Source organism: Talpa europaea, assembly GCF_964194135.1.
Source record: "Talpa europaea genome assembly, chromosome: 7".
Lineage (NCBI taxonomy): Eukaryota > Metazoa > Chordata > Mammalia > Eulipotyphla > Talpidae > Talpa > Talpa europaea.
The window spans coordinates 115,988,077-116,111,633 of NC_140074.1; the positions used below are offsets into that span (position 1 = coordinate 115,988,077).

At 43.9% G+C, this 123,557-nt stretch overlaps 2 protein-coding genes across 3 annotated transcripts; both read left to right on the top strand.

Annotated features, from left to right (window-relative positions):
• Positions 1-20,559: 20,559 nt before the first annotated feature.
• Positions 20,560-64,013, top strand: FAM117A (family with sequence similarity 117 member A; the record flags this gene model as incomplete). Its single annotated transcript, XM_084239412.1, has 8 exons — positions 20,560-20,755; positions 47,033-47,202; positions 55,769-55,864; positions 57,306-57,416; positions 57,878-58,012; positions 59,396-59,597; positions 60,755-60,905; positions 63,713-64,013. The coding sequence occupies 8 exons, from the start codon at positions 20,560-20,562 to the stop codon at positions 64,011-64,013; spliced, it is 1,362 nt and encodes a 453-aa protein (XP_084095538.1).
• A 3,471-nt stretch (positions 64,014-67,484) lies between these two features.
• Positions 67,485-73,762, top strand: SLC35B1 (solute carrier family 35 member B1; the record flags this gene model as incomplete). Of its 2 annotated transcripts, XM_084236468.1 has the most annotated exons (9): positions 67,485-67,603; positions 68,201-68,304; positions 68,928-69,058; positions 69,342-69,372; positions 69,956-70,113; positions 71,071-71,197; positions 71,949-72,055; positions 72,212-72,365; positions 73,515-73,762. In XM_084236468.1, 9 exons carry the CDS (start codon positions 67,500-67,502, stop codon positions 73,565-73,567), a joined length of 969 nt encoding a protein of 322 aa, XP_084092594.1. In that variant the 3' UTR covers positions 73,568-73,762. The 2 variants fall into 2 exon arrangements, with proteins under 2 accessions (XP_084092594.1, XP_084092595.1); XM_084236469.1 differs by lacking the exon at positions 67,485-67,603 and having other exon boundaries at positions 68,273-68,304; positions 68,953-69,058.
• Positions 73,763-123,557: the final 49,795 nt, after the last annotated feature.

A 123,557-nucleotide genomic window follows, 5' to 3' on the forward strand; every position in this document is an offset into this window, starting at 1 on the left:
GAAGATGGTATTTCAGAATAAGAGTATTAGAATAAGATAACTGTCCACCATATAAATGTCAGCTTTACAAATATTCAATATTAGTTAATTTCTTACACTGGACTCTCCAACACTACAGCTGCCACAAAATAGCTTACAGTTTCATTTAGACATGGTTCCTGTCTTTGGAAAGTGTACACTGGTGGAAAGGTAAAAAATCTAACACCAATAGGATAGAAATATGATCCTTAGGAAAATGTGTACTTAAGAAGAAGTAGAACAGCTAAGTATATTTAGAATGGGAAAGGGGGGGGATCCTAAATGCTTTTGCTTTTTTTTTTTTTTAGCCAAATATAATCTTTACTTTGAGTGACATTTTCACCATGACACACTTAGCTCTCAAAGCAGGAATTGATATTGGTTTCAAAACCTTTGATCAGTTGCTTCCCAGCCCACCCTTAGCCAGACCCCCCACAGGTAGCGCCACTGCTCTTCCTGCCTTTAGGCTTTGTCACTGGCTTTTCTTCCTGCCTGGATGCATCCTCTCCCTTCTTTAAAAATGTACTTTCTTCAGGGCCTCCCCGGTGGCGCAGTGGTTGAGCGCTGGGTTGCGAAGCTGCCCGTGGCCTCCGCAGCGCCGGTTCGATCCCCGGCTGCTCCCCGGCCACCGGAGGAGGGTCCCACATGGTGCGCAGACCTCTCCTGCCGCCCGCTGCTCCCCTCAGCAGTGTACTTCGGTCCTTCTGCCTGCTCTGCTCCCCGCTCTGGCTCTGGTGAATTCTCTCACCCTCCCGCGCTTCTGACTGTACCCAGTGCATGTATAAACAAAACAAACAAACAAATAAATAAATAAATAAAACATGCCTCTATTTAAAAAAAAAAATGTACTTTCTTCAGAAGGTCTTGCCTGATTTAAAATAGTAGGGCATAGTGATATGTTATTTTGCACTTACTGCTATATTTATACTTTTTCTTATCCAATTTAGTAGCTGTTCTGTTCCCTTGCTTCTTCCCAAACAGATAATAGGAACATAACTCATATTTATTTTATTCATCAGCTCTCCCAGTGTCCAGTACAGGCTTTTGATGTCAGATTGGGATTTGAATCTCAGCTCTGCCACTTTCTATCTGCATTGCTCTTGAACAAATTTTGAAATTTACCTGTGCTTCAGTTTTCTGTGATCAGAGACACTAATAACCACCTCACAGGTTGTCATAAGGGTTAAAGGAGATGATTATTGTAAAGTGCTTATCTCCGTTCTTGAGAGAGTAAGTGCTCAACAATGGCTGTTGTTATTGATATTTATAATTCCAGTCATCCTAGTCATGGCTCTAACATACTAATGTTTGTGAATATATCTGTACATTGATCTCAGTGGTTGTTTGCTTTTGTCTGTTCAGTCTCACTTTAGCTGAGGAGACACAAAGTGATTTCCCAGGCATCATATATCACACATTGAGACACACCAGATGGACAAACCACTGTGTGTTCTCAGGCCAGTAAGCTTGTTGTTCCAAAACACTACAGAATATTGATGGGAAAATGGCAGGATTAGCAAGATTCAACAGTAGTACAGCAGAGGAAGTGGAATGCTTTGTCTAGAGAGTTTAGGAAAGGATTCATAGAAGAGGTAAAATAAGAGTAAATTTTTATAGGACAAAAAAAAAAATTGCGAGTCAAAAGGAATGGGTGCTTTCCCTGCAAAGGGAACAGCACATGCAAACTGCGGAGGCACAGAGCCGCATTGTATATGGAGGTGACTAACACCGTGGTGGAGTTGGAGTGGTTGCCAGAATAAGACACAGGAATGGATTGGGGAAGTAGTTCATGCAGAACCTTGAACACTGCTAAGAAGCCTGGACTGGAAGTGATGGGGACTCTCTGAAGGCAGCAGAGGAGTCCCATCATCAGACTTGTACTTTAAAGCTGTCCTTCTGGAATCTGGAGGGGGCTGATCTGAGTGGTTGAAGTGCTGCTATAGTAACCTTACCCCGACTTGAAGGAAGGATTCAAGGGCAGGGGTCACCAGGGCAATCTTTTCTCTATGTCCTTGTGCATTTTCTTTCTTGTGCCTATTTTCTTGTCTCCTCAGTTACATCTGTAAGCTCCCTGAAAGATGTCTTAATTTCCTTTAAAACGATCCCCCTTGTCAGTAAAATGAGAGCCACCATATTTCAAATACAAAGTGCACTTGTTTGTTGTTTTCCTTCGAAAGCCTTGGAGTCCTGGAGGTTGGGAACCTCGCCTGAATGACCACACCATCTCCAGCTTCTCCCTGGCTGCCTGGCATCTAAAAGTGCTCAGTGAATGGGATGGCAACTGCCAGGTGTTGGCTCAGTTAGGAAAGCTTTGCCCAGAGCCAGCATCCTCTCTCCTTTAAGCTTCTTTTGGACCAATGATATGCCTGTTAGAGACAGCAGTTTCCTCTGTGGGCAGCTTAACTGTCCTATAAGATGAGGGGGAAATGCCTTGACCTTTTTAAGACAATGTTAGTGTAGCCAGGCCAGTCTTACAAGTTCTAAGTAAAAATCTTGGCCTAGTCTCTATCCCTTTGGGAGAATTTTAGAGGTTGTTGATGTGATTGTAATTCATATTAAAATCTTCTCAGTTACAGCTGCCTTAAAAATAGCATGGTCACTAATGATCCCTCCTTATAGGAGATGGCCTGGAACTTCTCTTTCCTTCTAGGCCACTTGTTAATTTGTTCTCATATCACCCTCATTCACCATCCACCCCCAACCCCACCCTGGGGGAAGGTATTGGACAGATCCCAGCAGGCTGAGGCATAGCTCCCCGCCTCTGCAGCTGGGGTTATAAATAACCACCAAAACTAAACAGTCAAATAACTGCATTTTGAAAATTGCTTAAGAAAAATCACTCTGATGTGGATTCAATAGCAGTTCTCCCACTTCTGCCCTTCCATCTTCCCCTCCCCTGCCTCCCCTAACCTACCTCTCTTCCCAGATCCAAGTTCCCTAGGGAAGTCAATCCGAGCACAAAGCCATTGTATGATGAAGACATCCTTTTCCATATTTGACAGGGCCAAAGCCCTCCAGGGCTGTAGTTATAGTTACACAATGTTGTTATGGCAGCAGAGGCCTCAGGGTAACATATGTTCCTGGGTGGTAATTGGGTTTGCTTTAACAGACTGTCTCTCCTTGGGTTTTCCATGCCCAAATTCACTTATCAAGGAGATCAGGGAATTGCCTTTATGGATGGGCCTTCAGTTTTACATTCCAGCAAAACCAAATTCCTCTTTATCCCCAGGATGGAATGTGCCCAGTGATCATGGGTTGAGACTTTTTAGGCTGCAGGCATTTTCATGTATTCATTCAATAAATATTTATCAAGAATCTGATAAGAGCTAGGTATTGGGCTGGGATCTGAGTGTACACTGTGAATAAACAGGTGTGGTCCCTCCCCTACTACAGCTGACAATTTAGGACAAGATTGTGAAGGAGGGGGCTGGGAGTATGACTTTCACCACCCCAACCCTCTCTTGTTAATACTTTTCAGAAAATATTAACCTGGCCTCCCTGGAGGCGCAAGGGGTTAAGCACCGCACTATGAAGCAATTCACAGCCTCTGCAGCACGAGTTTGATCCCCAGCCCACCAGGGAGAAACCCACATGGCGAAGCAGACTTCTCATGTTTCATCCACTGCTCCCCTCAGCAGTGTATTTCAGTCAGTCTGCCTGTTTTGCTCCCCACTTTGTATCTGGTGAATCCTCTTACTCCCCCCTGCATCTCTGGCCTGTACCCCAGATCTTGTATGCATAAATAAATAAATCTTAAAAAAAAAGTATTAACCTAGTGTAAGAACACTAAGTAGACCTTTGAAAAAATAAATGATAACCTTAATCCCACTGCTGCCACAAAGCTATATTTATTTCTTGTATTTTGCCCTCTATTTTTTCTCCACATGCATGCATTTTACTATATGTGCATGTTTTTGTATAGATGAGATAATTATTGACATGGAATTTCATATTTTTTACAGATAACATTTCCTGTTTCTCTCTAGTCCTCACATTTGTAATCTCCATGAGCGACTGCCTTGTGATACTGGGATATATAACGTGTTCTCATTCCCCTGTGTGGGGTTGAGGGTCTTTTTTGTCAGCTAGTGCTGTAGTGTCTATGTCATCTGTAGTTCTCTCCTGTTTTTATTTCTACCTCTTATAGATCTCTTTCCCCCAAATAAATTACCAATTTTAAGGCAATGTTCCTCAAATTGAATATTAAACACAATAAAATCTTGCAACTTTAGTAAAAACGTAAGCCATACTTCGATGTTTTTTTTACTCTATTTATAATTGGGATATTCAGTCTTTTTAAAAATATTTTACTTATTATTTTTGTGTAGATGAACTGGGGTGTAGGCCAGAGGTGCGGGTGGTGAGAGGATTCACCAGAGACAGAGTGGGGAGCAGAACAGGCAGATTGACTGAAATACACTGCTGAGGGGAGCAGTGGACGAGACAGGAGAGGTCTGCTGCGCCATATGGGTTAGCACCCTGGCCGGGTATTGAACTCAGGCCTTAGCAGTGATAGCGCTGAGACAACCCCTAGGCCACCAGGGAGGCCCAGGATATTCAGTCTTGTTTGTGTTTATTATTTCTCTGTTCTCTCTAGTACATCCTATTCATTACTCATTTTTCTGCTGGAGTCTTGGTGATTTTTTTTTTTTAAGTGTGAACAAGAAGCAAATGATAGGTAGGTAGATAGATAGGTCTATACATAATAAATGCTTTGTTGAGCCATATTCAGTTATGGAGTCAGTGCTAAGGAAGGCAAAACATTTGCTTTATAACAAATTTTTAGTGATTTCTCCTCACTCTTTTCCTTTGGCTTCCCAATTACATGTTAGTGGTGAACTAAGTCTACAGGTTATTGAGAAAGAGAATGAGCAAAATGTTTGGATGACACAGATGAAAGCAAGGAGGCAAGTTATATCTGACTTCAGCAAGAACTGAGGAGCCACTTTAAAAGCTGTAGCTTGCCCACTACAGAAACTATTTTCCTGGTGACCTATCCGAAATTGAATCCCAGAAAAGTTTCCCAAACCAATGAACTTTAGAAGAATGAAAAATGACCGTTTGTAAGCTGTGGGTCCTTTTATTTGTTGGGAGATACTTTCCCAGGAATGGGGACTAGGAATGGATCACTCTGAGTCATTTTGCATACTTAACCAGTCTCTCTTGTGACTACCCAAATGAAGGATGCAAGCTACAATTAGGAAAAACATTTCTCCGTTTAAGGCAACCAGTACACATATAGCCCAAACCCACAACCCTGGGCTTCTTAGTCTTGCTCTAACCAACATCACTGACCCTAATCCAACCTTGGGAGTTAAGGGTGATTTTCTTACTAGTCTTAAAATCATACAAGGATGAGTGGACATCTTTCTGACCATTTTCTTACCTGCCTTTCTAGCCTTGCCAGTAGATGTCACTACACCAAACCGCATTCTCCAAAGATAAGACTGGAAAGGGAAAAAAGGGCTTCAGAAAGATTGAGTTTGACCATCATACCCAATTCTCCCAGGGCTTCCATTCATACTTCTGGAAAACTATCAAGGATATGTAACGTGGTTCCTGACAGCACTAGGCTTGAACTTAGTAGGTCAAGACCCCAGGTTCTGGGTAGAGTCAGAGTTCTTAGCCAAGGGCCTTTTCCAGATTGGGTGGGGAGCACAGCTGCTGGAGGAAGGGTGGCAGGGTGATCATACCATTTAAATGGGGAGTACACATGATAGAGTTATCTAGGAACAAGAGCTAGAGTTTTGGGGCTGTTCCAAATGTTACTATGGAGCTGATACCTCAAGCAAAGTACTCCACCCACCCTCCACCCCTACCCCTCCATCCTCACTGGCATAGGCTATCCTTCGCCTAGGGCTGGCACATCAGTTTTGGGCTTCCCCAGTGCCAGCCAGATATAGCCACATCATGCCAAGACACTGGAAAAGTTTCTAGCTGTTCATACCATATTACTGGTCTCCTTCAAGACAAATATAAACAGAACTGATAATCTGAGGATAAGAGCCATTGTCAGTTTTCCTGTGGGGATTATTTTTGTTACAGGTGTGTAACAAAAAAGACTGAAATCTGTGCCTGCCCTATAGTGTCCTGCAAGGACTATATATATGTCCTGCAAGGCACTATAGCCAGCAAGGACACTATAGTGTCCTCTGGCTAACTCTCCAGCCCATCCCATACAACTTCATTCTCTGTGCTGCAGTCTCATGTAACTTCCAGCAGTTCTCAGGGAGTACACTGGTTTCTTCTACCTTTGCACATACTTTTTACTCTGCCTAGAATGTCCTTCCCCTATATTATTCACCAATTCCCCTAATTCTTCAGATCTCAGGTCAAATGTTATTTTCTCAGGGAGTTCTTCTGTGTCTTCCAGGATAGATCAAGGCCCCCATTTCTATCCATGTAGAGCACCCTGTGCTTTTCTTCATAGCACTTGTCCCAGTTCATAATTATACATTTGTTTGTGACTGTGTATTCTTTGCCTTCTCTCCCCCAACACATATTCCAGACTATAGTTTCCATGAGGGTAGTATCCATTCCACTTAAAATTGCATCCTCAGCACCTAGCACAATGCATAACACTTAGTAGGCACTTAGTAATTATTGGATGTATGAGTGAATGGCAAGGGGGTAAATGAAGTTAGAAACATCAAGTGTTGCCCTTGTGCACATACTCAAATAGCATTTATATATGAAATGTGTTGCCTCATTCTGATTAATTATAGAGTTCAGAGAAATTCATCTAAATTGGTCAACAGAAAAGTAAAGATTACCATATGAGGCTAAATTTAAAAAGACTGGGGAGATAAAAGCTGATGATACGATCTATGTATGTGATAACATGAATAGGGTAGATGCATATTTGTTTACCAAATCCCAAAGGTTAGCAAAAAGGAAAACCTTTTGACAACTACACTGTGGACTCCCCAGAAAAAGGACCATGTGTTATTCATCTCTATATCCCCAGCTCCTAGCATGCTGCCTTGCACACACCAGAGGCCCAAGATATGTATGTTGAACTGTTTGTTCATTGAATCTTAAAGGAGGTAAACTTGGATCTGCTATAAGGTAGTATATAGTTACTTGGGAAACCCCAGAGGCAAAAAGAGAAAAGTCTGAATGGGGTCAAGAAGAGTTCCTTTACATGTATACACAATAGCTATACAATGGGCTCTTTCAGGGACATTAGGGCTATTCAAGGCCCATCCCTTGACCTTTTCAGATCATCCTTATGAAGGGCAATCACCACATGCTCTCACCAAATGCATCTTCTTTCTACCACCAGGGACCAAATTCTCAAAGTTATAAAGCAGTGGTCTCACCCTACCTCACATTGTTATTTCCCTTCAGTGCCCTCCATGCTCTTGGGTACATGCCCCTTTAGTCCCCTTGGCCTGTGCTACTCTGGTTTTCACCAGAAGGGAAAATCCCAGAAGGTGGTGCCCTTCAATCAGAAGTAAAAATGGCTGCATCTCTCAGGGCAACCAGAGCCTGAGCCTGGTATTCCTGAGCCCACAGCAGGAAGGCCATTAGCCTCCGTCCCAAGAATCCCTGCAACCAGCATCCCTGGCATTTAGCCTTCTATCCCTGGCACTTAACCCCCTAGCTCCTTAAGTAGGGACATTTCAAAAAGTTTTTCTTGGAGCCATGGAAGGTTTAAAAGAATTCTTGTACATTAAGAAAATAAATCCTCCAAAAAGAGCTATTGAGCTGCTCAACCTCATGTATGCCTGCCATCTCTCAGGACTTCAAAAAAAGGTTGGGGATTTGGATGTGTGTCCATTAGCCTCATTCCAGCCAGTTCCACTGGACTCATTCCAGATGGTACCTGAGTCTTGGGTCCCAGGAGGAGTAGAGGCTGCACCTTGTCCCAAAGCTGGTTCCAAAGGCATAGGCATCAAGATAATAGATACTGTGGCTTGTCGGAGGTGTGCTGGTGCACCACAGAAACCAGTCCCAGGGGCTTCTCCTGCCTTCCCCTTCCAGCAGCCTTTAAATCACTGAGTATTAAATACTGTGGAGGATCCTTCTCCCCCAGTCCTACTCTGGGGCTCCCTGCCAGACAGAAGGCTGCAAATGAAGCAAGGAGAAATGAGAGAATGGGCAGCAGGCAGGGGTGCCCATCACTTATCAACCAAACATGGTCAGTCACTTTCCAGCAGCACTCTGGCAGCCTGGGCAGCCAGCATTTTCTGGCAATGGAGAGCACAGTCCTGCAAGAGTTCCCCTTATTTGGCTGCCCTGTGTCAGAAGCAGGGGGACAAGCGTCAAGGGGGAGTCCCTCTCTCCTTTGACATTGACAATTTCAGAATTACAACACACTTTGGTCCTAAATCGATTCCTACTTCCTTCGCCCCTTCGTCTGCAAGTTTCCCCTACAGTCTCTGGTAGTTTTGACCCCATGAAGAGCCTTCTCATTTTACCTGGCACATTCCAGAGTCTGGCAGGCTTTCTAAAAGGACAGCACCACCCTCTACCTCCTTTAATATGCTCTGGTTTCTCTTTAATGGGAATCCCCTAGGTTCCCCAGCTCTCTCTCCTCCCCTAAACTAAGAAGCTTGGAAAAAGGGAGTGGATTGGTCCTAGGTTAGTCCACAGGAAGAGAGACATGTTTTTACAAAGGAGAAGTTCCCAAAAATGTTCACTCCCACACCAGGAACAGCTGAAACCTCCCAGACTGAGCCTTCCCTGCAATATAAACAAATCTGAGTTCTAGAGAGTTTAGGGTGGGGGGGGTGACAGAGAGGCAGGGGAGTGGGTTATGGCCTGTATTCCTAACTCTGACCTTCAACTTCTAGGACAGGGTGAACCTTTAGGTCTGTGTCCTTCTGACAAGATCACTAGTGGCTATACACAGTCTGAAAGCTGGCAGACCTGTCACCTCAAGTTAGATCACCTTCAAACATGTCCTAATCTCTGAGCCTCAGTTTTCTCACCTGTGAAATGGGCATAATTATACCTACTGTATAATATAGTCATAGGATTAAATGAGATAATGTGTGCAATGTTACTTAGCCTATAGTAAGCACCTAGTAAGTGAAAGCTTTCTTTCATGCAGTGTAGCAGGGGCACATGGCCTTGTAGCATCCTGATTATATTCCTTCCTTCCTGGGACCCTGACGTTACTGTGTCTACTGGTGATGCAGGCTTCTTGGGCATTTGAAGGGATGCAGACTCTCCCGAGTTCAGGGATTCCAGGATTTCTAATCTGTTTTGGGGAATAATTCACCATTATTGTGTTTTGGGTGTACAGGGCCCAGAAACTGACAGTGGTGATATCTAAATCCTGCATTGACATTCTGGACAAAAACCCATGAGGTCAGAGAATTGGATGGAGCTTCTGAGACAGATGCCAAAGGAAGATGCTAACTTGTATGATATTATCAGAGTGGTATAGAAGAAGCAAGGCTAAACTGCTTCCTACCCAAGTGGAACACCAGCTACTTGGTAGCCTACCAAGTCTTTGTCCGAGTGAAATGGAAGCAGGGGTTACAGAGGCCACTGGTGGAATGTACTGGAACATTTCAGGCCCTTTTTCTGCACAACCACAACTTCTCTAGGCATTGGGCCATCAGCTTTCAGGATTTGATGCAAGTTCCTCACCCTCCACCATGCACAGCAGGAGAAATCCGCTCTGAAAGTAGCACTCTTCTCAGTCATTGCCACCAAGTTTCTAAGTAGGAGGAGTGTCAGTTCAGTCCTTTGGGACTTTTTCATTAGTTAGACTTGGTTGCTTATGCTGTTTTTTGTTGCTCTCGAGCCATCTTGTGGAGTACATGTGTTGGGCACAGGATATCCATGGGAAGAACCGGGAATAGATACCTAATTCAGTCAGGGGTGATGAATTGGACAGGATGTAACCAAGCTTCAGGAGGCCTCACAAAACCTGGAAAAATCCCTACTTTCAGTCCACAGGGCTTTTGGCCTCAACCTTCAGGAGCAATCAGAAATATTAGTTGGGGGAACATTCAAATTATTAAATAACCAACATTGACTCAACATTGTTGGATCTAGTGGCTTGCAATAGGCTGACAAGAAATACCAGAGCAAATGGGTCACTTTGCTAAGAATCGGGGACAAGGGATAAACATAGATAAAATGACTAAGGAGAAATGATGAAGCTACCCAGAAACTTGTACCAAACGATGGGCAACACAAGCTGGACATCTAAGTCCTGAGGGAATCATTCATGTCTGACAAGGTCAGTTGAGGAAGGTTGGAAGGCAGTCTAATTAAAAATTGAAGCAGATGACAGTGAAAAGGATGGAGTTGCAGGGTGGGGGAAATCTCATTTACCAAGGCACAGAAAAGAATCTATGGTGATATTCTGCAGTTATCTATTACAAAAGCCCTTATAGATAATATTTTTTGCCCTGAAAATAAGCTATGAAGCCTACAGCTATGTCTAAAGGAAATCGGACTATAGATTAACTTTCAAATCAAAATCACTCATCCATTCTGTTATCTTTATAATAGCTTTGAATTAGAGTCTCATGATAGTTGGATACCTGATTGATGTGAAGGCATGAAAGAGGAATAATCTTTGGAGTATGGTATGTGAAATACTCTTTGGAGTATGGGTAGCCTATTTGCCCTAGGAGTAACTATATTTTTGAGGCACACTAGAAGATGGTAAATGGAACAGCAGAAAGAGAAAAGAGAAATTTAAAGGAGGTGGAACAAATAGGCCTTGTGTTTTATACACAGTCTCCAATATCCTCCCAAGACTGATTTCTTAGGGGGCTGGGAAAGTCAGGTGTGAAGAATGCAAACTGTTCCCACTGAGGTACTGCTGTAGAAACCAGATGGTTCCCCAAGGTATCCATAATCACAAGACATAGCAGATCTAGAGTTTGTTGTAATTAATTTTCCCCTATGCTCCACTTCCATGCTGGTGACAGGATATAGTATATAGTAAACTGGATATAGATATAGTAAACTGAGGACCAAGACACACCTATTCTCCTCAGGCAGCTTATGTATTTTATTTACTTATTTAATTTCAAAAAAACCCCACAACCATCATCCAAGATACACCCTCCACACTTCCCCCGACCTTCTTCACTTCTTTTTTTTTTATTTATTTTTATTTTTTATAAACTTTTTTTTTATTTTTTTAATAGAGGCATGTTTTTATTTTATTTATTTATTTGTTTGTTTGTTTTTGTTTTGTTTATACATGCACTGGGTACAGTCAGAAGCGCGGGAGGGTGAGAGAATTCACCAGAGCCAGAGCGGGGAGCAGAGCAGGCAGAAGGTCCGAAGTACACTGCTGAGGGGAGCAGCGGGCGGCTGGAGAGGTCTGCGCGCCATGTGGGACCCTCTGCCGGTGGCCGGGGAGCAGCCAGGGATCGAACCTGCACTGCAGAGGCTGCGGGCAGCTTCGCAACCCAGCGCTCAACCGCTGCGCCACCGGGGAGGCCCCCTTCTTCACTTCTGATAGCCTTATTTCTGTTTTCAATATCCACTAGTTTGCTTTGTTTTATGCATCTACCCACTAAGCTTCCTTATATTGCACATACAGGTAAAATAATCCAATATTTGTCTTTACCTTTCCGACTAATTTTGTTTCACACGATCCTCTCAAGTTCCTTCCATTTTGCTGCAAATGCAAAATTTCATCTTTCCATGTAGTTGAATGATATTTTGTTGTGTATATGCAGTACATCTTTATCCAATTGCCTATCCATGGTTACTCAGCTTGCTTCCATATCTTAGCTATTGTAAATAATGCTGCAACAAACATTGTGATGTATGTAACTCTTCAAGTTGATAATTCATATCCTTTGCATAGATACCCAGAAGTGGGATCATATGGTGGTTGTGTTTTTAGTTTTTTGAGAAGGTTCATACCGTTTTCCAAAATGACTACACAATTTACATTCTCACCAACAGTGTTCCTTTTTCTCCACATCCTCACCATTGCTTGTTGTTAACAGTCTTTTTGATGTAAACTTTTATCACAGGTGTGAGATGATATCTTATGGTTCGGATTTGCATTTCCCTAATAAGCAGTGATGATGAATGTTTGTTAAATGTCTGTTGGCCATCTATATATTCTCTTTGGAAAACTCTCTATTCAGACCTTCTTCCCATTTTTTCTTTTTTTATTGGGTTGAGGATCTTGTTAAGTTGGATGAGTTCTTTATATACCTTGGCTATTAACTACTTATCTTATATATGATAGGCGAATAATATCTCCTCCTATTCTATAGGCTGTCTTGTTAGTCTGCTGGTATTTTCTTTTGCTTTTTGCAAAAGCTTTTTAATTTTCAGTAGTCCTGATGGTTTATTTTTACTTTAATTTCATTTCCCTTGTCATTGGGGTTGAGTTCCCAAAAACATCCCTATCATTGATGTCATGGAACATAGCACCTATGTCTTTTTCCTTGTATTTTATTGTTTCAGTCTTCAATCCATTTTGAATTTATTTTTATGTATAGAGTTGGAGGTTGATCAGTTTCATTCTTTCAGATATGGCTGTCCAGTTTTCCCAGCACCACTTGTTGAAGAGATTTGCCAATCTCCATTGTATAATATTGGTGCCTTTGTCATAAATTAGATGTCAACAAGTGTGTAGATTTATTTTGGGGTCTTGATTCTAATTCATTGATGCATGTGTCAGTTTATATTTTAATATCATACTGCTGTAATTACTATCACTTTACAATATAGTTTAGAATCTGATAACATGATGCATAGTTTTTATTGTTCTTTTTTGCTCAAAATTGGCTTAACTATTCAGGGTCTTTTGTGATTCCATATAAATTTCAGTATTTTTTATTCTATTTCCTTGGAAAATAGCATTACAATTTTGATAGGGATTATATTGTATCTGTATATTGCTTTTGTAGGTCCTTTTGACCAGGAACATGGGAAATCTTTCCATTTCTTTGTTTCTTGTTTTATATCTTTTAACAGTACCTTTTCCCTCTTTTGTTAAATTTATTCCTAGCTATTTTTTTAATTTTTTTAAAAGATTTATTTATTTCTGTATACAAGCAGGATGGTGAGAGAATTCACCAGAGACAGAGCAGAGAGCAGAACAGGCAGATTGACCGAAATACACTGCTGAGGGGAGCAGCAGGAGAGGTCTGTGCACCATGTGGGACCCTCGCCCGGGGCGGCCGGGGATTGAACCGGTGCTGCAGAGGCTGAGGGCAGCTTCCCAACCCAGCGCTCAACCGCTGCGCCACCGGGGAGGCCCTATTCCTAGCTATTTAATCTTTTTTATGTGATTTGTTTTCTTACTTTCTTTTTCTTCTCATTTATTGCATATAGCAATACAACAGATTTTGTATATATCGGTTTTGTAGCCTGACACTTTCTACACTCATTTATTGTTTCTAATACTATTTTTGTATGAATTCTTTAGGGTTTTATATATGTTACCATATCATCATCTGCAAATAATGATAATTTCACTTCTTTTCCAGATTGGATTCCTTTTATTTCTTGTTGTTGTCTAATTGCTCTCACAAAAACCTCTAATATGAAAATAAATAAAAGGAGTGAAAGTGGACATCCTTGCCTTCCTTGTTCCTGATCCTAATTTATTATTTTTTATTTATTTATAATTTTTTATTTATATCTTTTACATAATTGTGTATTCCCCGTAAGATTCCCACCACCAGTTCACCCATGAACCATCACCACAGTCACTTGTGCTCTTCTCTCCCCTGTTTTGATCCCTTTTCCTCCCCCTTCCTTGCAGAATGTCTCTTATTTATGGTTGCCTGCTAGTTTTGTTTATTATTATTATTATTATTATTATTGTTTTTCCTGATTCCTTATTTGGTTCCCCTATATTCCTCCTATAAGTGAAACCATTCGATACTTTTCTTTTTCCTTCTGGCTTATTTCACTGATATTCCTGATCTTAAAGGAAAAGATTCAGTTTTTCACCATTGATTATGATATTAGCTCTGGTTTTGTAGTATATGGCCTTCATTGTGTTAAGATATGCTCTTCCTATACCTATTTTGTTAAGAGTTTTTATCATAAATGGATGGATGCTGTTTATTTTCAAATGCTTTCTCTGCATCTATTGATAAGATCATATGATTTTTGTCCTTCCTTTTGTTGATGTGTAGTATATTACATTAATTGATTTGTGTATAGTAAACCATTCTTGCACCACTGGAATAAATTCCAGTTCGCTGTGGTGTATGATCCTTTTAATGTACTGATAATAGGAAGTTTATATATTTTAGAGTGGGAGAGAATGTTTTAAAATGATTAACGTCCATTCTGGGTATTCCATAGAGGAAAGAGCCAAATATTATGTCTCTCACAGTGAACTTCTAGGGGTACCCTAAAAGGGAGTGATAATATTCATTTCCTGGAACATACCCTTAAACGATAAGTAGGATCACCTACAGGCCACGGGTCTATTATCCACAGCCTTATCTAAATCCTTTTTCTTTTTAACAGCTTCATTAAATTGTAAGATTCACTCACTGTACATATATAATTCTATCATTTTTAATAAACTTATTCAAATTGTGTAATTGTTACCACATTTCAGTTTTAGGACATTTCCATCACCACAAAAAGTTTGATTGTGCCTATTTTCAGGTAATCTCTGCTTCCACTCCCAGCCCTAGGCAATCACTTATGTGCTTTCTGTTTATACATTGCTTTTTCTGGGCACTTCATATAAATATATCATACAACATGTGGTCTTTTGCATCTACTTCTTTCACTTAGCATAATGTTCTTATGGTACATCCATGTTTTAGGATATATCAGTAGTATTTTTCCTTTTTATTGCTGAATACTATTCCACTTAAATTCTTTCATAAGTTATTTAAGCTCTGAGGCAACACCAAACAGGATGCAGGCACCCTGGTCTCCACCCCTGCCTCTGATTTTCTGAGTGGCCTCTGACATGTTCTTGTTTGGGCATTCAATCCTCCATCTGTAAAATGAATGACTGAATCATATAGAGTGTCTAATATTTCTACTATGTTTTTTAATAAAAATCAACTTACTTTGCATTTTTCATGGCATGTCATTAGATCCAGTATGCCAAAATATTGGTATCTGTGATCCCAAATTTTCCCTTTACCTGTCTTAAAACTTCCACCATCATTATTGTTAATGATGAAGAATCTTTGTATTTAAAAGGCTGCTGTTGGGCCTCCCTGGTGGCACAAGGGGTTGAGACACAACCTATGAAGCAATACGCAGCCACTGCAGTACAAGTTCGATCCCCAGCAAGGGAGCAACCCACGTGGCACAGCAGACCTCTCCTGTCTCACCCACTGCTCCCCTCAGCAGCGTATTTCAGTCAGTCTGCCTGTTCTGTTCCCCACTCAGTCTCTGGTGAATCCTTTTACCTCCCATACCTCTGGCCTGTACCCCAGTTCTTGTACATGTAAATAAATCTTAATAAATAAATAAATAAATAAATAAATAAGATAAAAGACTGCTGTTTAGCAGGAACTTTGATTTTTACCAAGAGGAAAAGAAGGACCGAAAGTCATCCAATCTGAACCAAGGAGAATGAAAAAGTAAGATAACTAAGACACAAGTCAGAAAGTGGTAGGCCACGGCAAGGGGCAAAATGTGTCAGAAAAAGTACAGGAGATCAAAATCCAGGCCACCTGGTTACTTGGGAGTAAGAGGGAAGGGGTACAGGGAAAAGGGAGGCCACTAGAGTTGGAGAAGCATTGAGGACTAGGCCCCCTCCCTACTCTGTTCCCATAACCTCATTCATTCCCTCAGCTCCTGCCCGGGCCCTCTCAGGGCTCTGCTCCTGCGTTCTGACCCCGTTTCCTCAGGATCTTGGTCCCTGCGGAGCCAGGCTCGGCATTTCAGACAGAGGCTGCGGAAAGGAGGTAGGTCGGAAGAGACGCTGTATATCTGCGTCATTTTATTTTCTGTTTTATTATTTTGGAACCTGGAGGCCAAAGATGTACGTGCTTAGATATTTACCAAGAAGTTCAGTGATAGCCCTCAGTACCAAGGAATATCAAAACTTCTCTTTTCTGCTGAACACTTACTACTGACTACCATAGTTTGGGGGATAGAAATGGAGATTTTGAACTCCCATTTCTCCTTCCTTGCGGCAGAGATGTATGCACTGTGTGTGTGTGCATGTGCATGTGTGTGTATGTGTGTGTGCTGTGATGTTGAGTGGGGTGAGGGGAGGGAGAAGGGTTACTTGTACCCTGGAAGTAGGACCAGAGAATGTCTTCAGAATTAAAAAGCTTCTCTTTGCTATGACAATCATCTCTAAATTCAGTAGCCAGAAGGATAAAGCCTCACTGCTGATCCTATAATCTTCCAGAATTCCCTACAACCTTTTGTTCTTGGTAGTGTCTCAGACTCCTGCAGCTTTTAAGATTCCAGGCCTTAGAGAGATTGCTTGGGGAGTGGCTATACTTCTTGTTTCACACCTATGGGGAAAATAACTCCAGTTCCTTGAGTTCTCATTTATTTGTGATAGCATGGATATCTCAAGAGCAGGCTGGGGTGAAGAGACTGAGCATTTGCTGTTGGAACCCTTAGGGCATTTTCCTATAGATTAAAAAAAAACACCTACTCGATATACTTGGTGTATATCAATACCCCACTTGATGTTTTGGAATGCCTGCCTCTGACCCAAAGTCCTGAATGCAGGAACCAGGTCACATCTCAATTGGAATAGCCTCTAGCCCACTGACACCTTTGCATAAAAGCTTCAGGGCCTGCTGGGTTGTGAACTCCAGGGTAGGGGCCATGTCTCTAAACATTACTGTCATTTTTTAGTGCTAAGCTCTGTGTCTGGCAATAGTGATCATTTCAATAAATTTGTGATTAATGAATTATTAATGGTAACTTTGTTGATGGGATGACAGTGGGGACAGTGACAAGGATCTCCTTTTAGCAGTGCTGAGCCTCCCCAAATCTATGGCTTCTTTTATTGAAGGAAACAGACAGGGGTTGATCTTCAGATGAGGTCTTTATCCACCCATTATGTCCATGCCAGGAGGAGCTATCAGTGATAGAGAAGGCAATAAGACAGCTGGTTGGGCATGATACCTGGTAAGGAGAGAACTGGTTTCTCCTATGCACGTCTGCCTTCTCACTGCTCCAGCTAGGGTCAACGTTAGTGTCTTTTGCCAGAAACTTATCAGGCAGGACCATGACTCTCTGGACTCAGAAGATCTAATTCTTAAGCTGTGCCACCTCTGCTGGCTCTTCTGCCCTGTCCAGGCACTCAGTTCCTGGTTCCTCGACTTTGGAACAAAATTTATTTATTTATTTATTTATTTATTTATTAAGATTTATTTATTCATTCACCCACAAGAGCTGGGGTACAGGCCAGAGATGCGGGGAGGGGTGTGTGTGTGAGAGAGGATTCACCAGAGACAGAGTGGGGAGCAGAATAGGCAGACTGAAATACAATGCTGAGGGGAGCAGCGGGTGAGACAGGAGAGGTCTGCTGCGCCATGTGGGTAGCTCCCTAGCCCGCCAGGGATCGAACTTGTGCTGCAGAGGTTGCGGATTGCATCATCATACCGTGTTTAACCTCTTGTGCCACCAGGGAGGCTCCTGGAACAAAATTTAAACCCCACATTCTTGGGAGCTTTTTCTCCAAAGAAAGAATTCATCTGTCCAATAACATGCTACTTTATCTTTAGAACAATTCTGTGAGGTTAATGGAGCAGGTGGTGATTCTGGCATAGATAAAGGAAGTCATTTGCCCAAAATGTTTTAAAATTCCTCATAACCAGGCTTTTACCTCCACCATACACTATATAGCTCAAACAATAAAAACCATTCATCATCTCCTAAGATTGACTGAAAATTTAAACATTGAGGGGTCCTAAAATGAAATCAGTTCTTAGGCAAGAAGAGATTTTAAGAGACCAACTAGCCCACCCTTTGGTTCTCAGACAGGCCAGTGATCTATAAGTTGAGTGTTGGTTGGAAAAGTATTTGAAACACAAATCAGAAGACCTAGCATGTATGTCCTGGGTTTGTCATTTACAATGCAGATGATTTTGAGCAAGTCATTTAGCCTCTGTGACTTAGCTTGCTGTAAAATAGTATCTACATTTTCTATCTTACACACCTATTGTGAAAATTAAATAATATGGTGTATGTGAAAGCTATCAAGTAACAGACATGTGTCAATTTTAATATAAAAGACAAATTTGCATCTTTGGAGACTATGTAAAATGAAAATGGTAATTCTGTGTTCATAAGAAAGTTTTATAAGAATAGGAGTTCAGCTTATGCCTTGGTCATATTCTTTCTTAAGCCTCAATAAAGAGGAAATACATATCCACCTCATAGGTGCATCATAATCATTAAATGAGATAATGTGTGCACAGTGCTTAACATGCTGCTGGCATGGATACTAGCTGCTGTTACTGTTTTTATTAATGAAGACATGAGGCACAATGGTCCAATGAGGTCTGATGGAGCTCTGAACTAGGAATTAATAGAACTCACCTCTTTGGGCCTCAACTTCCCTACTTGCACCATAAGAAGAATGTATGGTTTTCTCCTTCCAGATTATGAGGATTAAAAAAGAAAAGTTTAGGGCCTCCCCAGTGGCGCAGCGGTTGAGCTCTGGGTTGCAAAGCTGCCCGCAGCCTCTGAAGCACCTGTAGGATCCCTGGCCGCCAGGGCGAGGGTCCCACATGGTGCGCAGACCTCTCCTGCCGCCCGATGCTCCCCTCAGCAGTATTCTTCCGTCCTTCTGCCTGTTCTGCTCCCTGCTCTGGCTCTGGTGAATTCTCTCACCCTCCCGTGCTTCTGACTGTACCAGTGCTTGTATAAATAAATAAATAAATCTTTTAAAAAAATAAATAAAAAAGAAGTTTATGAAGACTTTCAATGAACTGAAATTGAGAAACTTTATAAATTGTGACTTTTTTTCAATTGAGTTAAGTTTATAAAGACTCTGAATTTTTATTAGGTCATCAATTTTTGTCATGTCTGTCTGCCTTTGGTAAGGTTGCTCTCTCCATGGAAAAGAATTACAGTAGTTCCCCATGAATAAAAAAGATTTCAAATGTCAGATCTTGAAGTAAATCCTTCAAATCTACCAGAGGACTTACTCTCTTGGAGTGGGGGAACCTCTCTTCATGATGTTCCATTGCTTCAATTCATTGCATGTATGGAGACCAATTGTAATATTCAACCAACTCTTTAATTTCCACTTTGGTTATTAACTGTTTTCAATATTTAATCCCTAAATGACCTCTCCTCACAGGATGCGCCCAGATTACCTTCTTTTCTCTGATTAGTTAGTATGGCTTCAGGGAATAACTTCATTTTAACATTAAACTGGGCAAAAACAGAAATAGAAGATAAATCTGTAGCAAGATCAAAAATAGAATTCAATGCTAAATATAAATCTGGAGGGAATTATCCAATTATTTTGATAGTCCCTTATGCAGACTATGCAGGGTTGATTGCCGTTAGCTTTTTTCCATATATAGAACAAAATGGTTAGCAAATAGCAAGAGTGATAATTTATAATAGTAACTTAAATGCTGTTTGCTTTCCCTTATGTCTTCATGCTATCTTCTTTTCACAACTGCATGCATTCTCTTTGGGGACCATCCAGTCTTATTTTGACTTGTAGGTCAGAGAGCACTGAACTGGGAAGACCAAGATTTACTGATGGAGAGACTGTGCAAACTTGGGCACGTTTCTCAGTCACTTTGTTCCTTCCATTCTGCTGAGCTAGACTTGGAATGGACAGCTCTGAAGGGGAATTCTCTGCTTTTTTTCAGTTTCAATCTAATTTACTGTCTAACAGCTGTTTGTTTGTTTTTTTTTTTTTTTTTGGTTGTATCAACACCAAGTAGGGACTTGGAAACGTGGAGAAGGACTAATGTGGGCACCACACGAGGCAAGGTAGCCTTGAAATGCACGAATATAATGCAAATAGCATGCAAATATATGCAAACCATGCATTAATGTGTAGAACCTTAGTTTGGATCTTGCAAGAAGTACTGAGATCTTATGAGAATTCTGAGCTACTGTTTTGGGGGTTAACCCAAAAGTAATGCTTTTTGAAGTTGTCGCTTTCCCCGTGCTTACTGGGACTCAGCTGCGGGAAGTTTGACACTCCTGCCTACCCCCCCATAAAGATTTCACTAGTACTCGACTCCAACCTACACCGGCCCCGCCCCCACCCAGCCTCACGTCACGTGACACTATATTTGCATACTACCTGGGCCTGGGTGTGACGCTCCCCTTTTCTGTGTCTTCTCATTGGCAGCGCGGAAGAACCAGCCCTCTTCAGGCCCGGCCAATCGCCGGCCCCTCGGCCGCGGGGCCGCTGCGGGGGTGGGGTGTGGGTGGGGTCTTGGGGCGGATCGCTAGGTCCCTTGACCAATGCTCCTCGGGAAAGGGCAGAGCTAGCCGAGGATTAGCTGAGAGGAGGGGTCTGGGGCTCCACGGGCCAATGAGAGGTCTGGACCGAGGGGGCCGGTCTCCGCCCCGTAGGGCAGATAAGCTGCCGCAGCGGGGGTGGGGGGTGCTGTGTGGGGCTCGCGGTGGGGCCGAGGCAGGCGGCCGGTCGGGCGGGCCATGGCGGGGGCTGCAGCGGGCGGCAGAGGCGGAGGTGCCTGGGGGCCGGGGCGCGGAGGGGCCGGGGGGCTCCGACGGGGCTGCTCTCCCCCAGCCCCCGCCGGCTCCCCCCGGTCTGGGCTGCAGCCGCTCCGGGCCACGGTCCCCTTCCAGCTGCAGCCGCCGCACCAGCGCCGGGACGGGGGTGGCCGCGCAGGTGAGCCGGGCCTGGAGCGGGTGCCGGGGGAGGAGCCGTTGGGGGAGGGGGGCGCGTGCTGGGGGGAGGGGCGCGGGAAAGTGTGAGTGGGGAAGTGGTGGGGGGCCGGGGAAGAGGGAGGGGGTCGCGCAAGTCCGCGAGGGCGGAGGGGGCGAGAGCGAGGAGCGGGGAACGCGGGGCAGGACGCGGGGAGAGAGCGCGCGGGGCGGCGCGGCCGGGAGGGGCGGGGGAGCTGGCAGATGGAGGGTGGCCTTGGGGGCGTAACTGGAAAGCGGGCAGCGGGGTCGTGGGGGGTGGTTAGAAGGTGCAGGGGTGGCCGCGAGGTGTAAGGAAGGAGGAGGAAGCGGCGCGGGAGGGGCGCCCCGTGCAGGCTCGCGCGGAGCCGGAGCCGGGGGGCGCTGGAGGCGGCTCGGGGCGGGGGAGGGGCAGAGCGCCCCGAGGAGCCATGTGTTCCTTCTCCAGCGCGAGTTTGGCCCCGGCATCCCTCTCAGCGGCTCCGGAGCGCCCTTCCTCCCCGCTTCTTGTCCGCTTCCCTTTGGGCCACCTCCCGGAGCTGATTTCATTGGAGCCGTTGGAATAAGTTAGTTTAACGGCTTTTACTGCGGTGCAAACGCTCCGCTCGGGTTCCCTGCATTCCTCTTGGTGTATCCCAGAAGTTGTATGTTCCCAGATCATTGACCTGCTTAATATGGCTAACCATCGTGTGTGTGCGCGTGTGTGCGTGCGTGTGTGTGTGTGTCCTGGGCGGTTTGTCTCCTTCCACCCACGCTCTGTGTGTGTGCTGGAGCCCTCGCGGGTGCAGGACCTAGGCAGTTTGCCCCCTGCCATTCCCTCTCCCCCCCACCCCCCAAGGCTTTTGTCCTGGGCATTGCCAGCCAACGTGGCAGTGGGGTGAGGGCTGCAATCAAGTACACTGTGGCAAATGCCCCCACTTACTTGAACAGCACCAAAATGTTTTAATAGCAATTTCTGTGGTGGGGTGGGGAGACTAGGAAGGAGCAAGCTTAACTTTGTGTTCACACTCGAAGCATTGACTGGTCCCCCACAAATGCAGGCAGTTAGGATTGGGGAAACCTACTTGCATGAGGAGGTTGGCAATAAGTTGAAAGTGAGGCTTTCATTTGATTCACACCAGATGTGAAAATATCATTGTACACTTCCCAAGCCTCAAAGTTTACCAAATGTACAAAAGTCATGGTCCCTGCCATCTAACAGTTAATGACATTCTCTAAACCAGAGTTTCTGGAGCTTTTTGTGATTACTAAGTTTGGTTGCTGCACATGTCCCTCTTCAAAAGTGTAGCTGCTACAGTGCCTTGGTAGGAATGGGATACAAAGGGTCTCTGAAGTAGAAAGTCCTTGATTCTATCTGGACCTCATTGTCAATGTTAGCATCGCATCTTGGAACGTAGAAACTATGTCAAATCTGGTAGCAAGATGGTCACCAACTAGCAAACGTATGTCTAGAATCTGACTATGTAGAGCAAGACAGTGCCCAGACAGACTCATGCCTATCCTCAGCTATAAAGCAAACCACAAGGCTACAAACCTGTTGGTTTTGTTTGGGCTTCCTTGGAATCCAAGCAGGCACCAGAACTGTAGTCACTTTTAGTAAAAATCAAAAAACCTGCCTGTGTGGTAGCTGGAAATTCATTAGCAGTGACATTTTAAGAGCAGGTGTTTTGTGTCTACTTACTATAGAACTAGTGTTAAAAGGACAAACACTGGGGGATGCTGTGGAAGGGAAAAGAGTGTAGGTTTGGTTGACTGGGTTCTTGCATGACCTGTACCTTTCGTGGAGCCAAGGGCCCCAAGATACTCAGAAGCACAGGCAGCAGATTCTGCATAATTTACCAGGTGATTTAGGGCAAGTTGGGTGGCCTCTTGCTTATGATTGGGGTGATGAATTATTTCTCCACCTACTGACACCCCAGAGAGGTTAATAAGGCACTTCCCTGGTGTGTAGTGGGGTTATTAATACATTTTCAGTGAGGCGGGGGGGAGAGGAAGGAAAGACGGGGAGAGTATCCTGAGCCTGTGGACTTCTTTGTGGGCAGACATTAGGGAAATGTACCTGCAGGTTGATGTGGGAGCATGTCAGGTTTTCTGCATGTTAACTTTCACCTTTATGTGTATTCAGATTGTTTCCTTAGCCTTGAGAAGTGGCAGAAGTGGTTTTCTCTAGACCAGTAGGTTGGTTGTATGTGATAAAATGAAATGCCTTAGTCATAAACACTTAAGAGAATGACTTTGGGTCCCGGATGACTGGGATTTGAATCCAGGTTCTGCCATTTATTCACTCTGTGCCTTGAAGGAAGTTACTTCTGTGCCTCAGTTTCCTCATTTGTAAATAGTGAATAATATCTACACAAGAATCAAATGAGTTCATAGCGATAAGATGTTTAGGACAGTGCTCGGAACATAGAAGGTACTGTCACAGTACCTGCTGCTGCTTATATTGTTATTATTCTCTCCGCTTCGCCAAAGTGAGAGCACTGTTGGCCAGAGCCAATTACCTTTTCAGGCTTCAAAGAGCAAACCCATATTGGTATGAAACCAGTACTGCAGGTTTCAGAATTTCAGGGCCTCCCCTTGTACTTTTATTCCCTCATCTTTTAAAATGATCTTTCTAAACAGGGCTCTGAAATCCAGCTGTTTAAAAAGGCAGGGGAGCTAGGCCTGGGTTTCAAGAACAATTAAGTGTCATCACTGTTTCTGTTTCCCATCTCCAAGTGATGTAGTGCTCGGGGTGTGCAGTTATCTCCCCCCACACTCCCTGCTGTGTTCTTGACAAGATATATTAGACCTTGTAAAAAAGGCTTATGGTGTAAAGAGCAGGATTTACCTTCTGCGGCCATTCATCCATAAGGGATAGCTTCATAAAGTAAGGAATGGCTTCATTTTTATGAGCCTGGACTAGGGGTGTGGAAGGCAGAAGAGACTGGAGAGAAAAATGAAGGTCAACTCTAAGAAAGCTAAGAGCCACTGGTGGGTAATAGAAACCCAGGGTAAATATCTTACTCCATTTCCCCCTTAAATTAAATTCTTGTTTGTGTCTTATGTCAGTTGGAAGCTGCTAACTTTTACGTCCTTCCAGGATCTCTGGTGACGGACAGAATGGGACTAGGAGGTGAATGGTTCTGGGTTTCAGTCTCATCTGTCCTGTATAGTGTTTATGTCTCCATACCCCTTGAATGGAGATAATATATATTTTTTAAAGATTTATTTATTTATGCACACAAGAGCTGGGGTACAGGCCAGAGGTGTGGGGGGTGAGAGGATTCACCAGAGACAGAGTGGGGAACAGAACAGGCAGATTGACTGAAGTGCACTGCTGAGGGGAGCAGTGGGCAAGTCAGGAGAGGTCTGCAGCGCCATATGGGTTGTTCCCTGGCCGGCCGGGGATCGAACTCATGCTGCAGAGGCTGTGGACAGCCTCATAGGTTGCGTCTTAACTGGTTGTGCCACCAGGGAGGCCCACTATATATATTTTTTAAGATTTATTTATGCATACAAAAACTAGGGTGTAGGCCAGAGGTGCGAGGGGTGAGAGGATTCACCAGAGACAGAGTCGGGAGCAGAACAGGCAGATCGACTGAAATACACTGCTGAGGGGACCAGTGGGCGAGACAGGAGAGGTCTGCTGCACCATATGGGTTAGTTCCCTGGCCAGGGATTGAACTCATGCCGCAGTGGCTGATGATAGCGTCATAGCGCTGTGTCCTTAACCCTTGCGCCACCAGGGAGGCCCAATGGAGATAATGTTTAATCCAGCTTTGCCAATTCTTCTCCATTGGACCAGCCCCACTGGGGCCAGCTGGGTTCTGGGGAAGCCAAATGCTGCCTCCATGCTTATCTGCCCACCAGAATTTTCTTAAACTAGGGGTTGGCAATTATGTCCTGAAGGCCAAATTCAGTCCTCTGCCTGTTTTTGTATATAAAATTATATTGGAACACAGCCATCATCCTTGATTTAGGTATTGTCTATTGCTGCTTTATGCCACAGTGACAAGAGTTGAGTAGTTGTGATAGAGGCCAAATGGCCTCCTCAAAGCCTAACTTGTCTCTTATATGGCACTTTATAGAAAAAGTTTGCTTTCACTTATCCGAAACAATATTCTTGATTATTATTTGTACATGAATATCAGTTTCAAATGTGTATAATATATACCTCCTCAAGGACTCCTTAGGGGGCAAATACAGCTAACAAATTTGTATCCCCCCTCATTTTAGGGGAAAAGGAAAGGTGGTCATCAGCTTCCAGTCAGTTCTCAGTCTTTGTGGAGGATCAGCACATGTGAATCCAGGCTACCCAGCCCACCGCTGTCAGGTGACATGTGTTCAGTAGGCATAAGCTAATTTGGATTTACATAAAAGCTTGACTGTTAGGCAAATTTCTCCCCCCCTCTTCAACAATGCACAACTGCAGTGACACATTTCAGATCAAATGGAAATTACTCTAGGCTTATCTCCTGATTTGGATTTTCCTCATTACTGTTTATATCTCTAAGCAGATGATGGAGAACTGACAGTAGGCCTGGCTGCACTAAAACGCTGGCTGCCCCACCGGCACATGGGAAGCTTTGCTTCAAACATCACCTGGTTCCTCCGGGATGGCTGTTTCAGTGACTATGAGGCATAGTTGTTATTAGCAATACTAATGGTAATTATTAAACTCTTTTCCTCACAGGGCTTTGAAAGTTAATCCTTGGAGGATGGGTGTGTAGGGAGGGTCTCCTTTAAAGGGCCCTAAGAGAATGCATTCATCAAACCTTGGTCCTTCAGGACTCTGATGCCAGAAACAGCCTGGAGACAGAATCGAGAGCAACCCTTCCATGTTAAGTAGTCACCTTGCTATAATGAGACTTGGGGTGCAGCTAAAATCCGTTAAGAGCTACAGTTGTCCTGTAGCACCCTGTGATTGAGGCAACTTCTGTTTGGGAAGCGTTATAGACCAGGCACTTCCCAGTCTGATAGTACAAACTAGCTTTTGACAGTTTTGCTCTAGCCCCAGGCACAGGGTCAGCAAAATGTGATGCCAAAATGTCTGACTCTTAAATGTTATCAGTGGTGATGTCCTTGAAATTGGGGACTACCTTGTCTGTTTTATCCCTTTGGTACCCAGAGACATGTGGGTTCATGTGTTTTCTTCATATGATTCTATACCTGGGAAGTTCTCCATTTATGTGACAGAGCTAGGAGTTTTTACACCATTTAAGGTCAGTAGAAGAGGGAGAGAATGACAGTGGGGTGTAGTGGGAAGAGGTTATTATTCTCTGCTTCCAGATAGAGATTTCTAGAAAATTTGGGGCAGAATTGCAAAACTTGCATATGGTAGCAATTTGAGTGTTTCCAAAGGGGAATGGGGCACTTTAATAGCCAAGAGAATACTTTACCTGTTTTTTTTCTGCTAGTTTATATAGATGGTGTAATGGGCATTTAGACCACCCCTTTACATGGTCTTAGTGGAACTGTTAGGGCGACCTCCTCCAGATTGTTATAGCTTTCCCCTAGAGCCTTTGTGCCAAAGCCGTCAGGCTTTTGGGTGCCACATATTCTGGGGGCAGGTCCAGTTTTTGAGTACTTACTGACATTGACACATATATCAAACGCTATTTGACACTTAGTTCATGCTTTCTTCATTAGATTTCCCTGGGTTTATTTATTCTAAAGGCAGTTTCGAGCCCTTTTAAAGGGCTAGAAGGGGAAACTTTGTGTTTCCTTCCCAGTTCAGAAAAAAGGTAGGTGCCACCAGCAAGTTAGTGAGTGGACAGACTGTCCACTGTTAGTGGCTTAATTATGTCCCCCATGTCCTCACCACCCCCACACCCACCCCACTCTCCCTCACCATGGATGTTGCCCTTTCCTGTCATACAGATGGAGCAGGGAAGAGTGGAAGCAGAGAGAAGATGAGTGGAAACTCACCTCTGCCTGAGTTGAATCTGCACAGAGGGCTCCATTATTTGGTTTGCAGGGTTATGAATTAACCAAACATTAGCTGAATCTGTTCGCATTGTTAGATGAAAAACAAGTCCTGATCTCTGCGAGAAAAGAATTTTGGATTGTATTTGAAGTTATAAATTATCTGTGCTCCAGTTCCTCTCCAGTGGTGTGGAGCTTGTGAAGGGGCCCTTGTTCTTGGGAACAGCTGTATGGTGGGAGGTTCTGAGCAGCTGGCTGCTTATACTCGGCCTCCAGCTCATGGTCCCCACTGAATCTCCCGGTTTTGAAAACTCTTCCTGGCACTTTGCTTTCTTCTCCGCACTTTTCCTGGGGGTCATTACAGAGCTGAATGCCCAGTGTGGAGCCATTTAAATGTTTATCCTCAGGCCCGAATGAATAAGCCTCAATTGACTTTTACTGTGTGGGAGCACTGCAGCCAGTCAAGGGTGACTTTAACGAACTTAAAAGAATGCTATCAAAGTATTTCATAATAGGGAAACTTTTAACTCCAGGCCTTGGGGAACCTGGAACTGAAGTCTAGGCCATGTACAGACACTTACCCTGCCTTGCTCACCAGCCCCAGACAGCTGACACTGGGGGTGGATGGAGTGCCTTGGGCGCAGCCCTGCCTGAACATTAGCTGCTCTTGCTTCCAGCTCCCTAATAAAAGGAGGGGTGGGGGGGAGGTTGGAGGAGGCTGGGGGAGATTCCTCAGAGGGATTTGGTTGATCTGTAGCTGCAGACCTCTCATCAGGGTTGGGGAAGGTTTTTTTTTGTTTTTTTGTTTTTTTCTCAGAGGCTACCTGAATGTCCTTCTTAGAGGATGAGCGATGTTTGGCAGGGCAGAGTGGTAAGTTAGGGGTGCCTCCATCTTTGATCCTGAGCTCCCTATCTTGCAGATGGTGGGTGACTTCTTTAGGTGAACTCTGCTAACTAGCATAGTCATACTACAAGCACAAGTCTTGTCTACCACCAGCTGTGTCCCTTGCATCCCTTATCATCTGATCCTACATGAAGACATGAAGGAGAGCACTGAGCTATTACCTCCTTAAAAGGCCAAGGGTAGGTGTAAATATACAAGAGTATATTCTCACTCTTAAGAGTAAATCACTAGCATGTCCACAAGTGAGTAAAAAATATAAATTCAAGCTGGAGAAGGCATTGAATGAAGGAAAATTCAGTGTTAGGTAAGGTTAATTCAAAAACTGCTAGGTTGTTTCCAGTAGGTTTTTTTGATTTTTAATTGATCAGTAATATATTATTCTCCCTAAGGTTAAATTAAGTTTTTATGCTCTCCTCTCCTTTTCCTTTCAAAAGTGACATTGTTATGGCCTTGTATGGTCAGCTGTGTTTCTTAACTTTTTCAAAGCTCTTTAGTCCCTTCTCCCCATGCTGGAAATTGTGTGCCTGCCTTTTTAAAAGGTAGGCACCTCATGTTTCAAGTTCAAGTGCAATGGAACTCACCCTGCAGCTTGAACAGATTTGAGTGTTTTTGCAGAGGGAGGGCCAGGGCAGATGGGGAGTGTCGTGCTCAATAAATACTTGTTGGATTGAGTTGCTGGAAAGGCAGCAGGGGTGGGGAAGAGTGAGCCACACTTCCCCCAGGCTAACTTGAAATGGTTTTTCCCACTTCTGGTCCCCACACACTGTGCCCCCTTTATAATACCTCTCCCCAGCTTCTTACAAGGCAGCCCCCTCCCCCAAGTGTTAGTGTTCTCTCTCTCTTTAAATCACCGGTCTCTATTCATCCTGATCATTGGGCTTGAAGCCCAGCTGGTGGCAAAGACGTGGCATTTCCATGGATGTCATCGCTAGGCTTGTAGGTTCTCTTCCCCACACACTTAAAGCCAGAGGGTGAGCTTGGGTAGGTTGATCCATGGAAACAGCCAATGTTTAGGATTTTTTTGGTTATGCTTTTGTAAAATAGCCAGTCTACCTGGCTTTAAGTTTAGACGTGGATATGGGTGAGAGGTCAAGGAGGCCAAGATGAATGCTGGGTGTTTCTTCATTTCAGGTAGAGTTGCAGCAAATTCTTAATAGTGTTATAGTACGCTACAAAGGAAAGCAGGAGAATGAGATCAGAATCAGTGACTTTTCTAGGCTAGGAAGCAGAATGGTCTGTTGGTTCTATGGTAGCTTCAGAGAGTAATCAGGCTGAAAGCCCACCTCAACCTGTTTCCAAGTCAGGCCGCATCCTGTGATACAAAGCACCGCTGTTTTGCATCTCTTTCCCCCACCAAAAGGGGAAATGCTGTAAAGAGGTGTTCATTATCACGCCCCAGGCCTTGGGCTCACACACGGTCACCCATGGAGTCTGTGCCTCCCTGCCTTTAAAGTTGGCAACTGCTGGTCTGCTGGTTTAGTCAAATGGTTTTCTAGACTTGCCACTCAGGGTAACTTTAAACAGAGTAAAATGTCACTGGGAGGAAAGAAAGGCAGCTTCTCTTACCTTCTCCCCCTGTCTACTCTTCCCTACCCCCCACACCGCCTTCCTTCTAAGAGTTTTCTGTGCTCTGTGAGGGTTTGATCGCCCACACGCCTGTGAGAACACCACTGCTGATAACACATGTGCGCCCTGCCCCACACCTGCAAGCTGGCTGAAAACCTGCCGCACGGCCCCTGTTTGGGGATTGTCTTTTAAACTCCTGCCCATCAGATATGACATACAACCTGGGGTTGAGGATGGAGGTGGATAGCATTTGGCATAATAGAGGGGATGCCTCCAGAGAGTCTTCACAATATTGCATAGTCCGGATTTTGAGATTGGGGAGAGCAGAGCAGTGCGAGGCTCAGCCCCACTTGATGTGCATCTCTGAGCTGGGTCCTTGCTCAGTGGAGCCCTAATCCTGGGTAGTTCTGTGTTCCCAGGAGAGGACTGAACCAGCTTCTTCTGTTCAAAGAAAGAAGCTGTGACTCCCAACTCTGGAAGGGATTCTGGCATCCGTATTTTTCAGGGGGGTTGCGAATATAGGTAGCTTTAGCTTTAGGTTAGCTCTTTGTCGTTCTCAGTCATCTTTGTTGCTTGTCATCCTCACAACTGCCCCGCAGGTGCAGCGGGTATTTACCTGTTTTTGCAGATAAGAAATCCAAGGTCCAGAAAGGAAATGACTTACCCAAGACCTTCTTACTAATAAAATCCTTATGCTCTCCATCCAGGACTCTTCTCACGCATCTCTGGAATTCACAATTGTCCGACCTAGGGTGGCCTCGGGGGTGTGGCCAGGCTGGCAGCCCCTTTCTCCCAAGCCAGGCACCATCTCTGTGATACAAAGGATGAATTTCCTCCCAGGGTGGCATCCTTTGCTGCCTGCCCAGCACATCGCAAGCCTTTGTCCCCTCCGCTGGTATACCTTGATTCCGGAGCAAAAATTCCTCTGTCAAACTACCCAAAAGAATTGGAAAGGAAAATAGGCTACAAAGAGGTCTCTCTGTCCCTTCAGCACCCCGTAAGTGGCTGTCCCTTTGGTGTGGATAATTGGAAGGTGATGGTTATTACACGGTATGTGTGACATGGTGATGGTTTTTGAATGTTTCCGGCTGGTTTGAGATGTGCCATTTCCATGTGGAATGAGAAGCATGCTAGGGACAGATAGGGCAGGTGGGTGTCCATGCCTCTGTGGGCTCATGGTCATGGTTACTGAGCTTGGGTCCACATCAGGGATATTTTGGATACTCTTAAGATAGAACTAATAGAAAACATTGTCTTTTTTATGTGTGACTATGTAGAACTCAAAAAAAAAGCACCTGGGAATAAATGTGGGTGGTGCATTCCTTTGGTGGGGGGCAGGCACAGGCAGCATTGCCTCACGCTGACAATTGAATCCTTCATGTAGGGAACCCCGGTACAGCTTCCCCTCCCTGCCCATGCTCTACCAGCGCATGTCTCCCTCTCCTGCCTTTGGGTTAGCTGGTGGTGGAGTCATTAAGATAAATGATACGGTGTCTTTCTGAGACAAGCATGTGCCCAATTAGGGGAATAGCAGGGGCTTGAGCTCCAGGATAAAGCTCCACCTAGGGATTTGGTATCCTGGAGAATGGCCTAGCCTACTTCCTACAGGTTACCTAACCCTCCCCAGAGGCCTCTGGGCAGCTCTTTCCTCCACACCAGGGTTTGTATAGAATTCTTGAGGGTTCCAATACCATATGCTTATATGGAATCTTTCTTACCCAGTTACTCACCAGCCCCATATGTTGAAGTCCCATTATAACACATAATTATAAAAATAATTCTGTAAAATAAAACTATTTCCATGGTTCATATAAATGCTTTGTTGCTGTTGTTTGGTAGTTATGTTATTGAGGAAAAAGAGAAAAGTTATTGACTTCCCTATGTAACAAGGACTTTCTCTGGTCCCTATCCATGGAATAGTTCATCTCTAAATCAGAAAGCTTGAGTGCTTGCTGTTTGGATCGGGAAGCAGGAGAAGGGCCCAGAGCTATGGGATCGGCATCAAGTAGCAAGTCCCCCTTTGCTGTGTCTTCATCTGGAACCTCCCCCTCTCCCATACTTCCTTCTTGTTTTTGAACAAAACACCATACAAAATCCAACAAAGGACAGTGTGTATATCTGAACGTGTTTGTGTGTGTCTTGAGTGTCAATGTGTGGGCGTCAAGTGAATGTGGGAGAGTGAAAAAGTGCAAGTGGAATAAGGCCACGCTGAAGCAAATGGGGCAGATGTTTGACAACAGGTGAACTGGATGAGGGTGAGGTCAGCGTTCTAGGTACTATTCTTGTCATTGCATCTGTAAGCTGGGAATTATTTCCAAATAGAAAGCTTAAGAATGAACGCATGCTACACTAATCTGACTGTACCAGGAGTTCTTTGGAATGGAAGTGTTCTTCTCTCATCTTTATAACATCTCTCATTCTCCCCCATTTGACAGACGGAATGCCTAAGACCCAGAGAAGTTAAGTGACTACCGTAACACATTGGGGCGGAGACAGAATCTGGGCCCTGGTACCGATCTTTGTAGTAGCCCATCCCTCGGGAGACTGCGGCTCATCCTTACCCCTCAAGCTGGACACAGTTGGCCTCAGATTCTGAGAATAAGCCGCTTTGTCCAAGCCCAGTCCATGCCCTACCCTTACCCAGCAGAGGGGTCATCACGGTTGCAGCAGCTGCTGAAGGGCACCGAGCATGTTCAGGATATCCAGGTACCTTCTAGGGAAGACTGCTTCCCTATTCTAAGAAGTGCTCTTGCTCTGCTCTTCATTCCACTCTCTTCTTTTTCTAAATACATGAAATTGAGAGGCTCTCTTGCGCCAGAGCTGTGGAGTAATACTCTACTTTGCATTTTTATAGTAGAGATCTGAGGGGGAGAAGGAGTTGAGTTTGATTTAGAAAGCGGTGCCGGGTTATGAGTCTGGGCTAGACAGCTTTCTTGGCTGTGTGCCAGTTAGTTTGTGGTACTGTCTTGTGAACATACAACAGGAACCCGAGGGAGGGCGTTTGAATGGCTTAGGGACGTGCATCTAACCAGGTGGAGAGGAGTTGCAACTCATACTCAAAGGAGGACTCGCTCTCAGTGAAAACCTTCCACTAACCACGGGGCCCAAGGTGGGTGGATCTGGTGATCATTGCTCAGCCCTTGGTGTTTGAGGTTCAGACACTACTCTTTGTTTCCTGGTCCCTTTTCTTTCACACCAAGCCATGTGTTCACACCCATCTGTGCTCCTGGAAGGCAAGGGAATTGGTCCTGTCATTTTCCTTACTAACTTTCCTCCTCACTTCCAGAATTGGGGCTAGTGAACACGTCCTACTCTATATCTTAATATAAAAATAAGTTTGAAAAAATTCTTTTCTTTAAAAGACCCTTTATTTGAGATGCCTCCCTGAGGCACCCTACAGCCATGAGATTGGTTAAATTGTCATCAGAAGAATTTTGATGGGTTCTGGTCAGTTACATGAAATGACCCAAGAGTACTTACTGTGTTTTTACCTGTGTACTGAGATTGCTTACCTTATTAAGTTATTAGGCTATGCTCGCTGCTCTCTGATTCCTCATTGTTCTGTCCTTCCCCAAAATAAGTGCTGGATGGAGGGGATCCAGAATCAGGCCTAGATGCAGGAGGATGAGAAAAGACTGCCCCTAATTCCTGTTGGGTTGTGTGTAGCTCAGATGTCTGTGTTGGCGCTGCTGTGCAAATGACCACAGCTGTCTGCTTGTTCATGTGACAGCCGAGACTTTACCTCCTAGATCTTAAAGGTGTAGATAGGATGTCTTGGTAATTTACCTCCCAAGCAGTTTCCTTGGATCAGATTCTCTTTTTACTTCAGAAGGGTAAGTCTTTCTTGACCTTACATATAAAGAGGTGTTGCTACTATGAAGCAGCCCCTGATTTAAGAGCAGACACAAAGCCCACCATCCATGGGGAGAGGGTGTAAGCTTCCTTCCTGTGAGCTGTGCTGCCAAGCCTTCTCTGCTTCTGGACGCACGCATGGCCAAGGTGATCTCGCCAGCCTCAGCTGTGAGGTGACCAGTGGTCACAGGCATACATTCCTCAGTGTATGCCTGAGAAAAACTTGCCCAGCACCTCTGCAGACGTCCTTAGAGGTGCCATCTATCTAATCTTGCCTTTTAGACTAGATTTACTCTGGAGGTGCAGCATAGCCTTTGAGCTCCCTGAGGAAATCTGAACTACTGGTTGGACTAGGACTTCAGAACAGGGGCAGCCTTGGAATGTTGTCCCTGTACACTTTGGGGTTTTCCACCGGTAAGGCATAGCCTGGGAATTTGCCACAGATTTGAGGTCAGGACGGGTCAGTTCCAGGATGTCAGAGGCCAGGTAGGGGACCACCAGATGGGATATAGTGGTCTGTTGGGTCTTTCCTCTTTGAAGTTGGGGACTGAGAATAGAACTTAAATAAAGAGATGGAGCTAAACAGAGAAGACTTTGTGTGAGTAGGACCAAGTGCTGAACTAAATTCTGGCCCTGACCCTTTCCCAGCTCTGAGGAACATAACTGAGTGCCCTCCATGCCCCAGCCCAGAGCAAAATGAACCAGAGTAGGGTTAAAAGCAGAGGTCTTGACAGATTCCCAGCTAGTGAGATGTAGCAAGTGAGCAAACTGCCCTCTGAGCTCTGCTGTCTCCTGGGTAGTTGCTCCCAGTTTACCTGGTCACGTGAGCAGACCCTCTGCTTGTGGCTAGCCACAGGTAAATCAAGCACTATTTATACTCCTGCTGGGGGAGGAGGTAGGAGAGATATTTTGGGAGCCCACAACACAGCTTACTGTTCAGCCTAGGTAAAGCAAATCTCCCTTTGACTTTGGGTCTCCTTCCTCCCCCACCTTTAATTTATCTTGCCCCAGACAATAGCATGAACTCTGAGCTTTCAATTTAGCTGAATTGGTCAGTAGTCATCTCTTACTTTCCCTTTAATAGTTGGGGAATTCTAGAACTAGGGGAGGCCCAGACTCATCTGGTATAACCTGCCTTCCAGAGATGAATATTGAGACATCTGGGGGCATATAATTATGTCTTCCTGGAGTTGTTCAAGGGCAGAATGCTACAGTCTCCCTCATTCAGTTCTGATGAATAAGAGGTTCTTCTTCTTACCCACCTAGACTCTCTCCTGTTTTCACCAAAGTCTTTTTAATGTCCCATTTTTGCACCCACACAGAGGAAGGAAGACATACATTCTAATTCTATTTCACCTTCCTCCTAGGATCCAGCTGCCTTCCCTTTAGCCATTTTTGGCCATATTCCCTGGGGTCTCCCTGGTTTCCACATTCTTTCTGAGGAGCAATAATGGCAAATGAGGCCCACTTGAGTGGATAGACCTGAGGTCATATCCCACTCCCAGGGTGTTTCTGGACTGATGGAACCCCCTGCATTCTACTTGCAGTCTTGGTCTCGACCCTGGGGTGATGTAACATTTCGGAAAGTCTCCTTCCCTGGGTGTCTTCTTTTTGCCTTGGGCTGATTTACATCTTTGAATTCTTAATCTTGCCTTAGATTAAGCCTCTTGCATTGTTTCATTTCTTCTTGCCCACCTCTCTTCCCCAGATTAGAAGCCCAGATTAGTAACTATTGAATTTGACTATGGCCTGCCAAGATTGAAATGTGAGAGTCGAGACCCCTGCTGAAGAATGGATTGAATTTCTATCCTCCCAAATTAAACTAGTTCTCTTTTTCCGGTCACAACTTTTTCCCTCGCAGCTTGGAATAAAAATTTCAAATCTAGGGCCTCCCCGGTGGCGCAGCAGTTGAGCGCTGGGTTGCGAAGCTGCCCGCGGCCTCTGTAGCCCCGGTTCGATCCCCGGCTGCTCCCCGGCCACCAGAGGAGGGTCCCACATGGCGCGCAGACCTCTCCTGCCGCCCGCTGCTCCCCTCAGCAATGTACTTTGGTTCTTCTGCCTGCTCTGCTCCCAGCTCTGGCTCTGGTGAATTCTCTCCCCCTCCCGCACTTCTGACTGTACCCAGTGCTTGCATAAATAAATAAATAAATAAATAAATAAATCTTAAAAAAAAAAATTTCAAATCTAGAAAAGTGTTGTAAGCATATTGCACACTCATTCATCGTTCACCTGGACTCATTGATAACATTTTGCCACAGTTGTCTAATCCGTCTACTCTCCTGTATAGTATGTATGTGTGTGTCTAGACATATGCAGATATGTGCAAATAAGTTGCAAATAGACATGTAGCCCTATTTATTTGCTTCAGTAGCCTATCATGTGATTAAGGACGTTCTTCTACATATCACAATGTCATTACTAGACCTCAGGAAATTATTGGTCTATATCATATAATGACATCTAATATTTCCCCTTCGATGGCTTTTTTGTTTTTGACCCAGAATCCCGTCAAGGTTTTCACTTGATAAAATCATTAAAAAGTCTATCTAGAGTGCCTCCCTGGTGGCCCAGGGGTTAAAGTCAGCTCTATCAAGCTGTCACCAGCCACTGCATCATGAGTTCAATACCTGGCCAGGAAGCTGACCCACATGGCACAGCAGACCTCTCCTGTCTCGCCTGCTGCTCCCCTCAGTGTATTTCAGTAGATCTGCCTGTTCTGCTCCCCACTCTGTCTCTGGTGAATCCTCTCACCCCCCACACCTCTGGCCTACACCCCAGTTCTTGTATGCATAAATAAAAATAAATCTTTCAAAAAAAATTCTATCTAAAACTCCTTTACCCATCCCTTTGTTTTGTTTTCTAATGATTGACTTAGAAAACCACAGTTCAGTTGTCTTCTAGCTGACCCACATTCAGGATTTTTCAGGTTTTTGTCATGGTGATTTTTCTTTCTTTTTTTAAAAGATTTATGTATGCATAGAAGAACTGGGGTGTAGGCCAAAGGTGTGGGGTGGGGGTGGTGGTGAGAGGATTCACCAGAGACAGAGTGGGGAACAGAACAGGCAGATCTACTGAAATGCACTGCTGAGGGGAGCAGTGGGCGAGTCAGGAGAGGTCTGCTGCACCATGTGTGGGTCAGCTTCCTAGCTGGGGCTCACACTCAGGACATAGGGGTGATAGCGCTAACACTTAACCCCTACGCCACCAGGGAGGCCCTCATGGTGATTTTTCTCCTATCACCTGTATTTCCTGTGGACGGGAAGTCAGGTTTGGGGCCTGATTGGGCTCAAGTAAAACCTCCTGGCAAGAGCACTTCTTGGGTGAAGCTGTACATTTCTTAGCCCATCGCTTTAAGAGGCACATAATGTCTGAATGTCCATTATTAGTAATGCTACGTTTGATCCCTTTAGGTTGTGACATTATTTAAATATTCTGTTCCCTGCAGTATTTCTCCCAGTAGCTTGGGCAGCCATCGATGACTGTCCCTGATTGAGATAATATATTGGGAGTTGCAGAAAGGCACTTCTGAATTAACACTACTGGGTGTGAGTATTGACAAGAAGAGAGTTCAAAAGAGGAACAAAAGCTTTTTTCTTTTGGGTTTTGGAATCATAGTGGGAAGGCAACAAAATGGGTCATCAAATTCTGTGAGATTCTCAGCATTTTCTGTGACTTGAGTGGATATTAAATTGAGTACCAGTTACCTATACATATATTGCTGTGTGGCAGTTTGGTTGAGGTCGGGGAAGAGACTGACTGGATGCAGCTAAAAATAAGTCATAGTTCACAAAGCAGAAATTATTTTGACTGTTTGAAAGTTATCTATAATTCTCTTATTTCCTTTTCTTTCACTTGCTTTCTACTTTGCCTACGAGAAAAGGAATTGCTCATTTTCTGTTGGTCTGCTTCGTTCCCTTGGCCCATCCAAGATGCCCAATGGATAGAGAAGTGTTCCCAAGACCCAGGTACAAGACCCAGGTTCCTAGCAAGGGAAAGGACTAGAACCCTTCCAAACTATGCAGTAGTTCCCAAAGAAGGGCAGCTGGGGAGTCAAGGCAGTTGAGTTTGACAGTGAAACCCAAGAGTGGAAAATGTACTTATAAAAGCCTTCTGTTGGAGAAAAAGACCTGCGTCTCCATTTGCTCAGTGGCATAGAGAAATCAGTTCACTTCTGCATGAGGGTGAGTCATGGGCCTCCCTCCTAGAATACCTTGGAAGCTGTGCCCCCTCTTATAGAAGGAGTCACAAGGCGGGTGTATGCATTCTGAACAGAACTTGGGAAACGGTTTCAATCACAGTTGTCCTCTCACAGAATTTATTGTGGATGAACCTCTTCAATCTCTAGTTCTTCCTTCACGTCATTTATCTTAAAAGACTACCTGCAGGCTGACTGGATGTCATGATTTCTTCTCTACCTGATAGGAATCAGATGGTTTTGAGTAGTGGAGCCACTGAAGGCTTCTGCCTGTCCCCTGAGATAATAGAGCCCTCAGAAACCCGCCACTCCCAAATAAGCATGGGGCGAGGATTTTTAAAGGGGGAGAGGGCTAGGTTATGTGCTATTTATGCTATTCCTGCAGAGGCCAAGCAGATCCCAGAGGAAAGCATGCTCCAATCAGTAACTGCTAGTATTTTGTTTGGTTTGAAGAATGTTGAAATCCTACAGAATGCCTCTTCAGAGAATTTAGATAAAAGGTAAAAAGTTCACACCACTTCCTTTTCTTCTAACTGCAGCTTCTTGAGAATTGAAAAATGTCTAAGCAACTGCTGTCTACTCTTGTTTCACACATACACACACACACACACACACACACACACGCACGCACGCACGCACTCTGGGACCACCCTTTTCCTCCTTGCTGAGACAAGAGTTGGTGTATTCCTTATTTTCCCCCACAATGACATCTCCAGATGGATTTCTCCTAGCTCTTCTCTCCAGCTGTCTATAGATGTGGTCTGCATCCTGGGGAGGCAGAAACGCAGTTAGAAATGCTTTCACTTGAGTTGCACACTTAAATATGGAGCTCATAATGAATTGAAGGCCTGGCTAAGAAGTTTGTCATGCGGTTATAAATACCTCTTTTTTTCTCCTTAGGTAAGTCTTCTTGATCAGGGAAATGTCATGTGACTTTTTCTTCTTTCTTTTTAATCTAGTTTCTCCTCCCTGGTATGTTTGAAATGAGCCTTTGCTTGGTATTCAAAGAAGTGCGCAACCCCCAAGCTTAATTTTCTCAGCTGTGATGGATGGGGTCTCCTTGGGCTTTCCAAGGAGGGCTTCTAACTCTTACATAGTCATATTGGGGATTTCAGTTTGACCACAACTTCCCTCCAAAACCCACATGTCCCTGAGTAAAGTAGTTAAGCAGCCCTGGATCACAGGGAGCTCAGAAGACTGCCTGCCCTCTTTAATCCCAGCACATGTACTGAAATGGAAGAGTAGTCCCTGCGAGGCTGCTAGGAGCAATGTCCCATACTTAACTGCAAATCTGTAATTGGGGAAATGTTTAGAAATTGTGTATCGGGCCTCCCCGGTGGTGCAGTGGGTTGAGCGCTGTGCATGAAGCTGTCTGCAGCCTCTGCAGTGCGGGTTCAATTCCCGGCCGGCCAGCGAGAAACCCACATGGGGAGGCAGACCTCTCCTGCCTTGCCCGCTGCTCCCCTCAGCAGTGTCTTTGGTCTGTCTGCCTGTTCTGCTCCCCGATTTGTCTCTGGTGAATTCTCTCACTCTCCCGCGCCTCTGACCAGGACCCCAGTTCTTGTATAAATAAATAAATCTTTTTTTTTCTTTTTAAAGAGCAGGAATTTTGAATTTCTTTTTTTTTTTTCTTCCTTTTTTAAAAAGATTATTTATTTACACAAGCACTGTGTACAGTCAGAGGCACGGGAGGGCGAGAGAATTCACCAGAGCCAGAGCGGGGAGCAGAGCAGGCAGAAGGACTGAAGTACACTGCTGAGGGGAGCAGCGGGCGGCAGGAGAGGTCTGCGCGCCATGTGGGACCCTCGCCTGGTGGCCAGGGATCGAACCAGCGCTGCAGAGGCTGTGGGCAGCTTCACAACCCAGCGCTCAACTGCTGCACCACTGGGGAGGCCCTAAATAAATAAATCTTAAAAAAAAAAAAGAAAAAAAAGGAAAGAAAGAAATTGTGAATCCCTGTTTTTCTTTGCCCCTTCAGCTGAACCTTCCTCTTGACAAAAGTGCTGCATCATAGCTAGGAGAGGGGTGGAGGAGGCCTGCTCCCCATGCTCAACCTGTGTCCTGCCTCAGCCTCCAGGGCTGCCCTGCTCATCCTGCTTCTCCTTGAGTGAAAAGCTGTGACTAAAACAAGATTGTAGAAAAACATGGTCTCGTATTTTTAGTTCATGTATACGCATATGCGTGGAGAGAGACCAGGAAGGGTGGTGCTGTCTGAGTGGGGGCGTGCAGTTTTGATTCTTCAGTTTTTGCTCATCTGCGTTTTCCTATTTCCTCCAACATATGTACAACTTCTGTTACAATAAGAGTTATTTTCTCTTTCAGAGGGGAGGCAAGAAGACTAGTGCTATTACTGCTTCAAAGCCCAACAATGTGAGAAAATGACTCATAACTTGTTTGTTGAAGCAGCTAGTTGTTGAGTTTTTGCCATGTGTGAGATCTCATTGGCTGTCTCCCTTCTTGCTTCTGTAGTCCTTCCTGGGTGTTTTGGGATCACTAGGCCTCTTGCTAATGGAGGATGGCTGGGTGGCCTCATCTTATCCCCCAGGCTTCTCTCTGCTCTATTGCTCCAAAGATAATAATAAAATAAATGAAGCAGCACCCCCAGAGATGCCCACCAAGGACCCTGTGGTCAGGGGCTGGTTTCTCTTCACGAGCTGCTAAGCCTCACCCCACAGCCTATCTCTGGCCAAGTTGAGAAGAGCAGCCACAAATGCCTCTCTACCGGCATCATCTGCCACCTTCCTCCTTCCCTTGACCCCTTCTTGCCCTCCTAAAAGCTGTTATGGTTCCTCGGGCTCTGGTGGGGGTTTGTTCCCGTACTCAGGCCTGAGCTGATTTCCAGCCAGGGAGATGAGGGGACAGCAGAGACGAATTGGTGGTCCTTCTGAAGAGGCGCTGGCTGAGGGGTACCTCAGGTACTTGAGGATTGTATCAGTCTCCCCACTTCAACCTCAGCGGCAGCCCCTTGGCCTTGTCATCCTACTTATCATAAGTTCCTTGTCACCGGAACTTATCATGGAGTAGGTTCCTGGCAGGCACTCCGAATCTGCTTAGTGAAGAATTGAATCGGTCCATCTACTGTGGTGAGCCAGGCCCCACTTGCCCCTGTTTCTTCAGTGTCTTGTCTGCTCCCATGTGCCTTCTGCCCTATTGACTATCCCCCAACAGGCAGACACTTGACTCCTGGCCTTCTCTACTCAGCCCACTCTCCCCAAAGCCATACACATGCAGCAGTTGGGAGGCAGGGCCAAGTGGCCCTGGAAGATAGCACCTAAGGCTTCTTATCTCCAGTGTGCGCTGTTTTGTTTTGTTTTTTCCACTTGCCGTTGCCCAAGAACCAAAGCATCCGCCACTGCTCAGCTGCCTGGTGAAATGGGCTGGCCCCGTGCCAGGGTGCCTCGCCAGGTGGTTGGGCTGTGGAGGCTGCTGTATGCGATGGGCCGATAATACCCCTCAGTGCTGTAAACAGGACGCTCCACCCTCCGCAGCCACCCAGCCGGTGCCCCGGCCGCCTGCTGCTTTGTCACAGCCTGTCATGATATGGGCACCCCTTTGTCAGATAGGGGAGCCAATTGTCCTTTTTTTCCTCCCCCTCGTTCCCAAATCTGAGAGGGGTACTTTCCAGAAATGAAACCAGTTCATCTTCCAACCACAAGCAACCGTTGTGACTTCTCAGTGCCTCTTCTCCTTTAACCATAATCACACAATCGCAGGGCAGCACCCTACCCAGCTCCTTCGGTGTGCGCTTGAGGGATAAGCTCAGAAGCCCCTGTTTCAACGACACTCGTGAACTTTTTAGGGGACACTCACTTGTGAGCTTTTTAGGGGATGTGCCCAACCAGCGTATCTTGGGTGGCAGTGAATGTGCTGACCCACAGCTGCCACTGGCCAAGTCAGCCAGCAGCTTTCGTCACTTACACCTTTTATTCAAGGTGGTGTTGGTGACCAGATTAGATTGTTGCTAGTAAGGGAAGGAACTCGGACACTCAAGGTGTGCGCCATCCCAGGGACCTGGGGGTGCGCAAGCCTGCTGAGCTGGTGGCGAGGACTCACTCTGTGTTTTTCTGGGTAGTCTCCTCTTTCTAGGCTCCCTCACCCCACCTTCAACCCTAAAGGATTGTGGGGGGAGGGGGAGGATTAAGTGACATTAATGGATTGCCTTTATCTACTGAAGACTTTAAAGCACATTTGCATCTTCTTTACCCTAAGAGATAACTTGGCCTGGGATTGTGCTCCTGTTGGCCAGGAGGGAGCACAGGCCTAGTGAGGCTGTGCAATGCTGGCCACAGTCAGAACTAGATTCCTCACATCTAAGCCCCCCAGATATTGGAGGGGGAGGGCATACTGCTCTAACTTGCAGCCCCTTCAAGGATGGTAACAAACATGAACATCTGGTTTTGCTTTTCATTTATGTTGCTCCTGGGGGGAACTTGAGGCATTCAGTTAGCCCTTTATCAGTTTTGGTACCCAAATTTGCAGGTGCTCAAGTAACCATTGGGGGCGAGGGCTTGTGAAATAAGTGGCAGATTTTCTTTTTTTTCATATCAAAATCTAACCCCTTGTTTTCTGGGCATGAGGGAAACATGGCGTTTTAGTCTCGGTGCGACCCGGACATGCCAAGAATTTGGGGGTTTGGGAGGGGAAATGGGTTTTGTTAAGAGCTCTAAGAGAGCAATTCTGTCATTTTGTGGCTGCCAAGGAGCTGTGCCAGTCCCCTCTGCAAGGATGTGGTCACTGAAGAAGGCCGAGGCCCAGCCATCTCACTTAAGGAAAAGAAACTGAGGCAAGTCCTCAGTTTGACTGAGATGCAGTGAAATCTTTGCAGATCTGGCAGAAAAGAGGGATTCCGAGTCTGCTGGTTCTGGATTGTAGGTGCTTGTTTTTTCCTCCATTCCCCTCTTGCCCCCCCTTTATTTTATATTTGTCTTATTTTTTTTGCTTACAGAAGAGCAAGTCAAGACCCATGAAACCCTCAGAATCTTTGTGAATAACTTTGGTCAGAGGTGGCCAGAAAGCATGTAGAGTTGACCAAAATGGGTGGATTGGATTCTCACACCAAATTCCAGAATTCTGAGTCCTCCCCTGCCCTGGGAGGACTGGTAGTAAAGTAGCACTTCTGACTGTTCCTCTTGAGATTGTCTCCTATTGTAATTCGTTGAGTGGGCTGGAATATGAAGGACAGTGGGGACTGGTGTAAAATGGGTATGGTTTAAATTGTCCCTGGGAGGTAGTAGAATGCTTTACCCCGGGATTCAAAGATTCTTTAAACACAAATAAACTGAAAGAACAAACAAAAAAGCTATTGCAGATACTCCAGTCAGGCTGCCATCTCCTCCTTTATTTCCCTTCCTTGAAGAGGAGCTGAAAGCCAATCTTTCCTTCCTCCAGGTGTCCCAGCAAATTCAGGGTGTTCCTGTGCAAGATGGCCCTGAGTCCTGGGAATTGATTTATGGGGAGAGAGCTTGAATTTCAAGGCAGTACTTCTGCTGACTTGTGGGGTGCCCGAGTCCAGTGGGAGAGAGTGGGCCTCGGTCTCCTTATCAGCCTGACTCCTGTTAGGGCTGACAGGAAAGTAAAAGATTACACATACCAAAAGTCCTTTGTGGGCATGAGACAGAACTTGAAAATACAAACACAAGAGTGTATACTTAGGGGCCTCCCCGGTGGCGCAGCGGTTGAGCGCTGGGTGGCGAAACTGCGCGCGGCCTCTGCGGCGCCGGTTCGATCCCCGGCTGCTCCCCGGCCACCAGAGGAGGGTCCCACATGGCGTGCAGACCTCTCCTGCCGCCCGCTGCTCCCCTCAGCAGTGTACTTCGGACCTTCTGCCTGCTCTGCTCCCCGCTCTGGCTCTGGTGAATTCTCTCACCCTCCCGCGCTTCTGACTGTACCCAGTGCATGTAAAAACAAACAAACAAACAAACCAGCAAACAAATAAATAAAGCATGCCTCTATAAAAAAAAAAAAAAAAAAAAAAGAGTGTATACTTAGGGTCTCAGTAAGGATAAAGGAGATTTTTGCAGTAACTTCTGCTGAAGGGCTGGGAGAGGTGGCCCAAGAATGCTCATCACTTCTTTACCAACCCTGGAGCCAGCCCTCTTCCTGGGAACAGTGATGAAACAGCCGATAGGATCATGGCATCTGGCCCTTGTGCCAGGCTCTTCATCTGCACCCCACCGGCACCTTTGCCTTTCTACCATATAATCGTGTAGACTTGCTTTCCAGAGCCCCTGCCTCTTCCCTGGGCTCTTAAGGATAGCTCTGGAGGGCCACAGGACAGCATTTTGTGTTCTGTCCTCGCTATCATGCCTTGAGGTGGGTCAGAAGCTCTAAGTGCTATCCAGATTGCCAACTGTTTTTTTAAGGATTTATTTTATTTATGCATACAAGAACTAGAGTATAGGCCAGAGGTGCAGGGCAATGAGCGGATTCACCAGAGACAGAGTAGGGAGCAGAACAGGTGGAGTTTCTGAACTAGATTGCTGAGGGGAGAAGCAGGCAAGACAGGAGAGGTCTGCTGCGCCACACGGGTTATCTCCCTGGCTGGGGATTGAACTCATGCCACAGTGGCCGGCAATAGCTTGATAGTGCTGAGAATTAACCCCTGCACCACCAGGGAGGCCCCAGATTACCAACTTTTAATCTTAAACCCAGAATAGGAAAAGGAGTAATTGAAATGCTAACTTAGGAGATGAAGTCAGAACTTGAACCCAGCATGCCTGTCATACTAATTTACTAGGTAACCAGTTATAGGGAGGGAAAGAAAGAGGTTGGGCCCTCCCGAGTCTCAGAAAAAAAGAGACAAGCAGCTCAGGGGCCTTTCCCCAGGAGAGTGGGCTGAGCCTACATGTATGACCAGACAAAGTCAGAGCCCATGGTAGAATTTGAATTGACCCTGTGATAACAAGATTTTCAATTTTATTCAAATATTTGGGCACCTGCCAAATTCCAGCTGTATGCTCGCAGCACTGTGTGTGTGTGTATGTGTGTATGTGAGGGGGCTACAAAGATAAATTAGAGATTGTCCTTGGCCTCTAGTTGGTTATTATTTAGGACTTAGAAATTCCCATAATCCAAGAAGGCGGGTGATAAGTACTAGAAGAGTACAAAGTACAGAGAAAACTCAGAAAATTCTGAGATGTGCCTTCTAGGGAATCCAGAAGGCTTTGTGGAGGTGGAGGCAGAGGCAGTTAACTGGCCCTGACAGATGGGTCAGATTTCAATCTCGGGCACAAGTGTGAAGCCTCAGAAGAGGAAAAGTGCAGGATGTGGGTGGGAAATTGTATGGAGTGTATTTTGTCCAGGAGAGAGACCTTGAAGAGGAATAAAGTACAGGGGAAAGGTAAGTGGACTGGGGCATGAACCTTTGATGACCATCTTTGAAAGAGAACTTTTGAAGAGTTTTAACAGAAGTGTTGAAATCATTTAAAAGCAGGTGTCAATGCATACATAAAACACATTCAGACAACATGTGATTGCTATATGTGTGTAAAGCATGTAAATATGGAAAAGGCAAGACCTACAAGGATGTAAATCTCAGAGTGTTATTAGTGATTATGGGTGTTGAGAGATGTGAATTTTTTTTTTGTTTGTTTTGCTCATATAGTGTATTTCTTGACTTACCTCAATTTACTCTTACTACTTTTGGGACTATGTCATTTTCATTTGTTTTAAATGAGTACATATTATATGATTGCAGAGGGGGGTGACTTAGAAATATACCAGGAATTAGATAAAAACTGAGGCTAAAAGTTGTGCATGCAGTGAATTATTTATGATGTCCAAATCCAAAGGGGGGAATATATCAAATGTCAACTAATGTGGGGGTAGCTAAGCAATCATTGTATGTCAGTAATATTATGTAGTCATTAAAAATAACAACTCTGTAGCTGTTTATACTTGAAAAAGGCTATATAAAATGGGTGGAATGAAGCAGCATGTAATATAGTACATTTCATGTTGATTACTGCCATGTTAAAATATAGGTAAATACTTAAAATGAAGTTGGAGAAATGTGGATAGTGTTATTGGTGCCTCTTTTTGTAGTGGTAAAGTCTGCACAACATAAAATTTACCATTTAACCATTTCAGTTTCCAATCCAATGTCATTAAGTACTTTTACAATGTTGTGCAGCTATCACCACTATCTGTTTCCAGAACATTTTCATCACCCCAAGCAGAAACTCTGTGCTATTAAACAATAACTATAAACCAGAGACACACTACGTGGGAGGAGAAGAGGGAGTGGCGGGGAAAGGAAGGATTAGTGTCAAAATAAGGGGGGGGGGTGCAATTGTATGGGGAATATAACCAAAATGAAAATGCATACATTGTGCAAAGATGAAAAAAGATGTAAGAATTATATAAAATAAAATATTTAAAAAAAAAAAAGTTGAAATCATGCAAAAAAAAAAAAAACCGAACAATAACTCCCTATTCCCTTCTCCCCTAAGTCCCTGGTAATCTTTGTTCTACCTTGCATGAATTTGCCTATTCTAGGTAAATTATATAAGTGGAGAATTTTACGTAAATTAATTTTACGTAAATTATTAAATAAAAATTTAATGAATTATGTAAATGTAATATTTTTCTTTTGTGTCAGTTTTATTTTGCTTAGTATAATGTTTTGAAGTTTCATCTGTGCTGTAGCACATATCACAGTTTCATTCCTTTATGAGACTAATATTCTCGTATGTATAGACCACACCTTATCCATTCTTCTGTTGGTGAATACTGGGTTGCTTCCACCTTTTGGCTCTTAAAGATAATGCTGCTACGACAACACGAAGTGCAAGTATCTCTTCCAAGACCCTGCTTTCCATTCTTTTATATAAGTCAATTTTTTTGTGTGTATATATACTTAAAGTGGAATTGCTTCCTCATGTGGTGATTCAATGTTTAAATTTTTGAGGAACTGCTGGCCTGTTAGTGTCTTTCTACTATAAAGTTCTTCAAGTTTAAACGTGCAAACCCTGGGATGCACATATGAATTACCAAGGTGTTACCACAGATGTGAAAGAATATCACTCTGTTTAAAGGAAAGACTCTCTATTGATCTTAAGATAGTAGAGTGTTTTAAATGTGGCCTTGGAAAACAGGGTCAACCCAGGTGATTGAAAGTTATGGATGATTCCAGAACCCTTACCTTTTATCAATAGTTTCAACTTTTTCCTTTTCCCAAAAAGCTTTAACCAAGATAAAAATAAAATGGATTTAGACTTGCTTTATTTTTAGGTTATACAGACAGAAATCAAAGGCAGAGGAGAGAATCAAAAGCCTTAGATATTTTTCTGAAGTGGATTGCTCAGTTCGAGATAGTTGAAAACATTTCCATTGTTCTCTTTATCTCAGTCTCCTAGGTTCTCTGGAGCTAACCCATCTTGAAGGGTTAGTCTTGAAGACTCCCTCAGTTAATCGGGTTGAACCTGTGCTGGACATAGGAGTCCTGCAGTGGGTACTGGAGGGAGGATGCAGATCAGGAGATACAAAATGGAAGAAAACTTGGGTTTTGTCTCTCAGGAAACTCAGTATGAAGAATTGGGTGGTCACAGTTCATGGTCCATTGGAACAGGAAAGAGATAGAGGACATGTGTAAAGTGAACCCTCATCCAAAGTAAAATGGTGTCAGTTGTTTCCAGTGATAAAGACCAACTGGTTAAGTAAGGACAGCTCTGATCAGGCTGTATGTGCTCTCAGAGGCTGCTTCAAATTCTTTTAAGTGGGAGAGGGATACAAATGAGGGCATGACAGTTGGGCAAGGCTTCCTAGAAGAGAGAAGGTTGGTTACCACGTCTCCCTCCTCCATGCTGATATCAAGGTGTGTGGGCTGTGCTCTCTTACAGCGAGCGTCCCATGTTCCGTGGCCCCAGAAAAGTCAGTGTGTAGGCCTCAGCCACCCCAGGTCCGACGAACATTCTCCCTGGACACCATCCTCAGCTCCTACCTTTTGGGCCAGTGGCCACGAGATGCTGATGGGGCCTTCACCTGCTGTACCAATGACAAGGCCACCCAGGTAATGAAACTCTTTCCTAATCAGATACGGGGTAAGGATGTAGGGGGATGGGCTGACTGAGGAGGCCCTGGGTTTACTTACCAACTTTCAGCCATTGGCATGATTTGTCCTAAGTCTAGGCTATTCATATTCATCATATAGGTTTTCAGCATCTGTTGTTTATGAGCTTGTTTTTCTTTGTAAACCTACATGAAAATGAGCTTCTGACTGGTGGAAAAGAGAAGTCAAGTTTGGTTTTTCAGTTTAGCTTGGAGTATTCATGTGTGAATAGGCAAACTATGCCTTTGGAATTTACTCCAGGGTTTAAAAAAGTAAGATTTACCTTGCTAAAATGAAACTGAGGCCAACATTCAATTGAGTTTGCATTCCCCAGACAACTGAAGAAGTGGCCAAAAAAGTGTGTGGAGCCAGGCTAGATCTCGCTGGAACAATAGGACTAGGAAGTTCTTGGATAATAATGAATGGATCACTAGCTGAGGCAGCTCCGTGTGGGAGCTCTATGGATACACTGAAGCCCCATGGTGCTTAGGTCCCCCTCACTATTTTCCTGCACTATGATCTTTTCATGGAGAGCCCTGACCTTGGAAGGAATCTCCACAGATCTTTCGGTCCACTTGTCAGTTTTGAATCATTTTTGAATAAATGATGTTAACTGGAGCAAGAGGTCATCTCATGTAGATGAAATTTTGGAAAAAGGACTTTTTTTTAAGATTTATTTATTTATACAAGCACTGGGTATAGTCAGAAGCGCGGGAGGGTGAGAGAACTCACCAGAGCCAGAGCAGGGAACAGAACAGGCAGACTGACGAAGTACACTGCTGAGGGGAGCAGCAGGCACGGCAGGAGAGGTCTGCGCGCCATGTGGGACCCTCACCAGTGGCCAGAGATCGAACCGGCGCTGCAGAGCCTGAGGGTGGCTTCACAGCCCAGCGTTCAACCGCTGCGCCACCAGGGGAGGCCCGAAAAAAGATATTTCTTAATCTGATTCAAGACTTCAACATTCTTCGCAGTTAAGTTTTTAAGAATCAGATCTTTTCCCTTTATGTGCAATTTAAACCCATTCCTGTTCAACTTCAGAACAAAGGGATGGTTCTCAGGTAAGAGGAATGGGGTGGGAGCACACAGGCCCTGTGGCAGATCTGCATTTGGGGGGCAGTGCAAGTCAGCTCTTCCTTTGCAAATTGGGAGAGTGCTCTGCTCAGCCTGCTGATAGGCAGGGACACCAGCTGGGAAAGGGTTTTGTGAGCTCACTTTTCCCTGCCTCCTCTTCACATCAATCCCTTTCTTTGATTTTTTTTTTTCTTTTTTGAATGAGATCCATTTTCAAATGTTATTACTGAATGTTTGAATGCCCAGTACTGTTCTTGGCATGTTAGAATGAAGAATGAGGAAATGAGGACAAGATTTGGCCTCTGTGAGTCTGGATGCTGGTTCCATGAAGGCCAGTGAACAGACAGCCAAAAGATGAGATGGAGCCAAATGTCTGGCACAGTTTAGAGGAGGGGAATTCTCATGGGAATACCCCACCTTGAACCAACAAGAATTTGCTGTAGTTAAACTCCATGGGCCTTTATAGTTCCATGGACAGTGAAGGGAGAACACATTCCAGCTAGAAGAGCACACCTACTTCCTGTGCTCCCCAGATGCTGTTGGTCTCTGTATCTTTTGAAAGGAACAAGTATGATCTGTATGCTTCCCCCTGATGGGCCTGGAGCATTCACCTCTCTTTTCAGTGGAGTGGTTAATCCAAATAATGTATCTAGTCAAGGAGGACTTCTTGGAGATGTAGGAGTTGAGGTGGCTTTGAGTGTGTGAGTTCATGACTGCACCCTCCTCATGTCAGACAGCCCACCTAGCCCTGTCTCTGTCACTTCCTGCAGTCAGCCTCCCAGAGGCCTCCATCCCACTCCTCAGATAACCTCATCTTTATCAACTCAAGGCAGGGTTGCCTCAGAAGTTCCCTAACCAGATTTAGAGGCCTGGGCCCCAGGCTGTGTTTTTGCTCAGGCTCTAGCTACAGGCCAGATCTTTTATATAACAAGTCTGGGCTTCCTGCCACAGCCAGACAGAGGTCAGTGATGTGCCTCCATGGGTCTGGCAAGACCGTGTCGTGCAACTTTCCTCTTTTCCCGGGATGGGCTCCAGCCCTCGAGGAACTCATAGCAACCTGTCAATATTGTGGCTGCAGTCAGGAGGTGGGAGGATTCTGATCAACGTAGGCATCCAAATGAAAATATGCACTCTGCCCATCTTTCATTCCTGGCCTTCTGAGAACTTTCTGCTTCTAGGTTTTGGGCTCCACTCAAATTCCTGCTTGAGCCTCCTGGCCTGGCACCAGCCCTCTTCCTCAACACTGGCATAACATTGCCTGACAGCGCCCTGAGTGGTTGGTGTGCCTTCCCTTCTGAGTGCCTGTGTATTGCCCAGAAAGGACTGGAGATGAGGGAGAGGTTTTATTGGAGAGATCCTAGGGATAGTGGAGAAGGGCAGAGGGAAGGGTAAGGAGGCAGGATTTATGGGAGTCCTCGAAAGCTTTTAAGTTGTTAAAAAAAAAAAAAATAGATGAAGCCAGACCCTTTCCCTAATTCCTTTAAACTAGAGAGAACCTGTTTTCACCCCTTACCCCCATCTTTGCCCTTTTCCTTCTAGCCACACCAGTATAATACACCCCCAACATCCGGCAGCCTCGCCACTGTGCTCTTACTTGTCCTTCCCCCACCCCATCCCTGCCTAGCCCCTGCCCTAGGAGGCAGAGTATTGTTTGGAGACCACATCAGCCCTGGCATTCCCCTGGCATGCTTTGCAGTGAGGACGCATCCGTCATTGAGGTTTGCAGCTCAATGAGCCAAGCAGCTCCTTCTCTGAACCCCTAGAGCAAGCTAGGGCCCTGCCATTCCAAGCAAGTCCCAAATCTGGGCAGCAAGGACAGAATTTTGCATCCTCAAGACTTCCTCACACGACCAGAGAGGGGGTTAAAGGCTCTCAGTTCTCCGCGATCCCAGGTTGCCGGCGGTACCAGTATTCCCGTGCTGGACTCAGCTGGGTTTCAAGCTCTAGGCAGATGCAAAGGGATCATGGTTAGTCCCCAGGCAGCGTCCCACAGTCTGATGTGAAAGATGGGTTACCCAGCTATTTGGGACCAAGGAGGGAGAGAGGTGTGGATGTAAACTGGGTCTGGGAGGGAGGAGATATGACTGTAGTAAGCAGGGAAGGAGTGCTGTGATCTGCTGCATGCTTGGAGCCCCGGTCTCCCAGTGATCAGCATGGCGGGGCAGGAAGAGCTTGGGTGCGGTGGGAGCTGGATGCAGACTTGTCGGCTGGGGCAGACAAGGGCGGCTCCCAGGTGGAGCCATCCTCTGGAGGATGTTTCTTTGTGTCTTCCAAACATATATATATGTATATTGTCCCCATTGTGGACCACCCTTCCCCAGTTCAGCTGGTAAAGCAAAGCTGGCTCCCAAGTGCTGAGGGCTAGCCCTCTGGCAGCTGGGTCCAGGCCAGGGTGGCTGATGGCAGCACATGCTGTGGTTGCGGTCACCCCAGGCCCTTGCTGTGCAAAGCCTCTGAGTCTTCATGTGCTCTTCTGGAGGGAGGAAGTGGTCTCACCACAGCTGGAGCGGCTGTTTGAGCAAAGTTCCCCCACCAGCCGCCACCTCCTGCAGACAGAGGGGACCCTGGGTACCTGCTTTGCCTGCCCCCCCCCACTCCATTTTTCTACTCCTCTCCAGCCCCGTTTCCTCTGCCTTGTTTCTCTGTGTGCTCCAGATAAGGTGAGAGTCTCCATGATTCATTTTTTTTTCTTTAGATCCAACTTAACCTTTGGGGAAAAAGAATAGCTTAAGTCCTTGACAAACCTGATGGAATGTCCCAAGGCCACAAACATGTTTTTTTGGGGAAGACTTCCCTTTCTGTGACTTTTCCCCACCTGGGTACTATCTCCCTCCTTTTCCCAAGCCCTTGCTTCGGCACTTAGTGATGACACACAGAGCAGTCTGCCCATTGCGGCCTTTCCTTGTGGGTGTGGGGGCCTGGGCACTGTGCCTGTTTTCCACACTGATGAGCAGGACCAGTTGTTTAGCATATGGTTTGACAAATGCGCACAATACTTGAAAACTGGTCCATGATGGAAAATCTGAGAGTTGCTCGGTCACTGTAAGGCCAGAGATGGTGGCCTGAGCCACCTGCTGCCAAAGTGCTGGGAACCGGCCCACAGACCACCCTCAGAGCCTTTTCCTGCCTCTTTGTTTACCCAGAGTCCTGAGAGGCTGAGTCCCTGCCGAATTTCAATTCAGTTACATCCGTCGATACCTGGCCTGGCACCATGCTGCTCTTTGCCTCTGCGCAGGTGCTGTGTTTCCAGGGCTTAGCTGGGCTCTGCCAAAGTCATGGGCACAGTTCAGGCCAGGGCTCTTTCTGCTTTGTAGTCCAGATGGGATTGGGGGACAAATACTCAGGTTCCAGCTTAGAGGGTTTTCAGCTCCTTCCCTCCCCCAAGGAATGGGAGATCCATTCCTTGCCTCCTCCAGCTTCTGGTAGCTGCCAGCATTCCTTGGCTGATGACCACATCCCCCCATCTCTTGCCTCTACCATCATATCACCTTATCTTCTCTGTGTCTAATCTCCCTCTCCTAAGGATATTCATAATGGTGTTTAGGGTCCACCCAGATAATCAGACTGCTTTTTGGAAAGCTGTCTCCCACCCTCACACCCAGTTATCCTTCTACATATTGCTCTGGGATCTCAGAATCCCAGACAAGGCTTCCTTGGTCTAACCCATCCAGTTTTGCATAATCTGAGCATCATCTTGCACAGTTGGCTGATACCACTCATGGCTAGTAAGTAGCCCTGCCTCTCTCTCAGCTGTTCCCCCTGGGCCAGGGTGTTAAAATAAATCTGTTCCAGTGCATGAGTTCCCTTGACAAACATGACTTTGACCTACTGCACTCAAACTCTACTCTGCTTCCAAAGGAGCATCAGGAACAACTTCTTACAATATTGACATGCAACATATCTTGACTCCTGTTGTGGCTTGAAAAGTCACTCCTTGGGGGTAGCTTCTCTTAAATGTGACTTTTCTAAGCTTCAAGGAGATTTTGGCCTAGACCTCTGTGGTGAGACACTGAGGAGGAAGGACCTGTCAACCAGGGGCCCTGGAAGTGAGGGGCAGGACATAGTCCCCACTCTTTACACTCCCAGTTCAGGTGGAGGGGACAAAGCCCACACCTGTGCATACTTAAGGCTGGCATATAGACAGCCTCAAACACAGGATAACCTACCACGTTAGGTTCCCAAGGCTGCTGTAACAAAGTGCCTTAAACATAGTGGCTTAATGGGCCTCCCCGGTGGCGCAGCAGTTGAGCTGTGGGTTGCGAAGCTGCCCATGGCCTCTGCGGCGCCGGTTCGAGCCTCGGCTGCGCTGCTCCCCGGCCACCGGAGGAGGGCCCCACATGGCGCGCAGACCTCTCCTGCCACCCGCTGCTCCCCTCAGCAGTGTACTTCGGTCCTTCGGCCTGCTCTGCTCCCCGCTCTGGCTCTGGTGAATTCTCTCACCCTCCCGCGCTTCTGACTGTACCCAGTGCATGTATAAACAAATAAATAAATAAAAAACATGCCTCTAAAAAAAAAAAAAAAAGTAGTGGCTTAACATAACAGAAATTTATTCTCTCACAGTTCTGGAAGCCAGAAGTTCCAATTCTGTTTCAGTGGGCCAGGATCAAGGTATTGGCAGGGCTGTGCTCTCTGGAGGCTCTCTGGGTGATCCATTCCTTGCCTCCTCCATCTTCTGGTAGCTGCGAGCATTCCTTGGCTTATGACCACATCCCCCCATCTCTTGCCTCTACCATCACATCACCTTATCTTCTCTATGTCTAATCTCCCTCTCTTAAGGATATATTCATAATGGTGTTTAGGGCCCACCAGATAATCCAGTATAATCTTCCCATCTCGGGATCTGTAATTTAGTCACATCTGCAAAGACTATACCACCCGTAACATTTGCAGGTTCCAGGGATTAGGATCTGATATCCTTGGGGGGCCAGTTTTCAATCTGTCACTCCTACTGACCTCATCTCCTACTACTGTGCCCTTCACTCTCTCTCTCCAGCCAAACTGGCCTCCGTATCATTCTCAACACATGAGCTCAACTCCTGCTTCAGAGCCTGTGCACTTGCTATTCCCTCATCTGGATCCCTCTTCCCTTCCATAGCCTCATGGCTGCTCCCTTGTTTCCTTCCTGTTTTTATGCAGATATTACCTCATTGAGGACTTCCTTGAGATTTAATATCATGTTCCCCCACACCCATGCAGCAGTCCATGTATTTTTCTCTTCTGTACTTACCACTGTTTAAACGGTATCTGCAATTGTGTAAACTCAAAGGGGACGGGAGTTTTGTTGTTTGTGCACTGTTGTGTCCCCAGTGTGTGGAACAGTTTCCGGCCCTGGAACAGTGGCTGATGCATGAGTGGTGTGTAATCATGCGGAGGAGACGCAGGGCAGAGCAGCAGTCAGCATGAGGTGGGCAGGTTAGGAAAGGCTCCCTGTGTGGAGACTGGGCAGGGTGGGCCACCTTAGACTGGGCTTAGGGGTTAAGGGGTCAGGAAAGAAAAAGGAGAGGGAACTAGGTTTCCCTGGGGTGGGACAGAGAGCCTAGGGTTGAGAGCCCCTGGGGTGGAGGGGAACGGGGTGATAACTAATGCCAACGGGGTGATAACTATGGTGGTGAGGCAAAGCAATGGCATTAGTAGCACAGCTTCCAGCAGAGGTAGGGGTTGCCAGGAAATAATGCTGAGCAGAGGAATGTGGGTAAAATAGATGGAGGGAGAAGACTGCCCCTAGCTGCCATGAATTTTCACATCCTTTCTGAACTCCAGTGCTAGCCTGCATTTCTCCTTCACCCCCTCACACATCCCAACTAAAGAGTCTGAAGAGATGTTAGTAGAACCAGCGACAGCCTGAATGTGGCTGTTTTTCCTGCCTCTCACCACTCACCTGTGAGCACAGCATCTCCTCGAGGAGAGCGCTGGGCCTCATCACTAGGGCCTTTGTCACCCTCCTCTGTGGTCTCTGTCATCTTTGCAGGGACAGCAGGCTTGGTGGGACTCAGGATTTGATTAGCTCATCTGGCAATCTTCACAGCTGGGGGGAGGCATTTCCTTTGTCTGCTGGGCCTAGGTGGCCTTGGTCTAACCCATCCAGTTTTGCATAATCTGGTCCAAGTGGACCTTCCTCCTCACCTTCCTGAGGCTCTGTCTGCCAACTCCCTGGTCTAGAGAGATGTGGGCACCTGGAGGGAGACCCGCTGTTTGTTCTGTCTACTGCCAGGGTCAGCTTCCCCTCTGGGGTGTGGGCCTGAAGCCTGTGCTCTCTGTCCTTTTCCTACAGGAGGGAGTTGGGGATGGGTCTCTGGCAGTCCCCTTGGGGTACTGGCATCAGGGAAGGGAGGAGGGCCTCGTCTCATCCTGACAAAGCACAGCCCAGGAAAGGTCCTGCCTGGCAGGCTGCTGGGAGGAGGAAGAGCCAGGGAGATGCAAACCCTGCCTCTCCTCTCCCTGCAGCTGTCACACAGGCAGTCTCACTGCCCTGCTTAGGCTGCTCCCTCCCCCCTCTTCTGAACAGCTGTTGGGTAGTGAATGGTTGGGTTTTTTCCCCTGCTTATCCTCCTCCTCTTCTGTTTGCAACAACCTCTCCGGGGAGGTCAGCAGATATGCTGGGGAGATGGTTCCCAGGCCCTCCTGGTTTTGGCAGCTTGTGCAAAGAAGTTAGAGAGGAACTGGTTCCACTGGAGCATCCCCCTCTGGCCTCCTTGGACTGGAAGTGGTAATGGTGGCGGTGGGGAGGCGTCTCAGCCTCATCTGCCTCGTTCCTAGGCCAACAACTTCCTCCCTTGGGTGGGGCCAAGAAGTGGGACTGCCTGGCTCCCAAGAGGGGCCAGGAATCAGGGCTGAGTTAGAATTCTGGCTCCCTCCTTTCTGAAAGTGTCTGTCCCCCTGTATACTCAGGAGGACTTCGGGTCCTCCAGCACTTATTCTGTAAATGCAGAAAAATCACAGAACAAGCTTGAGGCCCAGCGTCACACAGAAGTCAGCGATAGAGGCCAAGGCCTCTGTTGGCCTTTTTTCTATTTTACCAAGTAATGATTCCTTAATGGAGTTCTGTCTAGTAACTTGTTATCTTTGGGCCCCCAGGACCCTGGGCCTTTGCTGGGTGCATGGAATGTGAAAGAATCCAGAATTCCAGTGGGTCCCTGAACCCAGGCTTTTGAGGAGCTGCTTGGGATAGGGCAGTGCTGGGCACTGGTGGGGAGCACCTGGAATTATGGCAGCTCTAGTGCACGTGTAGAAGTCATAAGAGAGCAAAAAGCAGGTTGGCCTTATTGGTTCATCAAGGAAGTTACCGGAGGATGCAGATTAGAGCAGAGGCCATGCAGGTGGACTGTACAGGGGGCTGATGAGTGGATGACAGAGGAGCCTTTGGTGAGCCACCCCCTCTGTCCAGGGAATCGTGTGACTGCTTCTCCAGGTCCTGCCCGGGAAGCCCCTCTGACTCACTGGGTGTCTCTTCCTGTAGACCCCCCTGTCCTGGCAAGAGCTGGAAGGTGAGCGGGCCGGCTCCTGTACACACAAGCGCTCAGCGTCCTGGGGCAGTACAGACCACCGCAAAGAGGTAACTGCCCGCTTTGACTCCCTGGCCCGGGTAGCTGCCTCTTGTCCACCCACCTCCATGGATGCATTTGCTCCAGTGTAGACTCACATTGTCACTTGCTACTACCTAGCCTTTTCCTGATGAGCTGGCTCCCGCATAACTGTCTCCCCCCCACCCCACCTCTGGAGGCCAAGGCTTAGGCACTCAGAACTCCCTGCCTGCAGGGACTTGGCAGGGATGCTGTACCCTCCAGCCACCATTGCTCTCACTTGGAGGTTGGACCCAGATAAGAAGTTCAGAGACTAGAGAAACACAAGGCGTGAGCTCCTTGGGAACTGGACGTCCCCTTCCCCCCAACATAATTTTGCTCTTAATCCAGCCCTGTATTTTTTAAAGGAAAAAAAAATACTATATGTTCCCAAATACTTTTTCCTGGCTCTGCCTCTCTCAGGAGGGCTCAAGTCATTGAGGTTGAGTAGAGAAACCTGTGGACTGGAATTCAGAGATGCCAGACTATCTCTGCAGGCCTGCTGTGTGGCACCCAAGAGAGCCACTGGCTTAGAGTCATCCTTGGCTCCTTTAGTAGAGGGAGAGTAGCTTTTGCCCTCTTGGTTGTGAGAACACAGAGAAAATACGAGGTATCGGCACTATAGGTTTAAGACAAATGGGAAATGCAAATTATTTAGAGTCTGTCATTATCTGAGAGAGCAAGGTGAGCGTGGAGTGTGGTCTGAGTGATCTGAGTGGTCCCTGACAGCAGGTCTAAAAGCACTGTCTTCTTGGCAGTGGCCACAAATTATAAGGCTATGGGCAGGGGCCTTGCTCTCCAATTTGCATTGAGTTTCAGCCCCTATTTAAATAGCTCAGCTCTCCGAACTTTTGTCAGAGGAGGGTAGATAGGTCCAGAATTACATCTATTTCAGGGATAATATTCAAATTGTTAATAAGCCCTCATTGTAACAGGACGTGGAGGGCAGGATGAAATGTGATATTCCTTCTGGAGAGCCTACTCCTTGCTCTGAACTGTCTACTTTAAAATGGGGGGAAATACTTCCCATCCTTCCTGGTGCCAAGGCCTTTGAAATGACTGTGAATGTGCTTTGAGTAGGGAATTCAAAAATACCATTTCCCATTTCTATTAATAGAGTAGTGTTCCACACCTTCGAAATCCGTGAAAGACAAAAACAGTCTCCATGTTCTGTATTTTTAAGTTTTAGGAAACTTCTATCTGTGGGATGCAGGGTAATTGAGAAAATCAAATAATCTGGTTAAAAAGGTATCCAGCTTGCTTGATGACCTGTCATCACAGTTTTTAATACCACTGAGCTACTTTGAACCGGAAGATCTATCCTCCGGTTCGTGCATTTTCACGGGCCTCTGCCGGTAGCCCCACCTGGAAGGAGGGACCCAGCACACTTTTGCTTTTGTCTCACCTGCCTCTCTCTCCTGTCTGGGCTGCCAGATTACCAAGTTGAAGCAACAACTGCAGAGGACCAAGCTGAGCCGCGGTGGGAAAGAGAAGGAGCGGGGCTCCCCACTGCAAGGAGACCATGCTGTGCGGGGAGCTCTGAGGGTATGCTCCCCCCCCTCCAGCTGTCACTGCTTTGTCATCCTCTGTTGGGGGGAAGGTCCCTCATGCAGGCAGATCCTCTGTCCTGCTGCTGCTGAGCCCACATTGCAAGCCAAATGGCTAACTAGGTGACGTTGTAGTGCAATCTCGGACTTGCTGAGTGGCCCTGGGAGAGCCTCTTGCTATACCAAATTTCTCTCTTTTCCCCCTACACTGCCTCTACAGTAGAGGCAGAGATGCTCCTGCAGGCTCCAAAAGCACTCTCTAGACCACTTAAAGTTCTAACTTCTGGAGAAAACCGCAGTGGTGGACACAGTGCAATTAGTAACTGTCCCCACATCCTCCTTTCTTTGCTTGGTTCTACTGTGTAGACATGACCGTGACTCCCTGGTCAGTACTGATGACTTGGTGGGGCTTGGTGGGTTTCTGGGGATCAGTGATGGTTTCATTTGCCTCTTTCTCAGGCATCCCCTCCCAGCTTCTCCTCAGGGTCCCCTGTCCTGAGACTCAGCCCCTGCCTGCACCGGAGCCTGGAGGGGCTCAACCAAGAGCTGGAGGAGGTGTTTGTGAAGGAGCAGGGGGAAGAGGAGCTGCTGCGGGTGAGTGGGGACCATGCCCTGGGACGATCAGTGTCCACTGAGTCTGGGTGAGAGAGATGGGGCTTGCTGTCTGGGAGCTTGTAGGCTGTGAGGGCCACAGAACAACATGCCAATACCAGCCTGTAGAGGGAACACAAATTAAGTTTATTAGACTTAACTGCACTTAGCCGCGGAACAACTGAGCTAGGTGGGGCCATTGGGGGAAACTTTATGGGGGTGAATAGAGAGAAGGAGCAGGGGTTGGCAGCGAGGAGGGTCCCCAACTGAGAGGAATGGGTTAGGCATCATTCTTTAGCCAAAGCACAGCTCACTGTTCCCTGGGTACTCATCACCTGTGCCTTGGTTCATGCCGCCTGTGGCCTTCGTCATCACGTCCCTTTCCTCCGCCTCTACCTGGGCGCAGGCCTTTATCCTTCATGCCCAGTTGCCACTGTGCAGCCTTTTCCCCGCTACTCACTCATAGACAGAATTCTTTGCTACCTTTTTTGCAGTCTGAGGCACATTTTTATACTGACACAGTACAATCAGGGAATGCCAACAGGCGTGTACAATTCTAATGGACATCCTCCTCAGTTTTGTTTTGTTTTTTTAAAGATTATTTATGCATACAAAAGCTGGGGTACAGGCCAGAGGTGTGGGGGGTGAGAGGATTCACCAGAGACAGAGTGGGGAACATAACAGGCAAATGGACTGAAAGCACTGCTACGGGGAACAGCGAGCGGGACAGGAGAGGTCTGTCTCGCCATGTGGGTTGCTCCCTGGCTGGCCGGGAATTGAATTCATGCTGCAGAGGTTGCAGATAGCTTTCCTAGGTTGTGTCTTAACCCCTTGCGCCACCAGGGGCATCCTCCTCAGTTTATGATTGACTTGCTGGTTGATTTTTAATTTGCGTATCTGTGGGATTTTATACCCACCCACACACATACACATTTTAGTGAGCTGTGGGTACACTTAATGATAAGGGGGAGATGGGTATTGATTCCTGATCACCCATGTCCTTGTCTGGCGTGACCTGCAGCAGTCACAGTGTCCTGCTGGCTTGCCCCTGCTCACCCCCACCCCCCATGTTATTCATCTTTGTGTTCCCAGAGCCAGGCACGCAGACAGTTCCTGCCCTCAAGAGGCTCCCTGCTGGGGGCAGCATTCCGATGAAGCCACACAAATACATGTCATCTGAAAATTGGGCTGCAGGTGTCATGAGGGGGGGAGAAGGAAGTGCTGTGGAAAATGGCGACGGGCTTTCTTAGACTGGGGGTGACTTGGGAAAGTAGAACTTTAGGAAATGGTGTCTGTGTGTTAAGAGTAGAGGGCAGACGCCATGGCAAGAGCAGGGCACTCAGGTTACGGCAGCTCTGCAGGCCTGACCCACCCTTTTGCCCACAGATCCTTGAGATCCCTGATGGACACCGCGCCCCAGCTCCTCCCCAGAGTGGCAGCTGCGATCACCCCCTCCTCCTCCTGGAGCCTGGCAACCGTGCCAGCTCTCCCTCCGTGTCCCTGGCATCCCCCCAGCCTTCTGGCCAGGCCAGCCGCGAGGAGCACCGGGGAGCGGTGGAGGACCTGGCATCGGTCCTCAACGACAAAGGTAAGTGGAGGAGGCTGAGGCAGCAGAGCCAGCACGGGGTGGGGAGGGGAAGGCTGGGAGGTGCTGGTGGTAGGGATGTCCCCTGTCCCTTCTACCCCTCATCAATTTGAGACCCAGTGTTATTAATGTACTTGAATATCTTTATGAACCATCTTTCTCTTCTACACATTATACCAGTAATAAGAACCACCTTTTACATCAACTGATGTATAATTTTTAAAAACTCTGCTCCTAGACTTTTATATACGCCTCGCTGTAGTCAAAGAAGCAGTCCCTCCCAGCCCCACTCTGGGGCTGAGGTCAGGGCCCATGGTAGAAAGCCTGTGAATCTCTTCCCGTTACCAGAAACTGGTATCCAGGTGATTGGGGACAATATAAAATAAGGAAACACTGTCTCTTGCCTTGGGCCACACAGTTGGATCCCCATCAAAACCCAAGCTTTTCTCACTCCAGATCTCTCCTTTCCATGGTGCTGAGAGGATGAGCTCCGAGTCCTCCTGATAGTCATGACCCCTACCTACATTGTAAAGCACACTTGCCTGCATCATCTCATTGCATTCTCACAGCAACCCGGGAGGTAGCCCGGTCAAGGGCACAATCTAACAATACACATGGGTAAATAAGAGCACAAAGTAATAAGGAATACATGTGAGATAAATACAGATAAAGTCAATATTTGCAACCTAGGCAAAGTACATTCTCTGTGTGGAAAGTGAGAGGAATTTTATCCTACAAGTGGGGTTGAGTAAAGACTGCTTCTCTGAGTCAGTACAAGAGCTCTTCCTGGAAGAAGGGATAGATTTTCACGACTGTGGAGAGGAAGAAGCTGTGGTATGTTGGCAGGCAGGGCAGTGCAGTCTTGCAAGAAGGCAGAGCGAGACCAAAGTTGGGATTCCTTTAAGTCTGAGACTTGGCGTTCTAATTGCTGTCTATTTCCTGAGACTATAGAATTGGGATTAGATCTGATTTTTCCATCAGTTCGGCTGTATTTTTTTACCCTGTATAACAGGATATAAATTTTGGTCAGTTGCCTCAAGGGTTTTTGAAGGGTGAGTATAAACAAACAATCCAGACTAGCATTACCGCTGCCGCCCACCTTACCACCTCCACCAGCCTTGCCCCTCACACCACTGGACTTGGTCTTGCTCTGTTTGCAGCCTCCTCTCCAGGCCACCCAGCCTTTCTTGAAGACGGCAGCCCATCTCCAGTCCTTGCCTTTGCTGCCTCCCCCCGGCCCAATCACAGCTATGTCTTCAAACGCGAGCCCCCGGAAGGCTGCGAGCGAGTGCGTGTGTTTGAAGAGGCCACGTGAGTACGCCGGATGGACAGGGCAGTGGGGAGGGCCAGTGATAGGAGATTAGTCCTGTGTGGTCCCACCTGACAGGCCCTTCTTCAGTCTTGGACTCTCTCTCGTCCCTAGGTTGTTGTCAACTCTAGATTATCAGTATTGCAGTTTTTCCATGATCAAACTTGTTGACATTACCTACTCTGAGCACTTAAATCTTTGCTTATCATTATCTCCATAGAAACCTGCTCTCTGCCCACATGCCAGCCACAAGCGCAGCAGGAGCTGGAAGGGAAAGAGATCTGAAACCTAAATCCTTTGTTCCTTCTATTTTTTTTCATCCCTGGGGAAAGGTGTGAGAATCAGCTAGACCATACTCAGGGAGAGAACATCCTTGTAGCTCTCTTCAGGCAGAGATTCAAAGTGTCTCGTCCCCACAGATGTGGCAGGGGGAGCCTAAAGGTCTCCATTTGCTTCTAGAAGACCAAGTTTTCACCCTGCTGCTTCAGTGGTTCAGTTGTCACGAACTCCCAGACAGAAACATCCAGTCCTGGCAAGTAACGACTCTGGAATATTCCCAAACTAGACTGGAGAATTCAGAAGCCCGTTTTGCCTCGATTGCTTTCTATCATTCCCTCCCATTAACAGAGAGAATTGAGAGTTAACCTTTCCAAATGCCCCCTTAACAATCACACCCTGACCTCATTTCACTGCCCCTGCCAGCTTAACAGTCACCAGATTCACACTGGGAGCTGGGGTTTCAGTGGCAGTCAGGAGATGTACTAAGGAGGGATTTGGGTCCTTGGTGGCTCCATGCCTATCTCAGATGATGAGGGAGAGGATGACCCATGGGTGCAGCAAAAGGACATACAGAATCACACATAGGATTAATGAAGTAAACATTGCTTTGGGGGCTCTGCTCCCGTCATCACTGTGGCCTGCTATCTCTTCAAGGCTTTGCTGATCCACGTTATAGTTTAGCTACAACTTGGAATTGCTTGTGGGACTTCAGCTATTGCTTGTTTTGATTCTTTCATAGACTGAAAAGGTCTTGAAAATATCTTCAAGTTATCTCATCTAGCTTCTTTCACCTGTCTAAACCCTTTAAATGGACCTCATCCATCAGTTACTTTCTAGATATTCTGGTATAAAAGTCCTCAGCTCCTTTGGGCTCTCTACATTGTATCAGCTCCCCAAGTGGGAACTTCTTGTGTTTAGAGGTAGTCATTCCGCCACATTTTCCTCTCCCTCTCTACTAACACTGTAAGATGGCCTGGATTTCCCAGTGGGGGAATCAGCCTGTTTGGAGTCCTGCTGATTGCCCTCATATCCTTTGAGTGTTCTCTGGTGTCCTCTGGGTCACTTTCTTTCCACGTGGCTTTCACACACCGAGAGCATTTCCTCTCCTGCCCAGTGTCCGCCCCTCCATCAAGTCCACCTGGGAACTCCTGGAGATGGTGGACTATGCTGGGCCCCCAGGTCTTCCCAGATACACCCAGCTTATGGGCCTTTACCCCCTCCTACCCCTTCTTTCACCCCTCACCTGTGACCCCTCTACTGGTTTACATCGTGTTTTGGGAGTAGAGGGCTCCCCTTCCCACCTTCACGAGATAAGCCTTTTTGTACACGTGAAATACTATTGCACACTTACTGGGCTACAGTGTAGTGTGAACATAGTTTTTAATGCACTGGGAAACAAAGAATTCCCATCACTTGCTTTTTTGTAATATTCTCTATATGGCCGTGATCTGGGAAGCAAGCCACACTCTCTGAGGTGTGCCTGTGCTTTGAGAACTAGATAGTTGATGGAACCACTGGCAACACTGGCTGCCACACATCTTCCACACATTGATCTTCTCACCTGGAATCCTTATAACCAGCATCTTCCCTGGGCTGGAAGCATGGCCACACACTCCTCTTACCTTCAAGATTCCTTACTCTAGAACTCTCTGACCTAACCTCCTTTATCCTTCCATTTCCCCTACATGACTAGAAGGGCATGGATGATTCTTTCCACATGAAGGTGAGACCTGTTAGCCAAGACCACATGACAACTTAGGGTCTGGTTCTGTAAGGTCTGGCTGCGTCTCTCATAATTATTCTTTTCCTCCCAGCAAGGGTTTTGAAAAATCACAGTTTTCAAATAAGCTCACGAATTAGATTCTTGACGTCAGATTCTTGACATCAGTAGATTGCAAAGGGGCCTGATTTTGCCGCTCCCCCTCCCCCGCCCCAAAGACATTTGGCAATGTTAGGAGACAATGTCATGACCTGGCGGGGAGGCGGGGAGGTTTTAGGCATGTAGAGGGTAGGGACTAGGATGCTTTTAACCAGCCTACAAAGCACGGGACAGCCCTACAACCAGAACTTACCCTTCTCAAAATGTTAACAGTACTGAGATTGAGAAACCCTGCTTTTGATTATAGTCTGCCACAGTCTCTCTGCCTTCAGCAAGTAGTCTGTCCCCATTGTTCACTGATAAAATCCCTCAAGAGTCCCTGATTCTCCTCTTCTAGAATCACATTCTCAGAAAGTTCTCCTTCCTGTCTAGCTCCAGTATCTCCTGTTTCTAGCCAAAGTAGATTTCCTACCGTTTAGCCATCTGAAAAATGGGAAGCTGAGAGTCCTAAGACTGTCGTGAGCATATTTGCACATTGTTGCTCACTAACCAGTCATTTTGCTATCAAGCTCCCATCCCGTTTGAGCACAGACCCAGCGCTCGCGTTCCTCTGATGCCGTGACAGCGCTCATCCCTTCTCATTTGCTGTTTCTCTCTTCTCTGTGCGTGTATGTACACTTGTATATCTGTGTGTCTCTCTCTGTCCTCCAGGTCTCCAGGCCCTGACTTGGCCTTCCTGACTTCCTGTCCTGACAAGAACAAAGTTCATTTCAACCCGACCGGCTCGGCCTTCTGCCCCGTCAGCTTGATGAAGCCCCTCTTCCCCAGCATGGGCTTCATCTTCCGTAACTGCCCCTCAAGCCCAGGGTCCCCCCTGCCCCCCACCAGCCCCAGGCCACCACCTCGGAAGGATCCAGAAGCTTCCAAGGCCTCCTCCCTGCCATTTGAGCCGTGGCAGCGCACCCCGCCCTCAGAAGAGCCCGTGCTTTTCCAGAGCTCCCTGGTGGTCTGAGGGCCCCACCCCCACCACTTTCCCGTGGAGAGCAGTGCCTTGGTGGCAGGCCCCTCCCTAGTTCCCCTGAGGTGGGGGATGAAGGAGCCCTTCCTTCTCGGCCTTCGAGCACTTTCATTTATCGTGTCAAAGCTCTAGGTCCTCTTTCTGATGGACACTAGCCCCTCTGACTGAGGGAACCTGCCTTTTCCACTAGCAGCTGGGCAGCTCACAAGTCACACCTGTGTTCTTGCCACCTTTCTCACTTGGTGGAAAACACACCCAGAAGGTCCTGGGTCCCCTGCCCCTGGGTCTGAGTCCAAAGGACTGTACATGGGGCTCTTGTCCTTGTCATGGAGCAAGTTGGCCACAATCGAAGGAGAGGGAATACCACCGATTCCCTTCCCTCTCCTCCACAGACACAGAAGAGGAGACCGGAAGATAGATACCCCCATCCTCCCCGCCCCCCCCAACCTCCCCCTGATTGGAGGAGCTGACCAAAGCAGCCCGAAAGGGCCATAACACTTGACCAATCCAGCTGCTGGCAGAGGGGGGAACCAAGCGTTTTCCCAAGTGGCATTTTCATCTCGCTTTCACCCTGACAAAGATTGTCTTAAGCAGCAGCCCAGCCTGCCCAGCCCCAGGTGGGTGATGGGGAAGAGGGAGAGCTGGCATTCCTCCAGGTGGCAAGTGGTGACTCTGCACCCTCCACCTGCCCCAGGACTGGGTTGGATTAGAAAAATGCCTATTTTCTTGTATCGATGTAGAAACTCTATTTTCTCCCAAAGACACTATTTTTGCAGCTGTTTGAAGTTTGTATATTTTCCGTATTGCAGAGCTTACACAAAATTGAAGAATGTTAATGTTCCAGTTTTCTTATCCTGTGTTTAGAGGTTTTTTTTTTTTTTTTTGCAGATCTTGGTGTTAATAAACTAAATAAATAAGTATTCCCAACAGCTTGAAGTTCCGTTAAATATTTTTGGAAGGAGGGAGCGGAATGGAGATGTATTGATCCCTTAGTCCTTGTTTTCAAGAGGGGCCTTTACTTACCCATGTAATGATGTGGATGTGGGTGCTGTACAGGTGGACACAGGGTCCTTGTCCTCAGCCCACCAGGCTTGGACTCCTTACATAGATATTTAAACAGCAGATCCAAGTAAAGGATGTTTGTGATAAAGAAGGGGTGTGTATCCTGGGGGTGTGTGGATGAAGAGACACTGGGGAAGTCATCCATTCTTGGGTGAATTTGGGAAAACTTCCTAAGGAGGATGAGTTTCATAGAGGAAGTGAGGTGCCAAGGGGAGAGGGTTTGACATTGTGGGTACTTTTTATATCAGCAAGGGGCACAAGACCAGGGAAGGGCATCCAGGTTGCATCAGTTTTAAGGAAGCTTTACCTTTTTTTTGAGTATTCTTTCATCTCAGTGAATACCCATGACACAGAGGGTAGAAAAAACTTCCTGTTCTTTTGCAGCCCGTCTGCTTTTTAGTGCTGTGTTTGTAAACGTTCTTGGCCTTTTTTTTTTTTTTTTTTTTGTAAATTGGTGCTTTGCAACTTACAAAACATTTGCATAAAAGACAGTATCCCCACTGTGTTTGTGAAAAGTTGACTACCCCCATGGCATTCACAATACAATGGTATTTGTCATAATATCTCAAGACAAACTCCTAAGTCAGACTGTCCCAGATTACTACTCATTGGCTAGGTAAGCATTAGATACCCTGTTAAGTGTTTACATAAAATGTCATTGAAATATCAATAAGAGAAAGGTAGTAAATCTCATTGTGCTAATGAGGGAATGACAGAAAGACTGAATAAGTTGCCCCAAAAGATACAAAGTGGGGAAACTAAGGCTGGGAACCAGGTATTGAATCCAGCGCCTGTGATTTTTACACACTCATAGTGCACTCATATTCCCATTATATTCAAATAGGAAACCTCACTCAGAGTTTGAAAGCTTTGAAGTCCCAGCTAGTAAAGAGGAAGAGCTGGGACTGGAACCCTGGTCTGTTACCTGAGCTGGTCTCCCTGTCCTGGAACCAGAGGCTGATTCAGTGGAGAAAGCCACTGGACAAGAGAACAAATATGGGGGTGACCCCCACCAATATAAAGGAAACAGGACTGGGAGCAGACCCTATTTCTCTTACCCCTCCCCCAAAAGATGTTTGGCCAATCCCCAAAGCCTCAGTGAGTCAGGCCTGGAGTGATGGGTGTGGTGCTGCCCCGAGTTTCCTTCCTTTGCCTTAGGCTGTGCCAAAGGAGCCAGAGAGGAGACTAAACTTCTACCCAGATAGCTACTTGTTATTGTTGGGGGCGGGGGCGAAGGAGGAGAGGCTAGGAGAGTGGGGGGCGGGGAGGGGTTTGGGGAGGGTAGAAGAAAGATCTGGGGCTAGTCACCCCAGCTTTGGTGCCAGCAGGTGGAGGAGGCCCAACACTTGGATAAGGGAAGGGTCGAACCAGGAGCTCAATGGGAAAGAACCTGGAGGTCAGGGGAGTGTCTGCCCTATTGTTGGTGAGTTGTAAGACCCTGAAGAAAACTCACTCCAGTAAGCTTCTATTTCCACCTTCAGGATGTGAGGAAACAAGATCAGAGTTGAGAGAGTAATGACTAATAATATCTAAAATTGCACAGCACATTTTACAGTTTATAAAACACTTTTACAAACCTCAGCTCATTTGATCCTCAAAAAAATCGAGAGGTGACAAAGTGGTTATTGCTAATTATCCCTAGTTTACAGACTGGGAAAAACTGTTGGCTAGAAATTTAGGTGTCACGCATTGGTTGCCCTGCTTTTAAGAGACAGAGCTGGAACAAAGGCCCTGACCTAGCAAAGGTTGACTGTGTCGTCCACGAGAACTTAGTGATGGGGCCCTAGGAGAATGACGCTCTCAAAATTTCTTGAGTCCTCTTCTGACACACGGGGTAGAGTCGCTGACTCTGGGCAGCAACTAGGGGGCGCTGAGATTCTCCATAAATATTGAGGAGCGTTAGGACCCAGAAAAGCATGACCGCCCACCGGGAAAAAAACTATTCGATTTGCCCAGCCAGTCGCACCGCCTCCTTCCCGCCCACCTGTCAGTCTTCGTACAGCACAGCCAATAGACATCTTCCACATCCTTATACGTCATCATTCCACGCCTGCATATATTTTAGGACACCCCATCGAGTTCCTGGTCGCAGTTGTCTTCAGAATTGCCTGATCGCAAAGTTTAGATGGCAACGCATTAACTTAGGAAAACTGGATCCCCTGGCCACCAGGGATAAAACCAAAGTCCTAGGACAGTTTTCCTTTCCTTGAAAACGCTTGATGGGGTCTGAGGCGATCCCCCTGGGTGTCCATGAGCTGGCAGTTATGGCTGTGGCCTTTGGGTCCTGCTGGGTGGCGGTCGCATGCAGCTCCTATGAGGCCCGTGTCGCCAGTCGGCGATGTCCGACTGGAGTTGTCGCCGCCGCCGCTGCCACTGCCGGCCGTGAGCGGGTCTCTGGTCAGGTCGTCCGGGCGTCTCATGGCCGCGAGCAGCCCCCTGGTGTCCGACCGGCTGCGCCTGCCGCTCTGTTTTATCGGCGTCTTTGTCTGCTATTTCTACTATGGGATACTGCAGGAAAAGATGTGAGCGAATCCCCGCTGCTGGAACCCAGAAATTCCCCCCAGCCGGCGGCCCGATTCGCGGACCTCCTGCCCTGGCCCACTGGTCCCAACCCCCCGCCCCCACCCCTCCCTCCAAGTACCCCGACGCCTTTGCCGCTGAGACTGAGCCTTCCAAGATTCCTATAGAACGGAAGTTGGTCTCTGGATTCTCGGGACCTGGTTATTTTCATTCCCTTTGTTGCTTTCCCCCCTGTTGGTTCTGAGGGCCTGGGTTTCACAGACTGAGTTTTCCTTGCTGCCTTCTCTTTGAAACTTCCATGTGGTCGTAGACAGCTGATTCGTTCGCCCTCGGCCCTCTCTAGCCCACATACATTATCATGCTGCCTGGGGTACCTTGTTTCACCGTCTGATTTTCCATGGTTCCTCTAGCACCGTCCTTTATGGATATTTTCGTCCTGGGCTCGTAGCAGGCTGGAATGTCTACTTTTTAAATTCAGTAAAATCAGCCCACTTTGTAGATGAGCCTCTAGAGTCAAGATACTTTGAAATCTTTCAGTGACTCTGACATGCAAGATGAAACTGAGTGAAATTTACCGATTCCTCTTCTCTCATTCTTAGAACAAGAGGAAAGTATGGGGAGGGAGCCAAGCAGGAGACGTTCACTTTTGCCTTAACTTTGGTCTTCATTCAATGTGTGATCAATGCTGTGTTTGCCAAGATCTGTGAGTACCTAGCTAGTAACCTGTTGTGTGCCGCCCCCCCACCCACACACACTTTATGTCCCATTTATGTCCTCTAATGTCCTGGGTATTAGACAATGATCCAACCTCAATGTCTTACTTTCAAGAACCCCACTCCCTTTAACACTTAACTCCATCTATAAAGCTAATGGTTTTGGAACTGGGTAAGTCTTCATTTCCTTACCTTGGCCAACTTTTGAGTTAGAAATGGGTTCTGTGTTCCAGGCCACACTGAGAATACTTAATTTTTTTTCTTTGTCCCCTTGATTTTCCTTCATGTGTCAGTTTCAAGCATGTTTTGAGCATTCTCTTTGTTCCTTGGGTGCCAGTAGCAGACTATCTAGTCCCTTAAACTGACTGAGACCACCACCTCTGCCCTACATTGGTTTGTTCTAGGTTTAGGTGGGAGTAGAGAATTGAATAATCTTCAGAGATTTCCCAATCCAGGAAGACAGAAAGAACTTGTGTTTCTGTTCTTACTTGATAGACAAGTACCTTTCATATAGCTTCAGCGTCTGCTTAGTGATCCATTCTAGACCCACTGGATTTCTCCTGTATATTTGTGTGTGTGTGTTTTTTGTTTTTTTTTTTTTGTCTTCTCCCAGTGATCCAGTTTTTTGACACTGCCAGGGTGGATCGCACTCGGAGCTGGCTCTATGCTGCCTGTTCTATATCCTATCTGGGTGCCATGGTCTCCAGCAATTCAGCACTACAGTTTGTCAACTACCCAACTCAGGTGAAATCTCAGGGTGGGATGAGGGTTGGCTCAGAGTTGCTTGAAAAGAACTAAGGATTCTTCCCTCAGGTCTGTGACTTAGATAAAAAGTGTGTCTGACAGATTCAGAGTGTAAAGAGCCATCCATCTGAGGCTTGGTGGTGGTTGGTTGACCATGATAGGGCTGCTTCCAGAGGCTGCAGTCTCTCGTGCAGGCCCTCACTTACTCATCTTAACATAACACCTAGTACAGTACTTTACATATCACAGATCCTCAGAAATTATTTGCTGAATTTAATTTCAGGTCCTTGGTAAATCCTGCAAGCCAATCCCAGGTAAGCCGAAGAAGATGGATTCCATCTTCCACCCTCATTCTTCCCGTAGTAAGCTCTCTCCTCTTCTAGTACTCTGTATCCCTCCAGGCTTCATCATCCCTTCATAGCTGTCTCCAAGGATTTCCCTCCATCCTTTCTCCCTGTCCACCCTGTCACCTGTATCACTTCCTGAGGTGTTAGGTGTGCAGCCCTTACTGGGAGCTAGAGGCTGACCTAGTCTGTCACATGGTCAGTCATTTGGTGTCCCATGTACTTACATTGTCATTAGCTACCCTAAATGCCATTTTTATTGTTACTCTCTCAACCTCTCACTTTCCCTCACTGTCCCCACCCTTACCCTCTTCCCTCCTGGACCTTTCACCTTTGCTCCCTACCTTTCCCTGCCTTATACTCTTGTCAACCCTGTTACTCAATCGTTTTTATCTCCATGCCAGCCTTGCACCTTCCTCTTATCCTCTCTGGAGCTTCCACTTCAACATTCTTTTCTCTCATGATTCTTTTTTTGGCTCCTAGGAGGAGGAGAATTCTGGGCTCATCAGTGCCTATGGGTGCCTGACTTTTCTATTTTGTTTCTTCCCTGTAGTCATGCTTCTTGGAGTGACCCTGTTAAAGAAGAAGTATCCAATGGCCAAGTACATGTGTGTGTTGCTAATTGTGGCTGGAGTGGCCCTTTTTATGTACAAGCCCAAGAAAGTAGCAGGGATGGAAGAACACACAGTTGGCTATGGAGAGCTGCTTCTGGTACGCAATTCTGCTGGGAACGGCAGCCTTTTCCAGTAATCTTAGCAAGGCACATCCCAACCTAGGCAGGCGGCACCGATGTATGTGTTAAGGAAGGTTGAGATTTTCCTTGTCCTCCACTTCTAAGTTTTGTCTCTTGCTCAGCCCATGTCTCTGCTAAAGCCATAGTGGGGAGCCTGAGATATTTAACTACGGCTCATCTCTCCCTCTGGGGGAGCGATGACTCCAAGGCCTGTGTGTAAATGCTGGTGTGAGGATGCAAAGATCTGAAGGCAAAGAGGGAAGGAGCTTTGTGTCTTTAACTGGAAACAGTTAAAAATAATGCTGTAGAAGCTATTCCTTACTGTGTATTTGGCCCTGTTTCAATCATTTCACATGTTAATTGATGAATTTTTGTAATAATAACCTCATAACGTAGATGGATTACCATTTTACAAGTAAGGAAATTGAGAAGTTTCAGTGACTTGTTCATGATAAAATGACTGTTAGGTGGCAGTATTTGTGGCTAACTTTGCCCAGGCATTGTGACTACAGAATCCAGACTCTGGAACATTATACAAGCTACAAACTGAGAGGCTAAGGGGCTGGGACTAGATTTCCTCTCCCCAACTTTATTAGCAGAATCCATGTGCTCGCCACAACCTGTTCTAGACCATGCCTCCCCACCACCAGGCTTCATTGGAAATGATAGGCTTTCTGCCCTACTCTGATCATATTCTGACTGTGTTGCTCAGTCTGTCATTCCAGTGCCTGGGGCGAGTAGGGATATAGCATGGTCTCACCATACCCCACCTCACCCCCACGATCAAGTGGCAACATTTTGTTCTGAGGATGCAGTCTTAGTGTCCTGTCTTGCTTAAGGCAATGACTTTCTGAGGAATCTCAGAAAGGTGAGAGTCCTTTGACATGGGTGTCCTGTCGGCCTTCCCGTGTCACGCTGCACCTTTTCTTTCCCAGCTATTGTCTCTGACCCTGGATGGACTGACCGGTGTTTCCCAGGACCACATGCGGGCTCATTATCAAACAGGTTCCAACCACATGATGTTGAACATCAATCTTTGGTCAACATTGCTGCTGGGAGCTGGTAAGGATCAGTTCTGCTGTTCTTTCCAGGTCTCACCAGAGGGCACACTGCCCTCATACAATTGATCCGTAGCTCATCTGCCAGTGGCTAACTGCCAGGCCAAAGAGCTGCCTCAGTTCTAAAATGCCCTGTGGCCAAACCCATGGGAAACCTTCCTGGAGAAACTTTAAGCAGCATTCTGTGCCTTGTGCTCATTTCTCACACAATCAGGTAGACATGAGCCAGGCATCATGGCAGGACACATAGTAGTAGAACCTGGGAACCAGGGCTGCCCTGGGAACTTGCCCTCTTGTGAGGGAGATGAATATAGTTCATATGTGGTGGGCATTGAATATAGTTCAAGCATGAATGCATCTGCTTGAAGTCAGAGCTTCTTAGCCTTTTCCAAATCTGCACACCTGTAGAAAGTTGTGTTTGCTCAGCACACTGGGTTAATGGTGAAGGCTGCTGATGGCTGGAGGCGACTATTGCTGGGGCTGCCTCAAGCTGAGGGTGTTTGGAGCTTCACAACATCTGAAGATCTCTGCTTTCAATCACTTTGCTAGAAACAGCTCATTAACTTCCAAGCCTTTCTTGAAAAACCCTTTAGTTTCTCTAAGCAGAAAATGGGAGAAGGTGCCTAAAGGGACAACACAAACTTACTCCATGTTTTTCCACACCCCACCCTCCATCAGAGGACTCTGGTAGCCCATGTGTGTGCGTGGTATGAGCATACAAGATGCCCCTTTCATCTTTTCACATTTCTCCTTAGGAATCTTGTTCACTGGGGAACTCTGGGAGTTCTTGAGCTTTGCTGAAAGATACCCGACCATCATCTATAACATCCTGCTCTTTGGCCTGACCAGTGCTCTGGGTCAGGTGAGTGCTTTGAGTGGCTTGCTTCCCCAAGGGAGACTGGGCTGATGGGGAGAAAGGCTTGCACGATTAGCCCTGGTGTCCTATTAGTGGCTTTAGGCCTTGTGGCTGATAGCTAGAAACCAGCCTGATCCCACCTCTCTGCCCTTCTTTCTCTAGAGCTTCATCTTCATGACCGTTGTGTATTTTGGTCCTCTGACCTGCTCCATCATCACCACAACTCGAAAATTCTTCACCATTTTGGCCTCTGTGATCCTCTTCGCCAACCCCATCAGCTCCATGCAGTGGGTGGGCACTGTGCTTGTGTTCTTGGGTAAGTGCCCCCAGAGCAGGCGTTTCTGGACCACACAGAAGGACAGTGACAGACCCCTTTTTTTCCTAAACCTGTATATTTATGAAATTTAGTTATTTTATTTTGTTTTTTTTTAAAGATTTATTTTATTTATTTATACAAGCACTGGGTACAATCAGAAGCACGGGAAGGTGAGAGAATTCACCAGAGCCAGAGCGGGGAACAGAACAGGCAGACAGACGAAGTACACTGCTGAGGGGAGCAGCGGGCAGCAGGAGAGGTCGGCGCACCATGTGGGACCCTCATCTGGTGGCCAGGGATCAAGAGGTGCTGCAGAGGCTGTGGGCAGCTTTGCAGCCCCGCACTCAACTGCTGCACCACCAGGGGAGACCCGAAATTTAGTTATTTTAGAGTTTCCTTTCTTTCCTAAGAGAAAAGGGAGCATTACCTCTGATCCAGCCTTTAAAGAGCCTTTCATTTTAGTGGTCTTCCAGTGACTCGAATTTCCCCTGACACTGAACACGATAAAATCGTCATACTCACCCCCTGCTGGTTTATACCACAGCACACAAGCTGAGAGAACTCGCTCAGAAGCTTTGACTCTTTTTTTTTTTTTTATAGAGGCATGTTTTATTTATTTGTTTGTTTGTTTGTTTGTTTTGTTTATACATGCACTGGGTACAGTCAGAAGCAGGGGAGGGTGAGAGAATTCACCAGAGCCAGAGCTGGGAGCAGAGCAGGCAGAAGGACTGAAGCACACTGCTGAGGGGAGCAGCGGGCGGCAGGAGAGGTCTGCGCGCCATGTGGGACCCTCCTCTGGTGGCCGGGGAGCAGCCGGGGATCGAACTGGCGCCACTGAGGCCGCGGGCAGCTTTGCAACCCAGCGCTCAACCGCTGCGCCACCGGGGAGGCCCAAGCTTTGACTCTTAAGTTCCAGTCTTGCTATGGCTTTTATATATAGATGTTTTATATATAGATGTATGTACAGACATGATGCTATTCTGTTTGGGGGCCGTTGGGGGGAGTTATGTAAAATCAGTATTTGGAGACTAATTTTATTTAAAGTCCCAGTTTTGGAGAACCCAGGCTGACCTCCTCCTCCCAGTCACGGTTAGAATTAATTCCCCCTCCTCACCAATAAAACTATTCTGATTTTCTCCTTTTCCATAGGTCTTGGTCTCGATGCCAAGTTTGGGAAAGGAGCCAAGAAGACATCCCACTAGGAAGAGAGAGAGACTACCTCCACTGCAAGAACTTAAGTTATTATCTCGAGCAGTGATCTCTCGTGGGGAAATGGACACAATAGGAATAAGGAACTGGGTTCCAGTCTGTTTTGTTTTTGTCTTTTTTTTTTTTTAGACAATGAAATCACATATTCTTAAAAAATCACTTGGATTTTAACAAGACAGAGTTGGCAGTTTCTGTTCTTGATGACCAGAAGCCTAGTACAGAGAAAGAAAGAAGGAAGAAACTGAGTTTGGTGTTCATTGCCCAAGCTGCTCCCTCTCGGGTGTGGTTAGCCTGGTGGGGTGGCTGATTCCCCAAGAGCCTAAGCAAAATAGGAAGGAATTATAATTGGTTGAATAGTTGTGCTTGTGACCTCTGTTCCCCCTGGTGAGGGTCTGAATATGCCAAGACAGCCAGAGAATGGAAAAATTACTTTCTCCCTTAAAGTTTTGATGGACAGTTATTTCCTTCAAAAGTGTGTTCTCTCCACAAGAAGCTTTTAAGGTTGGGGAAAAGTAAGCCCAGAACCTTAGCATCTGCCTCCCCTTTATCTAAAACGCCAAGATCAGAGCTGAGACCTAGTTTGTATGTCATGAACAGCTTTGGAGGGTCTCGTTCCCTCCCTCTTTCTTTGAATTTGTTCCCATTCCACCTGGTCCTCTCCTGGGGAGGCTGGATTAATCCTTTCTGTCCCCTGCCCCCTTCAGCTGCTAAAGCATGGCAGTTCTTTGCCATCCTGGCTGTGCCAAGGTGTCACTACGCCAGCTTCTGCCTGTTGAAAGGGATGCTGGTGGCTGAGTCCGGGCACAGAGCCGCTGTCAAGTTTTCTAGTGGCAATGGGGGGAGAAGGCGGAGCATGGAGCAGGGCCACCTGCCCGCTGCTGCCTTCAGAATTGGAAATCGCAATCCTCCAAGGACCAAACTTTACACATGAAAGTGCATTTCTACCAGCTGCAACTTTCACTCCATCTGTTCAGCAGCCCCAGCCCCTTGGCTCTCCAGATGGGAACCCAGCCTCCTTCCTGCACGGCTGCCTCGCCACCCTCCACCCAGCCTTTCAAACCCTACCTCACTTGCACTCATCTTACTCTCTAGGGGCTTGGGTGTCAGTGCAACTCTGCTCCCAAAGGTTCCCTCTTATTTTGAACTCCTTGAGAGAGGAGGTTTTAAGTACATCTGACTGAACTTCCTTTCTCCTCTTGTTTTTCATCCTGAAGGTTGCATGAATTAGATCTTTCCCTATTGGGCCAGTAGTTCTCCCAAACTGTCTCCTTGGTTCGGTGGTCACAACATGTTCCCAGGGCCAGGGGCCTACAAGCAATCCTTGTCTGGGCCTGTTTTAACGAGACATTTTCCCAGCCCAGACCAACCCCCTCCACCTCTACCCCTTGCCTTTCCCAACTCACTCTCAGACATGGGCACCTAGAACAACACAGGATTTCAACAGCCCTGCATGCCTCTTGCCTAATGCTGGAGAAATAGCTTGTAGCACAAGCCTGTCCTGACAACAGTGGGCTAGGAGCCCAGTCCTGGAATATTCATTTGGTGCCCTATCCATTCATCCAACACCTACTTCCTTTTGTGTGGCATGTACTGTGAACCTGCTGGGAGTTCAAAGTTGAGTAGGACCAGTCTTTACCCTTTAGGGGGTTCCCAGTCTGATGGGGAGATGGCAAACAAATCCTTGCATCTCAGAAATGCAGGGATAACAAAAGAAGGTGTCTGGGCAAGGTGAGGCTTGAACTGAAGAGTGTGGGAAGATGAAAGGAGGAGGAAATGAAGCTTTGGCTCCACTGCCAAGTGAGAAATGGGACTTTAAACTGCCTGACTTCCCCCCATGCTCCTGCCAGTTTAAGTGTGAGTGCAGGGCCAGGCGGGTGGCTCTGCAGTGAGGCATCGTTCAGCTTCCCTGCAAAATTTTTGAAAATGTGTCAGTTGCCAGTTTGTTCAGGGTGGCATCCTTACCAACAAGATCACAGGAACCGAGAGTGCCAAGTTAGACTAAAGTCAGCAACACTCTTGTTAGGGTATAATAGGGCTGATAAATGTGAAATACCAGACAAGTTCAAACGAAAGTATTGTTGATCTCTAACCCTGGGCGGCCTGATGCCTCAGGTTTCTAAAGATCAAAGTACTTTGATCTGTAGTTAATTCTCAGCTATGTGTTAAAGGGAGGGAACAAGCACACAGTTTTCCAAACACTGTGTTTTTAGTTTGGGTTGTATTGTACTTAACGTCTATTTTTGTTCAAACCGTCAGGTTCATCTCTTTTGCTGTCTCTGCACAGCCTTGTGGTAAAGTGGTTTTTCCGTTTCCTGTACACCTCTTAGCCTAGGGCATGGGGAGTGACCCACAAATGTGATTTTTGGGTAAAAACAGAGGGAGATCTATTCTGGAATTAAACTTTAAAAGAAAGACAAATTATACATGGTTTTTCAAAAGGCTTAAGGGGGTCGGAATTAAAAAGTCATTTGGGTGATCTTTGAAGGGAGGTATTTAGGAATAGATGTGCTTTGTCACAGCCCTTTAACACCCTTGTGGAGAAGACTGAGAAAACACCTGTACTTTCAGTAGTGAGAAACACATTGGGGAAGATTGGGTGACCTGTGGTAGATGCCTGGATCAGTCCCTGAGAGAGTAACTAGAACTTCAGACTGCTGAGTTCTAGTCGTGTCTTGGACCTGCACCCTCTGAGGGTGAGAAGCAAAACCCCTCAGGAGGCTCATTGCTCTGCCGTCTGGTCCCACTTGTCAGTGGAACAGCCTGAGTTTTATATGAGTAGTGCTGGTCACTCCCCAGATGCTCTGGCAGAGAAATTGTCCTGCCTCCCTGCGGCATCATGCAGCCCTTCCCACTGAAAACGCACCAGCTGTCTTAAGGAATAGCAAGCTCATATTTATTTTAGCTCATTTCCCCAAGCTCTATAGTTCATGACACTCTGTCCTTTTGATACTCCTGGGGAGAGCGAGTCTCCCCACATTTGGAATCGTGCGTCTGAAACCCACCAGAGTGCATGAGCTGAAGGTCACAGGACTGCATCCAAGGGCAGGGCCCGGAAGTGAGTCTGCTGACCATGTGTCAGCTCGGGGAGCTAAGTCAGTGGTTACCAGCTGTTTGGATTTCCTGGTCCAGTAGCATTCCCAAATAATAAGGGGAAGGGAGATGTAGCGGAGGAGGCTGATATAGACATGCTAGCTTTTTTTCCCCAAGTAAGGACATTAAAATGTCTAGTACCACTATTACGGCTTAAAGGGGACATTTAATGATTTTTTTGCCTTTTTTTTTCTCCCTGCTTCCTTCCACTGCTGATAGGTTTCCTCTTTTATTGAGCCACCACACCTTAAAATGAAGTCTTGTTAACACTGAAACCATTCTAATGGGTTTTTGGTTTGGTTTTGCTTGTTATTTAGAGAAACGAAACCAGGTGCAAATTCATTCTTTTTATTTGAGGTATTTTATGCAAAAAAGCATTTTTCATGGAAAAGGACATTTTAACTCCAAAAATTTTAGGAAGAGCTATCCACCTCAGTCAGAATGAAGAGCCCTTCTTCCAAACAAATGCTAAAAGTTGGCAGTCGCCATTAGCTAAGACAATAAATGTTTAATTGCAGAAGATGGTCAACACGAATGTTACCCCATGGTAATACACTGAGGGTATGTGCTTAGGAGTGTTTGCTCCCTATGACTTGGTAAGTTTGGGGCCTGTGCTCCACAGTACAGTCTGCGGGAGTGTGAATGTCTCGGAAGTATGCTGAAAAAGATGGAAGCAAGGTTTTACATCATTTAGAACATTCCAGAGAGAGACTGAGAACAACATAGCCCCGACCCTGGGCCCCTTCCCTCTACAGGGCCTAGGGGAGGGTAGCTCAGAGGCTTTCCACTAAGGGCTGCAGGAGGAGACTCAGCACCCCTGCTCCAAGACCCACTCCCGGGATGTCCAGGTCATGGCTTTGATCACTCCGCTCAGAGCGTCTAGAGTTTATTCTGGAAGGATTTCCCAAACTGATGAGAGCCAGCTTCTTATAGGCACACTTCTCAGACTGGGAGCCAGTGGGTGATGCCTGCCATTGGCAAGATGGGTGGGAAGGGGACCAAGAAGGTCTTGGATGAAGAGTGATTGCATTCAGTGCCACTGCTGAGGCACGAGTCCCCGAGGGCTGGCAAGTATTCTGTCTGGATATGCCTGACTCCCCGTTATTTCTGAGAAGAGGTGGAAGAGGGAAGAGGTTCAAGACATTTACTGAGGGTTGGGGGATGGAGCGTCTCTTCCTGCCCACTTCTGTATTTCATCGCAGAGCGTGGGTGGTCACAGCTAGCAGAAGCTCTGTGCTTCAGCTTAGGTTCTGACTGGACACATTTCCTCCTACTCAAGACCCTGGAGCTGCCACATGCAGGCCACAACCCTAAAGGGAAGGTGTCACTTAATAGAAACCAAGAATGTCTTAAAATTTTACATAGATGAATGTGCGTGTCTGCACACTGGCATGAGTGCTCACGAATATATCAAGCTGGTATGTTCATTTTTCTGTAAAATAGGGCCGCAGCTCTCTTACCAGTCTCAAAGGAATCCACACATAGGGTCCATCATAGTCCTGGGACTCATTTAATGAAAAGTGTTCTCCCAAACAGAGTTGTCTAGGCACCACTATAAAACATAAGAAAGCAGCACCTCCGTGGAGGTGAGCTTTGCTCAGCGGAGGGGTGAGCTTGAGGTGTGATCCCAAAGACAGTAACCTGTTCAATATCATGTCTCCTTGCCCCTCCACACTACTTAGGCTTGTGAGATTCAGCAAATAAAGATACACAATACTGAACTAAATTCAAATTCAAATTTCAGGTAAACACATAATTTGTTATCACAAATATGTCCCGTGCAATACTTAGGACACGCTTGTCCTAAAATTAATTCATGCAGTATTTGACACAGACCAAACAATTACGTGTTTATCTGAAATTCAAATATAGTGGGCTACTACCCGGCAACCCTGTTTGGTGGCACAAGCCATTATTATGCATGTTCTACATGTCCCTCCTTTCCTAGAAGAAAGAAACGGATGAGTCACAGCCTGCAGCTCTAAGCGTGGGGCTTCCAGGTCCTTTTGTTCAGGGTCAAACATTTCATTTCTCTTGCTCTAAGGGAGGCGCAAGCCCAGGCACAGTCAGCAGGGGGCACCATTTTCCTAAACTAGATCCCTAATGGTGTTTCAGGGGCCTCAAAAAAGGGAAGGGGATCTAAATTTTTGTTTGTGCTTCTGTCTCCTCTCTGGAGCTCACTTCTCCCGACTCCACCACCCTGCCAGAGTTAACTCTCGGAAACAAGAATCTGATCCTGCCTCTTCACTCCTTAAACCACTTCGAAGACTCCATGGTTACCTTTATAATGAGGCATAAAAAGCCCTTCAGGATCCTACTGGAGTCTTTTTCCCCTGGACTCCCGCTACCTCCCCCTGCCTAATCCCACCCACCTCACACTCCCATGAGCCCCATTCACCAGCAATTATTTGCAGTTTCCCTGCCACTAGTGACTGCCATGCCTTGGTGGTCGTGGTTCCCTCCACTTGGAATTCCTTTTACCACCTGTGTTTCTAGGGACTCCATTCATTCAACATGTTCCACAGTAAGAACTGGGGCCCACCATGTACCAGGCACTACTGTGCACTGGGGATACTGTGGAGAAGACGGCCCACTTGAACCCCTTCCATTATCTCACAGTGTGGAGGGGAGAAATGACAAGTCATCAAATCAACAAGGTGCTTAGACCCAGTTCAAGGGCTCACTGATCTGTATTCTTCCAGCAGAATAGATGGGTCCCTCCTTCGAGTTCTCTGATGACTCTTCATTTTAACAGTCACAAGCAGTAACACCTGCAGATCACAGGCAACAGGGGTGAAGCACCTAGGCAGCTTAAGTTAGCAGGAAAGGGGTGCGGGTAGAGAATTGGATGGAGGGCTTGGCATTGTGACAAATTGAGAGGCATGGCCCATGTATAGGGGACAGTGACTTTTCATCTCCCAAGTCTTGTGAGATCTTATTTTTTTTTAAAGATTTATTTATTTATGCATACAAGAACTGGGATACAGGCCAAAGGTGTGGGGGATGAGAGGATTCACCAGAGAGAGTGGGGAGCAGAACAGGCAAATCTACTGAAATACACTGCTGAGGGGAGCAGTGGGCGAGACAGGAGAGGTCTGCTGCACCATGTGGGTAGCTCCCTGGCCGGTTGGGAATTGAACTCATGCTGCAGTGGCTGTTGATAGCTTGGTAGTGCTGTCTTTAACTCCTGAGCCACCAGGGAGACCCGAGATCTTATATTTTTTTAAAAAAGATGAAATACTCATTTTTATGTGAACTCTCCCAATTTTAAAAACTTTTTTGCCAACTAAACTATACATGTCTATAGGTCATATTTGGCCTCTAGCCATCAATTTGTCATCTACCCTATTGCAGTGCCCTAGATCACTATCTTGCATGTGACTAGGACTTAACGCATACTTTCTTCCCCAAGACTGTGTCTATTTCTTTAGCCCCTAACCAGTGACTGGCACATGGTAGGTGCTAGTCAAACATCAACAAATGTAGACGGGTAGAAAGAAGTGGAGGGGGAGGAAGGAGACAAACTGGGAACAACAGTTTGTTGATGGAAGTTATTACTACTGCATTGCGTGTGGGACAGATGGAACAAGAAAGCCTGAAACAATTTCTTGCTGAGTGTACATGTGTGCATGAGTGTGAGTTCCCATGTCAGCAGGTGTGACAGCTGGAAAATGTTTCTAAGAACCATCAGCTCCTTTCTTAGTGGGTTCCCAAGCTATCCCTCCCTCTTCTTGGTGGATGACAGGGGGAAAAGAATGCAGGACTCACGGTGGACTTTCTGGTTCCCTTCCAGGACCTGTAGTTGCTGGCATGGAGATCAGAAAAGGCTTATACAGGCTTTTGGCACCAACTGATACATCCTCAGGGGAAGGTGTCTGGCAGCTGCTGCCACCCACTGCTTACCCACTAGAGTGCCCACTGCATAGCAAGCAGTTGCGAGGGTCATAGGAAAATGCCTGCTCTTCTCACTTGCTCAAAGTGAGAGAGTCAAAATAACCCTTCCCCCTGCAGCAGGGGCTGAAAACTCTCAAGTTAAAGAGATGAGTGGGGGCGGCTTAGACTCCCCTTTGCAGCCGCCTCTTCCCCCAGACAGAGCAGGAAACTGACCTCAGGAGCAGCCTGCTGATTTCTGCTAATGGTGTGCCGTCCTTTTTATCAAGAGAGGCTGCGCCTTGCGCCCACACGGAGCAGCCCATATGCATTCTTGCCGCCCCAATGAATAAGGACATATCTTTGGAAAATAGACAGCTGAGGCTTGGAAAGATGATTTTGTCTGATTTTTAGGAGAACTAACTGCATCATTCAAGCATCAGAGCCTCCATCTTGGTTCTGAAATTTCTTGTGGGGCCTGGAAAATGTCATTTTCTGAATGGGAGAGGGTGCAGAGTGTTGGGACAGCCTAAAGTACACCAGAGTCACTCTATAAACTGACCTATGGAAATTTCTGGCCCATGAATCTCTGATGAGAGGCACCTTGAAAGCCAAAGCCACCTCCGGCCTCCAGGGTACTTCTTGCTCCCTCCCAGCACTTGGCCAGTCAGAAGCTTTGAAGCCAGACTTTCCAGGAAGTGACCTCTTCCACAGCAGGGCTGACTCAGCCCAGACTCCAAGCTTCAATCCCTGTCCCAGAGTAGCCAGCAGAGGCAGAGGCAGAGGTAGGGAGCCGTGATCTGGGACAATGCCCAGACGATGGGTGGGTAATTGTATGCAGAGACAGTGGGACTTGGAGCCTGAATTAAGCCTTTGCTAAAGGAAAAAGGAAGGCGATTCAGTTGTGTCCCAAGTCCTCTGGATTCCAGCACCCTTTGACAAAACCTATCTTTCCTCAATTCCCAGGGCCATGGATGGTGGCAAATTCAGAACCTTAAATCTGGAGTAAGAATATTCCTCGAGGGGCCTCCCCGGTGGCGCAGCGGTTGAGCGCTGGGTTGCGAAGCTGCCCGCAGCCTCTGCGGCGCCGGTTCGATCCCTGGCTGCTCCCCAGACAGCGGAGGAGGGTCCCACATGGCGCGCAGACCTCTCCTGCCGCCCGCTGCTCCCCTCAGCAGTGTACTTCGGTCCTTCTGCCTGCTCTGCTCCCCGCTCTGGCTCTGGTGAATTCTCTCACCCTCCCGCGCTTCTGACTGTACCCAGTGCTTGTATAAACAAAACAAACAAACAAATAAATAAAACATGCCTCCATAAAAAAAAAAAAATTAAAAAAAAAAAAAGAATATTCCTCGATAAGTTCCCAGGCCTGCATCTGCCTTTATAGGAGCGGGGATAACCCCATGTTTCAGGGGCCTCCACTTGACTTTCCCACATCCTCCCACTTGGATTGAATGAGCACCCCGTGCTCCCTCTCTCCACTTCATTTTCTCCACAAATTCCTGTGATTCCTTCCATCTTTGCCGTTCCCTGTTTCCTGACTGCCTGCCCTCCCTTCCTACGGTCCTTCATTGTTATTTTCCTCTCTCCACACTCCTTTTCTTCTCTTTCCCTCTGTGGTTCCGAAGATGAATCCTTTCCCTGGCACAAGCCCTGGACATGCTCACCAGCCCTGCTGGGCTACTCGCCTCATCTCTGTAGCTTCTGTCCAATTACCTGTCTGGCCAGGCTCATTGGAACCTTCCCTACCCTTGCCCCGTGACTGCCCTATCTCCTTCCTTCCCACTGCTAGCAACGCTATCACCCATGATTAATTTCCTTTTTGGGAGGGGAAGCTCTCTGGAGGAGCTTGGAGATGTTTGGCAATCCGTTCTGTGTTGTGCTCTGAGGTCCCCGGCCTCATAAGAGAATTATGGGGAAGAGGACAGCATTTCATAGACCATTAAGGACTGCAGGATCTAGTTTTAACAAATGCAGGATCAAAAGCTTTTTAGAATCAGCCAGTCTTTAAAAACAACGACCCAGGGATGGGAGGAATCAAGGCCTCTGCCACAGAAAACAAAGCTGTGACTCAAAGGCATCACGTAGGTGCTTCCTTGCTCATCCACGTTCCTGAGTTGACTGTCTTTGGCTTGGGAATTAACTTTGAGACTTTTCCAACATAGATAAAAATAGAGCTCATAAATGCCATCACAGGCACTTTCCGATAAGGTGGCCTTTTAAGGGAAGCTGGGCTCCTAGCAGAGGATGTGAGTCAAGAAGCCTCTGGAGAGGATGGCCAGGGTTCTCACGGGGAGCTGACCAGCCTGTGGCCAAATAATGGATGCATGATGAGGAAGCTGCTGGAGGCTTCTGTGCCCAAAATGACAGGATTCCAGTTCTTGAGAGGAATGTTTATATCCCTCACTCATTCATTTACTCACCACACAAGCATGTATCTAAATACCTGTGCCATGCCCTGAATGCTGCTTGATGCTGGAAACATGATAGAGAGAAAAGGAAAAGCAAGTCCCTGCCTCTGAGGTGCTCTAGTGAGGGACCCAGAAAGGGACTTGGGCCGTCACCCACAAGGAGGCAGTGCAGTGGGAGGAGAAATATGGCAGACCTAGCTCAGGGTCAAGGGACACATACATCTTCCTGATGAAACAGATGGATAAATCCAAGCCTGAAGAATCAGAGAATTAACCAGGGGAAGAAGAAGGGTGGGGGCAGGGAAAGGTGTGGAGAAGAGTGTTCTGGGAAGAGACAGCAGTGTGGGCAAAAAGAGAACTTGGTTAACTCAGGGAATTGAAAGTAGTTCTGTGTATGACTGGACTGGGAACCATATTGTTCAATGGGGTGGGGAGGATGAAAGCACCTAGAGACAAAAGTACAGGTCCCTGGTAAAGAGTCTTTCTGCCTTATTAGGGCATTTGCACTTTATCTTGAGGGCAGTGAGGAGCCATGGGAGAGTGGTATGCAAAGAAATGACTCCACAAGATTGGCATTTTGGAAAGCTTACCCTGGCTCCAGAGTGAAGAATGAACCAGAAGGGGCAATGCCAGAGGCTGGGAGGCTGGTGGGGAGGCTGCTGTGATCCAGGAAAGAGTGGGGAAGAGTCTGCGAAGATAGAAGAAAGTAAGCAGAACCGGGAGTTGCTAGAACCAGGTGTTGAATTACAAGTGGGTTTGACTAGGAGTTGAGAATACTTCCCATTCCTCAGGTTTGAGCCACTTGGTGAGAGAACACTGCAAGAAAAGCACATTTGGGATCTGGTGACTATGATGGTGAATTGGGGATATCCAACTGAAAATATTATCAGGGTGTGTAAGTTTGGAGTTCAAGAGACACTTGACTCAAGGCAGATTCGGAATATTCTTTAGCGGGTGGATGGCAGTGGAGCCATGAGAGTGAATGGGTGAGGTCAAAGCAAAGGAGGACAGAGGGAAGAAGGGGGCAACTAAATATAATTCAAGGAAAGCAATATTCAAAGGATTTCCCCCCCCCCCCCAAAAAAAAGCCCCAAAGGAAGCTGGGAAGGAACAACTAGAGAGGGAGAAGGAAAACCATAGTAGTGGTCTCTTGTTGATCTCCAGTATTCCCTCTTCTCTGGCCAAGAGCTTCTTTACTCTCTTTTCTTTGGGGAATTCACTTCTCCCTGTGAAGCCTGTGGTTTGGGTCCTAGGGGAGAGATCTGGCTGGCTCTGCCTAACCTTCCTGACCCACCTCCCACTGGCTTTCTGTACTCTGGTCACACTCATTTTCCAGGTATATGAAGAACTTTATGCTATCTCTGGCCTAAGGATCTTAATCTGTGTGCACAGCTTTTCTTCCTCGTTCCCTTTCTCCACACCCTTTCCCTGCTAACCTTCCGTTGATGCTTCCAACCTCTGTTCAAGCCTTCTCTGACATTCCAGACTAGACCAGGGCTTTCTGTCATTCACTCATTCATTCAGTATGTACTAAGCACTCTCTGTCCATGCATCTGCACTGTGCTGAATGCTAGGGCATTATGGTCAGTAAAACAGACGGGCCCCTGTAGTGCTGACAATTGAGAAGGGGAGACTGATAATGAATAAATAAATACTCAAAATGATTACAAACTGTCATTAGTTTCATAATGGAAGTAAACAATAAACAGTGACAGCAAGCACGAGCAGGACCTTATTCTGGATAGGCTGGAGTGAGTGGTCAGAGAAGGTTCCTGCATGTGAAAATTAAACTGAAACCTGAAAGAAGAGGCAGAACCAGCTAGGTAAAGAGCTAGGGGAAAAGTGTTTCAGGTAGAAGGAACAGTAACAGCAAAGGCCCGTGGAGGGTACTAGAAATTGGTAGATGCCAAGGAGCTGAAGTGAAGACAAGGACAAGGCACATGAGATTTGGTTGAATATGAGACTCTTACAGGCAGAAGTATAAAGTTCGGATTTACTCTTGGTATAATGGGAAGCCATTCAAAGGTTTTAAATAGGGGTGCAGCATAATTGGACATAAATTTGAACTAGGTTGTCCTGCTGTTGAGTGAAGAATGGATGAAAGGATGAAGAGAGTTAGGAAGACCCATTTGCTGTGGTTCAGGCAAAAGAGAAACTGACTAGAACTTGGATGGAACTGGGGGGGATAGAGAGATATGAACCTATTCCAAGGATACTCTGATAATAGAACTTAAAGGGAATTTCTGATGAAAAGAGGAGTCAAGGATGATGCTTTATTTCTGGCCTGAGTGAATGGAAAGAGATTCAGGCTAGCTTGACCTGGTCTGCCCAGCCCTATTAGTCCCCCAGCCCCTCTTCTTTGGAGCCCCTAGAGCAAATCTTCAGGGGTAAGTTCCATTTGAAAACCACTACATCGGGGAGCTTCATGGCCCCTTCCAGTTTGGAAATTTTTAAATTCCTAACTGGAAACTCTCTGTAAATAGGGACATTTCTTTTTCTCTGACTTCTCCTGCAGTTACCTTGGTAAAGCTCTGTACCCAGGGAACATTCAGCAGGTGCTAGTTGACTGTTCACTTTGGCACAGACCTTCCATAATTGAATTTTAGATTAAATTCTTTTTTTAAAATAGGATTCTAATGTAGAGTAAACTTTCGATTGAAATCAATTCACCTTGATAAAGTAGAACCGTGGCAAGGATCATCTAAAATTGTAAAATCCAAAGTAATTTCTATTTGAGTTGAAGCAGAGGAAAAATGTATTATTGCTAAACTAATTATCTACATTTAGGCAAATGTTATTTTAGGGCAAATGCCAACAGGTTGTGGATCAACCCTATTCAGGATAGGACCAAAAAAAAAAAAAAGCCACTGAAAATAATTCATAACACTGAATATAATCCATATTTTAGATTCTTTGTTGAAAACAAATATTAACCCTCTAAAACTTATTTGAAGCTATGACTTCAGGTCAGTTTTAGACCTGTTTTAAAGATAAATGAGATGGAAATGGAGTTGTATTGCTAGTCCAAAACAAAAATCAAAGAAAAGCTAGAACTCAAACTTGCCACCTCCTCTCCCCTCTTTCCTATAGCTTCTCCTTTGCCTAGGCCTTCACTCTTCAGATAAGTTTTCAGCCATTTCTCCAGGTTAAAAACTCAGAACTTCAATACCTATAAGTACATTGATCAAATCCTCAGATGAGTACACTATTCCAAGCCTTTTGTTTTATTAAAGAAAATAAAGTAACAAAATGCCTATTACAAACACCTGAACAAACACCTCACATGGTGCTCTTGGTTACCCTAGATGAATCGACCATTCACAGATGAGAGGGGAGGGCTGGTGGGTCAGTATCTGATCCAATTCTTTTGGGGATGAGTCCCATGCTGTGGATAGTGTCAGAAAGGGTGACAAATATTAGAGTGTAGCAGCAAGATCTTTTCTTATTGCTCCCCATATTGGTCAGGGCCCAGGGTGTGACCTAGGATTGGCCATGTGGGGGCTGCTACCCAGGTTTTGGGCATGCAGCCTGAGGCATGAAGATGCAAGGAAGGTCACACATGCTGAGAAGTGGTCACAGCAGTGGCCTGTCTGGTGGTGGCACTTTGTGGCAGTGTTCACCCGTTGGCCAACTGGCCGAAATGTCCTGCTAAAGAAAATTGTTCCTCTTTCACTGGCCTTTGATTTTCAGCTGAATTTCCAAGTTTGCTTCTTCAGCTCCTGGCAATTCTGGGAATCAGAGACATTTCTTCAGTGAATTTCAGTTTTGGATGATGTAACCAGAGTTGGTGCAGTTCTTGCAACACAGACCCTGATTGCTCTATGAGGAAACAAACTCCAAGCTCGTTTAGGGATCCCAGTGGCAGTGTTCTGGCTGAGAAGTCATTTTCTGTGCATCTGAGCTTCAGGAAGAATCCAAAAGAAGGACATAGAGAAAAGGAGCAATAGATTAGAGTGGGGCCTGACGGTCAGCAGGAATATATATGAATGCTTACCTCCAAAATCCAGTCAGTAACACGTAAGTGGCCCATGCATAAGTGGGCCAGCTTTATTATACTCTGGTTGGCAACACTTTCTCCATTGTTCAATGGAAAAACTGAGGTTCAGAAAGGTCTGTCAAATTTTATTACAAAATTTATATTTAGTGCTAAGTTTGAAACTGAGTCTCCAGACAAGGAGGCTAGAGCTCATTCATTAAGCCATAGTTGGCTCACTATAAAACAGAATCAATATTTCTCCACTGCCAATTTTTTATTAAACCCATCAAGACCCCAGCACAACCTCATCAATGAGTTTGGCACACTTCCTTGTGTGTGATTTTACATCTGTGTCTTGGGTGTGTCATCTGTCTCTTTTCCTTTAGACTGGAATGTCCAGGGCATCGGCTCATGCCCCTTCTAGGGCTCTTCTTCCTGTATATCCATTTCTGAGTTGCATGGGGTTCCGCCATAGCAGGCCACGGGCCCAAGGTGGGTGCTGAATCATTGTACAGAGAGGAGAGGCGAGAAGGACTTCAGCTTCCTACAGTATTTACAAGCAAAACAGGAGTTTGTGCTCAGCTTCTATTCAGCCCTGCCTGCCTCCACCTCTCCTACAGCATCATGAGCAACCATGCCTTTGTTTATTTGACTATAAAATGGAGCTGAAGAGCCTCCCTGGCAGCATAAATACCAGCCATCTGGGGGTCTTTGAGGGACAGATCCCTTGCCCAGACCTGGCTTACAATGACCAATGAACACAGTCTTGTGTTTTGATTCCAGAACAGAAATCCTGCATATTTCCAACCACCACAGAAAACAGTGAGTTGAATTGGTGCCATTGTAAACTTGACTGTTGTTGTATAGATAAAAGTTTCATTAAGTTCCTCATGAGGAGAGAAGAATTTTATTTTGAGGATAGAGAAGTGAGGGGGGCTTCCTGCTTGTAGTGGTTACAACAACAAAACAGTAAATGGAGGAAATAATTAAATAACCGCACTTTTCGCCCCCAAACCTCGTCAAGAGGCTGGGTGTTTTTAATTAGTGCTGCATTTTCAATAAATCCATATCTGTATGTGGTGCCGATTCTTTCCTGGATAAGGGAAAGATAATAATGAGAATCCTATTTTTCAGTCCCACACTAAAGGGATGCCTAGTATATTTAATCATGCTGTAGAAATCCTGGCAGCTTTCTCTGAGCCCAGCCTCTGCTCTAATTACATTTCTAGATTTTAGTAAATTGAAAGGGAAAATGTAGGAACAAAATAATTAAAACCGAAGAGGAAGTGCATATTAAAAAGGAGAAGCTGTTTAAAATTCTTCCACACGGCACTTCCAAGGACATCTAGAGCCATTTAATCAGATCCACACCAAATCAAAGGCCTTTGTACAGAGGCTGGTGGGATCACGTCTCAGGTGGGCACTATGGTCCCTACAGTCGAATGGGAGCCTTGTTGCACCAGGCTTCAGATGGGGCTAGGATTAGGATCTCTGAGGATTCAGGGCCAGCCTGGACAAGCTGCTGGCACAGACTCACTAGTCCCGAGGATTCCCTCCCAGGTCCTTGGCAGAATCTGACTAAACTGTGATGATTAGCTCCAATTGTGAAGTAGCTCAAGTGTCTTGTTTTTGTTTTTGTTTTTTTAAAGATTTATTTATTTATTTATACAAGCACTGGGTACAGTGAGAAGCGCGGGAGGGTGAGAGAATTCACCAGAGCCAGAGCAGGGAGCAGAACAGGCAGACTGACAAAGTGCAATGCTGAGGGGAGCAGCGGGCAGCAGGAGAGGTCTTAGCACCATGTGGGACCCCGCCCGGCAGCTGGGGATCGAACCGACGCTGCAGAGGCTGTGGGCAGCTTGGCAACCCAGCGCTCAACCGCTGCGCCACCGGGGAGGCCCAAGCTCAAGTGTCTTGTCCATGTCATCAGTTTCCCTTTGTTGCACCCCCTCCCCACCTCCATGCTACCTCCTCCAATGAGTACCCCTCCCTATTCTTCCCCTTCCCTGCTGTTCTGTGAAATCTGAACAGGAAATGAATAGGCTCAGTGACACCAGCTTCCAACTACTTGTAACTGGTTACAAGGGTTACACGTGTGGTACTCTGAATTTTCACAAGGACCTGGCTTTGGCTAAAGGAATGAGTGTTTGCTGGTGTTGATGATGACGATGAGTGAAATCTAATTGGAAAGTTTCGAGCATCAGCAGAATAGGTGGTAAAAGCTCATTTTGATGTAAGCGGGGCAGACAGAGTAACTACATCGTTGTGAAATTTACTATCTCCGTTTCTTGATTATATTGGCTGAAATGTGGGTTGGGCAAGTTCTAGGAGTTTGGAGTGTTTTATCTGTGATTCCCAGGACATTTTAAGTATGGTCTGCTTATGCATTTGAAAGTGGAAGACAGCTTGGCACAGTCAGGGGTTTCTTTGCAAATCCCTGTGGCTTTGTTCATGGGCTCTCAGCCTTCCCTGTTGAACAGACTCACCAGCCACCTGGCGCCAGGATGCATGTGGCAGGAGACAGTGAGCACCGGTCTCCTGGAGACGGTCCCACAGCAGCAGGGCTTCCGGAAGGTGTTCCCAAGGCAGGGCTCACACTGTCACCCCATGACCCATGGGTTCATATGATTGCTCTTTTGGATTCAGTACCTCAGTGTGTGTGTGTGTGTGTGTGTGTGTGTGTGTGTGTGTGTGTGTATGTAATGAGACTATCTCAGTATGGAAAAGAGACAATGCCTACTTCAGATTATCTTACTTGATTCAATAAGAATAATTTTTTAAAGTTTAAGCTGAAGGGAGGAATGATAGAATAGTAGCAACAACAAACATCCCATCGCTGACGTTATTACTCTAGCTTGGAGATTTCTCTTGTCTCTCAGGGCCAAGATACTATGAGATATTTTTCTCTACTCAACCCAGGGATGGCTAGTCCTAGGAGGCTGGGATGTGAGGCCACCTGGGGACTCAGGTATCCAACACAACAAACCATCACCAAATCAGCTTCCTTCCATTTTAGGCCGCCTATGCTGCTCTTACCCCAAAAGAATGGTCCTTTTCATTTTCGTTTCAAAATGTGGAACTTTGAAAGTGATTTAAGACTCTCTAGCATTATCACAAAGTCAAACAGTACTGTCACAGAGTTGGTTAGAAAAAAAAGGAGTAATGCATGGAAAAGTCGTCGATAATCCAAACACGTATTACAAACAAAACTTCCACTTATTACCTTTACGGTTACCTGCCCCCCACCCCAACACCCTCCCTCCTTGGCGGGCCTCCATTGGTCTTCGCACCTCTGCGCAGCCTGCCGCGCCCTGCACGCGACCCCCTCCGAGTTCCCGCCTCTTTCTTCTCAGGCCCCTCCTTTTCTTCAAATCCCCGACGCCGAGGAGACGCCGGGGCGCATGCGCACTACGGGAGCGAGGCGGCGACTTAAGGAAGAGGAAGGCGGGGCAGGGAGGGGCGGGGAGAAGAGGGGGCGGAAGTCGCGCGGGGTGGGGCCCGGCGGGTACGCGCTCGCTGCGTCGGCGTGCTGACGCCATGACGCCCCGGCCGGTGTGTGTCGGTGTGTGTGTGTGTGAGTGTGCGCGCTCCGAGTGTGTATTTGTGTATCGGCGGTCCCGCAGGTCCCGGATGTTGCGGACAGTATGAGGCGAGCGCAGGGGGACGGGGACCAGCAGCTGTCGCCGCCGCTCTCAGGTGAGTGGGGGGAGGAGAGTCGAGGGAGAGGGTTGTCTTGTCGGAGTGTGGGGGGGCGCCTCCCTTAAGAGGTGACTGACCCCCACTCCCCCCCACACACACTTAGACTCTTCTCTGCCCCATTTCCCACATCCCGGGTTACGTGGCCTGCGAATGCCAGCGCCTAATCAACCGTTCCCGCTCCCAATCCCAAGCATTCAGGAGACACAAACGCGCCCCCTGCCTTCAGCCGCCCCCCCCATCATTTCCCAACCCCCTCCCCCTTGCCAAATAGTGAGCTGTCGCCTGCGGCGAGAAGGGTAACTGCGCATGCGCGAGTGTGAACGAGCTAGGGGTGCTTGCTCGCTGCCCTTGGGGCGCATGCGCATCTCCGTGTTGCAGGGACCTGCGGGATAAAGAGCCCCTTGACCACGCGCCCGCCTTCTTCCCAAGCAGTGAGCTCGATTTACTGCCAGATTGTGAGCCTGTTGCTCCTATCCAAAAGGGAGAGTTTAAATTATATGAGGGATTTGTTGACAAAGTCCTGTTCGCATCTGGTGTTGCCCTAGCGACTCCCAGGGTACAAGCGCCTCCCACAGCCGAAGTGCCCCACGCTGACCCTTCTTTTGAAACTGTCACTGCAACTTAACAATTATAGCATTTCTTCTCTTTCCTCTACGTCTTGCTATGCCTTCAGTACAGACCTCCACTAAATTTTGGAGTTCGTGCCCCACCCATTCAATTATTCTGTCTGGGGATTTTGGTAGACTTTCTAAGGGGGACTGAGGGTCATAAAAAGAAAATAAGGGGGTGGGGTTTCATTTTATTAAAATTCTTAGTTTCTTCATAGACTTAGATAAGGTAAAGAGCACACACTATAAACGACTTAGAATAGTAACCGTAAATTAAGACTTCAAGGTTCTGTCTTCTCCAGTCCTCCTACTTTGTGTGACCTATTTGCCTCCTTTTTTGTAAAAGATCTTCCTTAGCACTTTCGTTTTAGCTGTATATTGTTCATGCTCTGCGAACACCACATGAAAACAAAAGCAGTCTGAAGTTATTGGTCGATAATAACTTACCTACTGGAGTTCTTAAGTAGAGAATGATAATTCTTTCAGACTTGTAAATAACCAAAAAAATTTAAATAAGGAACTTCAAAGTATTTCAGTGATCTAGGACCTGGATTTTAAGATGGCATGCTCCTTTAATTTGTTCCTGTGTTGCTACTCTTCTGGCTACTTCGCTACTTCTTACCTTTGCCATCAAAACAGGGCAAGGAAATGATAAACTTGTACAGGAAAAGGTTTGCTAAATAGCACTGAAATGAATAGCTATTTTGTTGGGGGGAGGGGGTCATCTCTGTTTTTCAGTTACCTTTGCCAGCCCCGTGTTCTGTTTGTATAGCTGGGAATGGGATATATTAGTAAGGCTGGTTTTTTCCTTTTTTCTTTGCGGTTTTTCTTTGGTATTCTTTCAGGGTGTTTTTGGTGGCCAGTCTTAATTCTAGAATCTTATGTTCTTGGGGTTAAAAAAGATACATATATAGATTTTTTACTTCCCCATTTAACCCTGGCCTTTACAAGGTTCTGCTGTCTTTTGTGCTGTTTTCTGTTACCGTGGTTACAGTTGGAACCAAGAGATGACACAGGAAGCAAAGGAATTTGGGGGGCATACATCATCTTGTGTCCTGGGAAAGAGCTGGAGACTCTTTTTTTTGTTTTGTTTTTATGTGAAAACTTAAGAGTTCAAGTTATTGTGACAACCCCACATTTAAGGTGGGGTTTGGTGTCCATTTGGTATTCTGGTTACTTCTCCTTTCAGAGCAATTTATAGTGGTTCTTTGGTACTTGGAGATGTGTAATGTTGCCTGTGTCTCAACTTCCATCAGTTTCTTGTGAAATCTTGAAGTAAAACTATTGAGGTAATGATTGTCCATTTTTCGTCTCAGTAGGCTTCTATCATCTAGGATGCTTTATTTTTAATTTCGAAACATTTTATGTGGTTGAATTTAGTGAAGCCTCATTTGAAAATTTTATGGTGCAAAGGCATTGTCTTTAGGATTAAGATGAATATCATTTAATTTATTTTGGTGCAGTGTCATGGTTAAATAAAACTCTTTAAAATGGTTAGTTTTAATGTCCATATATATGATATATACATATGAACAAAATTTAAAAGGTATACAGTGAAAAGTCATCTGCTTTCCTCCTTTCATCCATCTAGTTAACCAACCTAAAGGAAATTTGTTGCCAGTATGTCCTTTACCCTTCCAGAGATAATCACTGCTTTTAAGCATAAAGAACTATATATGTTGGTGTTTTTGTTTTGTTTGTTTTACATAAATAGCAAGCAGTATACCCATTATAATGCTTTTTTTCAATTAGACTATCTTGACCATCATTCATACAGAACATCTTTTTGAAAAGCAGTAGGTGTTCCATTGTATAGATGTACAATCATTCAGCGAGCTCTTAATACTTACTTAGGTTGTTTACAGTGCTACAATTAATTCCTTATATGTACTTCTTATGTACAGAGGTGTGTCTCTCAGATAAATTCCTAGTGGAAGTGCTAGGTCACAGGATATGTGCATTTTTAATATTCGGTAATTGCTAAATTGCTTTCCAGGGAGATTGTACAAATCTCTATTCCTGTTTCTGTGAGTGAGTCTGCTTATTTCCCTCACCAACATTGTATTATCAAAAATTTTGATCTTTGTGCAGTCTTCTATCTAAGATTTTAAAGTTCAAGTTGTGTAGCTTGTTAAACTTCATTACACCCAGGAGCTGTGGCTAACTACCGTGCTGTTTTACAGATGGGGGTGGTGGTAGAAGATAGTGTTTGACTGAAGAATAATGTCTTGGGAATAAAGCCTCTGCTTGGGGAACAGCAAACTCACAGCAGTGCTCGGAAGACCTGTGAACTGCACATGCGCACTTCCTTTAACTCCTCACGCCAGTTTCTCTGCGCGGTTCAACAAGCCCATGATGATGCTTTAGGATCTTTTGATAGCTCTGACTCAGAATTGTTTATACAAGTGAGCTTCTGTTTAGTTGAAAATCTAACCCACTCAGTAAGGTGCTTTACTGCATGCCTACACAGAATATTGGTACTAGTATTTTTAAAAAGTCTTGTATATTGTACAATGCACTGTGATCTGTGAAGAAATAGAAAATCATTGTATCTGTGCCAGAAGGAGCTTATAATCTTATTGGAATATTATATCTTTGATTGAATATCTAAGTAGAAGACAGAACTGTAACATTAATACTGTGTTCCATGAGATAAGGTGTGATTAAAGTTTGTAGGAAAGTTCATTTGGGAGGTCTTCTTGGAGGAAGTATGTTTTGAGTCTTTTTTTTGTTTAAACAACTGTTTTAAATGAAAATTTTTTAAATGTACAAAAATTTGAAAGAGTACTATAATCATCACCTTTATACCAGTTATCTCCTAGATTCAATTGTTTACATTTTGCTATGTTTGCATGTGCTTGTATATATAGACTATATTGCAGTCATCATGATACTTTAAAAAAAAAATTTATGCATAGAAGAACTAAGGTGTAGGCCAGCAGTGGGGGATGAGACAATTCAACAGAGATAGAGTGGGAAGCAGAACAGGTAGATTTACTGAAACACACTGCTAAAGGGAGCAGCAGGGGAAATACGAAAGGTCTACGGCACCATGTGGGTTAGCTTCCTGACTGGGGGATTGAGCTTAGGGCGCATGGGTGATAGCTCTGAGACTTAACTCCTACACCTCCAGGGAGCCCTGTCATGATACTTTAATACTTCAAATACATCTTAAAAAAATACAGACTAATGTCTATATTTTACTTAATTTTTCTTAGAACGCATTGTCTCAGTTGAGGCAGTTGACAATGATTTTCTAATATCATCTATTATCCAGTTCAGATTTTCCCAGTTGTTTTGAAGATGACACTTACGCTGTTGGTATTCTTTTCCCCAAAGGTCTTTTTAGTCTCTTCTTAAACCTAAAACCTTTATTTAGAAGACACATGATATTACCTTTTTGAAGAAGCCATTTGTCTTACCGAATATATCACTTTGTGAATTTTCTGCTTGTTTCCATATAATTTCATTTTAATTAGTTCTTTTATCCTTGTATTTCCTATAAACTGGCAGTGAAAGGGAAAGACTTGATTAGATTCAGGTGAAAGGTTTTTGATGGGACTGCTTCATAGGTGTTACTTTGCATCTCATATTGCATCACAATAAGAAAAGCATGTAATAAATGTCCCACTGTTAATAATGTGAGTTGGTCATTTGTTTAAGATGATAAATACCAGATTTCCCCTTAGTAATTATTAGCAAGCGATCTGTGGACTCGTGACACTCTAGCATTGTGAATACTCCTTTAGCAACTTTTCATCTCAGGATGATGATTCTTACTCAGATCAGTTATCTCTTTGGTTGTTGCAAAATGGTAATTTCCTAATTTTGCCATTCCCTTTTCATTGGTTAGTTTTCAATCTTCTATGAAAACTTTCCTCATCAGTTTGGGATAAATTATAATTTATAACAAATAATTTGTAATTCTTAATTTTCCCTTTAACATTTTTATAAGGAGATGATATAATCACCTCTAGTGGTGGCAAGACTTAGTTTAAGACTGAACTATTTCTTTTTCTTACCCTTTATTTTAGTACCACCTACAGATTCATATTTTGATGTTGATTTAGTTGATGTCTTACCAATAATTATAGACTTTTTTTAATAGATTTTTTTTTTTATGTTCAAAACGTCCCTTTTGGCTTGGGGGAGCTTGGTATGTGAGTGCTTCTTTGTTTTCTAGTGCAAGTTGTTCCTGGCTCACTTTGTATTTTTCCTGGCCCAGATGTGAACCCTCACCTCTGTGTGTTTGTGTATCTATAAGCAGATACACACAGACACATACTCATAATTCTGAAAGAGTATAGTGCCTTTATTTTAACATAATGCACCGTATATTTGACTCATTTCTTTGCCTCTGGTGGTGTTGAATTCTGGATCTTAGACCTTGCAGCTTCCTCGTCTTGAATACTCTGTGTGAAAGATGAGTAGTATCTCTGAAGAAACAATTTCTTCTCTTGCCTCCCAGAATAAGGTTAGCTGTAAGGAAACTAGGCAATTTCTTTTCTCATGATTTTGCCTTTTTTTCTGAGATGAAAGTTACACAGAATGAAATTGTGCTTATAAGCTTGCTTGGAGATGTGGGGTTTTGAGTGTTAGATGAAAACATCTTTGGTGTACATACACAAGTATATGTTTGTCTTTTTTCCCTTTTCCTCATTTATACACATTTCTCTACACATTTGGAGTGTTATGTAAGATTATGCTGTGATAGCATGTTGTTTTCATTATTACTAGATTTTTATCATAAAAAAGGAGTGAGACAAATTGTCCTTAATTAGGAAAAGTTTTATTAGACCATGAACTCTGATATCTCTCAATTGAGGGTCTGGAGCAATGCTTATTAATCCTGTGCATTTCTGTCATGTACTGTAGAATCAGGAGAAATGTCATTGTGTCCATGATGTTTTCTGAAAATTCATAACACTGATGAAGGTGAACACAAATAAAGATAGAGTGGAACTGCATTCTAAAGCTGGTTTTAGGACTGGGCTAATTGCTGCCTGGCAGAGTATGTTTTATTAGCGTCTTGCCATGTACTGGTATTTTGAGTAATCTTACTGATTTCAGGGTATATAAACCAGGGTACAATAACAATATTCTGGTATTTATCAGAAATCTACTTTTATTTTTACTATTTTGTCATATTTATTTTCAGACTTATATGGTTATGTTCAATCTGTGTCATAACAATTGTGTCCCCATATTCAGTTCTGGTTGTGTATTCAGGAAGGCATGCTTTTTGGTGTTTTCAGGCGTGATGAATCACTGGAAAGGTTCTATTGACAAACTTGCTAGTAAGATGTAGTAGCTTCTTTTACTTTTGTTTTTGACAAGTTCCCATTATAGGGGCAATGTTCTAAATGACAGTTTCTTTAGGAAACTCAGGCCTTCATATTTTAATGGAACTGGCATTCATTATGTTTAATAGAACTGACAGAGCAATAGAACTGTTGCTCTGTGCAGCAAAGCTGGCTGTTTCACTTTGGGAGAGCTGAATGCAGATCTCATAGGAGGAATTAAATATTCAGATAGTAATCCTTACTTGACCACGAAGACCTTTATTCTTGACTATTTCTAAGAAGCTGGGAAGCCTCTTACTTCTCCATCTTTAAGGGCAAAAATATGTGTTAAATCAGTCATCCTCTGAATTTGAGAATTACATAATCTTTTTCTTGTTATTTAGAAACAGGTTCTACTTTCTGTTTCTATGATTTTGATTATTTTAGATACTTCATATGAATGGAATCAGACAGCATTTGTCCTTTTATATCTTGCTTGTTTCATTTAACATAATGTTCTTAAGGTTCAGTCCTATTGTGGCATGCGTCAGAATTTCCTTCATTTTTAAAGCTGAATAATATTCCATTAGATATATACAGATATCTGTATGTGTACCACATTTTGTTTAGCCGTTCATCTGCTGATGTATACTTGGATTGCTTCCACCGTTTGGCTATTGGCTGTATAAATCTTGCTGTACAGCTATCTCTTTGAGACTCTGCTTTCAGTTCTTTTGTGTATATGTCCAGAAGTGGAATTGCTGAATCATATGGTAATTCTATTTTTAATTTTTTTGAGAAACCATCATACTGTTTAACAGCAGCTGCATCACATGTTCCTACTAACAGTACACAAGGGTTCCAATTTCTCTATATCCTTGCCAACACTTGTTATTTTCTGGGTTTTTTTTTTTTGATATTACGTTCTAGTGGGTGTGTTTTAATTTGTATTTTGTTCAACTTTATATTTTATTGAAAGTAAATTTTAAACTTTAAAGTAAAATTTATTATATTTTTCCTTCAGTCTGTGTGTGTGCATGTTTTGTATCTTAAGGAAGGAATCCTTCTCTATACTGAGGTAATAGTTAACGTCCTCTAAAAAGTTTTAAAGTTTTGCTTTTCACACTTAAGTCTCGAATCTACCTAGACTCTATTTTGATATATGATGTGAAGTAGGGCCCTAATTTTGTTCCATAAAAATGACCCTGGGATTTAATTTTCTTCCCATAAGGGTAATTCAGTGCCCAGCATCATTTTTTAATAGAACTTTATAATGCCACTTCTACGTTTCCAGCATATGAGCATTTGTATCTGTATTCTCTCTTCTGTACCATTGGTATGTCTATCTTGTGCAGGTACTACACTGCCTTAATTAGCATGGCTTTATAATAATTGTTCATATCTAGTAGGGCAAGTCTTATTGCCTTTTTTCTTTTTCTGTTCATCAGGTTCCGTGAAAAATCCTGTCAGATTGGTATCTTTTAATGAAGCTATGTGTTGTCTATAAAGTATAATGACATGATAAATAGTGGCCTTATCTCTGCCCCCTCCCAATAAATAAAAACCTCCCTAAGTCTGTCTCTTGTTCTGAATGAACCTATAATTTCCATTCCACATAGGGATATCTTCAAATGGAGGGGGACCTTGTTATAATTTGGTGTTTCAGGTCAGGAGACCAAATAAAACAGCTTTGGTAAAGGTATTGATGTCCTATGGTGTTAAATCTTTCTGGATCATAAGAAAAAAAAATCTGTTTAAACTAATTCATATAAAAAGAGATTTGTCGAAAGGAAATAAATATTTGTCCTAGAACCTTAGGAAAACCAGAACAACCAGGCCTCAGAAAGGACTGGATCCAAGATAGTTCCAGGGACTTCAGCAGTAAGGGTTACTGGACTCCATTGTTTGACCATAAATAATCCTTGGTATCCATGAGGCTTAATTCAGTTTGCTGAGTAGATCGGATTTGGTCAAACTAAAGGTTTGATATCTACACCAGATTCAACTCTGGTTGACAATGGGGGAGTTTGGTACAAACAGCAACTTTAGAGGTGGCCAGAATCACAAGAAGATTCTCTTGGTGGAGTGGTTCTTAAGCTTTTTGGTCTCAGAACTCTGTACCCTTAAAAACCCCAAAGAGCTTTTTGTTTATGTGGTTTGTATCTATTGATATTACCAAATTAGAGTTTTAAAAGAAAAACATTTTTTTAATTACTTAGAAAAGCTAACTCATGTTAAATATATATTTTTATGAAAATAACTTAAAAAAACTAATAAGAAGAGTGGCCTTTTTTACACTCCCTTAAATGTTCAGCTTAATAAAAGAGAGCCAGATTCTCATATCTGCTTCTGTATTCAGTCTAATGTGATAGATTGTTTTGATCGAAGTATAAGAAGAAAATATGACCTCAGAGATATTTTCAGACAGTTCTGCAGTGCTTCTCTGCTAGTACACCAAAACTTCACAATTGGTAGTTTTTTGCAAGTTAAGTTGCAGCGTGGAATCGGAAATCTTATTAATGTTACTGTTACATTAAAGTCCTTTGGTCTCTCTTGAGTCTTGAATGGACCTTTTACCTATGCATAATTTTATAATACCTTGCATTAGTTGTTTGGGAAATAATTGGTTCGTTGAGTTAAACAGGTCTTCTAAATAACGCATTTCATAATGCAGTATCAGAAAAGCCACCCAGCATCACAGCCCATTTCATCAGAAAAGTCTTAAATATTGGGATTCGGTCAAACAGTGACAAGGTCTCCAAAATTCTAATTTTTTATTAAAAGTTTTTATTTTGTCATTAGCAACAAATACTGTCAGTTGTTTTCCTTGAAATGACAGACTCACTTCATTTTTAAGAAAATGTCTGTTGAATATCCCTATCTGAATAAACTGTACTTTATTCCAAGTAAAAGTAATGGTCCATGAAATAAGCAGTTCACCTCACAAATGTAGAAAGTTACAGGTACTTTTCCTGGAGACAGTCATTGTACTTGAGTGTCCTGCCGAAGTGCTTTTTAATACTTCCTATTTCTTCACACAGTATTTTGAAGACCTATACTTAAGGGTTCAGATTTAATACAATTGATAATTTTTATTGCTTCATCAGGAACATTCTTAAGTGAAGCTTACTTTAAAAAAAATCAGTACATGGTGGTGCAAGACACATGACTCTGTTAGAGTAACACTATTACCTTGTATGTAAGGCATCACCAGTGCAAATGCTACTAGCACAGTGAAAAAGACAAGCAATTTCTTAGTATTATGAAAATAATTTCAGCTTAACAGACTGCTTGGAAAGGGACTTCCATGTTCCGCATGCTACACCTTGGGAGCCACTATCTTATGAGATGTAGTGGTAAGGGAAACAAGTGTCTATTCTGAGGAACAAGTGTTTCATAGTAGAATTTTACAGGACTGCTAGTGCTATGACTTAACATCACTTAGCATGATTTCAAAATGAATGGGATACTTTAAAAAGATCATAACAATTTCAGATTTCTTGTTGAACAGAAATGTTTTCCTAGTAATTATCTTTTTCAGACAGCAGGAATTTAAGGTATTCAGATTTTCAGCCAGATAGTCTTTGAAATATGCGATAATCTTAGGGTAATCCATTTTAATATAGTTTAAGGAATTTACGTCATCATAGTAGCACATGCAACCTAACATTTTTTCAAATAGTTGAATATATTTTAAAAATCTGAGCTAAAAAAATTGCATTTGGGAAGAGCTTACCTTTTCAAAAAAGGCATAGAAGGGAAGGTTAAGGCTGGGAATCTGCCATTCCAAATTCATATATTTGGACATTAAAGGGTCTTGCTGAAAAGAAACAATTCATTGTCCCTCGACACCCCCACCCCTTTTATGTTTTATCACAGAGATGTGGATTAGTGGTGTTAACTGACTTCATTTCAACAAATATCTGTTTGTTGTAGGGACTATATTGTGGGTGACTCTAAACAAAAGATACTGTAATAGGTTGGGGGAGAGGGCTATGTATGCTCTTAACTGGGAGGGAGTTAAAAGTGTTTAGAAAAGGAAAAGGAAGAGATTATTATGTTGGAGAGGTTGGAGTGGGAGTCAAGGCTGTCTGTGGAGATGACATTTGGGCCGGGTTTTAGAGGGTAGGTATTTTGAAAGCTGGAGTTTTGATTGGCAGAGTTGGGGATGGAATTCAGACTGAAGGAATGTCATGAGCAAAAATGTGGAGGTGGGGAAATGCAGTGTTTGTTGGTATAGAGTGTGCGCTAGATACAGTGTAATAGAGCTGAAGCAAAGGCCCCGGGAAATTATGGAAGATAAGACAGAAGTAAATAAGCCCAGAACATGGACAGTCTTCTATCAAAGCCAGGCAGTTAGAGTAATATATTAAGTGGTCAAGAGACTTTGGGAGTTTCTGACTGGAAGAATACATGATCAGAGTGCGTTTTCAGGAAATTTATTTGATCTTATTTATTTATTCATTAACTATTTTTGGAATAATTACTCTGTGCCACTTAAGCATGAGGAACAGTAAATATTTTTTGGTTAATTAAACAGAAAATTCCTATTTGGGATTTATATTCTAGGAAAGGAGTTTCAACATAAACACAAATATAATTACAGATTTCTATAAATGTTTTGAAAGAAAGAAAGAAATTACTATAGGGCATAATGGGGAAATTAAATTTAGTTGGGGGAATCAGGGAAGACCTTGTTGAGTTAAATAATAGTTAAGTAACAAGACAGACAAAAATCCCTTCTCTCATATTTCTAGGGTTTGTTTTGGTTTAATTTTGAAATATGATGGCAGGATTGAGGCTACTAAAAGGGGAGGAGGGGTTAGGGTGGGGAAAAGTCAGGGAAGGGGCCCAGTGATCTAGGGTAAAGGACTATGGGTGCTTTGGTGGTGGACGTGATGACATACATCTGAGGAGGTATGAACCTTTTCTCCTAAATCATATCTGGTGTTGTAAACTCAATTTAAACAAAGTCCTTACTCTAATGAAGTGCATATTCTGGCAGTAAGCAAGATAAAATACGTGCTGTGTTAGAAAGGGATGAGTCCCAATAAATCTAACAAAAGAGGTAAAGGACCTATACAAAGAAAACTATAAAACACTGTTAAAAGAAATAGAAGAAGACACAAAGAAATGGAAAGACATCCCCTGCTCATGGATTGGAAGAATAAACATTGTTAAAATGGCCATCCTACCAAAAGCAATATACAGATTCAGTGCTATTCCAATCAAAATCTCAATGGCATTCTTCAAAGAAATAGAACAATTATTGATGAAATTCATATGGAATCACCAAAAACCCCGAATAGCCAAAGCTCTACTGAAAAAAAAAAGAAGGAAATGGAGGCATCACACTCCCAGACTTCAAACTATACTACAAAGCCATAATCATCAAAACTGCATGGTATTGGAACAAGAACAGACATACAGACCAATGGAATCGAATAGAAAATCCAGAAATAAACCCACAGATTTATGGTCAACTAATCTTTGACAAAGGAGCAAAGACTATGCATTGGAGCAAAGAAAGTTTGTTCAATAAATGGTGCTGGGAAAACTGGGTTGCTACATGCAAAAGAATGAAGCTTGACCACTACCTCATACCATACACAAAAATCAACTCAAAATGGATTAAAGAACTAGACATAAGACCTGAAACCATAAAATACATAGAAGGAAATATAGGCGAAACACTACGGGATTTGCACATCAAAGACATCTTTACAGACACATCACCCAAAGCAGTGATAGTGAAGACAAAGATAAACAGCTGGGACTACATCAAATTAAAGAGCTTCTGCACAGCAAAAGAGACAATAACAAAAACAAAGAGAAACCCCACCAACTGGGAGAACATTTTTGCACCCAACACTAATGATAAAGGACTGATCACAAAAATCTGCAAAGAGCTGATGAGACTCAACAACAACAAAGAAAATAATCCAGTCAAAAAATGGGCAGAAGAGCTAAAAAGAAACTTCTCTGAAGAGGAAATGCAAATGGCCAACAGGCATATGAAAAAATGTTCAACATCACTTGTCATCAGGGAAATGCAAATCAAAACTACCATGAGATACCATCTCACACCAGTGAGAATGGCACATATTAAAAAAACTAGCAACAACAAATGTTGGCGAGGGTGCGAGAAAAAGGAACTCTTCTGCACTGTTGGTGGGAGTGCAAACTGGTCCAACCACTATGGAGAGCTGTGTGGAGATTTCTGGACCTACTAAACATAGAGCTTCCATATGACCCAGCAATTCCACTCCTAGGTATTTACCTAAAGGACACAGAAACATCAATTCCAAAGAGCACCTGCACCCCTATGTTTATAGCAGCACTGTTTACAATAGCTAAGCTTTGGAAACAGCCCAAATGCCCAAAAATAGATGACTGGATCAAGAAGATGTGGTACATATATACCATGGAATATTACGCAGCATTCACAAAGATAAACACATGCAATTTGCAGCAACATGGATGGCGCTGGAAGGGATCATGCTCAGCGAAATAAGCCAAAAAGAAAAAGAAAAATACCGGATGGTCTCACTCATAGCAGGAATCTAGAAAACTTAAATAAGGGACCAGGAAAATGAATATAAGAAAGTGAAAATCAAAATCAACAAAAAACTATGAACCAGAGACACTTTTTGGGTGGTGGGGGGCGGGAGGGGAAGGAGTGGGGTCAGAATGGGGCGTTTGCAATTGTATGGGGGAATATAAAAATAAAATTTAATATTAAAAAAAAAAAAAAGAAAGGGATGAGTCCCAAAGAGAAAAACAGTTGGAGAGAGAGAGGGAGTGTTGGGGTAGGGCTTGCGATTTTAGAATGGCTAGGGAACATGGCATTAAATCACTACAGAGGTCGTATTTGAGTAAGTAAGTATAGAAGGTGAAAGTGAAGAAGAGAACCAGAACTCCACTCAGAGGAATAGCAAGCACAAAGACCATGAAGAATCTGTGTTGTTCCTGGCATACTCAGAGAATCAGCAAGATCAGTGTGGCTGGAGTTAAGTGAACCAGGGAGGTAATAGTAGGAATGAGGCCAGAGATTTAGGAGTCCAGAACCTGTAAAGCAGCGATCCTCACACTTAGCCACATGTTAGAATCACTCGGGAAGCTTTAAAAAATCCTAATGCTTAGGCTGCACTCAATACCATTTAAGTAAGAAGCCTTGCCTTGCAGGTGGGACTCAGTGGTAGAGGTGATGGAGAGAACTAGATAGATTTGAGAAGTATGTTAAAGAAAGAATCCATTTAATTATAGATTAAATGTGGGTTGAGGGAATAGAAAGTGTTGAATGACTCCCAGGTTTCTGGCTCAAGCAGTTGACTGGGTAGAGGTGCCACATACTGAGATGGGAGTGGGAGACAGAGAGGAATTGGAGGAGTAGCTAGGATTTGGAAGGAAGATCAGAAATCAGGAGTTCAATTTTAGACATGTTAAATTTGAGATGTGAATGAGACTAAGTATAAATATGTTAAGTGGGCAGATACATGAGTGAAACTTTAAGTTGGAACTTGAGGTAATAAATTTGTATGTCATCTGCTTATTGGTGGTCTTAAAAGTATTAAGATTAAAAGAAAAGTATTAAGATGATACTTTTAAGGATAAATGTGATGGGAAAAGAATTGGAGGTATGGGGACTAGTCCAGTAATCTGAGCAAGAATTAGTGCTAGCCTATTTACAATAGCTAAGCTTTGAAAACAACCCAAATACCCAAAAATAGATGACTGGATCAAGAAGATGTGGTACATATACACCATGGAAGATTACTCAGCATTCAAAAAAGATAAACACATGCAGCAACATGGATAGAGCTGGAAGGGATCATGCTCAGCGAAATAAGCCAGAAAGAAAAAGAAAAATACCTGATGGTCTCACTCATAGCAGGAATCTAGAAAACTTAAATAAGGGACCAGGAAAAAGAATAACTATAAGAAAGAAAATATCAAAATCAGCAAACAACTATGAACCAGAGACACTCTATGGAGGGGTGGGGGGTGGGGAAAGGAGGGATTGGGGTCAAAATAAGGGGGTTGTAATTGAATGGGGAATATAAAAATAAAATTTAAATTAAAAATAAAATAAAATAAGATTACAGAAAAAAATAATTAGTGCTAGCATAAACTAGGATAAGTGGTAGTGGGACTAGAAAAGAGTAGGTTGGAGACTTGAGGACCTGTGGAACCATATGTAATGGGGTGGACACTAGGCAGGGAATGAAAGATAACTTTGAGATAACAAACCTGGGTGACTGATCCATCTGTTAGCAGATATAAAATAGTCAGGAGGAGCTGGTTTGGGAAAAAGATAGTGTTTGGCTTTGCATGTATTGACATTTAGGAGAAGCTGCCTAGCATGCAGGCAGTTGAATCTATTGCACTGGGTTTTGTAAGAGCATAGGAGGTTTGAAACATAGATCTAGGTTTCATTTAATAAGAATGAACTTCACCACAGTCAAGCAGCAAAATTTATGAAAATGGCTACATCCGAAGTTTATCATGACCTGTTAGGCCCTCTACAATAGGTTGCTTGCCTGTTGTTTTTGCGTAGTATTTCCCTCTCTTCATCATTTTCCAGCTGCACTGACTTTCTGTTCTAATATACCCCGCTAGGTCCTCCCTGAGGGCTTTTGCACTATTTGTTTTCTTATTTTGACTTGCCCCTTCCTTTTGGTAGAGGGAATGAGTTCAAAGAGAAAAATTCAGAAGTTGGTATTTGGGAAGTAGAGAAAATTCCAAGAGATCCTTGCTAAGATAAGAGCATAAATGGGCATCTTAAGTGGAATGGCTATGGGAGCCATTGAAGTTGAAATCCTGGCAACACAAAGACACAGGGTACTGTGGTGTTCTTAGTATACCCCAGTACTCAGATCTGTTGACCATAGGTGGTAAATCAGTGATGGTTAAGAAAGGGGAAATGTCAGTTTTATTCTTCTACATGATTGTTTTTCTTTTCTTCCCTGATAATTTTTTTTTTTTTTAAGTACCTATTCCTGTGTCTCACTTGATCTACAGAAATAATTTGGGGGTAGGGAAGGACTTAATACACAAGACATTTACAATTCTGGGCATCCTCTGTTAATTATCAGGTAAGGGGTTCTTAATAACATTTGTTAACTGCCAAGAAACTGACAATAGTATGAAAGGAACTCAGAGCAAACCCTGATGATTAGGGAGCGCTTCTAGGCATAGTGGAACTTCACTTGCATCCAGCAGTGAGGATTCAAATAGGAGGTAGGAGAACATTCCTGGCTTTCAGAATAGCATGAACAAGTTTGAGGAAAGCACTTGGTTGTGTAAGAGCTGAAACATAGACTAGAGTCTCCCAGCTCTAGTAATTGGGGAGGAGGGGTCATGTATATAGTGGACAGGCTTGTGCAAGAACTAAGCTGTATCACACATGACTGATTTTATTTTTAGTACATCTGAAGTTGTACAATGTGGAACTATCAGATAAACAGATTATTATTAGATATAGCCCAATTTAAACAATCTAATACATTAAGGTCTTTTTTGAGTTAAAGAAGTATAGGAGGGGCCTCCCCTGGTGGCGCAGTGGTTGAGCGCTGGGCTGCGAAGCTGCCTGCAGCCTCTGCAGCGCCAGTTCGATCCCCAGCCGCCGGCGGGGATCCCACATGGCTTGCAGACCTCTCCTGTCGCATCCGCTGCTTCCTTCAGCAGTGTATTTCGTCAGTCTGCCTGTTCTGTTCCCCACTCTGTCTCTGGTGAATCCTGTCACCCTCCTGCGCTTCTGACTGTACCCAGTGCCTGTATAAATAAATCAATCTTTAAAAAAAAAAAAAAGTATAGGAGACGGTTATTTATTTATATGAAAATTATTTAAATAATGAATTTCCTATAGATCTTAAACATTCTCATCACAAGAAAAAATGGTTTTTTGTAACTGGTAATGGGTGTTAACTACATTTATTGTGGTAATTTTTTCACAATATGTACATATGTCAAGTCATTATGTTATATATCTAAAACTGGTACCATGTTATATGCCAGTTATATCTCAATAAAAAAATAAGTGAATTTCCCAATACTTAAATATTTATTTTATTATGTAGTTTGAAGATACGTTGCAATTCTTGTGGTTCTCAGTTTCTTCTAAAAATCAAAGAGTTTAGAAAAGGAGATTGCAGAAGCCCTTTCTAGCACTAAGATAGTTACATAACCTTTCAAGAATACCTGATTTTATTAAATAAATTGGCCTGCAGTTAGGTTGATACCTATTTCTAACTCTTTAGGCATAATCATGCACTCCTACATCTGTGGGAGCAAAAATCCTCAATTGGATTATTCCCTCCTGGCTTCCCAGGTTTAGATTGAAAACTCAGTTGTTCATTCATTTCTAAATGACACTTAGAAATTTTCATTTGAAAGAATTTTTTTTTTAAGATTTATTTATTTATTTATACAAGCACTGGGTACAGTCAGAAGCGTGGGAGGGTGAGAGAATTCACCAGAGCCAGAGTGGGAAGCAGAACAGGCAGAAGGACCGAGGTACACTGCTGAGGGGAGCAGCGGGCGGCAGGAGAGGTCTGCGCACCATGTGGGACCCTCCTCTGGTGGCTGGGGAGCAGCCGGGGATTGAACCGGAGCTGCAGAGGCTGAGGGCAGCTTCGCAACCCAGCGCTCAACCGCTGCGCCACCAGGGAGGCCCCCATTTGAAAGAATTTTATGGCTAAAGTTGAGCCTCAAGAGGATGCTATGTGGTTGAAAGGAGTTATTATATAATAACAGTGAGTTTTTAATTATTTGCATTTAAATTATCCATAGGAATTTATCCCATGCTGGTGTCCTAGCATCCTAGTATTTTGAATTCTTTGTGTGTGTGTCTTTAATGTGTATGGCCAGACTGTATAAATATTTAAGGCCATAGGAATTAATGTTAATGTAGCTCAAATATAACTTTGAGTTTAAATACATAGGAGAAACTTCATAATACATTCCAAAACAAAATGTTAAGGATGTTTAAGTCTGTTTCGATGGTCAATTATCAGTTATGCCTTTCACTTCCCTGAGTGTGTATAATTGAGAAATGACTAGTTTTTTAAACTGAGACTTTCTTGTAAAGTACGTATTTGTGTTCAAATCTATATTTTTAAATATCTCCTCCTAACAGCACATTCTTTTCACTAAAGTGCACTATTTTTGACCAAAATGCCTTTTAGAGAGAAACAAGGCAAGATATTGTAAGGTGACCAATCAGTTGTTCTGATAAGCCTTCTTAGGATACTATTAACTTGATGGGGTCCAATCAGGAATCATTTCTCAGTCTTGCAAGTAAGCTCTGTTTCTTTGGTTTCACCAGACTCACAAGGGGCTGACATAAAATAGAATGTCATTTTATTGATGTGCTTTGAAGAGTAGTCTTTCCTATGACCTAGAAAACATGTCTGCTTTGTTCCATTCCCCTACTGACAGGATATTAAAACCTAATAATAATAGCTAATGTTTAATTGAGCATTTAATATGTGTCAGGCACTACTCTTAAGTATTTTACATGTATTTAACTCATTTAATATTTATAATAACCTCATGAAGGAGGTATTTTATCTGTATCTTATAGGTGAGGTATCTGATACACAGATATTTTGTTAGTAACTTATCTAATATATACAATTAGTAACTACTATGTATATTAAGCAAAAAGTAACTTAGTGAGCATGGAATCTTAGCAAAGGGAGGTAAAAATCCTTGAGGCCATTTTATCTGCATCATGATAGATTCACTCATTACTTTTTCAAACATTTAGTCAGCACCTGCTGTCTTCTGGGTACTGCCTAGACATCGGGCTTATGAAGGTGAATATAACACTGTTAGGGGCCCTCCTGGGAGACTCAATCTAGTGGGAAAGGCATAATTACAACAGTAGGAGATCTTCACATCTAGAGTGAGGAGGAGGAAACATTTAATTTTGCCTGGACAGATTAAAGTAGGTGTTTACATAGATGAAAGAAAGGCATTCTGGATAGAGGAAACATGCAAAGATGCTATAGCCCAAAACAAATAACAGTAAAACCCCAGCTACTCTAAAGAAATGAAGCTAGAAAGCATTGCAGTTAATACTTGTGTGCTGAACTAATAATGTTCTGGTATGTATTTCTGAAGTAAAACTGTCAAGACCTGAAGATTGACTAAATGGGCAAGTGGAGATGGAGGTCTGAGGAAGAGCTGGGAGTTAAGGCTATCTCCTAGGTAGCCTGGATGATTGATGGGATCACTGGAAGACAGATTTTTGGAGGAAGGTGGGCTTGCTGATATGAGGTAACTGTGAGATAAACCATGTGATGGTATCTAGTAGCAGAATAGTGATTTGTAGTATGCATAGTAATCAAGCTTACATACACAGTGGGTGAATTTAAATGTATTCATTCTATTTCCTTAGAACTGCTTATAGAGAGGCAAGAAAAGATCTGAAGAGTTTACAAACCTGTTAATGAGTGCTGTACTGATTCTGGTCTCCCCCACCCAACTGTGAATTATTTCATTAGAGATATACTGCAGTATCTTTTAAAATATTTTTAAAATTTCTGTTTAATAATTTTCATTTCCAAATATGGTAGGATCGTAGGAAAGCTCATAATTTTTTATTTTAGAATAAAGCATGAAGGTAACTTTATCACCAAATAAAAAGATATTTAGAATTAGCTAAATTAACATCAATTATGAAAGTTAGAGTTTATAGACAAGAAATATTTATAAAAGTGATTAGGTTAATTATAAATTATGTGAATGTGTCAACGACATTGGACACCAGTTTTTGGTAATTTATTATATAGCAATAGAAAACTGAGACACCTCCCTTCCGCCACAGGACTATGCCTTGATTACTATGCATATGTATGGAGTAAACACTCATTAAAAACTCATACCATGAGGGAAAAAAACCAAACTGCTTTTGAAGGCTATTTGCATTACATGGTTTGAAAGGATAAGCCTTTCTGGCAAGTATGGCAAGAAACCAATAAATATACATGTTTTTACCAGGCTGTCTACAGCCAATCATAAGCCATTGTTCTCTTTTATGTCATAGTAGTTTGCCATTTAACATAGCAACCCAGCTAATACTGCTTTTGTTTGTTCTTGACAGTGTGTGCTAGCTCAGTGTTAAATTGAAAGTCTTTGGATTTGATTTTTTGGATTAGTTTCAAGTAGTCATTTATTTTTCTCTCCTTGATCCGTTGCCACTTAATACCAATTTCAAGTCCAAGAAACAGATTCTTGTGTGTCTTAGAAACAGTATATTGTATTGAAGGTTATAATTATTTCATCTCACTTTGAGACCTGCCTCTTTAATTGATTGGAATATTTGTTTTTCTTTGGTTTGTAATTTTTATTTAAAAAACTCAACATCAGTTTTTTATATGCTAATTTGTGGAATTCATTCTGGAGGATGAGATATTGAACTCCATTAGACAGAATTTGCCAGCACTTAGAAGATTTATTTTTCTTCAGCTGCAACCAGTCTTAAAGGGCCTATCCATATCACATGCCCACAGGTAAGGGGTTTTGTTATTAGTGATAGAATTCCGGGATCTCCCACATGATTTTTTTCATAATACTATGGGCAAGATCCATGCCAATTAACACTTCTACTTTACTTTCTGTTCCATTTAGTTCAGCACCCACCCCTTTCCGAGTCGATGCCCTGTTGGATACTTGGAACTCTGCTGTGAGCCCGGTACCTGCAGTCTGACCCCTTGATAATTTGTGGTATAGTCAGAGCAAGGACTGAGAAGACCACTCTCATTTTGAAAGAAATTCTTCTGGTTCTCAGCCAAATTTCTGGACTTAATGTGCTTGATTAGTATGTCATGTGCAGATTGGCCTTGATTCTGAATACTTCCAATTGATGCTTATATTGTCTTTTTAATTGTCAATTTTTTTTTTAATGTGAGGCTTTTATTTAATGACCCTCTTATAACAAAAAATTGGGAGCAGTTTTCTTAAGAGAGTTAGTGTTGGGTATGATTGATTTAATTGGGTAAGAAAAGAATGTGTTGGGAATAATCTCATAGAGGGTGTTCCAACGTTGAACCTTCTTATGTTTCTCAAAAAATTAGAGGGAGCTCCTCCTGAAAACAAATATACTGCATTAAGACATACTATATTTATCTGATTCTAAAATTAGGATTCCCCCCCCCCCACTTTTCAATGTAGAACTAAAAGTATTTTTTCATTTACCTCTAAAATGTGGTATAATAAATATTTGTAATATACAGATGTAATACATATTGAATGAAGATGTAATAAATACTTAACAATAACAAAGTATAGGAAAGCAAAATGAGAACTTTTATATTCAATTGGTTTTAGAAATTTGTACATACATCCACACTTATACATTCCTAGAGGTGATTAATATTTAATTCATTTACAAATAATTCTGTTAAACTAAGATGATAATTCTCAAAGTAGATGACTGAATTAACAGTTACTTACTGAGTATCTACTGCATGTAGTAGATTATAGAGATTATAACAATTATGTAACAAACACTTAAAAATACACCAAGTTGCTTCTCTATGCTTAATTAACATTTTTATTACCTCTGGAGTCATGCATTGTCCCCTCTAATTTGGGGATAAACAGCTGAATTGACTTCTCGCTGTGCTGAAACTATTTCTGGGTGAAAGTAGCCAGATTATATGTGGAGTAATTTAGCAATACATGTCATTAATCCACATCCTGATTTAAAACAGAATTGGACCTCCTTGGGATTCTTAGAGTCTGAAATACAAATTGCTCACCTTCTTTCCCTGTGACCCTCCTCCCTGATACCCTCACATCTCACCCCCGTTTATTTTCTGCTTGTTCCTTCTTTTATAAACACTTCAAGAAAACAGCAACACTGAAATCTTCTAAGTAACAAGCAAGTACCACATATCATGTCTGCTATGTTTTTGGCTAGAGTTTGCCCAGTTAATTCATAAAAAGACAATTTGTGACCTTGTTTTGTTTGTTTTTTGTTCTAAGTCTCACTGGCTCTTCTTAAGGTTTGCTTATGTCTTTGTCTCTTCCCATCCTGGATGAATAGTGTATCAGAGGGTAGATGCTCAATTTGGTACTATCAATCAAAATAAACAATGCATAGACTCTAGGGCTTACTTGCACTTATATTCAGTATAGAAATCTTTGCAACCATTAGAAAGAATAAGGTATATATATATATATGTCTACAAGGGATGTGAACCCTGCATGCGTGTCTGTGTGTGTTTGTATGTATTTGCCATGTATTTGCATGTGGCCTTTTTTGTGGGTTTTATTTGTGAGGAGACAAAAGAAAATAGTGGTTGCCTTTAGGATTTAGAAGAGGAAATTGGGTGTCTGGAAGGAAACCTTTACCTTTCAGTTAAAATTCCTATAATTTGTATTGTTTATGCTGTGTGTATATTGCTTTTAACTTTTAAAAAGCATATATAAAGAGAGGCAGATAGAATTTTAACAGTGTTTCCAAAGGAACATAGAACTTTAGATTCTTGGACAGTCATCCTCGATTTAAAGATGAGAAAACTCAAATTTAAGAACGTAATCTGCAAAGCTTATGCTAGAATTCAGGTATCAAGGATAGCAAAAGCTTATGAATATATTGACTTGTTCTTGTCTCATTCTAACAGTTCATTTAACTGATGTCTATTTCTCATTGTGAAGAAATTGATTTTGGAAGACCCAATAAGATGTTGACCTTTCTAAGATAGTTTTTGATATAACTACCTCTGACAGTAAAGATCAAGATCAAGTAAAGATCAAGTGGTAGTGTTAACTCTTCACCACATTTTGTAACTTTGGAGATCCAGTCCCTTAAAAGTAAATGAGTTCTTGGGCCTCCCCGGTGGCGCAGCAGTTGAGCGCTGGGCTGCGAAGCTGCCCGCAGCCTCTGCAGCACTGGTTCAATCTGGTTCAATCCCTGGACGAAAGGCGAGGGTCCCACATGGCATGCAGACCTCTCCTGCCGCCTGCTGCTCCCCTCAGCAGTGTATCATCAGTCTGCCTGTTCTGCTGCCGCTCTGGCTCTGGTGAATTCTCTCACCCTCCTGTGCTTCTGACTGTACCCAGTGCTTGTATAAGTAAATAAATAAAATCTTAAAAAAAAAAGTAAATGAGTTCTTGGGCCTCCCCAGTGGCACAGCGGGTTGAGTGCTGAGCTGTGAATCTGTCTGCAGCCTGTGCAGCGCGGGTTCGATTCCCGGCCGGCCAAGGAGAAACCCACATGGCGTGGCAGACCTCTCCTGTCTCACCCGCTGCTAGATTGTCTTTGGTCCAATGCCTGTTCTGCTCCCCACTCTTTCTCTGGTGAATTCTCTCACCCTCCCGCACCTCTGACCTGTACCCCAGTTCTTGTATAAATAAATAAATCTTTAAAAAAAAAAGTAAATTAGTTCTAATGTAAGTATTTAATATTTGAAGTGAATTTGTGTCTAGAACCCACAGTTCCCTTTTCAATCTGAATACCTATCTGACTATTTTAGATTTTAAAAATTGATTTTACTGAGTTTTTTCCATCTACTAACAAGGGTGAGTAGTTGGAGAACTAATCTTTGTGACTTCTGAGTGGCCTGCTAAATTATTTAAAGGCAAAGTGTGCTGTCAAAAAAAGATGATAGAGGGCCTCCCCAGTGGCGCAGCGGTTGAGCGCTGGGTTGCGAAGCTGCCCGCAGCCTCTGCAGCGCCGGTTCGATCCCCGGCTGCTCCCCTGCTACTGCAGGAGGGTCCCGCATGGCGCGCAGACCTCTCCTGCCGCCCGCTGCTCCCCTCAGCAGTGTACTTCATCAGTCTGCCTGCTCTGCTCCCCTCTCTGGCTCTGGTGAATTCTCTCACCCTCCCACGCTTCTGACTGTACCCAGTGCTTGTATAAATAAATAAAAATAAATAAATAAATAAATCTTTTAAAAAAAGGTTAAAAAAAGATGATAGAAAAATTGTTTAAAGGAGAAAAATGTATATATTTAGCCAAAAATGTATATATTTAGCCAAAAAGAAAAAGAAAAATACCGGATGGTCTCACTCATAGCAGGAATCTAGAAAACTTAAATAAGGGACCAGGAAAATGAATAACTATAAGAAAGTGAAAATCAAAATCAACAAAAAACTATGAACCAGAGACACTTTTAGGGGGGCGGGGGCGGGAGGGGAGGGATTGGGGTCAGAATGGGGGGGCTGCAATTATATGGGGAATATAACAATAAAATTTATAAAAAAAAAAAAAGAAAAAAATTGTTTAAAGGAGAAAAATGTATATATTTAGGAGAAACTCTTTAAGTTCTTGAAAACTTGATAATATAGTTCTTCTTTTAATTGTAAGTTGAGTCTTTTCCTGACTTAAGGCCAGAAACATTTTCTCTTTATTCAAACGAAGCAAAGAAATTGGTAGTGGTGAGACTCATAATTCAACATAGGACTAGACATCCAAATTGCATTCAATGAATATTTTTTATGGTTGAATAACTATAGGGTTCAAGCAAGAAACACTTTTATTAATGCTAAGATTAGTTGTTGGATTTAGGATAAAAATCTGCTGTTGCTTTTGACTTTACTACTTGTATCGGTGGGGAAAACCTAACTCTTCCAACATTTAAATAATCCCAAACGCTATCAAAGTGGACCAACTATTTGATAATAATTTGAGTAGGCTGATGAGTCTTTGCTTGAAAGTAAAGTGTTTTTAGAAAATAAAGGAGCCTTTGAACATCTTGAGGATCAGAGTCAAACAAATCATGTCTGTGTAGCTTTAGTCAGTCAAGGTTTGATGGAATTGAAAGGGAGAAAAGGTTATAGAGGGCCAAGAACAAATAGAGTTGCAAATTTATCTTTGTAACCCCGCATCCTTAGGGAGGAATCCAGTTTGTGTAGCCACTTTAATTCTGTTTTGAATGTGGAGTGGAATAGGGTAATCCGACAGTTGACTTAATATGAGCAGTCAAATTAGGTAAGAATGGAAAGCTAGATGGGGGATGCCAGTGTTGCTTGTGTTTTCTGGTTTGCAACATGCTTTCTGATAATGGGGAGAGTTTGGTTGGTCATTTGTACTCTACATGATGTGTAACTATTGTGTTTCACTGAAGTCTTTTTTGTATTCTAAATCAGTATTGAACTCAAAGTCCTTAACTACAGATTGTTTTTCACCAGTGCATTTTACCTATGTTGAGATTATTGAGCCCAGCGCCTACTTTTTCCAACATACTACAGGGAGATAGTATAATATAATGGCTTGAGTTCTGATCTCATCTCTGCTCCTGGTCTTTTGTGTGTGTTTTATCACATTGAGCAAGCCACTAAATTGCTTTGGAGTTTATTTTTGTGATCTGTAAAACAAAGTTATTTAACTGGGTGTTATTCATTACTTTTATATCTCTAGAATTATTTTACTAATTCCTTTATTCATCAGATAGCTATGAAACATCTTCTGTGTGACACAGTACAAGATGTTCTGGGTGCCCCTGTCTTCCCCTCAAAGACTATTCAGGCTAATAGCAAAGAATTCCCTTCATGTTTATTCAGGTTTCCTCATTCTTTTACTCCTGAAGAGTAAGTAGTATTAGCATGACTTTTACCTATGAGGCATTTGTTAAATGACTTTTACCTAATGAGGCATTTTTGTTAAAATTGTTGGCATTATTTACATCTCCATCTCCAAAAATGTTCTTATCACTCTTTTATTTTTCTAATTTTAAGTCAGTTTCTCATTTCAGAAAACAAATGTCAGCTTCCTGATTTCATTATGATAGAATGACAGAAATTATTTCTTTTTAAAGATTTTACTTATTTTTACATATAGGAACTGGGGTACAGACCAGAGGTATGGGGGTGGGGTGTGTGTGAGAAGATTCATGAGAGACAGCGTGGGGAGCAGAACAGGCAGATCTACTGAAATACACTGCTGGGGGTAGCAGCAGGCAAGACAGGAGAGCTCTGCTGCACCACATGGGTTAGCTCCCTGGTCAGGGATCTAACTCATGCTGCAGTGTTTCCTAGTGCTGAGATTTAACCCCTTTGTGCCACCAGGGAGGCCCAGAATGACAGAAATTATATAGAAAATAAACTACTTATTATAGAATAAGGCGTAGTGGTCAGAAAAAGTAGTGATTTCTTTAAGACAAATAAAAAATAAAGACAGATTCTAGAAACTTGATTTTCTTTTGTAATTTTTTAAAAAAGCTTAAATGGATGTAATGGGAAATTTTTCAAAAATTACGGATGGCTTTGTTTAAAATTGTCATGCCCCAAAGGAAAAACAAATTAACAGAGTATCTAAAAAGAAAAAGAACCCAGAGCTGTTTCTGCCTTTGAACTGGCATTATGTCAGCATTCCCCCAATTCTCTAGGTTCTGCTTTTCAGCTTTGCAGAACCAGAATGTCAGTTATGAGGGCAGTCAGAATGTAATCAGATGCAGACAGTATAGAGGGTTAATTCACATAAAACAAATTCATAGGAGGAGGGGCTGGGGAATGATAGCTAATAGTTTGGACTGTGGCCAGAGAAGGCATTAAAAAAAAAAGAAAAAAAAAAGAGGTTACTTTTGAACTAAGACGAATACAGGAAGCAAACAGTGTGAATATGAAGAAGGGTCTCCCAGGCTGAAGAGAACGAAAAGGTCCTCAGATGGAAACAGGCTTGGTTTATGTATAGATGAATTGGGGCCAACTCTAAGCACCCTGTAGAGTCAGGGACAGACTGGACAGAAGTGGAAGTGCCCAGTTTGTGCCTCTACTGTGAAGCTGGAGGTTTTGATTTCCACTAGGCTATAGTATTCAACTGTATAAAACCATTTAGTACCTTATAATTCTTAACCAAAGTGATTTGTGGAACAGAGGAACCCAGATAAATTTAAATGCTATAAAGATAATAACATACTCATAAGTTTGGTTTTGCTCTCTTATTTGGTAATTAGGACTCTTTTACTGGACATAATGCCAAATTCAAGAGATTGAGTTTTATTCTAAGCGCCGTTAAATGGAAGAATGACATGATCTGATTTATGTTTAAAGTTCATTGTGGCTTCTGCATGGAGTAGCTATGTTTGTGCTACAAGGGAAGATGGGAGATCAATTAGAAACCATTTAACACTGGTTCAGGTGAGAGAAAACTGCACAGAAATGGATAAAATTAGAAAGAAATGGATGGAGTACATCAGGAAGCAGGAGAGATGACAGCTTGATGATAGATGGGTTGGAAAAGATAGGGGTTTTGGCTTGAGCAACCATGAATGCAATTAAGGAATGATAGAAATTGTGCTTTTTAATTCTGTATGCTTGTGGCAAAGGAGAGACGGAGATTTTTGGAGGAGAAGACAGTTTTTCAGAAACTCAGACTAGAAAGTTATACTGGCATGTTAGAACAGTAGATATTATTCTTGAAAATTAGTAGTGATTAGGTATGAAAACATGAAAAGTCATTCTAAAAGTGTTATGACATGTGATTTGTTGTCAGTATCCAGTTTTGAGAGTAGATTTTGTTAGAACAAAAGAATGTACTTTTCAACAGAGTTGCCACTTGACTATGATATTCAAATAAGAAGTTAGTATAAATAAATATATCTTCTAGATATTTTTCCAATTTCTATATGTTGAGTAGAATACCACACCTTATCTAAGAATCACCTAGTCATAGGGCCTCCCCGATGGTGCACGGGGTTAAGCACTTCACTGTGAAGCACTCTGCAGCCTCTGCAGCACGAGTTCGATCCCCAGCCGGCCAGGGAGCAACTCACATAGCGCAGCAGACCTCTCCTGTCTCGCCTGCTGCTCCCCTCAGCAGTGTACTTTGGTCAATCTGCCTGTTCTGTTCCCCACTCTGTCTCTGGTGAATCCTCTCACCCCCCGCATCTCTGGCCTGTACCCCAGCTCTTGTATGCATAAATAAATAAATCTTATTTTTAAAAAAAAAAAGAATCACCTAATCACAGAAGTATTGAATTAGGAGTTGGGATTAGCCATAGGATCATGACAGATATTAACTCTGAGCTTTTTCCCTCTTATTTGTAAAGAACTTCTGCCTGCTCACAAGCTGTTAAAAACTCTAAATAAGATCATGGATGTCAAAGTACTTTGAGATTGTGAAGCACCAAATACTGCTTGTGAGAGAATGATTAAGGCATTTGACATGAAAGGGCCTTGAAATTTTTTTAAAGATGACCTGGACAGAGGTGGAAGTGCCCAGTTTGTGCCTCTACTGTGAAGCTGAAGGTTTTGATTTCCACTAGGCTATAGTATTCAACTGTATAAACCATTTAGTACCTTATAATTCATAACCAAAGTGATTTGTGGAACAGAGGACCCCAGATAAATTTAAATGCTATAAAGATAATAACATATACTCATAAGTTTGGTTTTGCTCTCTTATTTGGTAATTAAGACTCTTTTACTGGCCATAATGCCAAAAAGATGAAAGGCAGCAAAATATGTTTAATATTATTTACTTTGTTTTCCCCCATTATTTGACTGTTGGGCTATAGAATGGGATTTCATTTGGTTTACTTGGGAATATCTTTTCCTTAAGTGAAAAGTACAAACATCTCAGAGTCTTGCTAACAGTTGAAAGTAACTATTGATCAGCAAGAGAATGGAAGAAAAAAAAAACAGGTGAGGGATGGGGAGAGGAAAGGAAGAGGGAGAAAAATCATATTTGAAATGGGAGAAAAAGCTTATGTCACTGTTTTAAAAAGTTTCAGGTTTTCTTTTTAAAAAAAAGTCTGTCTTTGAGTTCAGACACTAAAATTGAAGTGATTAAAGGAGGGATTAGCCCTTAGGAGGGGAATGAGTAAAACTAGTAAAAGGTGGAAGACAAAGTCTTTAGAAGGTCAGAAGGTAGAATAATAGGAAAGAGAAGATGCTCTGTAGAAACATGGTTCCTTAAAAGGCTTTACATAACGTTTCTTTAAAGTGCTAGATTACTATGAGTGTTTTATTTAAAATGTGCTTTCTTAACAAAGTATGCAGTTATTCTCTTTACTCCTTTTGCTTATTAAGTAACCCCAGTGCTATGCAATTCCCATTAAAGAAAAGTATTTTACCACCAAAAGCTAGATGTCTCAATATTGAGAAAATACAGACTGAATTCATTTCCTTTTTTGGGTTTGATTCAGGCTATATTATTGTCTTTAAAATAGTACTTGATATTAGTTTTTTTTTTAAGCTTCTAATTTATTCTTGCTTCTGAGTTGTTTTTGAAAAATTTTAAAATGAGCAAAGTGTTTTATAAGTTGGCCAGTTTACTTTTACTATGATTAGAAGCTCTGAAAGTTTCTTTTCCTATCTGGTGAATTTGGATACCTTTGTATTTTATTATTTTGGGTTTTTGTCTCATATCCAATAGCTACTTTTCATAAACACAAACAACTACTCACCTTTTTCTATTCTCTTTTCTAAGTATTTTTTAAAACTACTACAATACTTTTCACTCACTAAATGTGGAACAATTTAATGATACCCAACCCAAAGTATGCAGGTCTTGTTATAAATTCAGCATAATCCAAACAGCTGGTATTTGTGAAAGTTTCTTAGCCAAATAAAGCATTTAAAAGAATGTCACCTTAGAGTAGAATTTTTACAGATAAATTTTGTTTAGGACCATGTTTCAATGACCAATGGCTTTCATTTTATAAATCTTTTGGAGTCTTTAAGCCATGATACTTTCTTTATTCATGATTGTGAGATTGAGTATATTTTTAATTTTGTTTCCCCTTAAAACAGGGATCCTATTCAGAGCTTTGAGCACTTGGCATGCTGAAGTGTTACAAATGAAAACTGTTGCTCTCCTCTAATAATACACTCTGCCTGTTGCAAGTGTTTGAGTAGGACTTCCTTCTTAACCAGTCTGGATAGCCACCTCATAATGAATATACAGGCATACCTTGTTTTAGTGGGCTTTTGCTTTATTGAATTTTGCAGATAATTGCATTTTTACCAGTTGAAAGTTTGTGGCAACCCTTCTTGAGCAAGTCTGTTGGTGTCTTTTTTTATATGTTGAAGACCACAAAGGATTTAGAATATTACATAAACTTAGTTGACAAGAAGCCACAGGGTTTGAGAGAATTGACAGTTTTGACAGTTCTGCGGACAAAATGCTAGTCAAACAACAGTGTGTACTATAGAGAAGTCTTTCATGAAAAGTCAGTGGTCCAGACTTTATTGTCTTATTTTAAGAAATTACAGCAGACACTCCAACCTTCAGCAGCCCGGATCAGTTAGCAGCCATCAGCGTCTAGGTCAGATCCTCCACCAGCAAAAAATTATGGTTTCTTGAAACCTCAGATATCAGTTACCATTTTTTAGCAATAAAGCATTTTTAAATTAAGTTACATCATTTTTTCAGACATAATGCTTTTTGCACACTTAATAGACTATGATATAATGTAAACATAGCTTTTATAAATGTACTGGGAAACCAAAACATATGTGTTACTGGCTTCATTGAAATACTTTATGCAGTGATCTGGAACCAAACCGGCAATATTTCAGAGATGTGTCTGTGTATTCATGATATATTCAGATATTGAATATAGCAACTATCTTTAAGAGTTTGAGAATTTATAGACTTTATTTTTTAATAATTGATAAGGCCTTAAAACGGGAAATCTTAGTACTCCATGTAATTAGATTTTCAGATGCCCTAGTTAGAAAGTAACCTTTGGATCTAGGCTTACTCTGACTTTAAACTTGGGTGAAATGTGTCATCTCTGTACTCAGAAGTATCTCTCCTCACTGAGTAAGCAGTTTCGTTTAGTGAATTATCTTCCTTATGCTGTTGTAATCACTAACTTTGAATGAAGTTCTTTACTTGCTCTTTAAACTTGCTCTTTATCACATCAATCCCACATTTTATGCTGCAGAGAAATGTTCCTAATTTAAGTTTCTTTAGAATAAAATTGTATTTTTATATGTAACACCAGCCCATAGTTTTTTTGTTTTCCTTCTGTGGAAACTGCTATAATAATTTTTAGTTCTTAAGTCAAAAATAATTATTTTTCTTACTGTAGTCCCCCTCAGGATATTTCATCTAGCTACAAAACAGAAGGTTTTATTGTTTCTGTTGGAGACAAAATAAAATAAAAAGAACTTTCTTCTTGAAATTACATTTTGTTTGTGTAATTCTTTCTTTAAAACACCCTTTTTTCTGACTATAAAAGTAAAACATGCTCATTAAAAAAACAACAACAAAGTAACAAGAAGTGTAACTAAAGGAGGCAATCCCTGTCTTCAATGCTGCATCTTGTCAAGTAGTTCCCACAGTGATTATGCCAGTGTACCACCACATCAGCCATATAGAAGAGTTCGAGTCTCTGAGTTCTCCCAGTGTTGCTATCTTTAAAGCTAGCAGTGTACATGCCTTAGGGGAAAGTACTAGTTAGTTTGTATCAACTTTTTATAATTTTTACATATGACTCATTAATTCTAATGAGAGCATAACCTGAAGCTTGTTAGTTAAAAAAAAAAAACAACTTTGTTAATAAATTTGAGGTACACAGAGGGGAAACATTGTTTTTTTTTTTTTTTTTAATGTATTAGGTTACTGTCTTATCTTTCAAGGAAGGAAATCCAAAAATGGGGATTAATTCAATCACTTATTAAATAAGTGTTTATTCCTGGCTTGCTGTGTGCCAGACTCTGTCAGGATGCAGCCACAAAACAGATAAGAATCTTCCTTTTTACATTCCAGATACAGTATAATAGATGACTTTGTGCTGCAGAAAAAAATAATGAAGGAGGAATAGGATTGTAGCTCTAGTGGGGAGAGAATTACATTTTTAAGGGTGTCAGGGATGGGCTCACAGAGGCTCAACAATGGTAAGGGAGTGCGCCAAGAGACTGTCTGGGGAAAGAGTCACCAGGCTAGGAAAGGATAAGGACAAAGCCCTGAGGCAAGAACTAACCTCTTCTAGCTGAGGGACCCTGAAGAAGGGCGATGTGGCTGGAAGGTAGTGCACAGAGGAGAACGTAATTGGAGATGAGGCTGGAGAGGTAGGTAATCAGCTCCAGGTTGTGCAGGCCCTTTCAGCCATTGTAAGTACTTGGTTTTTACTCAGAGTGAGTTGAAAATCATTGGAGGTTCCGTTCAGAGTCCATGATTAAAAAGTAACTCAAATATTTGTATCCTGACTCTGCTTTTTCAAAAGCTTTTGTTTGTGATGATAATTTGGATGTTAACAATGGCCTCTGGTGAGTAGTCCCAGAAATACAGATTGTGAGTATGGCATTTAAATTCTAAGAAAGGAAATATAATAGGAAAGCCTGTGTTACAGGTATTCATTCATTCCTGGTAGGCTCTGCTTTATTACCAAGTTCTCATCCTGAATTGTCTCGGAAAAAAAAAAAGTTGTATTTTGTGCATGATATTGTATTTATTCTTAGGCATTGGAGGAATACAAACATATATGTCTATACATACACTCTATTAGATTATTTTAATTTTGTATGTATTGGATATTTTATTATAAATATAACAAAAATATACAAAATGTAACTGTATAAAGATTAACTATAAAATGCAAATACCTGTATAACCACCAGTTAGATCTAGAGATGTGTCCTTGCCAATACCCAGAAGCAGCTAGCTATGTGTATCCCTTCTAAATCATAACCAATACTGTTGCTCAGAGGTATCATTATTCTGACATTTGTGATATCATTTCCTTTTTAAAATGTTTTACTATGTAGGATTCGTTGCAGACCGGTATAATTTACTTTTGATTGTTTTTTAACTTTGGGTAAATGGAATAATAATGTATGTGTTCTTTTGTGTCTGTCAAAACCTCACACTACGCTTATAATATTTATCTATGTTGTTATATAGAATTGAAGTTTATTTTTATTGCCTTACGGCATTCTGTTATATGAATAAACCACAATTGACGTATCCATTTTACTGTTGATGTCTTTGGCTGTTAGAAACAATGCTGCCATGAGCCTTCCTGTTTGTGTGGTATGCTGATGGACAAGTGCAGGAGTTTCTCTGGGCCATATTTGGGAGTGAACTTCCTAGATCTTTGGTTTTATTAGTTGTATTGATTTGTCCTACCAGCAGTGTAAAAGTATCCCTCTTCCTGCCAGTCCTGACCAATATTGTCAGACTCTTTAGATTTTGCCAAACCTTCCTGGCTAAAAATTTCAGCAAATGAACTGAGAAACCAAAACCTTGCACTTAAAAATTAAAGAGTAAAGGACTAAAGTTACTGGGTTTTTAATTGCAGGTATTTGGAGCATTTTCATTTAAGAGTGGGTTGATATCATTTGTCTACAAATAGTTACTTACTTACAAGTTTTAAAGGTATTTATCTGTCTACCCTCAAAGGGTAGCTATGTCTCTGTCTCTGTCTCTCTCTCTGTGTTTTACCACTGTCTTAAAGAAGAGTACCTTTGCACAGTTGGTGCTTAGTAAGTAATTTGTTAAATGAATTTGACCTGATTCTTGCTACTCTTGAATCTAATCAAGACTATCCTGTTTTAACATTAGTAGTGTAGGATAATTTTTGCTGACAGCTCATAGTATCCAAACTTGGTTTATCAATATAAGAGTTTATTTGTACTGATATGCCAGGTAAAAATAGTGTTTACATTTTAAGGAAAAGGTTCTGTTTTTAGAGAATCACCCATTATGTATGCAGTATTTCACTTCCCACAAAAGGGAAGACAGAATTTTCTGCCTAGGTTAGACTCCTAGATCCTTGCAACCATTCTTACCTCTGTTTTCATTTTGTGTCACTTAGTCACATATGGGAGATTATTAAGGTGGTGGTGATGAGAATGGCAATTTTGACTAGTAAATCCCAACAAATATTATCACCTGCTTTTATAAAATTTTCCCTTTTCAGAATAGTCAAAGTAAGTAAAGACGTCTATGAGATTTCAAAATCTAGTTAAGTCTGATTCATCACCTCTATTTCCAACAGAGGTTTCCTGTTAGACAAGACAAATTAGAGTCTTTCTACTGACTTAACTTGGTGAGTTTTTACGTAGTTTTACTTTAAACATAGTTTAAAAGCATGGAAAAAAAGGCACAATGAAATGCATAGAAATATTTACTATGATTTTAAAAA